The 133616-nt window shown below is 40.4% G+C and overlaps 3 protein-coding genes and 1 long non-coding RNA gene across 7 annotated transcripts; 1 reads left to right on the forward strand and 3 right to left on the reverse strand.

Annotated features, from left to right (window-relative positions):
- Positions 1-4278: 4278 nt before the first annotated feature.
- CNGB1 (cyclic nucleotide gated channel subunit beta 1) lies at positions 4279-54096 on the reverse strand. Its single transcript, XM_031949924.1, has 18 exons — positions 53596-54096; positions 49806-49968; positions 37705-37812; positions 36183-36340; positions 34432-34590; positions 32513-32721; positions 31770-31820; positions 29795-29881; positions 28127-28191; positions 27639-27761; positions 19508-19649; positions 17491-17650; positions 13524-13621; positions 13335-13418; positions 12310-12428; positions 11684-11830; positions 6737-6959; positions 4279-5042 (listed from the first exon to the last, which is right to left on the reverse strand). Exons 1-18 carry the CDS (start codon positions 53816-53818, stop codon positions 4608-4610), a joined length of 2754 nt encoding a protein of 917 aa, XP_031805784.1. The 5' UTR covers positions 53819-54096; the 3' UTR covers positions 4279-4607.
- A 9566-nt stretch (positions 54097-63662) lies between these two features.
- LOC116421270 lies at positions 63663-71742 on the reverse strand. Its single transcript, XR_004231574.1, has 3 exons — positions 71314-71742; positions 66916-67003; positions 63663-63699 (listed from the first exon to the last, which is right to left on the reverse strand). It is a non-coding gene; the product is annotated as an uncharacterized LOC116421270 (long non-coding RNA).
- A 25589-nt stretch (positions 71743-97331) lies between these two features.
- Positions 97332-101465, reverse strand: LOC111718722 (cyclic nucleotide gated channel subunit beta 1). The gene is given in 8 exon segments (XM_023495212.1): positions 97332-97355; positions 97357-97405; positions 97959-97998; positions 98752-98791; positions 98914-99031; positions 100425-100494; positions 100730-100787; positions 101313-101465. Coding segments are annotated over 8 exon segments (552 nt in total).
- A 12596-nt stretch (positions 101466-114061) lies between these two features.
- On the forward strand, positions 114062-125083 carry TEPP (testis, prostate and placenta expressed). Of its 4 annotated transcripts, none has more exons than XM_031949926.1 (9): positions 114063-114354; positions 117774-117884; positions 118422-118655; positions 119299-119360; positions 120152-120326; positions 122261-122322; positions 123477-123541; positions 123629-123661; positions 124870-125082. In XM_031949926.1, the coding sequence occupies exons 3-9, from the start codon at positions 118433-118435 to the stop codon at positions 124898-124900; spliced, it is 651 nt and encodes a 216-aa protein (XP_031805786.1). In that variant the 5' UTR covers positions 114063-114354; positions 117774-117884; positions 118422-118432; the 3' UTR covers positions 124901-125082. The 4 variants fall into 4 exon arrangements, with proteins under 4 accessions (XP_031805787.1, XP_031805786.1, XP_031805785.1 ...); XM_031949925.1 differs by having other exon boundaries at positions 117814-117884; XM_031949927.1 differs by lacking the exon at positions 117774-117884 and having other exon boundaries at positions 114062-114345; positions 124870-125083.
- The last annotated feature ends 8533 nt before the right edge of the window (positions 125084-133616 follow it).

Genomic DNA, 133616 nt, shown 5'->3' on the forward strand with positions numbered 1-133616 from the left:
CTCAGGCAGTTCAAGTAAGAGAGAATGAAAAATGAGATTAGTGATTTTGGAGGGACCATTTGGAAAGCAGGTTTGAATCACAGGGTTAGGGGTTTGGATTTGTTAAGAGGCAATATGAAGTGTCTAAAAATTCCTAAGGCAAATCAATAAGCATTTATTAAGCACCTACTTTGTGGCAGAAAGGTTGACTATATTTTTTTCAATAGGAGATGACAGTGAAAATACATTTAAAACTTGGTTTCCCATCATACAAAAAAAGTCATATGATTTTCCCAAATATCTTTAATATGTTTCATTCATCTGCCATACACAATCAATTCCTAAAATGAATCCACAAGCCAAGAATATATTTCTAAATACTTTGATTTAAATATATTTAGCTTTGGAAGTCATTGGATTCAGAGATCTTCATAGTCATTCATGCTCATTAATGAAACACCAAAATATAAATTGTCAAGCCCATTTTCAGATTTAAACTTTTAACAGTTTTGTGATTTAGTTTATTTAAAATATTTATATAGTAAAAAGATAAGCTACTGCATACATCTACCAAAATGCAGGAAATGCTTTAAAAAAAAAAAAGGTAAATTGAAGCACTCAAAGATCCTATTTCAGGCAAATGGTGTATAAAGCACAGTGATAACCTCCCTCTTATATCATATCTGCAAGCAGTTGAAATGAGTCAGGTATAAAAGGATAACAAGGATGCTGCTGATCTCATTTCAAAATTTCCCCCTCCCCCAAAAAAAACTTTCTAGGGAACTATACAATGGCTTTATATGAGAAGTGTGCCCGAGGATTTTTACAGAGTTGGGATCTTAAAGTATAAGCAAATATTTATCAAAAGTTTCCAAATAAAAGAACTCTCAGTGAAGATGGATTTAAAACTTGGTTTGCTATCATAAAAAAAGAATAATATATTTCTGCTCAAAGTTCATTGTAAATACTTGCTAGATAATTGTGCCTTAACTGGGTTTATCATTCTTGGATTGTGTTTTGTTCTGGTCATGGTCAAGATACAGGGTGCATATAAAAGGTGGGTCGTAAAAAAAACCTCTGCATATAACCCAGACTTTCCATATATTAAAAGAGTATCATCATTACATTTAAAATGATGAATACCTGCCATGACATGGTAAATGTCAAAAGACAATCTGCAATGAACTCTAGTTATCCTTCTCCCCTTGTAGTTAAAGACATTTGTGCCAACTTGAGATCATCCCTCCTGTTAATTATATAAGGTAGGTGGAAAAACTAAAGACATTAATATGTTGCCTTTGGATGAACAAACTTTTCCATAACCGACTGGAAAAAGACAAAACCGAGCTAAAATCAGGCTAATTACTTGCAAGTTAGATTCCTACTCTCTAGCCTTCCAACTTGCTTAGTAATCTTTTTTATCTATCTTTCTTTATTTTATCTACAGAATCTCTTTCACCCCTTTTCCATCTTTCTCAACTGTCCTGGCTCCTCTGGTTTCCTTATTTTCCATAGGAGATTCTGTCTCCTACTTGCTGAGAAAATTTAGCTTTCAAGTCTTCTTCTCCCTCATTTTCCATCCCTTCCCCCTATTTCCTTGGCCATCATTTCTCTGAGCCTCCTTTGATCCTCACATCTTTTACCATTCCAAAGTACTTTTTACATTCATCCTCTTCACTCTATTATCACAGATACTACTTTAGTCCAAAAGTCCTCATTAGCTCTCCCTTGCATAAGAGCCTCTTAACTGGTCGTCTCTCTTCTTCTACTGCCTTCATCACTCATCCCCTGACCATTCATATACATTCTTGCCAGGTTAATCTTCCATACCACCTAGTATGATGCCTTTCCCCATGGTGGGGGCTCCATAATTGTCTATTTTATCTAATTAAGGTACACAACTCTGATTATGTCACACACATATCCTTTAGTAAGAAATCTTAATCTGATACTCAAGGCTTCTGGATCCAATCTACATTGTTAATCTTATTTTGGTCCCATTTTGTGGCAACCAAACTGGACTTTCTCTTCCCCAAACATGTGTTCTGCTTTCTCACTTCTATGCATTTGTTCAGACTATTCCCTCCACCCAGAATGCCCTTCCCCATGAATCCACCTATTTAATTACTATCCCTTGTTTCAAAGTCTAACTTGAATGAAGCTTTTCTTAATTCCCCTATGGCTGAATGTAATCTCTGTCTTCTTAGGACTGTTTATATTTCATTGTATTCTCATATTTTACTTTCTATACACACACACACACACACATGTATATGTAACACATGCATATGCTAATATTCTCTAGCTGACTGAAAATTCTAAGAGAACAACAGTGATGTCTTACTTTTCTTTTCATCCCCCTTAGCACTCAACACACTCCCTTGCACTTAGTATCATTATTTTTTAAAACAAATAAAAGCATGTTTCCAAATCATTTACATCCATTCCCCCAACTTCAATCTTTTCACAATGCTATTGATGAAATATAGTTTTCTATTTTAAAATAGGGTAAGAGTTTAAATCAAATTAGTTGAAACGAGTCCAATTTAGAGTTAACTCTTCTCCTCTAAGATCCTGACTTTCTCCCAGTGAAGCTCAAGGTGTATTATTATATGATCCAAGCAGAATGTTTGATGGTAGACACTGAACTGGGTACCAAAATTATGTTAAACCACAGGGACAACTAAACATTAGACAAAGGCATATATGAAAAACCAAGCATGATTGCTTCCTGCATGCAATTCCAGATGACTACTGGCTTTTCTTTCTGTCTCTCTGTCTCTTTCCTCTCTGTCTCTCTTTCTGTTTCTGTCTGTCTGTCTGTCTCTCTTTGTCTCCTTTTCTCTTCCCCCATGTGTCTGTGTTTTTCCTCTGTCTCTGTCTCTGACTCTTTCTGCCTTAAACATGAAATGAATTATAACTTTATATTTAGGGGGATTCACACATTCAGGAATTCTCTAATACAGATCATTTTTAGTAAAGCATTTATACTGATCACAGCCATCACTGTTACCCTTTTCATTTTCTTGACTCATACTTGTGATAAGACCTTCTCAAAGAAATTTCTTTTTAATTTAAATGGGTTATTTTCTTCCAAGCTGTAAGTCTCAAGTGAGACTTTTCCATCACACCTTATGAACGCTAGTGAGGTTGCATGATTTTGTGAGAAAAAAAAACACCATCATCCCACTTCAAGTTGGATGATCTAAGTTTAAATCTCAGTTCTACCACTTGCCAGTTATATGACCTTAAATAAATCATCTAGCCTTGTTGAGCATCAGTTTCCTCATCTATATGAAAGTGTGCAATAATACTTTCCTACCTAGTTCACAGATTGTTATGAGGTAAGCACTTTCAAAATGTGAGTTTTTATTATTTGAAAGTAGTCTTATCCCTAAAGCCAGGGAACCTACTAGAACTAGCAATAGACCTAGCTAACAAGAGGCTTAGATCCTGCCTTTATGTTTTCCCATAATGGAGTCCTAAATATTAGAACCTTTAATCTATCTCTGTCACTAGCCCAATTTCAATCTCAAATGATCTAGGTTAATAAGAATAGACTTACTATAATTAGGTGAGAAGATGAGTACAAAAATATCATTCTTACAAAGCCAAAGAAAGAAAAATATATTTTCTATTTCTAAAAATAATTTTCTGAGAAACAGTTAAGTCCAAAAAAAAGTTACTAAACAAAACCACATGTATCATCCTCCCATGAAATGGAGAGGAAATCACCTGAGGATGAAATCCACATACTTATTTATTCTTAATTTCCCTGACTACAGTCACATCCTCCATTCCATCCCTTTGATTAAATGGACTCTGTGTGTGTATATATGCAAACATACATGTGTGTTTCATCATTTAAAACATACCTGGATCTAATGTATTACTTTGGTGTGGGATGCTCAAAACAGCATGCTTCAATAATTCTTACTGGGGATTGTTGTTCAGTTATTTCAATCATATTTGACTCTTCTTGACCCCATTTGAAATTTTCATGGCAAATATGCCATTTCCTTCTCTGGCTCATTTTACAGATGAGGAAACTTAGGCAAACAACTAAGTGATTTAGCCAGAGTCAGATACTAATAAGTATCTGTTGCCAGATTTGAATTCACAAAGGTGAATTACTGATTTCTGGTTTCACTGAGCCATCTAGCTGTCCTGTTATTAGAGATAGGGAACCCTTATAATTTATTAAAATAGTTGCTGATGAGTCATTGATGCTAAAAGATCAATGAACATGATTCTATGATTCCCTCAATAAAAATAAATAAATGAATGAATCTGGGGAAAGACGGTTGACCAAGTATTTAATGGGAAAGTAAATAGCAGAGATCAGTAGAATCCTTTCTGGGATCCAAGAAGCCTTATACAGGGTTGCAAGTCTCTTAAAGAGGTTATGGTCTTCATTTCTAAGATATTAGTCCTGCAAGCTAAGGACAAAGAAAAGGCAAACCAAATCCTAGCTTTGTTAGTGAAGTTTGTGGCCACTAACTGGAAATTAGAGGCTGTTGAAAGTAAAACTATTTCTCTAGCTTAAGTAGGTAAATGTAGGTAGCCTGCTGGAACATGAGAGGACCAGATTTTGGATGACTTTCTAGGAACTAGCATGGGGGTGGATTTCACTTGTCATCCTTCTTTTCTGGGATTTCTACAGAGAGAATCTGTTCATCACTCTCCGGGGCGGTGCTTATTCGAATCCTGACAGAGTGGTCAGGAGATTCAGACACAATTTCTCCATCATCTCCTCCCTCTGATTTCTTGGGGGAGGAGGAAGATGGAGGATGGGCATCCGGTGGGTCTGGAGCCGCTGGCTCTGGTCCAGCTGATGGTTCTGGAGCTGCCAACTGGGATTTATCTGGAGCTGCTGATTCTGGTTGGTGTGGAGCTGCCGATTCTGGTTCGTGTGGAGCTGCCGACGTTGGTTTATCCGTAGCTACTGATTCTGGTTTATCTGTAGCTACCGATTCTGGTTTATCTGTAGCTACCGATTCTGGTTTATCTGCAGCTGCTGACTCGGTCTTATCTGGAGCTGCTGAGGCAGCAGAACTCTTGGCCTGGAAATAACAAAATGAATGATTAAATGTGTGTACTCTAGAGTTGGAGAGAAAAATCAAGACCAATTATGAGAAATCTAACAGAATAGATACACTTGTGAGCAAAGTTCTAATTCAAGATGATGCATAAATTTCCTTGATTTTAGTAAATATGAAAAATTAATAAATATTAAAGGTAATAGTTTATCCTTTCAAACAATGCCAGAGCATTCTCTTTTTAAAATGAACTATTGATTTCTTTGAATCTTTTCATACAAGTCTTTCATCTAATCTATCATTATTATGGTTATGATTATTATTAATCTGTGAAGTAGGTTGTTAAATACCCTGGCAATTTATTTTTAGTATGTGGTAAAAGGGCTTAGATTAAGATGCTTAAGATGTGCAATAAAATACCTTAAAATGAAAGGGAAATAGGTTTCTATAATGCAGAAAATACTCAATTACAATTCTCTTAAATTTAATTCCAATCAAATCTCAAAATCTCCTAAGGCATAAAAAGCCTAACTTCAAGGAAAGAATCTTGAAATTGTATTACATTCTTTTCAAAACCTCTCTAAATCCATAGCCATAATTGGTACAATAATGTTAATTATCATTCTGCCTTTAGCCTCTTTTTGTAGCCCTAGCTTTTATGCCTGATATATATGGCTGAAACATAGCAGGTGTTTAATAAATATATATTGATTGATTGATCTTTGTATCAAATCACTAAAAGAGTCAAGTTTGGAAATGAAGACTTTTTGTAATACACCCTTTGAGCTAAAGGCAATGAATAGGAGAAATAGGACAGGGAGAGGAATGGCAATCAATCCCATTATTTCTGCAAACAGAGGCTATTTTATATTCTGGGAATCTTAATTTTCATAAGTCCTATTTTTGCATTAAATTTCACTTTATTATTAACATTTTATGATAGAGGATTATTATTCCAGTCATTCATTACTGTAGATTGAAAAAATAATCAATCATATATCCACTATGATGAACTTTGATAAATTCCAATGAAAAACCAAAGAGTGAATCAAAGTATTTTACATTAATACTTTACAAAAAATGCAGTTCTTTAGCATCAAATTTCAATGAATTTTACTATTAAATTATGAGCATTATACATCAACATGTCACATTAAAATAAAGCATTATTTGAGTATTTAATATTTAAAAGAATGAATATCTGGCATAAATGAATACATATAAATATATGTACATATGTATAATAAAAATACATATATATAATACATATAAAATATGTTTAAGAGAGAACATATGCTCTACATATTTACACTACAAAAATATATTTATCTGAACACAAATTTGCGAAGCATTTTTTCTGAAGCCTTTAATAAACTTAGTATTTTTAGCTTTATTTATTCTAGATACTTGATATGCAACTGTGCTGCAAACTAATATTTTAAACCAAGAAGGAACATGAGTAATCACTGACACTTAAGAGATGTTATAGGGGCATCTGAGAATGTGCAAGTTTAACACATCCAGCATAGAAAACTAATACCCACTGGCTTCATAAATACTATATTTAAAAAAAAAAACAAGGAATAAAACCCAGGCTTCTCTCTATCATAACCAACTCTTTACAATTTGGTTGAAAGTAATGCTACAAATGGCTATATTTCCATCAGCCAGTTCCTAGACCCCAAGGTCATGTCAAGGCAGACAAGTCTGGTGCTTACCTGCTCCATCTCTTGCTGTTGCTTCGCAGCTGCTTCTAATGCAGCCAGTTCTTTCAACCTTGCTCGTAAATGGGCAAGTTTCCCACCTTTCGCTGCTCCCTTCGCTCCCATCTTTCCTGCTGCTGCTAAAGCAGCTGAGAAAAGTTTAGGAGTCCCAGCCCTCGGAGGAAGGATGAGTATGCTTTTCTGTTCTTTGGGTTTGTTGTTATTTCTTAGCATCCTCCTATAAAAGACAATAGTAATTCGTACTTGTTCAGAAAAAATCCAAAAGTCAAATGTCACCAACAAATCCCCAAGGTCAGCAGGGAATTTTTGCATATTACGACTATGAAATAAATGCTTTGGCTAAACATAGGCTTGTATCATCAATACAATCTCGATGGTACTTCCACCACTGGTCCAGACCATGAGCATACTATTGCCTTTTCATCTTGTACAAATCTTTCCATCCATGTCTCTCTGTAAATACTCCATCGAGAACCCACCCAAAACACGGACGATGTTCCATTTCTCCATTCTCCAGCCAGGGCTATACATCTATTATCTCTCACACTCTCCATAAGACCAGACTGCAATGGAAAGCAACATTGGAAGGGTCTATTGCAACCTATTACCAAGAAAGGTTTCCATGAGCTGTTCTGTAAAGGGTGTAATCATGAAGATGGGTCAGGGAAATTTAGTCTAACATTTAATAACCAAACGCTCCTAATGAGCAAATTTAATCATTAGGATTCATCAACCTATACTGTCAACTAAAATAATTTGCTAAAACTTCTTTTGTTCTTCCTTTGTTATAGTCACAGTGCCTTTAAACAAGAGAAATCATGATTCAATGACACATACTGACTGGATGAGTTGCGAGTTGTTTTCCAGCTTGCATTCTGTGGTCCAAAGGTCCCTTCCAACTCCAATGCATCATCAATATGCAATGCACATAGCTTGTTTTTCTAAGAAAGATTTCCCCATTTGTCTCCCAACCCCTCCCCCTAGTCAGTATTTCTCAATTCTCAGGAAGGCTCAAGGTCTTGCTTAAGTCAATGAATTATTACTTTTTACAAAAGGCCTATGTGCCCAAGATCAAGTATCCAATGCAAATTTTTCAGTTTGACATTTTGAAACTGGTTCCTTTCTACCTTTCAAGATTCATCTCAAATTTTGCATTTCAATTATGCTGGCCCATTTAATATGTTTCACTTGTACAAAGCATCATCTTCCATCCCTTTGCACACCTGGAACATACTCCTTTTTCCTCCTGGAATCCCTGTTCTTCTTTAGAATTTAGCTCAGATACAAACTTTTTTCTGAGGTCTTTCTTAATCATTCTCACCTTACCTATTGCTAGGGCACCTCTCCAAAAACCACTTTATGTTCTCTCTATACATCCATACGTATACATGTGGTCATGTGTGCATATGTGCACATGTATGTATTCATACGTGTCTGATTCCCTGGAGTGCAATCTTCTTGCAAGAAGAACCTCGGTTTTGTCTTTTGTATCTTTGCTTAGAACAGAATGGCAAACCACTCCAGAGCATTTGCCAGGAAAACTCCAAATGGGGTCACGAAGAGTCAGGTATGATCAAAAACAGCTAAATAAAAATTAGTTTGTCCATAGTTGTAGCAAAATACTGCCAGCTTCTTTAGGGGTGCTCTTTGGCTATGAATTCCAAAATGAATATACTTGTCCTCTGAACATAACTGCTTGGTACCTACATTTTTTCTACATCAGATACCTGCCCTCCTGAAGTCTCCCTATGGCATGTTCTTGACACGGTTCAAACAACTAATAATAACAATAACTAGCACCATAAAATTCTTAAAGGTTTGCTAAGCGTTGTAACCCCATTATCTTATTTGACACAATCTATTGAGAAAAGTCTCAATTCTTGGAGGAAGCTCCATCAGGCAGTATAGCTTGATGGGTCATTCCATTAACTGAGGACATGTTTCTGTTGACTTCAGGTTGCAGGTCAGAAATCAGTTCTCCAATACCACTCTCATCCTTCCTTATTACAAATCAATAATTCTGGACCAGCCCCTAAAATGTAATCCGTGTATCTTTTGAGCCCTGGACCCTGACACATTGAGCAAGATGCACTTTGCAGAGATCCCTCACAAAATTTTTCTTACTTGCCCACAGAATCAAGGAAACTCTGGGAACATCTACTTAGGACTTATTCTTGCTTTAGAGCCCCAGGCTCTAAGAATATAAGAAATAAAAAAAAATTTCTTATATATATATGTATTATAAAAGAATATATTTTATATTAATATAAGAACATAAGAAAATATATATAAGAATATAAGAAAAATTTCATCTGAATGAAATGTAGGCTGGGTTTATATTGGAATCCCTCAAATAATAAAATTAAGCATTTGTATGGTGTTTTATGGTTTGTAAAAAGTACTTTACAAATAGTTTGATCCTTGTAATATCCATAGGAGTAGGTGTTATTAACTCCATTTTGAGAGTTGAATCGTTTTTCAGTCATGTCCAACTTTTTGTGACTCCACTCAGGCTTTTTTTGGCATGAATACTATAATGATTTGCCTTTTTTTCTCCAGCTCATTTTACAGATAAGAAAAGAAAGATAAGTAAGTGATTAATAAATTTATAAATACATTATAAATTAATATTAATAAATATACCTATCTTATATAACTATGTAACTGGGATTGTGCAAAATTTTCTCAGATGAAAAGGGGTCAAGAGTGGAAAAAAGTTCAAGAAATTCTTCTAAAGGTAGCTGAACCTAATCATTCCAATTCCTATAATGTCCTTAAGTCTTAGACACCTTAAGGGAGAGGAGTTTGAAGAATCATGGAATCAGGGAATGTTACGGAATTATCTAGTACAACTTCTTTATCTTTTATTTATTTATAATTATATTCTATATTATATTATTCTAGAATATAAATATTTTCTATATTTATTTATTTATTTTGATCCAGATCCCTTGCACCAGAGTCACACAGCTGTTAAGTTTCTGAGACTGGATTTGAACTCAGAAAGATGAGTCTTCTCCACTCCTGGCCAGGACTCGGTGTACCATGACACTACCTAATTGCATCCATCCCATTTTAAAGATAACTGGGGATGGCAGAAGTTAATTGATCATACAACTAAGACATTTCTTAAATTGTATTTGAATTCAGATCTTCCTCACTACAGGATCAATTCTCTACCTACCACAATACCTTGCTGCTTCTGTCAGGCAGTCAGAAAACTTCTTCACTTTCCGGAGAACCATCCAGCAATTCTCCCTTCCATGTTCTACCTACTCTCAACATTCCACCTAACTTAGAATGAGGGGACAATTCCTTGTGGCTCCTTGGAGCATCCAGTCCCTGCTGCACTGATCTCTGCAGTACCAGCAAGAACAAGATCCTCTGGTTTTGTTCCTCCTCCTGGGACATGATCATTCCTCATTCCTTCCAATAATAGCATGAACATTTATTAAGTCTTCTTTTAATTTATAGTTTTTCCAATTCACTCTCTCCATCTAGTATCAAATCATGAGTTCTCCTGAAAGAACCATACTCCATTCAAGTTCCAGATGAAGCTTACAATCTCCAGCTCCTTTACCCATCCACAAACCATATCCAAAAACAGCCCCCTACTGGCACATGTGCATCCTGGCACACAAAGGGCATCCTGGTGCACAAAGGGAAAGGAACACACTTGCATATCTACTATATTTTATGATTATAAATTGGACAAGTAGACAACCAAGGCACTTGGCTAATATGGGGGCATGTTGTTCCTATGATATGGAAAGAGGTTGTACAAGGATCAGTGAAATGATCCACTGTCACTTGTCCATTCAGAATAAATTTCCTCTGGATCAGCAGTTAATATCAATCATGGTTTGCTATTTAGCAACTTTGGGATAATGCCGCTATTCATTCTATTCTACCATTTTGATGATCTCTTTTGTCCTCATGTTTTTGAAAATAGCACGTTTCCATTTTGGAACTTAAAGATTAAGGTGAGTATGAAATATTTCAGCTCTCTGACTCCTCTTCCTCAGAAATGCTGAATTCACAATAAACTTTATCTTTCTATAAAGGGTCAGAGTAGTCATGTTAGCTTAATATTATTCTCTAAAGCAAAGCTTCTTAAACTGTGGGTCGGGACCCTATATAGGGTCATGTAACTAAATAAGGGTCGTGAAATTATAGTTTATTAACAATAAGTGCTTGATTTATATATCTATTTTATATACCTATATACCCAAGGTTGTGTAAAAATTTCTTAGATGAAAAGGCAAGTGGAAAAAGTTTAAGAAGCTCTGCTCTAAAGTAAGTGAACTGCATCATTCCAATTATTCTTGGTACAGTAATGTCCTTAACTCTTAGATTCCTTAAGGAAGAGGAGGGTAAAGAACCATAGATTCATAGAATGTTAGGGAATTATTTAGCCAGCTTCATTATTCTGGGAATAAAGGAGACAGAGGTGAGTTGCTAAAAACAGAAATGGCAGTAGGAAAAAAAAGAGCACAAGGTCAATTCTGATATCTCTTCCAATCTCTACCTTCACTCCAGAAACCATGATTTAGGGAGCAGTTCTCTTTAGCTGGCACTGCCAGGAGCCATGTGGATGGGCGTGGTGCATTGGCAGTGCAATGGAATATATAGGATTTGTGAAGTTGCCCCACTAGAATACGTGACATCAACAAGAAACTTATTGAAGACCATAAAGAGGGCCACAATGGACTTCTTTGAAATGGAATCAACAAAAACTCCTTTAAATTTCTATACCCTTCTTGTACAATTCCAAAATTCTTTACAAAACATTCTGTATAGATGTAGACAAACCTGTGATTTCCCTGGAGACTCCCAGGAGAAGAAACTTCCTCTACTCATATAAAATGCTACTTTTTCTTTAGTTTATGGTCTTCCAGTAAGTGTCCAAATTACTGACCACTTTTCTAAGGAATCACATACCTGGCTTTCTTCCGAAGCAACTTCTGAGACTCTGGATAGTGAACCAAAATTTCATTCAAGTCCTTCTTATCCAAAATGAAAAGGTTGGTGAACCCATGAGCCACTACATTCGCTGTGCGGCGATTTCCTCCACCAACAGCCAACAAGCTAATTATTTGAGAGAATAAAGAGAGCAGGCAAAACCACTGAGTGCTAGAATTGTGTGGTTGTGAAATCTTTAGTCTGACCTTGATAGCTCAACCATTAAATAAGACAATATCGGTAAAGTGCTTAGTCTCGTGCCTAGCACATAGTAAATAAATAATCAATGTTGGTTCCTTTGTCTTCTTCCCCTCCCTTAAACCACCATGAAGTCACCAAAGCAGCTGAAAGACTATGTGCCCCAATCTGGGAATGCAGGGAAAGAAAAATAATTTGTTAGCAATTGGCAGTTGGTTTTAGAACTCCATTGCAAGGAGATTCAGTGAAATTATAGGAATGTTTCAATCCTGGTCTCATCAATCCTAGTCTCATTGTTATCTTCTCTCTTCCCCCCTGCCACCATCCCAAAGTCTGATCTCATTTCCCCAATTCTCCCCTCCTCTACCCTACCCCCACCTCTTTCCCACCCCTGTTTCCTTCCTGACCTTATTTCTCCAAATACAGATCCTGCTTTCAGAGTCACAAGAACGGATTTGCCATCTGGCCCACCTAGTACCTGGACCTGTCCAGCTTGGATAATGTACATTTCTCTTCCAATTTCCCCCTGAAATAAAAAAAAAAAGTTGCTAATGTTTAAATAATATACAGGAATACTTTAATCACAAAAGTCCCCACTGAATCAGACCTATTCATGACAGAGCTTTGGTTTATTTTAGTTATTTATTAATTTCAAGACTTGGTCTTCTCCCTATCTTGCCAAGTGCATGAGGACTACTCACATGGCCTGATCCCGCTTTCCCTGGCATGGAAGTTTTGTTCCATTTTATTTATGATCTCTTCTTAAACAACCTAGTGGCCCCCTGATCCAAGAGACTCAGCATATTCACACAGAATTTAATGCTTAATGCTAAAATCAGTTTAGCCCAATGACACTCAGAACTCCTGAGCTCAAGAGATCCATCAGCCTCAGCTTCCCAGAGAACTCACTGCTCTTTTCTGCATACAAGATCAAGATCTGACTTTAAGTCACATTTCTTCTAACTAGATGTGTGACCATAACCAGGGTATTGATGCTTTCTGAGTCTCCATTTCTGCATTTATAAAATGGATAAAATAATAACACCAAATGGGAGAACCAAATGACATAACATATGTAAAGCATTCTGCAAATCTTCAAGCATTATGTAATATTAGTATAATAACTGTTATTATTACCATCTCTACCATACTCACTTCACATGGTTGATCAAACGATGCTAGATATCAACGTTTTTTGAAAAGTATAAGCAGTTGTGCTCATATGATGTATTAGTACTACTGATAATAATTAGCATAATCATCTATTTGCAAGTAGACAATTTGTACATTCCAGTTATGACTTTTCCAATCATTTTTTCTTTGTTCTATTGTTCCTTCTGACTTCTTCTTTGTCATTTACACAAATAAATAAATTAATTAATTAATGAATAAACAAGTGAATGAATGAATGAATGGATAAATAAATAAATACCTTCTTGCACACATAGTCATTGGGCAGGTAAACAACAGATCTTAGCCTCTTTAGCATATCAAAAATCATTTGCCTGTCACAGCCCTATTCCAAGAGAGGGAGAGAGGAAAAGAGTCAGGATTTAAAGACAAACAGATTGGAGTCCACATAATGAATGAGGCTTAACTTTGACTCAACTGGCAAATGTACCTGAAAAAGAGCCACCTTGCTGACAATGTCATAGTTGACATCAATGGCAAGATCCAGCCGCATCTTATCTGGGAGCTGTACCATCAACTCAGATTCATCTGATGAATGGGAAGAAGAAATACATCATTTACTCCTTATTTGAAAGTTCATTTACACTGGATGACACATGAGTTCAGTAGCCTATCAGTATCTAAATGAATGTGGAGGGTTATATTTAGGTATTTTGATCAAAAACACATACAAAATATGGTAGACCTTGAGAGGGTGTCTATATATGGAAGAAGGGGTCTGTAATTTCCAAAGGATGGTATAGGCCAGGATCAGCTACCATAACAGAACAGAGGACTGTTATACTGTTGGTGAGGGGAGGAGATTGGTGATGATGATGGTTTTTTCCTCTATAATCCAGGAGCAAAAAAAAAAAAAAAAAGTCTTCCTCTGGATTTGGAAGAATTCTGAGAAACTCAAAAAAAAAAGTCTAATTATTTTGTCCATTTCCAAGAATTATAATCCTGAAGTCCATGAACCTGAGAGATGTGGTACTAAAAAGACTGAATAGGGATACTGATCCAACTCTGGATTGATTAAAGGCAGATTATTGATACTCTGATATCTCAGAGCTATTTTAGCCCTGCTGCCTGAGACTTGGAGACATTTCTTCTAACTTTCTAAATGAACTTAAGTAGGATAGAATTATCTAGGGGGGGGGGTGCAGAACTAGGCTCAGCAGGAGGCAAGGCACAGAGAGGCTAGTTTTGGCTTGATATGAAGTTATACTGTGTGAACATAGAATAAGATGCCCCATGAATTAATGAGCTCACCAGCACTAAAAGGGGTTGAGGAGACATGGGTGATCATTCACTTAATAAGTCTTAGTGAATATTCCTACAAGATGTAGGAATTTGGACCACATGATCATTGAGATCCCATCAATATAAGATCCTATGAGACCAAGCCATGTGAAACAAAACTAGGAATGTAAGCCAAATAGGAATTGTATAATCAGAACCTTGGCTAGTGATTTTGATGTTTCCAGGCAAATAGCATTCTTCTATATAATTTGATGTGAAAATATTTAATAATTATTTAATAATTTCTAAAATTATTAAAGGCACTGAGAAATTAAGCGACTTGTCCAGGGTCATACAGTAAGTAGGAGTCAGAGGCAGGATTTAGATCTAGGTCTTCCTAGTTTTGAGACCAGTTCCCTTCATTAGGCCAAATTATCTCTCTTTGTGAGATATTAAGCCGATGTAATTGAGTTGGTGGGAAGAAGACCTTAGGAAACAAAGCCCTGTAAGAATTCCTGGACAATGAAAAAATACTGATGAGGTATCTATCAACTGGATTGAAACGAATGTCAGGGTTAATAGAAGAATGCAGCTCAGTTGTACTGCTTGAAAAAGGAAAGGGCAAGGAAAAAGGAATATAAGAGCAGAGCCAGGGAGAAATTGCTGCTGATAATTTCAGATTTTAACTAATTGTTTTTACGGTGTGCTAAGTTCAATTGTTTCTATGCTATTAAAGGAATACAAGAACTAGCAAGATATAAAGGTAACAAAACTTTATTTACTTATACACTCTTTTAAAATTATTTTAAATTTTGGCATCCACTAAATTTTACTGTCCTGGGACAAAACTCTGAGTACCTATACCTAGTTGCTGCTCTGCTTCAAATGTACTCTAAAGTCTGAATAAAATAATTTCTATTTTATTGGCTATTTAAAGATTATGTCTATTTCTGATCCTTCATCTTATAAATAAATGAATTTACTATTAGTTTTTTTGTGAAGCAATAGAAAACAAAATGAGAAAGTTAAATATGTAAATTATTAAATCAGAAAAGGCATTTTCATTGTTAAAGGCTGCAAATATTTAAGTAGAAATATATTTCTCATAGATGCACTCAAAAACTCAATTGAGAACATTTTCAAAGGATGAATAAATAAATAAAAAGGAAGAAAATACAGCTAGGATTTTGAGGCTATGAAATGATAGTTATGCAAAGTTACCGTAACTCATTTCCAGCACTTACAAGTGGCCTCCTTGGATTTCATTGTTAATATTTCATTGTAATTATCTCTTGAGAAGAAAGCATAGATAAGAGACCACGTGATTCAGTAAGAAAAGCCCTGAACTATAAGCCAGTAGCCTGGCCTTCTTTGGTCTACTTCTAACTATCTGTGCGACCTTCAGCAAGTCAGTCATAACTTCTATGAACCTCTGTTTTCTTTTATACTCCTTTGATGGGGTCTTGTTAGGATCAAAAGAAGAAATAGATATGAGAATTTGAATAGTTTAAAGTGTTTTCTTCTTCTTGTTCTTTATTGCCAAATATTTATTTTCTCTTCTTCTCATCTCTCCACCCACATTGAAAAGAAAAAAAAAAAAACATTTGTAACAAATATGCATGGTCAAGAAAAAGAAATTCCCACACTGGCCATGTCCAAAAAAGTGTCTGTCTGCATCTTGAGTCCATTAACTACATGTATCATCATTGGTCCCCCTGGAATCATGGGTCATCACTGCATTGATGAGAGCTCTTAAGTCTTTCCAACTTGTTTGTATTAATAACCTTGTTGTTATTGTGTAAATTGTTCTTCCAGCTCTTCTCACTAATACAAAGTACTTTGCAAATAAAAGTATGAGACATGTCTTTCTCACCCAACCTTACTGCATTTGGGAAAGCAGAATTATACAGAATCTCAAAATTGTAAAGAACTTCAGAGGCTGAGTTGTTGCCAGAGGCTGAGGGCTAGAAGAAACCTTTTCATTTTATATTAACTGTGGTTAAATTTAAGTATATTCCATGAAATATGGACAGGGGAGCATCCTATGGATAAAGCAGACACGTTCTCCATTTCTGATAACATGTTAGCTTAGATCCAAAAGTCTTATACTTTGGAATGATGAAGTAATCCCTTGGTCCCTCTGCTACCCTCTTTATGACAAAGTTTTGTGTCTAAGAAAAATGGCTGTGAACCACGATCTGCTCGGTAGTCATTAAAAGAATTGTGAATTTTCTGTCTGTCTCTTCTCTCTTTCTATCTTTTCTTTTTCTCTCTTCTCTCTCTTTCTTCTATCTCTTTCTCTTTTCTCTCTCTCTTTCTCTCTTTGTCTCTGTCTCTCTCTGTCTCTTTCTGTCTTTCTCTGTATGCATCTCTCTTTGTCTCTGTCTCTCTCTCTGTCTCTCTCTCTGTCTCTCTCTCTCTCTCTCTCTCTCTCTCTCTCTCTCTCTCTCTCTCTCTCTCTCTCTCTCTCTCTGTGTGTGTGTGTGTGTGTGTGTGTGTGTCTGTTTCTCTGTGTGTCTCTCTCTGTCTCTCTCTCTTTTTATTTCCTCTCTTTATCAATCTCTCTATCTCAACTTTGGGAGTAATTTTCAAGATCTAACACAGAGTAGTTGAATGAGAACTCATCAATAAGTCTTGTAAAATCAAGATATGCATTTAATGAACTTTATTTCATGTAGGAAATGTACTGTGTGCCTTCTCTTCATAGACACTAATGTGGTGATGGAGAGGGAAGGGTATATGACCCTGAAGGGATGGAAGGAAAAATGTAAACTTTTATTCTTGCTATATTTTTGAAGGAAATATTCCTGCCTAATATTAAATGAAACTGGGGTGCCAATCATTGATACATAGCAATATAGAGGACACTGCTGGTGAGGGTGTGAGCTTTGATACTTGAGGGCTTTGATGCAAGCATCAAAGAGACACCCACAAACCCCTCAGGGTGCCCTAGAAACTTGATGGAGAGATGTAGCCTGCCTGGCTTTGGAGAGTGACCCAGAGTGGACTTTTTACTTAGATACAGCCATACGTCTTATACACTTCCTCTGAAAGGTCACAATGTAAGGAAATTTAGAGAACATACAAACAGGAGCTACTTTTAATATCATTGACAAGATACATTAGGCAAATAAACCTTATGGAAGTAGGAACTTCAAATGGGATACAGATCTTACCCAGCATGCCTTGAGAATGCCATGTATATTCATACCAAGTCTTAACACGATTCTGAACCGATCTTGGGATTTTATAGAAATTCATGTACTTGACAGTACTATCCATGCAGCTCCTGTAATATGTTTGTCCTGCAGTTGCTGCTCCAACTACATCTCTCATCTAGGAAGGGTAGAGAAGAGAGTCCAAATAAAATTAAGAAAAACTTCTTATTAGCAATTTTAAATTAGATGTTTTAGATGTAACTGGGTATCCTCTTTTAAAGAGACTTTCTTACTTCATATGTATAATGCATGTCCTATTTCTTGCCTTTTCAATAGGTAAAGGAGGAAGGTAAAGAGAGGGAGAGAATTTGGAACTGAAAATAAAAAATAAATTAATTTTTTTAAATGAAAGAAGATGTCTTAAGTTCTCAGTCATCTTTATACTTTATAATTGAAATTTGTTTTTCTGAGACCTCCCCCAATCAAAAAAGCATAAGATACTTTTACAAATCATAGAATCTCAGGTTTGAGAGGAAGCTCAGAACTCAGCTAGCCCAACACAGAACTGAGACAGAATCCTAGTTGAAACAACCCTGTCATCATCCAGCATCTTCCCAAAGACTTTGCTTAGGTGGAGAGGAGAATTGCCTATTAACCCATTCCACTTTGGGAACTCCAGTTGTTGGGAAGTTTTCCCATAGAGCTCCCTCTTCAATTTCCACTCATTGTTCTTAGCTCTACCTTTTGGGCTTAAACAAAATAAAACTACTTCCTCTCACTCATGAGGACCCTTCATATATTTGAAGACTTCTATCATGTTTTCCTCTTCATACTAAACATTCCTAATTCCCGCAATTAATTTTCACACGACATTGTCTCCAGAACCTTGAATATCTTGTTATCCCTGCCATGGATATGTTTTAACTTATCAATGGCCTTCTTAAAATTAGGTACCCAGAATCGAACACTATAATTTTTTTATTTTTTATTTTGTATGTATATATATACTATAACTTAGAGAAAGTCTCTTTCTCTCTCTGAACAACTCTCACTCTCACTCCCATTCTTTAAGGAGAATAAGACTCTCACTGCACACAATTGGGGCACCATGATTCTCTCAACCCAGCTTGAGATTCACTAGTTTTGGAGACTGCCATATCGCACTTTATTCTTAGTGAGTTCCAATACATAAATTTTCAAATGGTCTTCCTGCCTCCATGCCCAGCATTCTACTCATTTTTACCACCTATAAATGGAAGGGCTTTAACTCTGCTCCCATAAATCTGAAGAGATGCAGATCGTTCCAGAGTTCCCTTTCTGCCATTCCCTACTTTCCTTTACTTATCTTCCCCTCCTTTCACACTCTCCTCCATCCTGAAATCCTTCTTGCTGTTGTTCAGCCCTTTCAGTCTGTCTGACTTTTTATGACCCCTTTGGGAGGTTTCTTGGCAGAGACAATGGAGTGGTTTGCCATTTCCTTTTTAAGCTAATTTTATAAATGAGGAAACTGAGGCAGACAGTATGAAGGGATTAGTAGGTACACTAGTATACTAGATACAAGTAGGTGTCTCAGAATGAATTTGAACTCAGAAGAATGAGTCTCCCTGACTCCAGTCCCACTTTACTGAAATCCTTAAACCACTTCTAAGCCTGAATTCATAAGACTGGCCCTTTGGAAAAGTATAACATGATGCTTTCTCTGGTACCCTCAAAATCTTGCTCATCCTCCCTCCCTCACTTCTTCCCCTTGTAGCACCTGCATCCCACCATCCCCTCAGTGTTTTCCAGCTGCTCTGGTCCCTCCTGGGAGGTGCACCTAAGAAACCCATTCCTCAAGAACTGGGGATTTAGCAGGGGTCCTCTCAGTGGGAGATCTGGAGGAAGGGGGGACAGACCCGCAGAGTGAACGGCTGAGGGGAGATTTCAGGCACTGACGCCGGTCAGCCAGGGCCAGAGAGAGGTCTGAGGGGAGCAATTTCCCAGGATCTTTCCAAATCAGCCAGCAGAGGCCACTGCCGATCCTGCCTGTACTCACCTGTCCTATCATCACCGAGAAAGCAAAGACCCCCGTGAAGTAGTTCAGTAGCTGGAAAACAATTTCAAAGAGAGTCTGAGGGTCAGGCAGTCCCCCGATGGTGATCAGGGTCTTGACAGCCCAATAATAACAGCGAATGTAACTAGAAAGAGAAAGAGAAGATTGGAGAAATCACTATTTGCTTGTGGAAAAGGAGGAGCTGAAGGAGACTTTTTTCCTTGTTTATTTTTGTACATCTTAGTTTAAGAGGCACCCACACCCCATACTGGGGATAACTATGGCGATGTAAAAATAATAATAGCTAATTTATAAAGCACCTAATATGTGCTATGCACTGTGCTAAGTACTTTATAATTATTATCCATTTTTGATCCTTGTAACAATCCTGGGAGGTAGGTGCTGTTATTATCCCCCTTTTGCAGATGAGGAAACTAAGGTAAACTGAGGTTGAATGACAAGTCCAAGGTCACATAGCTAGTGAGATCATACTTTAACTTATGTCTTTTTTTTTTAGTATTATAGTTTTTTATTTATAAAACATATGCATGGGTAATTTTTCAACATTGATTCTTGCAAAACCTTCTGTTCCAACTTTTCCCCTCCTTTGCCCCCACGCCCTCCTCTAGCTAGCAGATAGTCTAATACATTTAACTCATATCTTCTTGACTCAAGAAGTCATTTTTTTTTAAAGGTACTCTTTCTAAAAAAAATAAATAAAAATAAAAAGAGGCACCCATATGTTCACAGGGCACTAGGTGGCACCATAGTGAATAGAATGCTGGGCTTGGAGTCAGAAAGACTCATCTTTCTGAGTTCAAATCCAGCTTCAGACATTTACTAGCTGTATGATCCTAGGCAAAGTCACTTCACCCTGCCTGCCTCAGTTTCCCCATTTGTAAAATGAGCTGGAGAAGGACATGGCAAACCAGTCTAGTGTCCTTGCCCAAAAAAACTCCAAATGAGGTCATGAAGAATTGGACCCAACAACATATGCTCACAAGTGTACATCTGGTACAGGAAACAGAAGATTCTTAAGTGCTTATAAGCTTTGTATCTTTGGTCCCTTTAAGAATCTGGTGATATGGCAATAACAAATCTATAAGATGATCAATTCTGATGGACGTGGCTCTCTTCAACAATGAGAGAGTTCAAACCAGTTCCTCTTGTTTGGTGAAGAGAGCCATCTACATCCAGAGAGAGAATCATGGGAACAGAGTGTAGAGCACAATACAGCATTCTCATTCTCTCTGTTGTTGTTTGCTTGCATTTTGTTTTCTTTCTCAGGTTTTTTCTTCTTTTTTGATCTGATTTTTCTTGTGCAGCAAGATAAGTGCATAAATATATATAAACATATTGGATTTAACATATATTTTAACATATTTAACATGTATTGCACTACCTGCCATCTGGGGAGGGGGCAGGAGGGAAAAATTTGGAACAGAAGGTTTTGCCAGGGTCAATGTTGGAAAATTACCCTTGCATATGTTTTGTAAAGAAAAAGCTTTAATTAAAAAAAAAAAAAAGAATCTAGTGATAGCTAGGGGCTACTTCTCAGAATTATAATCTTAAATGCATAAAATTAAATAAACGAGATTAAAAAAACTAATTATGCTTGAAATACATATAAAATTTTAATGTTCATGAATTCTAGATTAATAATAATTAGCAATTATATTGTACTTTAAAGTTTGCAAAGTATTTTATAAGTAACCCTGAGAGATAGGTGCCATTATTATCCCCATTTTATAGTTGAGGAAACTGAAGCAAACAGAAATTAAGTGGTTTGCCCAAGATCACCCAGCTAGCATGTGTGCAAGGCTGGATCTAAAGTCAGGTCTTCTATATGTATACATAAATAACCCCATGCAAAAGAATAACCTACAAGGAAGCAAAGAAAAGATGAACAGTTCTAAATACGTCTTCTATTATTATATAAGCTTTCTTGAAATGGAAATTTGTTACATATTTTGAATCTTCCCTGATATTCTGCTCAGCACATGACAATTTTTTTTTGGGGGGGAGTGGTTTTTTTCTGTCTTTCTTTTTCTATTTTGTTTTTTTTTTTCTTGTTTTACATTTAAGTTTTAAATAAATAAATACTTTTTTAAAAATCAGCAAACTACAAAAAAGAAAAGAAAAACAAAGTCAGATCTTGCTGATTCCAAGCTCCCTTTTCTCTCCACTTACTAAGAACCCCTTACAGAATACCTTCTTCAGCCTGCCTGGAAACAAGTCTAAATTCTGTGCAACCATTTCAGGAAATACCCCTTTTTTCAACTTCCCTTTTAGTTATTTATAAAAAACAAGAGACCAGAAGGGCCTTTATCTTTGTTTATTTTTATATATCCTTGCTCCTCTCCAAAGCCGTGTTTCCTTTTTCTTTTCTTTTTTTCCTTTCCTTATCTTTCTTTTCAGCAAGATAATGGCAATTAGGTGACTTGTCCGGGGTCATGTAGCTAGCACATGTCTGCAGCGTTTCTCCAAAACAGGAAAGCTTACTTCCCGTGATACCATCACTTACCTGATTATGCAGAGTCCAGATTTAAAGTCAAGAAGTCATCTGAGTTAATCAGTCAAAAAGCATTTACAAGCACCTACTGTGTACCAGGTGCTGAGCATTATCCAACTCCATTTTGTAGATGAGCTCTCCCCTCCCCCATAATGAAGTGACTTTTCCAAGTTCACACAGGTAGGAAGTGACAAAACAAGGATTTGAACCCAAACCCAGTGAGCGATCTTTCCAGTATACTATGCATCTCCCTGAATTCCACATTAGGGCTCCTTAACCTTGTATGTTTTCTGTCGCTTTCACCGTCTGGTGAAGTCTATGGATCCCTCTCACAATAATATTTTTAACTAGTTGAGGGAAATCACAAATTTTAATTCCAAGTTAATGAAAATAGGAATGTAATTTTTTTTTTTCCCCATCCAAGTTCTAGCCCCTTGTAGTTTATTAATGGAGCCATTCTATCCAGGTTAAGAACTCCAATTCTATCACACGCTCCCAAATAAGCAGCCATGTTGTATTTTATATTAAATACCCAGCTCTTAACATGGGTCCCGGACCACAATATGTGCTATTGAAAAGTTTAATTGAAATCAATGGATTTGTAATGATAAGAAAGCAAGAATTCATGACTTCTCTAGATGGTAAAATAATCACTAACCACCAGAGGGAGCTGGTTCAATCTGAACCAAAAGTCCTCAGCACCTCTTGGACCCCTTCTCATGCTTTGGAGCATCTCTAATACTCAGTTCACATCCCACCTTCTGCAAGAAGGCTTTCCCAACCTTCCCGTTGCCCCTGCCTGATCTCTAGATGACCCTCCCTTATACTGTATGTCTTATTTGGCCATTGTTGTTTACACGTCATCTCCCTTGAGGGCAGGACTATTTTGTTGTCTTTCTCTACATCTGTAGTGTCTAGTCCAATGTCTGGCACGCAGTAGACACATAATAAATGCTTATTGATGGATTGCAAATTCAGAATGTGACAGTGGATTCTGTGGTTGATCACTGATTTTCAGTCACCTCTCCACTGTGTTTGGGAATTTATTTGGCCAAGATACCGGAGTGGATTGTCATTTCCTTTTCTGATTCATTTGACAGATGAGGAAACTGAGGCACGTAGGATGAGGTGACTTGGCCAGGATCACATAGCTAGTGTCTGAGGCCAGATTTGAACTGAGGTTCTCCTGACTCCTGGATGGGGAGCTTTATCCACCGAACCACCACTGCAGATGTGGTTTTTCTGATGTAAGACAAAGCTGGAAATTTTTGCTTTGGATTGAGGCCTGTCCCAAACTAAAAAGTCAGCCACATTTTCCAGTTTTATGGAAAGAAAAACAAAGGGGGAAAATACAAAAGGGACATCATCTAACTATTGGGCATTGGTGCCAATTTTAGGTCAAGATCCAAATTAAAGTCAGATGAATATTTTGGGAAAATGCTCAGAGAGGAGGGAGTTGGACATATCTGGCCAGCTCATAGCCTGAGGCTCATCAAAGACTTCTAAGAAGGAAGAGGAACCACCCCCCATACTCCTTGAAGGCAGCCCATTCCTCTTAGGAACACCATTAATTATCATCAAGCCCAACAGACTCTTGGGACTACTCGTGTGGGACCTTGAGCAACAATGCATAGTTTATAGATGACAATGGGCCACAAAGATCCATGATCCATCCCCCTAATGTTTTTTTGTTTTGTTTTGTTTTGTTTTTTGAGGCAACCAGGTTTAAGTGATTTGTCCAGGGCTAATGTGTCTAAGGCAGAATTTGAACGCAGGAACTCCTGATTCCTGGGCCAGTGCTCTCTCCACTTAGCTGCCTCAATGCTGCTTTAAATACTCTTTGCCTGAGGTAGCAGTGCAAGTATTCGCACAGATGGGGACACTGAGGCTTAAAGAAATTTTGTGATTTGCTAGCAGCTACTAAAACATTGATTTTAATTCAGATCCTGCCTCCTTCCCACCCATACCCCTCTTTTCCCAGTATGCCATTGAGAAAATGAGAATATACAAAGTATTTCCCCTTCAAGGACTTCTCAGAATTATGATGTAATTCAATGATATAAATCAACAAGGGATGTCTCCTTCCCCCACTTTCTAAAAAGTTCCACAAGGGTCCAAGAGCCATGGCAGAAAGAGAATGGAGAATATCTGTCACTACCCACTTTGCTCACTTTCCATTCCATTTTTTCTAAATCTGTGAAGTTTTAGAGTAAAGATCAGCATCCTACAGCTCTCATACTCAAGGGATCAGAGAGATGATTTTTAGGGGCAAAATGGAGCCAGAGCTATAGAGAAGGGACATGTATTATAGAAAAAAAGGAGAACTCACTTCATAGCCTCCCCTACTTCCCAACTGGCTGGGTCAGGGCCATCAGAAGCTGGTGGCTCAGGAACCCTTCTCTGGCCACTTGGCTTCTTGGAACTTGTCTATACAAACTTCCCCCTCCTTGCTCACTGGAGAATACATGAATGATGACTTGGTATGACTATTTGGGAAGAGCCTGTGGAACCCAGCAATGTCAGGAGCGGAGACTCAAAATGGAAAGTCAGAAGGAATTAAGAAGAATAAGCAAGAGAAGGACTGAATTTAGAGTGAGAGAAGGGAATTTCAAATCCCACCCATGTGACCTTGGATTTAGCCTCTCTGTGCCTCTGTTTCCCCATCCATAAAATAAGAGGGCTAGATTAGATATCTGGGTTCCTTTCAAACCCTAATCTATGACCCAATGATTCTGTGTTTTAGGCTAAGCTGAGGCAAAGGTTGGGGAATGAATCCACTTGAGAAACAAGAAAGGCATAAGCTCCAGGGGAGAATATAACACTATATTCAATAAGAGATGACAGGGATTTCAAATGTACACTGGCTACAGATGGAGTATAATGGTAGATATTGGCTACAAAAGGCACCAGAATTTCTATATAAAGGATTCACTAATACCCAGTTTGTAAGTTGATTTTAAAAAAATAAATCATTCATTTCTTTCATAACCATCCTTGATTAATTTGGATAACTTATGATTTTTGTATTTATTATTTTGAAGGAATACTTGTTTCCCAAAGAGTCCCCTAATGATTTTGTCAGAACTGCATTTCAGAACAAAAATGGGATCCCTCTCAATTTTGATGTTATTTACAAGGAAATGTCAACACATTGGTGTAAAGGACTGAAACTCTTGAGTTCATGCACTGAGGTCCGACCACTGAGCACTTAAGGCTAATTACCGACTGGACAATACTCTATTAGCATATGCTTGGAAAATGGCCCTTCCCACTATTCTGTGCTGGCTCAATAATTGGTGTATACAGAGAATTGTAGGAGGGACTGGGGGGTTAGAGTAAGACTAGCCAGAGTCACTTCTTTGGTGGTAGATGAGCAAGAAGAAGGTGGTGGAGATTCTGCATCCATCCAATTCACTTCTACCTTTAAAGACCAAGAATAAAGACCAAGGACCTTTGCTTATCCTGACTCCGGTTGATTCTAAGGTATCCAGGGTGCTAACGCGGTCATCACACATTAGTAAGAAAAATGTTGACAGTGATTACATTAGTCCTCTTGTGCCTTCCTACCTTGCTAAGGAGCACAAAGATTACCTAAGTATGAAGATGGGCTGGTCTGGGGTCCCATTCTGGTAAGTCTTCTACTCTACTCATCAACAAGTGATTAATTTAACCACATTCCCTTCCTCCAGCCAAAGCACAGAATCATAAAGCCAGGAGTGTCCCTGGGATCCTAATTAGAATCATTTTTAAAAACCATTTTTTGATGAACCAAATCAGTTTCAATAGGGCAGTAATGAATAGAACCAGCTACACCCAGCAAAAGAACTCTGGGAGATGATTAAGAAGCATTACATAGAATTCCCAATCCCTCTATTTTTGTCCGCCTGCATTTTTGATTTCCTTCACAGACTAATTGTACACTATTTCAGAGTCCGATTCTTTTTGCGCAGCAAAATAACTGTTTGGACATGTATACATATATTGTATTTAACTTATATTTTAACATATTTAACATGTATTAGTCTACCTGCCATCTGGGGGCGATGGTGGGGGGAAGGAGGGGAAAAGTTGGAACAAAAGGTTTTGCAATTGTCAATGCTGAAAAATTACCCATACATATGACTTGTAAATAAAAAGCTATAATAAAAAATATTTTTAGCCATTTCCTTGGCTGAAAGAGCCACTGGAGCTCAAAAAACTAGTGAATTGGCATAATGGGTGATTGTTATTGTTATCAGTGGTGGTCTTTCATTCTGAACCAGGAGTCAAAGGACCTGGCTTCACGTACTGGGTCTCTCATTTGCTACCTGAGGTACCTCCAGCAAAGAGTCTCATAAAGTTGGGAGCAGGTTGAACTAAAAGTTTTATCTATCTCAAAACTTTAGGAACAAAATGAAGGCAGATACATAGGCAATTTTTAATTATAATGATTATTCACATCTCTGTTCACTTTCTCCATGACAACTACAAAGGAAGTTTGCATTCATTAATGCAATTCATTAGGTGTCTAGTATTAGAAATAAGCATTCATTAGATGTCTAGTATGTACTAGACACTTTACAATTGGCGTCTCATTTGGTCATCACAACAGTCCTAGGGAAAAGGTACAATGATTATCCCCATCTCACACTGAGGAAGATAAGAGGCTAAGTGATTTCCCCAGAGTCATATAATTAGTAAGTGGCTGAGGCTGGATTTGAACTCAGGTTCTCCTGACTCAGCTTAAACACTGGGTGCAAATATTCTTAACTCCATTTTACAGTTGAGAAAGTAGTCTCAGTGACTCAGTGAGGTAGTGCAGCCATTGGGAATGATATAGTAATGATCCCCAGGCTACCTTGACTGGAAAGCATGATGTAGTACAGATCCTAGGCTACCTTGACTTACGAATGTTATATTTCTTCCCTTAAGCTATCCTGCTTAGTTTATCTTTTACACCCAGGATGCTGAGTCCAAAAGATTGCTGGCTGTCAGATAACAGCCTGCTGGCCAGTGATAACAGGATGCTTGGAGATAATGAGCATCAATAATGAGATGCCTAAAGTTAATATAGGTGTCGTACAAAATTGGGTGCCCACCCCTTGTCCTAGCAGTGTTTCAGGCTTAAAAACAACCTCCCCAAGGATACTCTCCACACACTCCCACCATGATTTCTGTATACCTGTGCACAAAGTAACAACATGACCACTTTTCAGCTCCAACGCTAAACCATAAAATTACATATCATGAAGTATTTTTCTCTATAAAAATACCTTTCCTTCCTATCTTCGTCATTTGGAATTTATCCCACTTTAATTGGTGTTACAGTTATAATAAACTTGGCCCTTTGATTTAGAGATAGATCTCTAAGCCTGCAAATTCTTTTGAGATACCTCACAATATTGGTCTAGAACCCCAATATTTGGGGGGTTCCCTTGAGGCCTTCAAACCATCAACAGGTAGTAAGTATTAGGGCAGGGATTCAGACTCAGCTCTCCTGATTTCAAATCCTGTGTGCCTTTTATTATATTATAATATAATATTATATATTAGATTATTTGCCTAAGTTGTATATATATATTGATACTATGAAGAAACAAGACTTTGACCTAGGCCAGTAGCGAGAAGAAAATAGTGACTTACCTGTTTCCCACTCCATCATAAACCCAATGAGTAGAGCCAATTCCTTGGTAGGCTGATGCCCAATAATACAGACATGAATTCACATGTAAACTATAGAGCAGATAGGCTGTGGTTCTTATGACTCTGTAAAAGAAAGAATAGATTTACAGGACCAGGGAGGAGGAGAAGGTCAACAACGAGATAAATCACATATTGCGTCTAAAATGAAGGTATGTGGCAATTTCTCTGAGACCACTGTCTGTTCCCTCCGGGAGAGGAATACGCTTTGTAGCAATAAGACAATTGGAAATTCTCAGTTCTGTTTACTGCGTGTCAAACATCTTCTCAGAAAAATAACTTAGCAGCCTTCCTTCCTCGGAGGGATTCGACTTGCAGATGTGTTTGCAAAGAGGAATTATTTGGATAGGAAAGGCTTCTACCCATTTCCTTGACAAAATTCCTCCCTTGTGTATTGCCATCACCAGCAGTGTCTGGCTACTGTATCTTACCTGTAAACATAAGCCTTGCTGAGGATAGCTTCCAGCCGGTTATTAAACTCAAAGAAAGCCATGTACTATAAATGAGAAGAGAAGACAATGAATACATAGAATGAACTTCAATGAGGAACTTGGTTATTTACTCTTAGTTTCTTTCAATGAGACTCAGCTCAAGGACCATTTCTAAAGGTAAAAGGCTTGATCCCCAAGAGGCTGATGTTCCCCTCCCCGTATCTACTTTATATTTATTTTGTCTGTGGAAGAAGAATCCTCGATCCTAATTAATGTAATTATCAAGTGGGCTGTAGCTCTTATACCTTCTCAAGTGAGAGGATTCCTTTTTGGTTCCATTACTAAATTAATCATTAAATTAAAGACATAAATAAATAAACTAGGTATTAATAAGTCTCTCTAAAATCAGTTGATCCCATGAATAAATGTATCAGGTTTGATTGAAAGAATTAGACATATTTCTGGATGTATAGATATTAGAGAAGGAATCTGAGCAAAAAGGTAGTCAATTGGACAGCTGGGTGGTATAAGTAGATAGATCACCAGCTCTGGAGTCAGGAGACCTGAGTTCAAATTCCACAGAAGAAAAAAAGGGCTTCTATCCTAGAGGACCTGTGATTTATCCCCTATCTCTCTACTAAGCTTGAGGTCACTTTTTCCTGAGAAAGTACTTTGGGAGAGTTTGTTTATGACTCTTAGAGAGACTGATTTTGTACTAATTCTCCTTGTTTTACCCCTTAGTAAATATTTCTTAGTAAAGGCTAATTAACTCTTGCTGGCTAATAAATGATAGGCAGCACACCAGATGGGAGCCCATGAGTGACAGTAATAGAAATGCTCAAACTCTTAACAGTTACCACCAGAACCCTGAAGAGAGAAATCATTAGGCTCATAGAAGGCAGCCTGACAATGTGAATGGGATTTAGGATAACCACAGAGGAGGTAAATATACTTTTGGTATTTACTTCTCTGTGGACATGTGGCTTCCCTTAGTAAAAATGTAAGCTCCTTGAGAGCAGGAACTGTTTCATTTTTGTCTTTGTATTCCTAGAACCTAGCACAATGCCTGGAATGTAATAGGATCTTAATAAATAAAATTAAAATGTTCTCCAAGATGCCTTTGAGAAGTGGATATCTAAACATTATCCTTTTACTGGTCAAAATTGTTATTCAGTTATTTCCAACTCTCCATGACTCAGTAGACCATAGAAAGATACGGCCCATGGGATTTCCTTGGCAAACATTCTGGAGTGCTTTGCCATTTCTTTCTTCAGTGGATTAAGCCAAACAGATGTTAAGTGGCTTGCTCAGGGTCACATAGCTGATAAGTGTCTGAAGCTGAATTTGAATTCAGCTCTATCCACTTAGTCATTCAAATATCTCCTTCCATTGATCAAAATAGACAGCTAAAAATTCCACAGTGGAACTGAGAGAACAAAGTTGACTGTCTACGTTGAACACTTTAAACTGGTTAATGTTCACTTCACATCCTGTCATGAAGGGATAACTTCTAACATAAATTCTGTCCCTTTCATTGGTCGTTCAATAAAATCAGAAGAGAAAGAATGTACTTTCCCATGGGAGAGGATATTATCCAAATGTTGACAGAAGGCCCCATGCCAACTAACCTTTGGGACCTATGGGACCTCTAAGACCTACGGGACTTACCTTTAAGCAACGTGGCAATCGTAAGAGAGAATTCACACCAACTTTCAAATAGAGCAAGTCAAGGGGCAGGAGACAAATCATATCCATCTAAAATGCAAATTTTTAAACCACAAATAGGAAGTCACAAAATAAAGACAACCATGAACCTTAGGACTTCTGATATACATGGAAAGATGGCATGAGAAATATGCCAGAGCAAAGAAATAGAAACAAAGCAGATGTCCATCAAGTGGAGAATGACAAAACAAATGGCGGTATATGAATGTAATGAAATCTTACAGCACTGTAAGAAATGATATGTCTCTATTGGGTCTATATCCCAAAGAGGTCATAAAAAGGGGAAAAGGACCCACATGTGCAAAAATATTTGTGACAACCCTTTTTGTAGTGGCAAGGAACTGGAAACTGAGTGAATGTCCATTAATTGGAGAATGGCTGAATAAATTGTGGTATATGAATGTTATGGAATATTATTGTTCTATAAGAAATGATCAGCAGGAGATTTCAGAGAAGCCTGGAGAGACTTACATGAACTGATGCTGAGTGAAGTGAATAACCAAGGGAACATTATTCACAGCAAGAAGAAGATTATGCCATGATAAATTCTGATGGACTTGGCCCTTTTGAACAATGAAATGATTCAGACCAATACCAATAGGCTTGTGATAGAGAGAGCCATGTGTACCCAGAGAGAGGACTATGGGGACTAAACATGGATCACAACACAGTATTTTCACCTTTGTTATTGTTGTTGTTTGCTTGCTTGGTTTTTTTTTCCTCTCATTTTTTTCCCTTTTTGATCAGATTTTTCTTGTGCAGCATGATAAATGTGGAAATATATTTAGAAGAAATGCACATATTTAACCTATACTGGGATACTTGCTGTGTAGGAGAGGGAGGAGTTAAAGAGGGAGGGAGAAAAAAATGGAACACAAGCTTTTGCAAGGGTGAATGTTGAAAACTATCTTTGCATGTATTTGGAAAAATCAAAAGCTATTATAAAAATAAAACATATTGACATTGTTTAAAAAAGGAAATAAGTCATGAATATAAAAAAGCATGAAAAGTTCTAAAAGAACAGATACAAGGTGAAGTAAGCAAAGCCAAGAAAACAACAAATACAATATAACAGTATAACAATGCAAATGGAAATTTATCAAAAATTTAAATTAAAAAATGACATTGTTATACTGTTATATTATATTATGTTGTTATATTGTTATATTATATTTGTTGTTTAGTCATGTTTTATTTTTATAATAGCTTTTTATTTTTCAAAATACATGCATGACTTAAATGAAGAGAGAACATTCCTAACCAATTCCTTCATGTGAGGAGCCTACAGCACTTAAACATATTTTCAGACTTTTTAAAGTGTATTTATCAGTTGTGTTAATTTTTTTAGAATATCTTTTCTTTTCTTTCTCTTTTTGATTTGTTCTTTAAAAAATATAATTTGCTGTGTAGAATCTTTGAGAAGGGAAAGAGGAAGATTTCTAGGAGGATAACTATGATAACAAAAAAAACAGAAGGCATCAAAAAAAACCTTATTTTTAAAAAAGAGGAAATATTCCAAGGCACTCACTTCAGCAGCTCATTGATTAGAATTAGAAATTCATCAGAAGCTAAAGAATGTGTTTCATTAATATGGGGAATCATAACAGCACCCACTTCCCAGGATTGTTGTAAAGATCAAATAAGATATTGATAAAGTACTTAGAATAGTGTCTGATGCATAGTAGTTACTCAACAAATACTTGTTCTTTTCCCTTTTTTTCTTCATATCCCTTCAGTGTCTAGCACACGGTATTTAATGTAGCAAGTGGGACATACATGTTTGTAGAACAAATAAATGAGTGACCCATATAAGTCTGTGAAGATCAGCTTTAAATGGGGATGCCCTCTAGAAAATCATGCATCTTAAGCTGATATATGATACTTACCTTAAAACGACGAGACTTTAAGTAGTTCTTACCTTAAAACGACGAGACTTTAAGTAGTTATTCCGCATCTCCTTTTTGTCTGTCTAAAAGAGAATGGACAAATGATCATCACATCACCATAATAGGTGCTTAATAAATTTTTGTTGACTGACTGATCATATTAGACTTTATTTCTCTCAATCTGTTGGGAAATACAGAGGAGAGGATTATGGGAAACTACCGTTTCTGATTTTTGTTTCTCAGAGGGCAATAAAAGGCACCAGATTTAACCACTGTGGTTTACATGTCTTTGTACAGGCTTCCTCCACCCCACTCCTCCCTGGAATATACTCCCCTCTTTATTTCTGCTTTTTAGAATCCCTAGCTTCACTTAAATCTCAACTGAGCCCTATCCAAGTATCATGTTCTATACTTCGTCCTTCCAACTAAATATACCTCTCTCTCTGACTCACTTGCCAAATTACTTTGAAAATATTTTCTATTTACTTATATGTATACTTATATGTTTTTTCTAGATACTATGTAAGCTTCTTGAGGACAGATCACACAAATCTAAGATTCTTTCAGCAACTCTAAAATCCAACCCTCTCCTTTTACAGAGGAAGAAATTGAGACCAGAGGAGCCCAAGATTAAGGCTGAAACTGAGATCAATGCCCTGGCTTCCAGCTCTTTATGCCAAACACAGTTGAGAGTAAATTGTCAATTGTCAAGCACTACAGAGAGTGAACAAATTTCACTATGGTGGCCAAACCTCGTGGTTGACCAGCAACTTACAATGATGTCTCCTCCTTTGACAAACTGCAGGCGAATCTGAAACACGGTGATATCTAACAAGTAGATGAGGTCACACAGATAATCCATCATTAGCCAGAGGTGGATGTTTTCCGAGGTCTGGTAAGGAAAAGCCCAGCGGACAGGAATGAGCCAGCAATTCCAGTTCCAGGCCAAGACCACAAAGAAGAGCCAAAGAATATACATCAGGTCTAAGAGAAAGAGAGAGATAGAGGTCAGTCACACATAAGCTTAGGGGCTTGTGAGGAAGATTTGTTTTTCATATTCAGTATGGAAAATGATATGGTGGCCATTAGGCAATAAAGTGGTATGTTGGACAAAGGACTGGGCTTGGAATCAGGAAATTCTTGGTTCGGATTTTATTTTGGACACTTGCTGTAATCCTGGAGGAGCCCACTCAACCTTTTGAAGTGAGCCTCGGTTTTCTCATTTGCAAAATGGAGATGCTTAAATTAGATGATTTCTAATGACCCTTTTAGTTCCAAATTTATTGCCTTAGATTATAGTATGTTCTCTGTTCCTCCTGAGAAGTAAGAGAAAGTGTAGATGTAAACTGGAGCAAAAGAAAGGTGAGATTGACATTAAGAAGATCTTTTGTTCCTTTCTATTCTTATAGATTAAAAACTCCATGCAAAAGGAGGTAACCACAGGAGATGAAGTACAGTGATGTGCAAAGAGGAGTAAACAGACTTCTGATGAATTGGTCAGGGTGAGAAGACCCATCTCAATCTAATTGTCTCTCTCACCATCTCAGGACACCAAGAACTGTGCAAATAAGGTGAATATAATTACAAGAAAAAGGAAAGAAGGAAACTACATTTCCCCAGGTTATGGAGGAGAGGGGGGAGAGGAAAAAAAGGAGGAGGAGGAGGAGGAGGAGGAGGAAAAGGAAAAGAAGGAAAAAGAAAGAGGAGAAAGAAAAAGAAAATAAGAAGAAGGAAAAGGAGGAGGAGAAGGAAGAGAACAAAAAGGGAAAGGAGGAGAAGAAAGAAGAAAAAGAAAAGGAAGAAGAAAGAGAGCAAAGATGAGGAATCCCAAGTTTAACTCACAAAGACATTTGAATAGTCAAATAGCAGAACTCCAAAGTCAACCAACTATTTCAGGCAACTAAGAGGAAGCTTTTTATCAACTAAGGAAAATCAATTTAAATAACTCTCATTTATGAGAAATCAATCAAAACACTGAAAATATGATTTTCTGAAAAGCCAAGAAGATAAGCTTACACCCTTCAAATTTTAGTCTAATTACATCAGTTTAAAAACATAGATTTTCAGCAGAACAGAATTTGAACCATTCCTTCAAAAAAAAGTGAGCAGTTTTTGTCCAGCCCTCAACACCATGTCTCTAAATAGTAGATGCTTATTAAACGTTTCTTGACTAATGTAGGCTGGCATTTTTTCCTACAACGTAGTGTCTTAGAGAATTTCCTAGAGCAGATTTGTTCAGGGTCCCACAGTGAGTCAAATACAAGCTTTCTTGGTTTTGAGATTGGTTCTGCCATAATCATTATGCCATACTACTTCTCTTTTCTTTTGAAAAGCAGAAGTTGTAGTTTGCATATCAGGTATAACATTTTGGGGGCCATCGGGTGAAGCTTCTGGATCTTTTCTCAGAATAAAGCATACAATAAAATCCATATGATTATAGAGAAAATCAATTATGTTGTGTTTTTGGAAAACTTAAAGTTCCTGGATTCCAGATTAAGAATCCCTGATCAAAGACATTTTCTTTAACCCTTCTTTATAGTTCAGGTACACTCACCCTTGGATCACATGCAAACCAGTACCTCTTCCTCCTTCTTCCCATCATTTCCAGCACATCCTCCCTTCCCCATTCTTTCCCCCCTCTCTTCCTCCTTTTCCTCATTCTTTGCATCAGATAACTTTCCATCCCTGACTTACTGGTGAGGGGATCAATGCTTTGGGGAAACCGGTACATCTTCAATGGGCGGCGTTTGAACTTGCAGCACAACATCTCACAGTAATGTTCCTCCTCTCCAGTCTTTTCAACCTCAGCAGCTTTGGTTTCTGGCGCTGGTTCTGGGGCTTTCTTGGCTGGGGCTATAGGAAAAGATGGGGAAAAAATCTTCCATCCAACCCAACTATAATCATTTTATCCCAGTTCATTCAGCCTCATAGTTCTAGCAATACACATACGCCCTTGCCTCAAACTCCTGCCCTTTTATCTTTCTAAGAACTGAGGAGAAAAGGAGAAAAAAGTGTGTCTGTTTTAAATAGCAGGGCAGGGTAAATTCAGGGAAACAAATCAATTAGCTTAGAAATTGTTCTTCAACCTGTACCAGCCACAACTATAAGAAAGCATATTGCAAGAATTGAGTAAAGTGGCCATTATGGACTTCCAGCATCCCAAGTAATGAGCAGAGTTTTCTCTTGGGACAGATGATTGTGTTCTCTCCTCAGAGAGCTTGGGCAGCAGTCCAGAAATTCTTGCCAACTAAAAATTCAGATGCTCTCCTCTAGAGTCATTCAGAATCAAGAGCATCTGGGGAAGGGGCAATGAGGAAGAATTGGGCATCTCAAATGAGCATCAAGGTACAATACTGGGTACCACTTATTCAAAGAGATCTTAGCTTTTCCCTGAAGGGTCCTGGAGGCTTTTGGAGAGACAGCTCTTGAAGAGTAGGAAGAGCTGTGGATCAGGAGTCAAAGGACCTGAAACTTAGGACCCTGAGAAAGATCTTTCATCTCTATAAATCTGTTATATCCCCATCTGAAAAGTGAAGTTATTAATTCTTTGCACCTCCCTAGCCCAGCTGGAGTGTCATGAGAAAAAAAATATGTTTATATAAACATGAGCTAGTGTGAGAAAATCAATGTGGTGTGACAGAAAAAAAAGTCTGGCTTTTGGATTCAAGAAAGACTCAAGGTCAAATTCTCTCCAAGCCTCAGTTTATTCATCTGTACAAGGAAAGAGACTTCAAAATTGTTTCCAGAATCTTATCTTCTTGCAAGATCAAATCAACTTTGAAGTTCCCACTTCAGAAGCCCTGCTCATTGGGCCCCCTTTTCCCTCTTTTTGGAGAGCATGGGCATGGATTTTTCCAGATTCTCCACTTAAGGAGAAGGTCTTCCTTAGGACAACTCAATTTTCCACTTGGCTGCCCCTGCCTCATCTGTGCCTCTGCCTCAGATCTCCTCCCCCCTTTTCAGTTTCTTTATTAGTTTGTCTTTTCCATCAGATTTTGCAATCATCAAGGGCAGGGTCTGTCTTGTGGTTGTTTTTTTTTTTTGTATCCCCATCCTTAACATAGTGGCTGGCACACAGTAGCTGTTTAATAAACATTGATTGGTTTTGCCTTTTTTTTCTCAGTGCTTAGCACAGCACCTGGCACATAGTAGGCACTTAATAAGTGATTAATGACTGACTGCAGTAAGATCACTTATTGCAATAAGGCACTAAATGGTCTCTTCAAGTTATAACATTCTATGATTCCACTAAGATTAAAATGTTTTGTTTTTCATCTCTCTGGGAATGAACTTTGTGCAGCTCAGCTTCCCTTAAATACAATCATGCACAAGTCAAGACATCACCTCCACGATGTCACTGTTCTTCTTTGGGAATGAAGGATGAGCAACACTCTGGGAATTGTGTCCAAGATTCCTCCCTCCTCCCTGCCTCATTACTCACTCACATGGTTTAGGGCTTTCCTCATCTGAAGTGACATCCGGATCAATAAGTTTCTCTTTTACTTTCTCAGTCCGTTCCTTAAAGAGTTTCACCAGCTCCTGGAGTCGGTCATTGATGACCGCACTATTCTGGCTGGCTGTGGACTCAGCACGTTCATCAGCACTGTGGAAGGGGAAGCAAAATATACTGAACATCCCTACTAATAACAACAATAATAATCCATGTAGAAAAACAAGTGGAGAATAAAGTCTGCTTTTTTTTTTCCCCCATTGCCTTCCATGTTCAACCTCTCAATCCTACCCTTATTCTGATTTTATATTGGAAAGAAAAAATTGCATCATTTTGTTTCAGGATTCATTGGTTGGATTGAGGTTCTGGGAATATTGGCATTTTCTGGCTTTGGTCCAATTCAAAAATTTGAGAAAAGTATAGAATCAGTTCTACTTGGAACTTTTTAGTGAAATTTGTTGATTTGTTTTTTTTCCCTCAAAAACTTTAACTAGCTAGTTGGATAGATAGAGGGAAAAAGTAGATAGATAGATAGATAGACAGGCAGAAAAAAAGAAAGAAAGAAAGAAAGAAAGAAAGAAAGAAAGAAAGAAAGAAAGAAAGAAAGAAAGAAAGAAAGAAAGAAAGAAAGAAAGAAAAGAAGGAAGGAAGGAAGAAAGAAAAAAGGAAAGAAGGAAGGAAGGAAAGAAAGAAACAAAGAAAGAAAGAAAAGAAAGAAAATGAAAAGAGAGAAAGATGAATAAATAGGTAGATAGCTGATAGTTAAGATAGATATATGAATAAGTAAATAAATAGATGAATAAGTAAATAGAGAGAAGGGTAGCTAGATAGCTAGAAGGGTCAATAGATGGTCAGATAGATGAATAAGTAGGTAGATAGATTAGATTAGATAGATAGACAGACAGATGAATAAGTAGATAGATAGATAGATGATAGATTAGATATATGGATGGATAGATGGATAGATAGATAGATAAATAGATAGAAAGATATAGATAGATTATATAGATAGATGGATGGAAAGATGAAGGAAGAAAGGGAAAAGGAGAGAACGAAGGAATATAAACTTCAACAATGAGATACAAAATAATAAATTGTGAGACACTGTTCACCTAGAAGAGAAGAAAAATAACACCATAGATAGAGTTGAAAGTTGGAAGAGGCTAGATCTAGTCTAATCCCTTTCTTTTACAGATGAGAAAACTGAGGCCCAAAGAAATGCTGTGGTTTGCCTAAGGTCAGTACCTAGCACACAGCAAGCACTTAATAAATGCCTTTCAGCATTCATTCAAGTAGCAAAACCAGGATTTGAATCTGGATGACCTGACTGCAAACCACAGCATATTATTGCCTCTCATGCTTAACCCTTTAAGACCCAAACATGTTGCTTAACATCATTACAAAATAAGCTAATTTCTGCCCTGTCAAAAAATTCATTATGTTCCACTTTTAATCAAAGAGTTATCAAAATGCTGAGCTAGCCTTAGTTATTCCTATTAGAGACATTTTCAACTCACTCGTTTCCTTGGGGACTGGATGGGCCAGACCAGGCAACAACTGGAGATTGTGCTGGAGACAGGGCCTTGAGCTCTTCCACCTCCTCATCCTGTGATGGCAGCCTCTTCCTAGAGAGAAATTCAAGACATTTTCAGCCATATGCAGGGGAACTCATGGAAGCAGCATCTATTTAAGCTCCACAAATGAGAAATACACAACCAGAATCATGTGTCAGCGGTGCCATTAGGGACAGCCTTCCAGGCAGCCAGCGGGGCCTCTGATTCCCCAAAGTGGGGTCAAGAGCAGGAGGCTTTTTAAAGGGAACCATCTTTCTTTTACCATGTTGATCTAGTCACAAATTGCAGTGCATTCAATGCATGTGCTCTTTCATATTGAAGGAAACAATCCTCATAAAGAAGGAGTCACCAGCAAGAGCCCTCAGAATAGTTGCACTGCCCCTAGACAACTCTCCCCCCTAGGAAAATAAAGATTGTGAGCCTTATTTTCTCAATTCCAAATTAATAGATAGATAGGCAATTGGAGAACAAAAGGGCACACTATATGAATATTGTAACTATGGACGGATTTCTCACTTGGGATCAAGGACATGGGAAATGTGTTCTTTATTTTGGCAGTCAGGTGGTACAGCAGATAGAGTTAGACTTGGAATCAAGAAAAGTCTTCTACTTGAGTTCAAATCTGGCCTCCAACGTTTTAGCTGTATTAACCTGAGCAAGTCACTTTACCTTGTTTTTTGGCTAAGTTTCCTCATCAATCAAATGAACTGGAGAAGCAAAAGGCAAACCACTCCAGTATCTTTGCCAAGAAACCCCCAAATGGGATCATAGAAAGTCAGAAAGAGCTTAAACCCAAACCTGGTGTATCCCTAGAGAAGATCTACATAATTTCCTTGATGAGATGGACAGGAAGAGACCCTTATGAAGTTGTGACCTTAAGAGCTTTTGCAGATACTACACGTTTCCTCCACACACACATATACCAGAAGCCATAAATACTGAAGACTCAAAAAATAAGTTCTTATCATCAAAGTCCTGGGCATTGTCAATACTATATAATTTTATCAATGGAAAAAGACTAAATAAAATGAATTACCATCTGCTTTGCTGCCTTACCCTAAGGACAATGGGCTTTTTAATTTAATTTCCAGATGAAGTTATCCTTTCTTCCCTTCCCTTCTCTACTCTCCTTTTTTCTCCACTCCCCCTTCCACCCCATTCACTCCCAGATATTCCCTTTCCTTTCCTTCCACTGCTTCTCTTTCCTCTCTCTCTCACTCTCTCTCTCAGACTCTGTATATGTCTCTCTGTTTCTCTTTCTCTGTCTCTTTCTTTCTCCTTTTTTTCCATCCTCACTCTCTCCCATCTGTCCTCTCCTCCTAATAACACAGAGCTCTTTGAAGGCAAAGATGGTCTTTCTTCTCTATTTGTATTGCCAATGCATAGCAGAATGCTTAGTACATAGTAAGGGCTTAATAAATGTTTTCATTCATCCATCCATTCATTAATTCCCTATGACAATCCTTCAAATATTGGAAGACAGCTATTTATCTGCTAAATGTCATCTATGTGCTATATATAGAGGCTTCTTTGCTCAGGGATAGACATCCTAATTCCTTCATATGCCTTAAATATGTCAGCTCCATCCAAACCTTCAAGTTATTTCCCCTAAAATGTGGTACCCAGAAATGAACACTGAACTTCAGATTTTAGCTATTTCTATTTGAAATAGCAGTGGGAACACTGGAAAGAAGACTGTTTGATTCACTTTTAATATCACAGATGTTTCTACAGTTGTAGAATGTTACTAAGAGAAATGCAGAATCCAAGGGTAACAGTTCAGATTGAAAAGGATTTGAATAAAAGCTTAGCCAGTATCCACTCAAGACTTAGGTAGTTAGGGCCTTTTAAGGACAGGGATCATTAAATCATTTGAAAGAATAATGTCAGAAAATGGACAAATTGCCTCTATAGGCCCCCAAAAGAGATCAAAGAGATGGAAAGGATCCATTTATACATAAAGAAATTTATAGCAGCTCTTATTGTAATGGCAAAAAAACTGGGAACTAAGGGGATGCTCAATAGCGTAGGAATGGCTAAATAAATTATGATGGAAAGATTGATGACATACTATTATATTGTAAGAAATAATGAAAGGGGTGGATTCAAAGAAGCTTGGGAAGATTTATAAGAACTGATGCAGCATGAGGTGAGAAGAATCAGAAGAATTTATTTACAATAACAACAGTGCTAAAAGACAAACTATTTTGAAAGACTTGAGACCCTAATACAATGATCAACCATGGATTCTAGAGGACTAAGGATTTATACCATCTGACTTCTGACCAAGAGGTAGTAGATGACAAAATGAGACACAGATTTTTGGACATGGCCAATGGGGGAATTTATTTTGCCTGATGATTAATGTTTGTAACAAAGGTTTTGGTTTTTTTTTCTAAATTGGGGAAAGATTGGGAACAAGAGAAAATAAATATCTGGCAATCTGAAAAATAAAATAAAACTTGAAAATAAACAAAATGTAAAATAAAACTTTTAAAAAGAAATAGAACAAAATATGCAACAATATTTTGATTTTTTTAAAGTATCCAACTGAATAAGCTAAGACAGAAAGGTATCCCTACCATCTTTCTAGCCTCCCCTATCAGAGTCTTCATCTTTCCATAATTCTCCATATCCATTGAAATCCTTTAAATTATACTCTCCCAATATCTCTTCTATCCACACCATCCACTTCTGCTGACATCACTCCAGCCTGAGTTCATCACCTCATGTTTGGACTATATCAAGAGCTAACGGCATGGAAAAAAAATTGGATTAAAAAATCTAGAAATCTGGTTTCTTATACTAGCATTGACATTGTCTGTGTGACTCTCCGGGAATCACTTCCTTTTACTGATTCTGTTTTTTCCTCTATAAGAGTTGATCTGGAGTATGTATACAAATTAGCTCTATGGCTCTGAGCAAGGAACTTCCTTTTACTGATTATTTTCTCCTCTATATGAGTGGGATTAGACCATAGATCCAGAGTTATAAGGAAGTTTAAAGATTACCTAGTCTAATTCCTTCATTTGACAGATGAGTAAACTGAGGCTCAGAGAGTTGAAGTGACTGACTCAAAAACTCCTACAAGTAATAAATGATGGATGTGAGTCATGAGCTGAGTTCCTTTAACTAGCATTTTCCCCACTGTATCATAATCATTAAGGGCTTTTTTCAGATTGGGCAGTCTCAAATTCTATGAATCATATGTGTGGAAGTTGCAAAGACGAAAATTTCAGCTTGATGTCTTAAAAGGCTTCCTACTAATTAAAGCAATACCAAAGTAGAATGAGCAGCCTGGGGAAGCTGTGGTTTCCACTTTATTCAAGGTCTTCAGGAAAAGGGTGTTGTAGGAGGTATGGCTTGGGGGTATGGCTTGAGCAAGATGGATGAGGATTTCCCTTGGCCAGATTAAATCTAAATGTCCATCAATCATTATTCTGGCAAACTAGAAAGAATTGGAATATAAACTGAGTGTTTCAGTGTTTCTTGCTAAAGTTTTATGCCTTGACAGGATGTCCTCGGATTCATTTAGAAGATTTCTTACTCTGTATTTCCGCTCTGGGACCAAAAACACTTAAGCCGTTGAAGGAAATCGCCTTGTTTAAATGCCCTGACATTTGAAGCACCAACTGGGCCAAACCAGGAAATTTGAAGTTGAGTTACTTTACAGATGCATCTAGAAGCTCTCCCTTTCTGACACCAGGGAAGGAAAAGGGGACAGACATACAATAGAGGTAAGTTATCAGGAGAGCACCATCAGTATCCCTGGATTTCCTGGCTTTCTCCTGAGGTGTCACAACCTCCAAGGTAAACCAGAAACTTATAATGAGAACTGAAGGTACAAATTTATGACCTTAATCAACTGGGCTAAATGGAATTTCCTTTTGGAGGGCAAAGGGGAACGTTGGTATAAGAGCCCTAGAGGTTTAAAAAAAATTTTTTTTTCATCTGTCTCCTGCTGTTGTTAAATCAATGTCTAGATTTTATCTCATGTATTTTACCTTAAATGGGCAGAGCCAGCTGGACACTGGATCATGAACTAGTTTCCAGGAGTTCAGGCTATAAAGTTACTACCTCTGCTCCACTGGGAAAGAGGCATCTTCTTGCAGGACACTCCCAGGAAGGAGCCAGCTTGCTTCCTGGGGAGAAAGCCTGGGAGGAGCAATACTATCTCTCTTTCTACCAAACCAGAAACCTGAAAGCTCACTCCATTCCTGGGCAGGAGTGCTCCCTGTTCCTGTGACCTCTCCCTCTGCTTGGCTGCTTCTTCCCAGGCCAACTGAGTCTTCAGTTCAGTTGTTAACTCATCACCCCCTTCAGCTCCAATTCTTAGGACTTCTTCCTCGTTAGTATGTAAGCATTTTGAGGGCAAGGATTGTCTTTCTTCTGGCTAGCATTCGTATTCATAATGCCTACTGTTGCTCTGTGACCCCATTTGGAATTTTCTCTGCAAAGATACTGGAGTAATTTGCTATATCCTTTTCCAGGCCATTTAACAGATGAGGAAACTGAGGCAAACAGGGTCAAATGATTTGCTCAGAGTCACACAGAAAATGTCTAAGGCCAAGTTTGAACTCAGAAAGATGAGTCTTCCTGAATCCAGGCTGGACACTCTATTCACTGTGCCATCTAGCTGCCCTTTAATAACATTAATTACTACTACAAATGTAATATTACAAAAGTATTCTTTGAACGATCATGCCTATAAAATTAGGGACCAACTTTCTTCCTCTGATTACTACTGTTGCTCCTAAAATATCATGATTATTAATAATCATAATCATATTTTATTATGTTATATTTAACTATATTATAGAAAATCATACAATATAATAATTATATATTAATGTATTATGTATTGCATGTTAATATTTTGTTATAGTATATTTAACACATTATATATCATTTTAAGTAATATATTTTACCTAAGTATCTTCTGCTATGTAGTAGAAGCTTGGGGGTCCCCATCCCCACCTTCTTACCTCCTAGGTGTGACATTCAACAAATGAAAAATATTCCCCTCTGCCCTAGAGCTGATCTGCCCTCAGCCATGGGTGAGGATCTGGCTATGATTCAAAGCCCCTGCTACACCATAAGCTATGCATTGCCTTCAATAGCTCCCTAGGCACCTTTTCAGCAGTCCCATAAGGATCCAAGAACTTGAGGGAGAAAAGGAAGAAGAAGGGCCCTTAAAGGTTATTCAGTCCAACTCTTTTTATGGAAATCATCTGACTAGCAATGTCAGCAAAATGAAAATCCATCTCTGGGACCAAATTGGCCACCAAGCACACCCTAATACACATCCCACGGGGCCTTCTTAACCCAAAGAAGTGCCTTTCCCTGACTACAATCACAACAATGAATTGCTAGAAAAAGCAAAACGATGCTACCTAGATGGTACAACCAAAGAGAGAAGGAGAAGCAGAACAGATTCAAGATCAACCACATTTGAACTACATGAGATTAATTCATTCCCCTCATTTTACAGATGAGTAAACCAAGGCCCAGAAGGAGGAAATTATTTGCCCAGAATCATATAAATAATTCACTTCCAGGTCTTCTGACTCACAATTCGGTATTCTTTCCATCATAATCACACTTGCTCTCATGATAATAAAGATAATGATTGTAACAACAACAGCTCACATTTCTATAGCTCTTTGAGATTAGAAAGTTCTTTTTTCAGGACAATCCCTGAAAGTACGCAGAGCAAGCATTTTTATCAGCATAGCCTGCATAATAATGTTCTGAAGATCAATACCTCCAATAATATTATTAATTCAGTTAATAAATCCTAACTAAATTCTTCTATCAGACTGTGAAACATTGTGGCATTTAATAAATTATAACAAAGTGTCCCCATATTGCTTAAGATCATATTTTTGAGGAAACAGTTAGTGGGTGTTAGGTACCAAATGCTAACTATTCCACAAACTGAAAACTGAGTCTCATAGTTCTCAATCAATCATTCAGTAAACATTTATTAAGTGACTACTAGATCCGAGGGATACAAAAAGCAGCAAAAGATAGTCTCTGCCCTCAATCAGCTTACAATTTAATAATAGATACTTAATAACTCTTTACTGAGTGAATAAATGAATGCATTTCCATGGTGGCAGGATTTTTGTGGTTACCCAACAGCAATTGTTAACAGTTTCTGGAGTTTATCAGAGTCCGTCACTTGGCTCCTAGTCAAACTGATTGGGACAGGTTGACATTTAGAACAAAGAAATTCAAAGGATTTAATTCTTTCTTGATTTTCCTGATCTTGGGCCAGGGGGTTTTGCCCAGCGATGATAGGGCTCTTGGCTCCATTGAGAACTTCCTTTAAGAGTCACAAAAGCCTTGAGCTTCAGAGTAAGGAAGTTGAGATAGCTCAAATATATATATATATATATATATATATATATATATATATATATATATATATATATATATAATTTAGGATCCCTAAGAACAAAGAGTACATTTGTAAAGAAGGATTGAAGGTTCCCACAATGGTCATTTCTTGCTATAGGGAAAAACAATTAGTATATTCACTACTCAGACCTATATATTGGGAAGGTTAATCATTTATAAATGAAACCTCATTTAATGAGATCTATAAATATGCTTTTGGTGAAAGCTTGCTAGTGCATGAAAGTTTTGACTGAGCCGGGAAATCTAATGTGGAATAAATGTAAGTTGTAATTAGGAGAAATCAACCCTATTATCATTGATTCATGAATAGAAGCAATTTTAACATGGGAAAGACATCTTTCTTAAAGCAAACAAGCAGGCAAAGAATCTTAACTTTTCAATCCTGAGCCAGGACATATAGGAAAATGAAGTAATAGGAAACATCGACATACCCAAACTAATAGCTTGCAGATTTTATCTTGATTTTTATCATTTATTTTCCAAAAAAACCCATCATCTCATGAATTCCAGTCCCAGGGATAACTATTTCCTGACCATCTCCATGTGGATGAACCCTCGGCATCCATCTCATCATTGTCCAAAATGAAACTTGTTAAATTCACCCTTCACGTCCTCCAAACTTTCCTATTTCTGTTACGGATGCCATCATATTTCCAATAAAGAAGACTTATAGTCATAAAATCATCTCTGATTTTTCAATCTTTCAGCCTCCTCCAAGTTTATCTTGATTTTACTTTTCTGACGTCTCTTGCATCCATCTTCTATACTGTTCACATGGCCACCACCCTAATTCAGTTCTCATCATATAAATCAGATCATATTTGTAAAGAGCTTAGCACAGTGCCTTGCACATAGTAGGTGCTTATAAACATTAGCTATCATCATCTTCATTATTATCACTTCTCCTCTGGGCTTTTGCATTGATCTTCTAATTGATCTTTCTCTTTTCAATCTCTCCTTCTATCCTCCTTTTCTCCCAACTCCTGACAATCAGTTCACATTTATTAAGTACCTACTGTATCCCAAACACTGTGCTAATATAAAAATGGCAAAGGAGCTTTCTTGTCCTGGAGAAGCTCACCCTTGTGAGTAGTGAACAGAAGTATCTGAAGTCTGTATTTAGGACATCTGACCATGTCACTCTTGTGAGTCAGTTGTGTCCAACTCTTCATGACCCCATTTGGGGTTTTCTTGTCAAAGTTATTAGAGTGGTTTGTCATTTTCTTCTTCAGCTCACTTGAAAGATGAGGAAATTGAGACAGCAAATAGGGGTAAGTGACTTGCCAGGGTCATACATGATTGGAGGCCAAATTTGAACTCAATAAGATGAGTCCTCCTGATTCCAGCCTCAGAGCTCTATATACTGCACTACCTAGCTGCCCATGTTATTATCAGATTAAAAATCTCCAGAAGCAGCTGATTGCCTTTGAAATAATATACAAGCTCATGGATCTGGGACTCATAACTCCCAGATCTTGTATATTATTCAGCTTCAGATTCAGAACTTGTATATTATTTCATAGTTGGCCTCTAATCTTCCTTCCCAGGATTGATTTGACGTTATTCCCCTTCAACTCCACCTTCCCACTCAACTATTTCTCTGAACTCATTCTTCTATTTTTTCCATCTCCATACTTTTGCAAAGGACACTTTGAAGCATCATGTCTTCTCCCTTCTACCTCTTGGCTTCCTTCAAGACTCATCTGAAGTTCCATTCTTTATGGGAAGACTTTCTTGGCCCTCTGGAATGGTAGTGCTAGTTCCCTCTTCGAATTATCATGTATTTTTGTATTTTGTTGCATGCTGTATCTCCTGATAAAATGTGAGCTACTTGAAGTCAAAAATTGTCATTCCCCCCCTTATGTCCTCAAGCCACAGCACAGTGTTTTTCACAATGTGAATGTGAAAGAAATGTGTTGAATGACTCATAAGAAGATACATAAAAATGAATGTATATGTATAACCTAAAAAATAAAACATATAAGAGCTAAAAAAAGAAAAGTGTTGAGTTGTTAATGAGTCTAATTCTCAGGGATTTGAATCTGATCGGCATGGAAAGAACCAACATGTTAGCTGTCTCTCCAGCCTGCTCACCTTCTCTCAAGGGGAGATTTGATGACAAATTTAATCTGGAAAGAAAAATAATCTTACCTTATCTCAAAAATAGCTTCAAAATAGATAATTCCCCTGTTTAATTTTGCTGGTTTATATATATAGGTTTTGATCAGAGGTTTTTAGCCTTTTTCAATGGTGCGGACTCTGGGGCATTCTAGAGAATTTAACTTAGGGTTACAAAAAAAAAAACAACTATATTGAAATAATTACCAAAATATATTTTTAAAAAGGAACTATACTCCTCAAAAAAAGGCTCACAAGTTAAGAATCACAGTTCTAGAGGGAGCTGGAAATTCCCTCATATTTTCAAATTCATGTACCACCAAAAGGAAGGCCTATTCAGTCAATCCTCTCTACTGAGTCGGACCAGAGGGAGCAAAGAGAGTTTTCTAAAAGTCAAAGATCATTCAAACCTCTAAGTCTGAAATGTTTTCTCTTTACCACTGCTCTTACTGACCTCCCTGAATTCTTTTAGATCCCAACTAAAAATCCTAAAAATGAGCCATCTAGGTGACTCAGTGGATAGAGTGCAGGGTCTAGAATCAGGAAACCTGACTTCAAATCCGGCCTCAGACACTTACCACTTATAAGTTCTAGCCTTTTCTCCCAGTTCCTGACAATTAGCATTTATTAAGTATCTACTATGTTCCACACATTGTGCTAAGTGCTGGGAATACCAAAAAAAAAAAAAAAAAAAAAAAAAAAAAAGGCAGAAGATGTTTACTATCCTGGAGGAGCTCAACCCTGAGGGAACAGGAGTATCTTACTGAGGATGAGGGTTAGTGGGGGGAGGATGGAGGGAGACAGTGGCCACCAGATGAAAGAGAGGGATCATCCTGTCAACACGTCACATTCCATTCATCTGCAGCTTTTCCACCTCAACCAAGTTCTCACTTTTGTTCCATCCCTGACCAACATACCCAGTCTCCTGGGCTGTGACTACAGCCCCTCATGGAGAAAATTATCTCTGAATCAAGTTCATAGGATTGAGAACTGGAAGGAAGCTAGAGCTCACTTAGTCCAAAACTCCTTATTTAACAGATGGGGAAACTGAGGTACAAAAAGGGTAAGTGAGATCCTAAAGTCCCACGGTGGGTAATGGGCAAAGCCAAGAGCCAAGTCCCAGTGCTCGGTTCCCCAAATCCAATTTCTTTGCACTAGAATATACCCTGCTTTCTTTCTGCAGGAGGCCCAGATGGATCCCTTTTTAAGAGTAATAATAAGGATGCTAATAGTAAGGATGCTGATGTTTGGTGCTGCTTTGGAAGTTTCCTCCCACTGGCCCTATGAGGGACCAGCGTTCAGCATTCAGCTCACGGCACTGACTTGAGATGCTGAGAAATCAGGGTTCGCCCTCTGCCTCCCCCTGCGGCTAGCCCACTACCCTGCTCTCATTGTCCCTTCCCCGTTAGTGTCCCGAGTCCCTAATCTCGACTTGGGGGCCCATTCTCTAGTCTGCTCTTCGCCAGGCAGAGCCCAACTGGTCCCTTGGCTGAGCTGCATTGTCAAGGGAGAAGCTTTGTTCAGCAGAGGCGGGGAAAGAGCCCCCTGACCCTCCCTCAATGGAGACCCCCCAATCTGCTGCCTGCTCTTCAAAGGGGGGGGCTTCCAATGAAGGTCTGAGGGCATATTTTTCACTTCTAATCAACTTCCCAGCATGAGGGGGGGAGGGGCGTCTCTGCTTCTGCAGGATGGGTGGTCTCCAAGTCCTGAGAAGAAAGGCCAAATCTGCCATCCCCTTTCATCTGAGCTAGATCTCAAACACTGCTCGAGGCTGATGAAACGCTGCTGCAGTAAGGCTCACCCGAGACAAGAGAGAAAGGGAAGCTAGAGAGGATTTACAGTAGGGCCACCATCATTTCTAAGCCTCAGCGATGTTCATTATTTTTCTCTATCACCCTCTTTCCCCATGTCAGTCTGTCTCCCTCTCTCTAACTCTGTCTCTCTCCCTCTCTCTTTGTGTCTCTCTAACTGTGTATCTTTGTTCCTCTTCTTCCCTTTCTCTCTCTCTCTCCCCCTCTCTCTTTCCCTCTCTCTCTTCTCTCTCTCTTTCTGTCTCCTCTTTCCTTTTCCTTCTCTATCTCTGCCTATCTGTCTGTCTGTCTCTGTCTCTCTTTGTCTCTCTCTCTCTCTGCCTTCATCTCTTTCCTATCTCCCTTTCCCTGTCTTTATCTCTCCCTTTATTTCTGTCTCTGTCTCTGTTTTTCTATTTCTCTCATTCTTCCCCTTGTTCTCTCCCTTTCTTCTCCCTTTCTCTTTCTATTTCTGTCTCTCTCTGTTTCTGTACTTCTGTCTCTATCTCTTCCTTTCTCCCCTTCCCTCTCTTTTCCCGTTCTCTATTTCTCTGTCTCTCTGTCTCTGATTCTCTCTCTGACTCTGTCTTTGCATCTGTCTGCCTGTCTGTCTCTGTGTGTATTTCTGTCTTCATCTCTTTCCTTTCTTCCTTTCTCTCTCCTTCTTTCTCTCTACTTGTCTCTTTCTATCTTTCTGTTTCTCTCCCTCTTCCCCCTTTTCTCCCTTTCTCCTTCTCCCTTTCTCTCTCTCTCTGTATTTCTGTCTCCATCTCTTTCCTTTCTTCCTTTCCCTCACCTTTCCTCCTCTCTATTTCTCTCTCTGTCTTTCTGTTTTTCTCCTCCTCTTCCTCTTTATCTACTTTCTCCCTCTTCCTCTCCCCTCTCTGTATTTCTCTAATTCCAATTCTCCCATCTCCCTTTCTCCCCCCTTTTTTGTCTCAGCGTCTGTCTGTCTCTATCTGACTGCTTTGTATCTCTTTCTCTATCTCTCTGTTTCTGTTTATATGTGTGTTTCTTTTCTCTCTCTCTCTCTCTCTCTCTCTCTCTCTCTCTCTCTCTCTCTCTCTCTTTCTCTATCTTTCTCTCTCTGTCCAGTAAGTCACAAGTTTCCAAGCTATTGCACAGAGCACTTGAGAGATAAGGTTTTTGAAAACTGGAATGATCCTGTGTGATTTCTTATAGAACTGGGATGAAAAATACACCAGAGGCTGAGCTCTTGGTCAAGTTAGCATTGCTCTTCCCTCTGAAATAAGGATGGGCTGGCTTTCAGATCACTAGGTAAATCTCCAAACACCCCAGAGGGTGAGGAGATGACAAATACTATCTGTCATTAGTTCATAGATTTAGAGCTAGAAAGATCTAGCCCAAATCCCCTTTATTTTTATAGATGAGGGAAGTGTTAAATGACTTGACCAAAGTCACATGGGTCACAAGTAGCAGAGCTGGATTTGAATCCAAGTCTTCCAATCCCAAATCCAAAGCTCTTTTTCTACTCCACCAAGCTGACTATATATCAGCATATCATTCATGCACCAAACCCAAGTTGTAGTCTTTTAACTAAGCTAGTCACTGATCCTCTTCATGTCTCAATTTTCTCAGCAAATGGGAATGATATTTCCTACCCTGCTTACTTCACAAGGATGTTAAGAGGCTGTCAGGAAGCACAGCCATGGGAAGGAAATTGGAAAAGTCTGGCTCTACACCGTCCATTACCTGATGGTTCCCGGAGCTCCGCCAGGCACCGTGAGGGTTTCTGATTTGGCTGGGGATGGTGGTGGCAACACTGGGCTTGGGGACTTTTCCTCCACCTGGAGGGGCTCACTCTCGGTGTCAGCATCTTCAACTTTCACAGCTGGGTGTTCTCTTGTGGCAGGCACTGGGAGAGAAGGAGAAGGAGGAGGAGGAAAAAAATTAAGAGTCAGAGAGAAAAGAGCTCCCAATTGACTCACTTAGCAGAGCCTCCAGGGACGTGCTAATTATTGGTTGGGGAGAGAAGCCACTCCTGGAGAAAAATGTGAAAATTTTGTTTTTGTTTTGCCCTCTGGCAGAGTCACCTTCCTGCTCTCTAAACATTAGGTTTCTTGACCAGCAAACTCTATCCAGACCTGGAAGAGGCTCTTATTGCTCCCAGATTGTGAGTTACATCACTTCTAAATAAGTTTGCCGGGACCTGCCTGGAGGAGCCCAATTTTGAAGTTTTCTCCCTTCGTTTCATTTGCAAATTTCCCTAAGCTCAAAATGATTCAAAGTCCTGGGTGCTATCAGTGAGAAAGCAGGGTGCCCAGGAATGAATCCCTGGCCAGCTCTCTGAAATGGGGCTACACTCAGTGAGCATCCCCCTGCCAACACATCCATCAGGGGAACCAAAGGGGGTAGTGGCTAAGCTGAGCCACAATCAAATTCTAAAGTCTGGAAGTGTGGCCTTGGTGAGTCCTGCTTCACAATTCTGGCTTCTTTCCCCACTTTTAGCACCTCTCTCTCTATCCCCTACATGAGAGAGAAAGGAAGAAGGAGAAAGGGAGAAAAGGGGGGAAAGGGAGAAAAACAGAAAGATAGAGACAGAAATACAGAGAAAGAAGGAGAGAGAAAGGGAGAAAGGAAAGAGAGGAAGATGAGAAATACACACAGAGACAGACAGATAGGCAGACAGATGCAGAGAGGGATGCAGCCTCTCCCATTGTGGAGAGTCACATTATCATTTAGATGATTCACCTAAATCATTCACACTATGGGATGTTAATTAATATGTCACTAATGGTGATATTTCAGGTGACCATGGACAAGGTTTTTTGGAGGAGTAAACCATCCCTCTCTATCTGTTGAAATTCCTTCCTCCAAGACCCAAATCAGGTACTACTTTATCAGTGAAGCCTTCCTTGAGGCCCCAGGTGAAAGCTCTTTCTCCTAATTTCTTTGAAGACTCTGCCTAAATATCTCCTATGTATTTATTTTGTTCTCCATCTGTGTATACATTTACATATATACTTATTTATATATTTAAATACACATTTTATTTATACTTATTTACATATAACTATCAATACATATATCTATACATATGAATCTATAGATATGTATATATAGATATATACATATGTGTGTATATATACATATATGTGTATGTATATATGTGGCTATATACATATGTGTGTATATGTATATATGTATGTATATGCATGTGTGTATCCATATATATGTATATAAGTGTGTGTGTGTGTGTGTGTGTGTGTGTATACAGCCCACACACCCTATTCCAGATTTTTTTTTTTTTGCTGTGGCAATTGGGGATAAGTGACTTGCCCAGGATCACACAGATAGGAAGTATTAAATGTCTGAGACCAGATTTGAACTCAAATTCTCCTGACTTCTAGATATTAAGGTGGTTGGGCTATATCTATTTTTTTCAAGCAATAGTATGTGCTTAATAAATTCATGTTGGAATTGTGGCACCCCTTGAATCAGAAGCTAAAGTTAATGGTCTGCTTCTTCTGTCAGCCTTTGTTGTAGGTAAAGAGAGATCAATGAGGTTGGTGCCGGCCAGAATACAGCCAACAAAAACCAGCAGAAGGTCCCATGCTAAAAGTGCCTGGTTAAAATCCTTGGCTCCAGCCAAGTAACTGTCTTAGAGTTAGAAAATTCTTTCTAACTTCTATTATAGAAGTCTGTGTGCTCAAGACCAAATTCATTGATTCCCCAAAAGAAAGAACTGTTGGAATTGAAGTCAGAAGACCTGAGTTCATGGTGTAATGGACAATGCACTGGAGACCTGCTGGGTCCCACTTTTGGCATTTACTAGCTATGTGACCATAGGGAGTCACCAAGCATTTCTAGGCCTTTGGTTCCATGCATAAGATTGAGTTAATGACATCTAATTTCACTTTTTCACCTTTATATCTATGAGTCTGTGATTGACTCTTTGTGTGAAGTAAGTCCTTTCTCCTGCTTGGACCTGAATTCCCTCATTTGTAAAATGAGAAAATTGGACTAACTGATCTCTATGATCCCTTACAGATCTCTGTCTATGATTAAATCAGATGCCAATTTTATTCAAATGTCAAAGCACTCGACAATTTAGAAATATTGCTATAATCCTATTAAAGTTCTTCAGAAGTTTGGGTCTGAAGGGACAATAAAATTTCCTTCACTCTTGTGATGCTTCCTGATTTGAGCACACCAATGACCTTTAGGAACAATGATCAAAAATCTAGATCAGGAGTGTTTAACTTGGAGCCCATGAGCTTGTTTTTTTTTTTTTTCTTTTTTGATATTTTGATAATTATGTTTCCATATAATTGGTTTCCTTTGTAATAGTTTCACTAAATATTCACTTATTTTACCTATATTCACTTACATCATTCACTTAATTATTTACTTTTTTACCTATATTCATTTGCATCATTCACTTAATTATTCACTTACTTTACCTATATTCATTTACATTATTCACTTATTTTATCTGTATTCATTTATATTATTCATTTAGTTATTTAATTATTTTACTTATATTCACTTACATCGTTCATTTAATTATTCACTTATTTTTATCTATACTCACATCATCCACTTAATTATTCACTTATTTTATCTATATTCATTTACATTATTCACTTAGTTATTTACTTATTTTACCTATATTCACTTACATCATTCATTTAATTATTCTATTATTTTACCTATATTCACTTACATTGTTTACTTAATTATTCACTTCTTTTACCTATATCCATTTACATCATTCATTTAATTATTCACTTCTTTTACCTATATTCTCTTACATTATTCACTTATTTTATCTATATTCATTTATATTATTCACTTTGTTATTTACTTATTTGACTTATATTCACTTACATCGTTCATTTAATTATTCACTTATTTTACCTATATTCACATTATCCACTTAGTTATTTACTTATCTATATTCATTTATATTATTCACTTAGTTATTTATTTATTTTACCTATATTCACTTACATCGTTCACTTAATTACTTACTTATTCTACCTATATTTACTTACATTATTATTCACTTGATTTTTCACTTATTTTGCCTATATTCACTTACATCATTCATTTAATTATTCACTTATTTTACTTATATCCAATTACATTATTCATTTAGTTTATTTATATTCCCTTGTATTACTCACTTCATTATTCAGAAAAAGCCACCACACTACTAAAAGCGTCCCACAAAGATGCTGCAGATGCCCTGGATCAGGTGATGGTCAATAGTGACCGTCATTCCTGTGCTATCTCCCTTCCTTTTTCATGTCTATCAGCCAGAAACAAACCCCCCCCCCACCTTTGCCCCCTATCCCGGCTGGCTCACCCCTTGCCCATCTCTCCCCAGAAGCACAAATCCACGTCCCAGGCAAGCAGACCACTCCAAGGACCTGCCATGACACCGCTAAAGAGGGCACGGCTGAGAACATGCAGATCCCAAAGCTGGCATGCGCTACCATCCCTATAGGGCTGCCATGCAAGGGAAGGGTCATACTACCTAAGCGGCGGACTGAGCGCTTTGCCTCCTTCACGAAACTGGGCTTCGACACCCCCGTCCTCCTGTTGACAAGGACAGGGATGCGGGTGGTGGGGTACCGGTAGCTCGGCACATTGGGGAGATGCTCGGCTATGTTTTGGGAAGCAGCATGGGGGGTCCTGTGGCTAAGCGGCTTGTCTTGGACCAGGCGATCTAACTCCACATCTCGGCTTTGATTAGACATGGCACAAGAGGCCTTGGAGCCTCAGGCAAAGGCCAGGACCCCAGAGACTGTAACAAGAAACACAGAATCATGTGAGATGTGATGTGGCGGCGGCTGCTGGTTAAGTGGTTCCCTTTATATAGAAAGACATCGGTGGTCCTGTGGCTGGAGCTCCCAGAAATAAACTCTCTCTGGACTCATGTCCATGAAGACTTTCTAAATCGGTCCTAATATCACCCCTAGCACCCTTTGTCCCTAGTTCCCCATGCTTAGAACTCTCTTCTTCCACTTCCTGGATTCTCTGGATTCTGCAAGAAGTCCTTCCTGGTCATCTTCAATTGATCCTGTATCTCTTTTTCAAACACAGTTATTTACATGTCTTCTAGTAGACTGTAAACTCCTTGAGGGCAGGAACTCATTTTCATTTGTTTAAATTAAATTGAATTGAATTCTTCTCCCTAGGATTTTTATGAAAAGGAGCTATCTGAGCATTAGAAATCTAGCATAGGACCCAGAAAACCCTGAGCCCCTTTTCCTTCCAGGTTACCCATGCTACTTAGATTCAGGATCTTAGACCATATAGCTCCCACCAAAAGACCAAAACAGTCATAGGATCTCAGAATCAGAAAGGGCTTTGCTCAGTCTCCCAGCCCAGTCAATTCTCTTGACAACAAGTAGCTCTCCATTCTCTTTCTTGAATTTGTGAATTATACAGACATGAGACAAGTGTCTTGTCAATCAACCAATCAATAAACACTTATGCAGCCTCTGTCTCTCATGAAGCAGATCATTCTGTTGTTGGATAGCTCTGGTTATTATTACAAAGTTCATCTTTCTAAGTCATCTTGCTGCTTTTATATACTCCATCCACAAGCATTTTTTTTTGCGAATGTTTTTTTCATTTTTCATTTTTTTTGCTGAGGCAATTGAGGTTAAGTGACTTGCCCAGGGTCACACAGCTAGGAAGTGTTGTTTCTGAGACCAGGTTTGAACTCAGGTCCTCCTGACTTCAGGGCTAGTACTCAGTCCACTGCATCACCTAACTGCCTCCCCCCCACAAGTATTTATTAAGTGTTTACTATACCCTGGTCACCGTGCTAGGAATCCAAGACGCAAATACTAGAATGGAACAGTTCCTAATTGCAAAGGATTTACATTTGAGCCCTTTATTGTCATCTTGCGTGGTTTCTCAAATGTATCAGACATTGGGAGCTTTTTCATCCAAACCAGATTGAAAAATCCCCAAAAGGTGGGAACGCTACATCTTGCTCCTCTGTTATCTCCCATGGGGACTAGAAAAGGGTTAGCTGGGGACACGGTCACCATTCAGTAAACACTTGTCGAGTTGAATCGTACAACCCAAATACTGAGCAGCAAAACCCAGTGATGAAGCAACTTTTAGGATGAAGATTTAATGCTTCTGGGGGGTCAGATCTTATTATGTTCCTCTGCAGTTCTTCATCACTCTATCAATAGATGGAGTACACAGCACTCACTATGACAGGGACCTAAATGGTGGTTTTGAATTTCATACAGTTGACCATGGGATACAAATGAAATATAAATTCTGCCGTGCCTTTGGGCAGCATCTGATTGTTAAATGGAGCAGATTAGTCTAGGATCAGACTATAAGGATCAGAAAATGAGTCTCTGTGTGTGTGTGTGTGTGTGTGTGTGTGTGTGTGTGTGTGTGTCTGACCTGATTTTCATGCAAGAGTGGAATAATCAACTTCAGAAGAAAAAGATGGAGGAGTTGCAGTTAAACAATAGTTTATATGAAAAAGATCTGGGGGTTTAAGTTGACTTACAAACTTACAAACTTACAAACACAACACTATTATATGACTGCAAAGCTAATACTGACCCAGGCAAAATTAGAGGGAACACTGTGCACAGAATGGAAGAGGCAATAGTCCTATTGGTCTTTGCACTGGTCAGGCTCTAAGTTGGAGCCCCATGTTCAGTTCTGTACATTATACTTGAGAAAGAGTAACTACAAGAAGCTGACCAGGAAGGTAAGGAATCTGGAGACTACACCATATGAGAACTTCTGTTGAGGGAATTGTGGGAATTTAGTCCCAAGTATGTGTCAACCTGTCCTATGGAATAACAGCAACAGTAAGAAGAGTAATAATAACTACATCTTTGAGGTTTTCAGAATCTTTTACATGTTTTATTGTTGGAGCTTCCTGACAACTCTGTGCAGTAGGTACTATTATTATCCTATTTTATAGATAAGTAAATTGAGACAGAGGTTTAGTGTCTTTCCCAGGATCATACATATTTGAACTTCCTAACTTCAACTTCCAGGACACAGGACACAAGACATGAGGAATCAGTGGTCTCATGCAGAAGGATAATCCTTGTTCCACCTGGCCTTCTAGGGCAGAAGTGTGAGGCAGATTTAGGCTTGATATAAGGAAAATCTTCCTAACCATGAGAGGAACTCAGAAGTTGAAGAGGCTTCCCCAGAAGTCAGTGGGCTCTCTCACTGCAGTTCTTCAAGAAGTTCAACGACAGTTTACCAGCAATGTTGGGCAGAAAACACTTAGTCTAGAAGAGGATGGAGAACCTTTGATACGTCTTCTAGTTCTGAGATTCTGGCATTCTGTGAGGACCGCAGGTGGTCATTTGTGTTTGTCTTGATGGCTGAGTCCATCTGCTTCTGAGGGAAAACAACCAAACAAGCAACAAAGGGAGAGGAAAAGCTTAAAGAAAAAAATCAGAAGGCATCAAAACAAACAATTCTACTGAAGAAGAAAAAAGGAGGGGGAACTTATTTAAATAGACAGTGTGGATACAAAGGGAATTTGAAAGACAGAGAGAGAAAGAGACAGACAGAGACAGAAAGACAGACAGAGAGAGTCAGAGAAAGACAGAGCTAGAGAGACAGAAAGAGGCAGAGAAAGATAGAGAGACAGAGAGAGAAAGGGAGGGTGGAGAAAGAGAGAAGAGAGAATCAGAAACAAGAGACAGACAGAGATAAAAAGGAGGCAGATAACAGACTGAATACAAAATTGTGGCATATATCTGAAGGAAGTACAAAAGTCAGAATGTGATGAGATTAACAAGGAAAATTTAAAAAAAGAGGAAAAGGATTTTTAAAAGATGTATCTGGGGAAAGAGTGGGATGAAAGAAGGGATAGTACTATTGCTTTTGAGGATGGGACAATAATGGATGATGGAGAGAAGGCAGAGATGCTCAGTTTTTTTTTCTGTTGTTTATTTTAATAAGAAGAATGATCTTTTAAACTAGAAGGGACAAAAAATGGGCTGTGATTTAATACTCATAATTAATAGGGAAATGGTGAGAAAGCCCCAGCAGCCCCTGATGGATTCTAGTCATCAGCCCCAATGACTACATTGCAGGTGGCTGGAAAACCCATCAGATATGATACCTGAGTGATTGTCATTGAGTTCTAAAAACTATGAAGAAAGAGAGAAATGCTGTGAGACTAGGAAAATCAAACAGCACCTTAATGTTTTAAAAAGAGAGAGAAGTAGAATCTACAGACTGTACACCAAGGAGCTTGGCTTGAATTACTAAAAAAAAAGTCAAAACATATTATTAAAGAAATGGTTGATTTTAAATTGAGAAAGAAATAGTGATCACAAAGAACCAGAATGGTTTCATCAGAGCAATACATCAACTTCCTTCTCCTTTTTGATGATTTGGTAGATCGGGATGGTGCTACAGGAACAGAGATGGGGACTAGACCTGTGATTTGCCAAATATAAAGAGCTATTAGTGATGAAACTCCCTCTCCCAGTAGAGTTTAGCACCTGAGAGAGCAAAATCTAAAGCACTGAGAAGCTGATTTACTTGCCCCGAGTCCCTTGTCTAGTATGTGTCAGAAAAAGGATTTGAATCCTGGTCTTCCTGACTTTGAAAAAGCCAGCTCTCAAACCATTACACATCACTGCCTTTCATACAGATACAGTTTACCTATAATTTAGGAAAGCCTATGATTAGATATTTTATGATATCCTTGTGGACAAGATGGAAAGACACAGGCTAGAAATAATAAGTGTAGGTGGATTTGGTTGAATAGTTGGACACAAGGACTCATCATTAATGACTCGGGGTCCAATGGCATGCTCCCAGGAATCTCTGCTGTTTGATATGGTTATGGTTGACTGCTAAAGATACAGACGTCATAGCTATCAGATTTGCAGATAGCATGAAGCTCGAAAGGATAGCTGACTTACTAAATGGCAGTCAAGATCCAAAAAGATCTAGAGATACTGGTACATTGGGTAGAGTCAAATACGGTGAAATTTAAAGAATTAAATATGAATTCAAAAATTCAGCTTCATAATTAAAATATGGGGAAAATATGATTAGTTTGAAAGAGATCCAGGGATACTAATGGATTGCAAACTATGAGTCAACAATGAGAAGCAACCAAACATATATATATATATATATATATATATATATATATATATACCTGGTTTACATTAGGAAAGACTTAACTAGGAAGATGGGAGATCCATTGTACCCTGCTCTGATCAGACTGCCTCTGAATATTGTGTTGAGTTCTAGGCACCACATTTTAGGAAGGACATCACTAAGCTGAAGAAGATCCAGAGAAGGGCAACTAAGATGTGGAGGACTCCAAGTTCCTACCCTATGGTGGAGCAGTTGAAGGAACCTGGATGCTCAATCTAGAAGAAGGAGAGGCTTCAGAGAGATGTGATTAATTATACATTGATTCAGTGCCCACCATGTGCTATATATGTTTTGCTTGCTTTGTTTCCAAGAACAGATTTGGAAAAATGGGTAGAAACCACAGTTAGGTATGTTGACCAGATATAAGGAAAAAAATTCCTAAAATTTATACCATCCAAAAGGAGAATGGGTTTCCTCAGGTTGTAATGGGTTCTCCTTCACCAGAAGTCTTTGAGCAGAAGTGGAAGACTCACTTTTTGGGCATGTTGAAGTGGGAGATTCTCAATGAAATATGGGTTTGTGCCCAATGGTTTTTCTGATCTCCCTTCTGACTCAGAAATTTTTGGACTATGGAATTCTGCTAGAACATGGAATGGTAATTTGTTTTCATGTCAATAACTACCAAGTTGAAAAATTGTTTAAAAAAACTATCAAGTTTGATGCCCTAGTCCAGGGAATATCCTAAAGGGCAGTCACCCCTTTCACTTCACACTACTTAAGGCTCTAACAACTTGCTGTATAATGAGATCAGAATAAGCATATTGTAACACACCAATTAATGGACTATATGCCAGCTAGGATTGGGAAGTGTATCCATTTCAACTATCCAGAAGAACTGAAGGTCTCCTTAGCAGAGCCTTCACAGGTCAGCAGATGGTGCTGAAACCCAAACCAACAAGAACCTTTCAGCTGAAAGGAAATCTTCTCTAAGGAATTGAGAGAGGAAGGGGAAGGAGACTCAAAGGACAGATCTCTGGAAAGGTTATATTATATTTCCCATGTTCTATGAAAATCAGATTTTAAAGGAAAATGTTATTCTGCTGCTGCTCAGGCAAATATGTAAAATCCTACAGGAAGACAAAAATAAAAATGACTGTCCTTTTTCTTGGAAAAAAACAAGTTTTAACCCTGACACCACTTTTGACTATTTTTTCTTTTACTTTATTCTCTGATGAAGAAGTGGCCCTTCTCCTCTCCAAGGTCCACCTTTCTACAGGCACACTTGATCCCATTTCCTGTTTTCTCCAGCTGACTGACCCAAGTATGATTCCCTCTTGGTCTATAACCTTAAATAGCTCCCTATATACTTGTTCTTTCACTGTTGCCCTCAAGCAAAGCCAAAACTTAGAGAAACAGTTAGTTAACTTTGACTTTTTAAAAATCTCAAGAAATCCTACTATCCCTGCCATCTTTATTTATCCTTCCTTTATTAGTCAACCTCCTTAAAAAAGCCATCTACACTTAGTAATTCCACTTTCTCTCTGAACTTCTGAACCCTCTACAATCTGACTTGATTTCATCACTCAGCTGAAACTCCATTTCCTAAAGTTACCAATAATATCTTCTTAATTGTCAAATCCAACCTTTTCTCAGTCCCCTTGTTTCTCAACCTCTCTGTAGCATTTGAAAACCTTGACTTTCTCTGATTCTGTTCTCTATTGTTTCTCCTATCTTTTTGGTTGTTCTTTCTCAGTCTCCTTTTACACTAACTTGTATTTACCCCCAAATCTCTGCCCTGAACTGTTTCCTCTTCATTTTACCCTCCTTCATTTGGCTGTCTCATCATTTCTTATGGTTTCAATCATCATTCATATGCAGATTGTATATATATCATATATATGCCCCCACATACATACAAATATATGTGTGTATATGTATATACATATATATAATATACATATGTATATGTATATATACATATATAATATACATATTATATCTATATCTATGTATGTGTATATAATCAAATGCATGTTATATATATATATATATATATATATATATATATATATCCAATCCTAGTCTCTCTGTTGAGCACCAATCCCATATCACTGATTACATACTCAACTCAACATGTCCAATATAGAACTCATCATCTTTCCCCCAAAACTCACTACCCTTCTGAATTGTCCTAGTTTTGTCAAAGATAGCATCATTTTCCCAATCATCCAGATATGAAAAATCAGTATCATCTTTTATTCCAATCAGTTGCCAAATCTTACTGTTTTTCTCTCTCTACATTTGATCTTATCTTTCTAGGTTTCAACCCTGGACAATTATAATATCTGCCTATATGGGGTTTTCTTGTCCCAATTGTCTTCCTATTCCAATCCTCCAGTCAGTAATCAAAATTATTTTCTTAAAGGGCAAGTTTGACTATACCACTCCTCCACTCAACCAACTCAGGTAGTTTCTTATTCCCACTAAGATCAAATATAAGTTCATCTATTCAACCTTTAAAGTTCTTTCTACTTCTCCAGTCTACTTTGACACAACCATACCTTGCTTGCTATTGAACACACACAGCTCTCTTCTCCCATATCCAGGACCTTGCACTGACTTTCCTCCATGTTTAGGAGGCTTCCTCTTGGTTTCCTTGGTTTTCATACCACCTTTTGTAAGAATACCCTCAGCCTCTAGTTCTTTTCTATGCAAGGTGTCTGTTTTGTATTTTACATATTCCTTTCTTGCCCATTAGAATATTAGCTTTTTGAGGATAGGGACTGTTTAGTTTTGATTTTGTATATCCTGCACTTAACACAAAATTAAATTGCTCATTTCAATTGTTTAATAAATGTCTTCAACTGACAAATTGATTAATTAGTATCACTACAAGATTTGGAAGAGCTCTAGTTAAGTAATCGCTGGATTATTTAATGGATTAAATTACTACCTCTATGCTGATGATTCTCAAATCTACCTGTCTTCCAGTCTCTCTGGTGATCTCCAGTGCCACATCTCCAACTGCCTTTTCAGTTATCTCAAACTAGATGTCCAGCAGACATCTTAAACTCAACATGTCCAAAACAGAAATCATTATTTTCCCCCTAAACTCTCCCTCTTGCCTTCCCTACTACTGCAGAGGACAATACCATCCTCCCATCTCTCAGGCTCACAAACTAGGTATCATCCTGGACTTCTCACTTTCTCTCACCATCCCTCTCCCATACCCAAGCTGTTGCCAAAGCCTGTTGATGTTGCCTTTGTAGCATCTCTTGAATGAGCTCCTCTTCTCCCCTTTGTCACTGACCCCACTCCAGTGAAGGTTCTCATCATCCTACATCTGGATTACTATAATAGCTTAGGGGTAGTCTCTTGCCTCAAATCTCTTCCATTCCAATCCATCCTCCATTCAGCCACTAAAGTGATTTTCCAAAAATTCAGATCCAACCATATCACACACACCCCAACTCAATCAACTCCAATGGTTTCCTCTCAACCTCCAAAGTCAAATTCAAAATTCTGGCATTCAAAGCCCTTCATAACCTAACCCCTTCTGCCTTTCCAGCCTCCTTTATACCTGATTCCCCCAAACCTACTCTTCAATCCAGTGTCCCAGCCTCCTGGCTGCTCCATGAACAAGACTCTCCATGTCTCTGCTCCAGGCATTTTCTCTGGCCATTCCCCAGTCTTGAATGCTCTCCCTCTTCTCTTCCTTCTGGCTCCCCTGTCTTCCTTTAACTCCCAACTAAAACCTTACCTTCTATAGGAAGCTTTTTCCAACCCCCATTAATTCTAGTGTCTTCCCCATGCTACTTATTTCCTATTTATCTTCTATATCGCATGTTCGTATTTATGTGTTTGCTCATTGTCTCCCCATTAGACTATAAACTCTTTGAGGGCAGGGATGTCTTTTGCTTCATTTATCATCAGCACTTAACATAATGCCTGGCATATAGTAAGCGCTTAATAAATGTTTATTGATTGATGATTTGGATGGAGTTAATTCCAACCAAGCCTTCCTCTTCTAATTCATCCTACAATTTGTTATCAGTCCAATTTTCCTAAAGTGCCACTTGGACATAACCTGCTCAGAAATCTCTATTGGATTTCTATTGATTACAGAATTCAACCCAAGCTCCACAGCTTGCCATACTAATGAACTTCCCAATTGGAAAGAATGGTGGACCAAGATTTAAATCCTGGTTCTTTTCTTAACCAGATATATGATCCTTAGCAAGATACTTCCCCAAACTGGGCCTTCTCTGTCAAATGAGACAGTTGGACAAGAAAATCTAAGGTTACTTATCTGGCTCAAAATCCTGTGGTCCTAACAGAATCCTTGCCTTCCTTTCTGCTCTGCTCAAATGCCATGCCCTTCTTGAAACCTTCCCTAATACTTCCTGGCTGTTAGAATTCTCTCTTCTTCAATTTTTCTGAAATGCTTATTTGCGTTATTGTCTTATCCCTACCTCCAGCCCCTGCAGACTATATGCTTCTTTAGGGCACAGAGGGGTTCCAGGCCTAAAGTCCCACAGATTGTAAGTGTCAAAGGCAGGATCTGATAATTCTCAGACTGTGGCTAATCAATGGGAATTAAGAATCCAATGAAACCTTTGGATCTGAGGAAAATGGACAATGAATGAAGCACGGAAACCGTGGAACTTTTCTAATACTAGCTCTGCTGATTGCATTCTCCCCAGCTCCAACCTGGATGGCTCACCATTTAAACAGCCCAATAGAACAAAGATTTACCATCTAGAGGGGAGGTTTGGAGAGGAAGGCAACGAGCCTGGAAAACGCACACTCTGTGAAAGTTTCCCTTGGCCAAATCTCTGAGTCTACAGCAATCCTGGCCTTAAAAACCTAATATTTGGGTGGTTATTTTTATTCTTTGAAGCCTGCCACCAAAAGAAAGCATTCCCCATCACCAGCCCTGGCCAGACTGCAGGAACCATTGTAAAAGAGGAAAGCTTCTTGATCAAAGTACCAGTTCTGGAGTCAGAGGAGACCTAGGTTTGGATCTCACCTCAGTTTCCTCATTTGTAAAGTGAAGAAATTAAACTGGCTTGTTGATTTTCATCTGGAAGTAACCTTAGACATCATCTACTTCACTGTGATTTTACAGATGAGGAAACTGAGGTCAGATAAGGTAAGGGACAGGTCCACAATTGAATAGATAGCAAGCAGCGTCTAGGTCCTCTGATCCAAATTCAGGGCATTTTCCATTGCACCACACTGCTCGTAAGAAGGATACTATGATTCTTTGCACCTCTGCATCATAGGAAAAAGTGAGAGGAGGCAGTTATTCCATGTTTTGCCCCTTTGATCTGCCTGTGCTAGGATTTTTCTCTTTTGACTAGGATTTAGGATCTTTGTAGGAAAACAGGAGGACATAGACCCATGGAGAGAGTCTTCACTGAACTTTAGGACTCATTATGGGAAAGCATCGTTTAAGACAATGAATCTTACCTCCAGTGCCAGCGACCTCGGCCTTCTCGGCCTTCTCCTGTGGTACCATTAATAAAACCAAGAGAAATAGATATTAGTAAAGGAATTCTTAAATTTTTTTCTATCCTGAATCCCTTGAGCAGTCTGGTTAATTTGTAATCTTGAAAGACTACACTAGACTAAACTAGAATTATGGTTTAAAAATGCATAAAATAAAATACATGGGATTATAAAAGACATCAAACACATTAAAACACATCTATCGAAAGATATTTTTTAAAAGATTTCAGGTTAAGAACCCCTAGAATAGGGAAATCACTTTGCCTGAGGCAGCCCAAAGTCGAGAGGAGTATTAGAGTGGAATGGAGTTGGTGAAGTAAGGTTTAGGAAAGTTGTCTTTGCTCAGAAGATTTTTTTAAAAAGATGAGTTATTTCCATTTGAAATGCTTGCTTTCAAGCATTCAGAACTCAGCCAGACAGAGCTTTGGAAGAAAGCAGCTGGACTAAAGAATGGGGTACTGGAAAGAGTCTCAGACTAAGTATCAAAAGACTCAGTGTCTTATCCTTCTTCTGCTACTAATTTATTATGTGACCTTGACCAGGGATATTCTGTTTCTCTCTGAGGTCTCAATACTCCATCTGCAAAATGAGAGAGTTGTACTAGGTCAGAAGTATCAGCCCCCAGACTTCAAATCCCATAACAATCCCAAATGCTCCCTAATCAGATTAAAATGTAAGGGGAAACTGATAAATGATCAAAGATATGATACATGTCTAAAAATTATAAATTCATATACATCCTTTGATTTAATACCACTATTAGTATGAATAATAAATGAGATTTAAAAGGGGGGCAAGGAAAAGGACTTATATGTACAAAAATATTTGTATCAGCTTTCTTCTTCATACAAACAATTGGAAATTGAGGGGATGCCCATCAGTTGGAGAATGGCTGAATCAATGACTCTCATGGAATATTGTTGTTACATGGGAAGTGGTGAGCAGAATGCTCTTGGAGACAAAACCTGGAACGTCCTTCATGAACTCAAGCAAAGTGAAATGTACTGCATACAAAGTAATAGCAATATTCTGGAATGACCAACTGTGAATGACTGCTATTCTCATTAGTACAATGATCCATGACTACTCTGAAGTACTTAGGATGAAAAATCCTAGCCATACCCAGAGAAGAATCTGATTGTGTCTGAATACAGATTGAAGCATTCATTCTCTTCTCTCTCTCTCTCTCTCTCTCTCTCGCTCTCGCTCTCGCTCTCGCTCTCTCTCTCTAATTTTATTTTTTTAGGGTTTTTTAAATTAGGGTGGGAAATCTCTGTCTGAATACAGATTGAAGTATTCATTCTTTCCTCCCTCCCTCCCTCTTCTCTCTCTGTCTCTCTAGATCTCCCTTTCTCTATGTCTCCTTTTCTGTCTCTCTCCCTCTCTCTTTCTCTGTCTCTCTCTCTCTCACTTTATTTTTCTTTAGAGTTTTTTTTATTAGCGTAGTAGATCTTTGTCTGAATACAGACTCAAGCATTCATTCTCTCCTCCCTCCCTCCTTCTCTTTCTCTGTCTCTTTTTCTCTCTGTGTGTATCTCTAGATCTCTCTCTCTTTCTCTGTGTCTCCCTTTCTGTCTCTTTCTCTCTCTCTGCTCTCTCTCTCTCTCTCTCCTCTCTTTTCTCTCCCTCTCTTTTCCTCTTTCTTCTCTCTCTCACTTTGTTTTTCTTGAGAGTTTTTTTTTTATTAGTGCAGGAGAGCTATGTTTTCTTTTATAACATGACTTTTATGGAATGTTTTGCACAACTTCACATGTGGTTTCTTCATGAGGCCTGGGGGTGGGAATAAAGGGAGAGAATCTAGAATTCAAAAGCTTAAAAAATGAAAAAATGTTTTAAATGTAACAGCAAGAAATATTAAATAAATAAATGAGATTTAAAATAAGAAAAATTGTTATGGAGAACTATTTAACAAATAAATGGAAATATAATGAAACATGGGTATTACATTTAAAAACTGAGACAAGCCCGCAGGGATCTTCACATGTGTTTTTGTGGCCATATTTCTTTGTTTGACCCTAGTGTCCTAAATCATCTCTAACCCCCCTCCCAGTTCTGACATTTTGAGTCCAAGGATGCTGGATAAGAAACCACTTCATCATCTGCACAGGTAGAATGAGTCAGCAATTAAAAAAAAAACACAAAAACATTTGAATTATCATCATCTCAGCCTGTTAAATTTCTGACTTTACATTTGTCTATTTGGAATCCCTGTGATATGGTCCAAAGAAGTTGAGGCCTGTGGGTCATTTCTGGTGATTATAACATTGGGGCCAGAAACCAGCATCCCCTGAATTGAAAGTATAAGGAAGGGCCTTGATCTGGACTCCGGCTGAGGCATCTATTATTTTACAATCAGATTATTGTTTACAATCAGATTCCCATATTTTTACCCACATGGAAATGCTGGCTCAGTAAGCAAGCAGTTTTCCTGATGCTGAGTGAAATGAACAAAACCAGCAGATCGTTATACACAGCAACAACAAGATTATATGATGATCAATTATACACTTAACAACAATATTATATGAGGATCAGTTCTGATGGGCGTGGCCCTCTTCAACATTGATGACTCAAACCAGTTCCACTTGTTCAGTGATGAAGAGAGCCATCTACACCCAGAGAGAAAACCATGGGAACAGAGTGTGGAACACAACATAGCATTTTCATTCTCTCTGTTATTTGCTTGCATTTTGTTTTCTTTTTCAGTTTTTCTTTTTCTTCCTTCTTGACCTGATTTTTCTTATGCAACAAGCTAACTATATAATTATGTATACATATATTGGATTTAACATGTATTTCAACATATTTAATGTGTATTGGACTACCCGCCAGGAAGGGGAGAAAGGGGGAGGAAGAAGGGGAAATTTTGGAACAAAAGGTTTTCCAACATTAAAGTTAATGTTGGAAAAATTACCCATCCATATGCTTTGTAAATAAAAAGCTTTAATAAAGAAAAAAGAAAGCACAGTTTTCTCTAGCCATGAGTAGCTGTTGAATACTTTAAAAGGGTCAGCAGGCCACAGTTGGTCAAGCCATTGCATGATCTCCTTCCTGAAGCTGTTTGTTCCTCTTAAGGTAAAATTGACCTTAAGCAAAAGTAACATTGATTTAAGTCCTTCAGAATCAGAGACCCAACAATAGGGATCTGTTTCTCTACTCCAGCCCAGTCTGACTTGGTTCATTTCATAAATACAACTACAAAAGGACTTTTTACCTCTAGGGAAGACTCCTGGGTCTTGATCTCCCCTACTTCACTCCAGCTGAAGCCAGCAACATCCACCAGACAGCTATCCAGCAGAACACTGTGGAAATCCCAAGAAGAAAACAAAGAAGAGGAAATAAAGATTTGAAGATGTGAAAGGACTGCAGCATTCAATGAAATATTCAATTCAATTTTATTCACATTTCTCAAAATGCTTCACAAATAGGCAATATAAAGAAAGCCAAAGGCCGTGAACTTGAAGGCAATAATCAATTGACAAGCATTTAATAAGAGCAGCTGGGTTGCACAGTGGGTAGAACAGTAGGCTTGGAATCAGGAGGACTCATGTTTGGGAGTTCAAATCCAGCCTCAGACACTTACAAGCCGTGGAATCCTGCGCAAGTCACTTAATTCTGTCTACTTTAGTTTCCTTACCTGTAAAATGTACTGGAGGAGGACATGGCAAACCACTCCTGTATGTCTGCCAAGAAAACCCCAAAATGGGTCATAAAGAATCAGGCATGGAAAAATCTCCAGCCATAGCATTGTGGTAGGCACTTGGCTTTTAAGGACAAATGGAACAACTGGGCCTGCCCTTAGAGAGCTTATATTCAATTGGGGATGTGTGGCAAACAACTAGAATAGAATGTTGCTATTGGAAGAGAATCCCACGGGCACGGTGGCTAGAGGAATGAGCTGGGCCGAGTCCTACTTCTGACACCAATGAGTTATATGATCATGAGTAAATCGCTTAATCTCTTGGTCTTTAAAGGTACAAAGTCAGATCACTTGCCATTCTGTGTTGGTGAAGGGAGGCTTCCTGACAGGTATACCCTGTATGGATGAAATCACAGATCTAGACATTCTTCCATCCCCACTTCTTCCAAATAAATCACAGCCAAAGGGAACCTTAAAGATGATCTAATGCTAATCTCACCCCTGAATTTTAGAAAGGAGAAAACTGAGGCCCACAGAGAGTTTAAATGATTCTTCTAGTAGATCACATAGTAGAAAGTGAACCAGATTAGAACTCGGGATCTGTTACCTAGCACATAGTTGATATTGTTCAGCTTTGTCCAACTCTTCATGACCTTGTTTGTGTTTTTTTTTTTTGGTCAAGAGATACTGGAGTAGTTTGCCATTTCATTCTCTAGTTCATTTTACAGATGAGAAAACTGAGGCAAATAGGGTTGCCCAGGGCCACACAGCTAGAAAGTGTCTGAGGCTAAATTTGAACTCTGATCTTACTGACTCCAGCCCCAGTAATCTATCCACTGTGTCACCTAGCTTTCCACACAGAGTAGGTGTTTAATAAATGCTCTTTGATTGATTGATTCCTGTCCCCAATTCAATAATAATAGCTAATGTTTAAAGGTGTGTAAAGTGCTGTTTACATGTAATTTCCTTTGTTCTTCACAATAACCCTGTAAGGTAGATGCTAATATTAGCTCCATTTTATAAATGGAGGCTTTTTACAAATTTTACAAACTGAGGCAAACAGGTTAAGTGACTTGTCCAGGATAACATGTGTTTGAAGAAGAATTTACCTTCCTGAAAACAAGTCCAACACTCTATTATTATTCCATCTAGCTGAAGGGGAACTTAGAAGTCAATTAATACAACTCCCTAACATCCTTGAGGAAATTAACCCAAATTAACCAAAACAGGATTCACATCAATCAGGATTCAAATCCAAATTCTCCAAAAACCTAGCACTATTTACATTAAGCCCCATTGTCTCCATATCATGAAAGGTGTTAAAAAATTCTTAAGAATGTCTCCAAACAAAATTAATTTTAATTCATTTTTATCTTTAAATAAGGCAAACACTTTGGGGAGGCAAGGAGAAAAGAATTCAAGGAAAGGTTGTGGGGGGAGATCTGATAGTATGGTAGAACTCCAAAAATTTGGAATCAGTGGTCACTCTATGTCTACACAGCACAAAATAAAATGGAGAATTGGAGCTACTATCTGGATAATTAAAAGCCTGTGACCAGGAGTATACAGGTAATTGTTTATCAACCAGTTCTCTGAAAAAAGAGTATATTTTTAAGTACTATTTACATGATTAACATTTTTTCAATCACTTTCTTAACTCGCTATCTGAGAAAAAGTGCTGGAAAAAATAGAAAATAATGTGGCAGAAACTAGGCATTGACTAATACTTAACATTCTATACCAAAATAAGGTCAAAACAGGTTCATGATTTAAACATAAAGGGGGATATCATAAGCAAATTAAGAGAACAAGGGATACTCTACCTCTCAGATCTGGGGGGAAAGAAGGAATTGATGGCCAAAGAAGAAATAGAGAACATTATGAAATGCAAAATGGATAATTTTGATTATGTTAAATTAAATAGGTTTGTACAAACAAAACCAATGTAGCCAAGATTAGAAGATAAACAGAAAACTGGGAGAAAATTTTTGCATCCAAGTGTTCTGATAAAGGCCTCATTTCTAAAATATATAGAGAATTGGCTCAAATTTACAAGAATACAAGCCATTCTCCAATTGATAATGATCAAAAGATATAAACAAACAATTTTCAGTCAAAAAATTAGTCATTTCTAGTCATATGCTTCCAGAGAGAGGTCTATGGGGACTGGATGTGGATCACAGAATAGTATTTTCACCTTCTTTGTTGTGTGCTTAGTTTTTTCTTTCTCATTCTCCCCCCCCCCCGCTTTTGATCTGATTTTTCTTGTGCAGCATGATAAATGTGGAAATATGTATAGAAGAATTGTACATGTTTAACATATATTGGATTACTTGCTTTCTGCGGGGGTCGGGGGGGGAGGAAGGAGGGAGTGTATTTGGAAAATAAAATAAAAAAAAAAACATTATCAGAAAAGATACCACCCAACCATGAATTGGGATACTTATGTAGAGGTTTTCACATGGTCTGGAATAGAATAGACTTTGGTTTCCAAAGCTGAGGCTGTGCCCAATTTCGGCCATTAAAAGAATGATTTAGACCATTGATGTTAAATAAAAACAGGGGACTGATAAACTTTAAGGATTCCTGGAAGTCTCAAATTTACTTAGTCATCCATATTCTAAACTCCTGTTTCATGTATAAAATGAAGATGATGGTATTGCCAAAATGTTATAGGGAGACCCAAGGATGAATTTTTAAAAATATTATCTCAATGTGAGTTATTATTTTCTATTTCTATGTTTCTATTTCTAATCAAAAATTGATTGAATTCCTACTCAAAGCATTAATTCCCTGGTGATCTCAAAGAATTGTTCTCAAATTTTTTGTTTTTTTTTTTTTAACACTATTCAAAATTATTTGGCTTTTGATAATGTGGATGACAAAGAGAGAGAGAGAGAGAGAGAGAGAGAGAGAGAGAGAGAGAGAGAGAGAGAGAGAGAGAGAGAAAGAGAGAGAGAGAGAGAGAGAGTTACTATATTAGAAATTTTAAAACCTTGGTATTATTATTAAAATATTTTTGAAAAAAATTAAATACTATTAAAAGTAATCATATCATGATTTTTTTTAAAAAAACTGTTTTGTTGTCATGAACCTCCTGAAAAAATCTTGGGGACCTTCAACAGTTTCCTTGACCACCCTTTGATCGAAAGAAACCCAATTACCCTCCCTCTGCATCTTGGTTTCCTATTTGTCAAACAGGCATTAAGAACTACTCTACCCACCCATCATGATTATTGTGAGAATCAAAAATACCTGGGTTCTCTGCCATGACCGTGAACAAGCCATCAAACCTACTTAGGCTCAACTTCCTCACTTATTAAATGAGGACAGTAATAATAGCTAATAATATACAGTGTTTAAAGATTAGCAAAATATTTTACACAAACTCCTTTAAAACACTGAAGACAACAAGTCTAATGTCTTTCTTTCCTCCTCTTAGTATCTACTAAGGGGAGTTCAAATGGTATAAGTCCCACAAAGCATTTTGGAAACTTCAAAGTATCATAGGAAAGTAATTTGTTGTTGTTATGGAAAAATTATTTGAGAAGTTCAAAGTGTCATAAAAATATAATTCATTGTTATCAGTATTTTTCTTATCTTTACGCATAAGCATAATCATCAGTTTTATTAATTGGATGTAATATACCAGAACAGACTGAAATAATTCTAAAAATCCTGAAACAGTCAGTCTATCATTTTATTCTGTTCTAGAAGCTCAATAAGCCCCTGTTCGAGAGGGAGAAAACTTCCGAACTGACAAAGCATTCCAAATGGGACATCACCCACACCTTTCTGACTAAAACCCAAGGCTTGGGTAGAAACAAACCAGAACCACCTGCAAATGTTCCAGAGGGGAACAGACCTCCCTCCAGATGGGCCCAGCAACGGCCTCAGGTAAAGCTCCTCCCTGTACCTTAGCTGGATACCAAGAGGGGAAGGGGAGACCCATGAGGAAAAGAATCCACCTACTTGCATGAAGTGACATTTGCTGATAACGAAACACATGCTTCCGACCTTCAGTTGGGCTCCGAAACATTCATGGCAATCTTGAGCACGGTTCATATAAACATATACTTTGAAAAGGCCCAGAGCCTGCTTAAAGCCTGAAGCTGCCTGCTTGGGATCGGCCTTGGGTTGGGAGTCTATAGATTAGTCCAGAAGCCTGTCTGCTCCTAATCAGGTTGAGTTGATGTTCAGGGAGCTGCTATAGAAACTCCCACAGGGAGGCCAGTTAGGGACCAAAAGGCTGCAGTTGCTAAGGAGAGCCTCACTGTTGCCGCGAAGGAGACCCTGTCGCTAGGAGACATCTGGCCAGTTACCAGGGCTCTCACGTCAGCAGTAACCCCTTGAACAAACTGAGCCAGCAAAGAGCATCCTTCCTTGGCCAGGGAACTATGCCTCTCTGCTTCACATTCCCTCCCTCCCTTTCTCTTTCTTTCTCCCTTCCTTCCCTCTTCCTTCCTTCCTTCCTTCCTTCCTTCCTTCCTTCCTTCCTTCCTTCCTTCCTTCCTTCCTTCCTTCCTTCCTTCCTTCCTTCCTTCCTTCTTTCCTTCCTTCCTTCCTTTTTCCTTCCTTCCTCCCTCCCTCCCTCCCTCTTTCTTTTTCTTTCTTTCTTCTAATTCTTTCTTTCCGCTCTATTTTTCTTCCCTTACCATCTTTCTCTCAGTCTCTGTCTCTTCTCACTTTGTTTTTTCTCTCTCCCTTTCCTCTCTCCCTTTCCCCTCTTCTTCTCTCCTTCTCTCTCTTCTATCTCTCCATTTATCTCTCTACCTATGTATTTTTCTATCTCTGTTTCTTTCTGTCTCTGAGTTTCTATCTTTATATCTCTGTCTCTCTTTCTTCCTCAATCATTCACACTCTCTGTGTGTCTTTCTCTATTTCTGTCTCTGTCTCTGTTTCTATCTTTCTGTTTCTGTCTCTTTGTTTCTGTCAGTTTGTCTCTTTCTTTCATCTATCAATCAATATGAATTTATTAAGTACCTACTATGTACCAGGCACTGTGTCAACCTCTGGGGCAATAAAAAGTGTTTTGTAAAAGACTGTCCTTTCTCCAAGGAACTTACAGTCTAAAGGGGAAGGCAACATGTAAACACATGTATATAAAGCAAATATATACACATCTCTTGGATGTCTCTTGGATGTCCTAGTCCCAGCAGCACTCACCCTGTGGCCACTTCTTCCGTGTCACACAAGGCCTGCATTCTGGAAAAGAGAAATGTTCATGGGTTAAAAGGAAATGGGGCATATTGATCAGACCCTGGAGGTACAAGCCTCCATCCCACTCCAGAGAGTACAGGTCCCACAGGATTCATTCAAAATTCCCCTTATTCATTCTATCTGATCCACCTCCCCAAATCCTAGGAGATTAAGGGTATGTTGTACATGAAGAAAGTGAGGCACACAGAGATTGTTTAAAAATCTTTAAACCAGCTTTGATGGGATGTTTCTTCTTGCTCCCTTTGCTTCAAGTGTATATGATTTGATAACTATACGTTTGTTATATGAATGAATCAATTCGAAAGTTCCATCCATCCCTGCAAGTAATAATTATGCCAAAATGATTTTTTTTTGGCTGAGTCAATTGGGATTAAGTGACTTGCCTAGGGTCACACAGAGAGGAAGTGTTAAATATCTGAGACCAGATTTGAACTCAGGTCCTCCTGACTTCAGGGCTGGTGCTGTATCCTCTGTGCCACCTAGCTGCCCCCAAAATGATTTTTCTAAAGTGCATATCTAAACATGGCACTCTTTAAATCAATAAACTCCAATGGCTTCCTGTTGCTTGTAGGAACAATATAAAATTCTCTATTTGGTATTTAAAGCCCTTTACAATCTTATCCCAAATCTCTCTGTCCAGTTTCATTATGCATTCCTCCCCTCACCACCTTATATGATCCACCCAAACTAGCTCCTCTCTCTCTATATATATATATATCTTTATCTCTGTCTCTGTTGTCTCTATCTGCCTCTGTGTCTGTCTTTGTCTCTGTCTCTCTGTCTCTGTTTCTGTCTCTGTCTCTCTGTCTCCCTCTGTCTCTGTCTGTCTATCTGTCTGTCTGTCTCTCTCTCTCTCTGTGTGTCTCTCTGTTTCTTTCTGTTTCTCTCTCTCTCTCTCTCTCTCTCTCTCTCTCTCTCTCTCTCTCTCTCTGTCTCTCTCTCTCTTTCTCACACACACACCCCTCCCAGAATCTCTCTTCCTTTAAGATCAAGCTCAGGTATTATCTTCTGGTGTGAAACCAAGTCTCTAAGTTGTCCATACATAGTTATTTACATGTTATATTCCCCATTAGATTGTAAGCTCATTGAGGACAGAAACCCTTTACCTTTTTTTTTTTTTTTTTTACCTCCAGCACTTAGGCACTTAATACTATATCCTAGTCTCAGCAGCACTCACCCTGTGGCCACTTCTTCCGTGTCACACAAGTCCTGCATTCTGGAAAAGAGAAAAGTTCTTGGGTTAAAAGGAAATGGGGAACCCAAGTTCCTTGGGTTTTTTTTTTAATATTTATTCTGAATACTTATTTATATATGTATTATTTCTTCTCATTAGAATGTAAGCTCCTTGAGGGTAAAGACTCTTTCATTCTTTGTATTTGAATCCCTAGATCCTAACACAGAGGCCAATATATAGTAAGTAGGCAATAAATGTTTGTTGATTGGTTGTCTGACCCCTTCCCTGCCTTTACTGGGTCATGTGCATCTAAGTTGCTGTGGCCAAAAATAGTCCAGGAGCCAGGCCAACCTGCTGGGGCTGATTTTTTGGTGAACTGAACGAGGCTAGACCTCAGCTGATGGACACACAGTCGGAGCCATGATGGAAGCTTTTTTGACTCATTGAGACCTGGTAAAGCTTGTGGTCTCTTGGCCCAATCTTCACGAAGCCAGGGTCACCCCATGCCATCATGAGACATATTGCTCCAGGAGACATATGAGATCCCCACCCCCAAAAGGCAGCCTGAAAGCTGCCCAGTTTCCTTGGTTCCCTCATTGTGCCAACTTTACTCTAGCTCATCCTCTTCCTCCTCCTCTTCTTCCACTTCTCCATTTCCTTCTTCCAGCACCTCTTCTAGATCCTCTTGAATCCTAGGCAACTCCCTGAAAGAAGAAGGAGAGATGATGAAAATGATGAAAGGAGGAGACAATGAAAATGACAAAAGGGGGAGAGATGATGAAAATGACCTTTGGGGGGAATACTATCAGGCTAAAACATTTTAAAGAGCCGAATTTTATATATCTTATCATTTTAAATGATATTTATATATAATTTTCAAGAGCTGCATTTTATTCGTGGATGGACACATTTAAGGCTTGTATACATTCCCACGTTTTTGTTCTGATGCCAGACACTTAACATGAAGCTTACTTGTACTGATTTATGCATTCCCATTACGCTGTTTAATTTATAGAGACAATAGGGTGCAGTGTTCAGAGCTTGGCTTAGAGTCTCGAAGACCTCTGACATTTATTACCTGTGCGACTAGTCCTTTCCAACTAAGTCACAGGAAGTTCTGTAGCTCCTTTCCCAAATGGTTGTTAAAAAGAAGGCTTAAGTCGGAGGATTTCAATTCGAATTTTGATTCTGTTACCCATGTGAGAACCATGCAAAATCATTTAGCTCTCTGGGCAGGGGATTTCATGTAATGATTTCTAAGGCTTCTCTTTCAGCTCTACAGTTATGATTCTGTGAGCCTTAAATGAGGTAATTCAGGACAATAGAAGGAGCACCTCATAAGTATTTGTTGTTTCCAGAAGGCATTTGTCCCATGGGCCCATGATTTAGGGCCCAAAAGGAGCCTCCACTCTAGCCCTTTTGCTCCAGTACCCTTCTCTAATTGCCACAAGAACACAATGAATTTGTCAAATTAGTTAACGGTTACCTTGGAACAAGGGAGAAACTGGCCCTGAAGGGATGAATGATGGAATAAGGGAGGGGGGAGGAACCATGGTAACAGCAAATTCTTAGGAGGAGGTGGGGAGAAATGGAGAATGACTAAGAAGGCCACAGAGGGACTCTGAGTTTGGGGAATGAAAGTATGAGAGCTCTAGGCTAGAACTGTACTTTCTTCCCAAAGTAGTGATTCATTGTCTTTATTATATAATCCATCTAGGACTGAATGGGATGAGTCAATACATGGGTAGAAAAAGGCTAATTCATTTATTTCAGCTAAAAGAGTCCCAAGTATACACTTAGGAGCATAGATTCCGGGCTACAAGGGACCTCAGAAGTCATTGCCTGCCAAACCCTTCATTCAAAAACTGTAGCTAACTCTCAATCCATCTCCCAACTGAGTGGGGATAGAATCCAGCTGCAGAATGAGGTACGCATTTTCAGGTGATGTGGGGATTTGCTTTACTTAACTATGTATATCTGCTATCCAGGCCTTATTTTTCTTTGCCTCCCTCCTTCCCCTATGCTGGAAAAGAAAGGTAGGAATAGGGGGAAGGAAGGAAGGAGGAAATGAAGGAAGAAAGGGAGAGAGGGAGGAAAAATGAAAAAAGGGAGGAAGGAAGTGAAAGGAAAGAAGGAAGGAGGGAGGGAGGGATGGAAGAAGAAAAGGAAAAAGGGAGAGATGAAGACAAGGAGAAAGAACGGAAAGAAGGGAGAGAGGGAAGGAGGCAGGAAAAAGGGAGGGAGGGAGGAAGAAAGGAAGAAAGGGAGGAAGGAAGGAAGGAAGGATGAAAGAAGGAAGGAAGGGAAGGATGAAAGAAGGAAGGAAGGGAAGGGTGAAAGAAGGAAGGGAAGGATAGAAAAGGAAGGAAGGAAAGAAAAGAGAAAAAAGAATGAAAGAAAAGAAGAAGAAGAAAGAGGAGGAGGAGGAGGAGAAAGAGGAGAAGAAGAAGGAGAAGGAGGAGGAGGAGGAGGGAAGGAGGGAGGGAGGGAAGGAGGAGGGGAAGAAAGTTATTGGCATCTTTCTTAAAAATGAAAAACAGAGGGAGGTCAGAAAGAAGCATAGCCAAGCAGGACAGCTTTGAAAACTACAAGTCGAACTAATTGTGTACTTAAAAATAAAAGTCAGTTGTACATAAATGGGAATGTTGCGATTTCATGAAAAAACTTCTCATTCTGTTCTACTATACACATGGAAGTTCTAATTGTTCCAGTACTTGTAAGTTCAGAATTAAAATTAAGATTTTAGAAATATTTAAAGAAACAAAACAGGATCAGAGAGGTTAAGTCAGTTGCAACTTCAGGATTCAATTCTAGGTCCTCTGATCCTGGCCAGATCAGGTGCTTTTTCCTCTGGACCATACACCATAAAAGGCAGCATGACAGAATACAATAATAGAAATTATATCGAGCTTTAAAAGTGTCCAGAGCACTTGACAAATATCATCCCATTTGATCTTCATAGCAGCCATGGAAGGTAAGTCTATGATGCTCAGATTTATTTTTACGAATAGGAAAACTGAGGTACAGAGATATTGAAACTGGATTCCCACAATCTCCATAAGTGCCTGAGAATAATCGGAACTCCTGGATCTTTGCCTGGTGTGGAACTTATCAATTGTAGTGTTGGAGCTTGACTCATAAAAACCTGAGTAGAAATCCTGCCACTTACCAGTGTGTGATCTGAACAAATTACCCTCCTCTTGATTTTAATGTCTTTTCCTGTAAAATGAGGGGACAGGACTGGATGGATTCACCAATCAGTCCCTTCCAACTTTAGATCTAAGGTCCTCTGAGGCGCCTGTGGTGTAAGGCCATCAGTCACCCACCCTTGAACTCTGGAAAGCTAAGATTCCTTTCCGCTCTAATATCTTATGAGCTTATAAATGTGTGAAAATCCTTGGGGTTCCTACCTGAGCATCTCCCCTCCATCTGTCTCTATGAATTCATCCATCGGGGCAGCCTCCTGGCACCCTTGGCCCCCGCAGTCGGTGGGAGAGCCATTTTGGTTTTCCTCTTCCTCTTCCCAATCAGGATCTACATCTTCCACAATGAGGTCCAAATTCATGTGTGCCCTGGGAATAATGCTGGCTACAGTGGGAAAGGGGGGCGGGATACAGAGCAGAGAAAGGGGAGATTAGGAAATGTTCCTACATCCAGGCCATAGCCCAAGTCTCTTGTAGAGCAAGTCCGAATTTAAGATCTGCAGCAGCTAGATATGTCTGTCCTAATTCTGATCAAGACCCAAAGTAATTACAATTTTCTTACTATCGACTTTGTTTTCATTTCTAAGCAGACTTGGGTGAAAAGGCACCTACTAAACAGTTGGACGATTTTGGTGGTACAGCAGGAAAAGCAATGGCTTTGGAATCAAATCTAAGGGGCTGTGTTCAAATCCTGTGATGAGTATCGGGGAGCTTGGGAAATCATTTATCCATCCCATGGGACTCAATTTCTCTCTACTCTAAAATGAGGGAGAGGGACAAGATGGTTTCTGAGATTTCTTCCAGTGCTGGATCGATGAACTTTGTTAGTTGCCAGTTGAAAGTTTAAATGAATAAATAAATACTCTTTTTTTCTCTCAATCATTTCATGTGTTTTTATTGTCCCCTCTCAGGTACTGATTGGGTTTAGAGTAAATATTCCTCATTGCTGTTCTCAGTGGGTGCTCCTTCACGTAGACTTCTCTAGAAGCAAAAATCAATGTCGTGAGAAATGGACTTCGATTTTTTTTTCTCCCAACACTTAAATAAGTAGAGAGTCCTCATTTAAGGTGGAACACAGAGATGATTAAAACAGGGACCCATGACAACAAAACTGATTGAGGCTTTTATCTTGCAGTGGCCAGCACTTTGGGGGGCTTAGAGGCCAATAAATAGAACCCACCCCTCCAGGGATTTCCTCAGCTGTTTAGATGGAAGGGGTCTCTCCTTAGGTTTCCAGTGTTCAACATTCTAATATTTCTATTATCCAATGGTTAAAAGCAATTTAATCATGAAAGCTAAAACCAAGTTCTAAAAGGCAGAAATTAATCATTGAGACTCGATGAAGCCCCTATTATGTGCCAAGCACTGTGTTAGGTACAAGGACAAAGAATAAAACAATCTCTACTCACAAGATCCTTAACAGTCTAATGAGGAATTACTTGGTTAGGCACAAATCTAGCAGGAAAAGATCTGGGAGTTCTTGTGGCCCATAAGCTAAACATAAATCATTAGTCTTTATTAACCAAAGGGTTAAGGATACTCTAAGGATATACGTATCTTTGTGCAGTTTACTTTGGAAGCAATTGGCATCTGTACAGAGGCGCAATTTCCCTTTTTGTGGCTCTTTCCTCAGAAGCCCTAATTTGCCTTCTTTTTTGCTTTAAAGTACACAAAGCATTTTTCTCACAACTTTTTGTGATGGGCAATGCCCTGAAGTGTCCCATTTTAATGGTAAGGAAACTGAGGTACCAGGATCATTTGGCTAGGAAGTATCAGAAATAAGCTTTTAATCCAGCCAGAGTCAAAACAAGCACAGAGTAGCTACAGCTTTGTACCCCAGGCACTGAGAGCTGGGGAAGTATGTTTCCTCTCCCTGACACAGTGCCAGCCTATCCAATTCACTCCGAAGTCTTGCCAGGCCCTAAGAAGCCAGCCCTCAGGGTCTGATAGCTGGGACCAACTCTTCTGGTAGCAAGCAAGATGCCCCCCCCAACCCCAACTCCCTCACCTGCACTGGTTTGCAGTGGTGTAGGCTATGAACAATGGCCCAACTGCCCCCTCCCCTCCCCTGCAAATGGCTAATTCGGGAATTTGTTTTTCATGATCATACACATTTTTTAATGGGCTGGGTTTTTCTTGCTTTCTTATTGTGTGGGGGAGAGGAAGGAGGAGGAGGGAGGCAGAGAATGGGAACTGAAAATAAAATAAAATTGAATGTTTGGTTTAGTTTGGTCTCCTTTGTTTTTTTCCAACACCTCCAAGCACAAGTATAGTCTCCCACACTGAGTGGGATTTTAATAAATTTTTGTGGACGATTGTAACAGTTGATATTTCATATCAAAAGATCAATCAACAAACATTTATTAAGTACCTACTATATGCTAGATACTATGCTAGGTGCTTGAGATAATAAGTGCAAAGAATGAAAGGACCCTATTTGAAAGGATTTTAAATGTCAAATCATACATACTAATACTCTTTCTTCCTCTCCCTCTTCCTCTCTTCCTCTCTCTCCCTCCTACTCTCTCTCTCTCTCTCTCTCTCTCTCTCTCTCTCTCTCTCTCTCTAAACACACACACACACACACACACACACACACACACACACACATCATGGCTGTCAAATTTCTTCTTGAATCCCTTCCAGTCCTCTAGTATAGATTAAAAAAATACCCTTCCCCTTCTGCCTCAAGTCCTTTAGCCTCCACTGTCCTCCTTTTCATGGCCTCCTGGAACTTTCCTTCATGGGGAACAAGCTCCCATCATTCTGATTCTTATTTGCACATAGTCCTTCCTTCTGGTGTTCATTAGCTTTCTCCTCAACGACACCACATCTCAGCCCTTTCTCTTAAAATTAACTGCTCCTTTCACAAGCATTTGTCTTTCACTTTCACATGGCTAGAAGATCCTACATACTAATTAGTAACAATAAATATTATTTACTTTAGGATTTACAAAGCTATGTATACATGTTTATACACACACATATATCTTTTTATTTGATTTTCACAACCTATGAAATAGGTGCTATTATTGTCCCCTTTTTCAGATGGGGAAACTGAGGCTGACAAAGATACACAGCTAGAAAGTGCCTAAAGCAGAATTCAAATTTACCTTCATCTCTCCAAGTTCAACATTCTAACTATCCACTTATGCCCCCTAGCTGCCATTACCCAATATCCACCTCTTCTCTTTTAAAGTTTACTCAATCCTGGGGAGATTTTTTTTTTCTGCTGCCTGTGGACAATCACTCTCCCATCTCCCCAATACATTCACCTACATGGTTCTCCATCCCAGACCTGCTTCCTTCAAATACCCTCAGCGTTCAGTTCTCCCACCTTCACTGTACACTTACGGTGTTTACATAGGTAGGTGCTTAATAAATGCTTGTTTCTTTGCCTCACACACCTGAGTTCTCACAACCTCTGTCTCCAGTCTCCCTTAAGCACACACAGAAGTCCTCAGATCTTAAGACACCATACACATCCTCTGCTGAAATTTTATAGAATTCATCGTTTTAGCTCAGAACCTGGTTCTCCTGATTTCAAGTCCAGAATTTTTTCCTTTAGCCATATTACTAAGGGAACATAGATTAATAGGAAAATAGGACCTTCCCCAGAGAGCCAAACAAGGGGTTCCCCCCAACCCCACCCCACAGAGGAACATCTCAGCCAAAAATACAAATGAATTCTGCAGGGCTGGTCCAATGGGAAATGCTTTCTCTTGAGAAGCATCAATGTTATTCACACAGTGGTTGGATTGTTGTTACTATTGCACATCATCATTAAGCCCTGCAGAAGTATAAACATCAACATCACTGTTATTAATAGCAATAGAATATGCCATTATGAGGGTACCGTCTTCAAAAGTAATAAATATGCCATTATGAGGGTACCGTTTTCAAAAGTAATAAATATGCCCTATTAGCTCAATATTATTAATGCCCAATGCATAATGTTATGTCACATCAACAGAGCACTTTAAATTCACCAAGCATTAAGCCATTGGGATGATCCACTTTTCTTTTTTTATTAGTCAATTCACTATGACAAAGAGGGAGAGGGAGCTGAAGGGAGGAGAGATTTCTTGCAAAGGCAGCGGATTCACTCTGCAGAGTTCCAGAGTCATTCAGAAAGCAGTTAGCCCTGGCCAAGCCTTTCCAAGGATGTTTGATGGGGATCCCTCATAACCCCCTGCGAGACAGTTTTGTACACTTCTCCCCATTTTACAGATGGGGACATCCAGGCACTAAGAAGAAAGAAGCATGGGCTAAATCATGATTTGACCTCTGATCTGGGAATCAGATCATCCAAAGAACTCTTGGGAAGCCTAGAGCGGGCCAGCCAGGACCATCCAAATGAGAAGCCTTTCAACATAAGAATCAGAGTCCTGTGTTTTCTCCAAGAGGGAGACCGGAGAAAAATCTGTCTCTAGTAAAGAAGCCCTACTGTTGGTCAACTCTCCTTAGACATCTTGGTACAGAGAGAACTTGGAGTTACTTCTGTTTTCATCACCTCCCTTATGACCATGCTTCAGGGCATATTTTTCTCCAAATTTGGGTTTATGTCTTCAGCCCAGAAACACTCCTAGCAGGCTCCCTTCTCTGTTTGTTTCAGAGGCTTCCAAGTGACTTCACCCCTGAAACAAAAGGAGAAGATGGGATGAATCAGCAGAGATGTTGACTGACTTGAAATAATAGAGAATATCTGTAATCTTCCTGCTTCCTAACTCATTCCCTTCAAATATAACCCTTATTCTATTAGTTTCCTTCAAACATCACCAATACTCATATATCCACCACCCTAGCCTACACTTTTATCTCCTCTCACTTGGATCCTTTTTTTTCTGAGACATTTGGGATTAAGTGACTTGCCCAGGGTCACACAGCCAGGACATGTTAAGTGTCTGAGGCAAGATTTGAATTCAGGTCCTCCTGACTTCAGGGCTGGTGCTCTAACCACTACATCACCTAGCTACCCCATCTCACTTGGATCCTAAATGTCCTATTGCCTCCATTCTCTCCCTATTCCAACCTGATCTCCACACAGTTCCCAAAATCCAGGTCCAATGATGTTATTCCCCTACTCAACTACTCAACAAATTCCCATGATTCCCTATTATCTATAGGATCAAAAAAAAATCCTCAGTTTTATATTTAAAGCCTTTCACTTCATGCTCCCAACCTACCTTTCTAGTCTTACTATGCATTGACCTTTATTGTGTGGTCCAGTCAAACTGAGTTTCTTATTGTTTCTCACACACAACATGCCTTTGCTCAGGCTATTCCCCCATGTTTGCCATTCATTCTTTCCTCATCTGTGTCTCTCTGACTATTTAGTCTCATTCAAGACTCTTCTTAACTCACTGTGAAGCGAATCAATCATTCTGTAGAGCAATTTAGAACTATAACCTATAAAATCATACTATACCATTTGACCTAACAGTACTACTACTAGACATGTATCCCAAAAGAGATTTTTTAAAATAAGGAAAATGACCTATATGTACAAAAATATTTCTAGCAGGTCTTTTCTCTGGGTAAAGAACTAGAAATTGAAGGGCTGCCCATTGATAGGAGAATGGCTGAATAAACTGCAGTATGTGGTTATGATGGATTACTGTTGTTCTATAAGAAATGATGAGCAAGATACTCTCAGAAAATAAAGCAAATCTTCCATAAGATCACAGTGAAATATACTGTGTAAAAAGTAAAAACAATATTGTGGGATGATCAGTTGTGAATGACTTTGCTATTCTCAGCAATACAATGAATCAAGACTACACTGAAAGGTTTTTGATGAAAAATGTTACCATACTCAGATAAAGAAGTGATTGTGTCTGAATACAGATACTTCTTTCAACTTTATTTTTTTTGAGGGAGGAAATCTATCTTTTCTTTTGCATCATAACTTTTATAGAAATGATTTGCATAATTTCACATGTGCCTTCTCAATAGTGGAAGGAGGGAGAGAATCTGGAGCTCAAAGTTTTAAAAACAAACATAAAAAATCTGCTTTATATGTAACTGAGAAAAATTAAAATCTTTTTTTTAAAGACTCATCTCAACTTATTTCATTACAACAGGAGCTTCTAAGAGCTGAGATTGGAGAAGAGCTCTACTGTTAGAAAGAGCAGAGAAGAAGAGAGGAAAAGTTGTTTGAAGAACTTCCTGGAGAAAGGAAAAATTAGACTTCATTGACCTTGGTTGATACCTACACAGCTAAAAGGTAGAAACCCTTCTGAGAAGGCTTGTCTGAATTGTTTTTTATTGCTATATATGGACTGAGAAGGGAAAACTGCTTACAAATCAGGTAGCAGACCTGCCTCTCTCTGTGGGTTCCTAACTTAGGGGAATTGTTTTGCTGCAAGAGTTAACATTGCTTTAGGACAGGCCAAAAGAAGAGACTTAAACAGCTCTGAAGATCCCAGTCTTAGAATCTCTGCTTTCATTAAAGGCTTGACACCATCTCAGTAGCCCTAGAGTAGCAACATCTAGTAGGAAAATAAAGAAGCCCAGAAAAAGAGGGTCCTGGTTCAAGTCAACAAACATTTATTAAGTATTAGTTGTCAGACGCTGTGCTAAGCATTATTTAGCAGATAATATAGAGCGAAGCTTCTTAAACTGAGTTTCAACCCTATATGGACTCCTATAACTAGATGTGGGAGTCACGAAAAACTTGGCAACAGTCAAAGGTTTTTGAATGCAACAACCAAAAATTAATTCAAAATCAAATACATAATGAATTTGATGGGTTTCTGGAAGCACTTGCCCACGCTGCATTAAACAACTTCACTGAGGACTTGGTTCTGAACACCCAACATGCACACCTCAGCTCAGATTCAAAATAGCATTAAGTGAAAATTTCTCAGGCCAAAAGGGGTCATGAGTAGAAAAAGTTTAAGAAGCTCTGGTATAGAGTGCAAGTCATTTCTTAAAGAAAGCAAGAACATCAAGACCTGAAGTGCAGAGTTGTGAGTTGTCCTAGACAATTTAGATTTTCTATGAGTTTATACCCACTCCCTGCTCCCCCTTCACCCCCAACCATGAATACTATTTGCATTGATTGGAACACGTGACCCCGGTTTATGAGAAAACTGTTGTGTCATGATTATTCTTGATTCTGCCTTCTTGCTTACTAAATTTTTCATAATTAAGATGGTGTCACCATGACTATTACTTCTTTAAATGGGCAACACACCAATGGATGCTCAAGAACTACACTGTTTATATTAGACAGATGGCTTCTCCAATTCAGTATAGCCAAAACAGAATTCCTCATCTTTCTCTCTAAACCAATTCCTCCTACAGACTTCCCTGTTTCTATTAAAGGTACCATTTTCCTCCAGTTACCAAGGTTCCTAATTTCAGTTATCCTTGATTTTGCTTCTACAGTAGTCTCTCATAGACTCTATGTTTAATAAACTCCAAAATCTTATCAATGCAATCCTTATATCTCAAATCAAAGGGCATTGTCTTCTCTACTTGAAGTCACCACATTAATTCCTTCATCGTGTCTACACTGAACTACTGTAAAAGCTTTATAATCCAAATCTCTATTTCTAGTATATTTCCTCTTCAATCTATTCTCTACATATCTGCCAAAATAACCTTGCTAAAGCACAGATCTGATTCTATCTCTGCCCGGTTCAACAGTTTTTAACACTTTTGTGTTGCCCATTGACTAATGAACTTTTCCTTCTGCCATTTAAGGGCTTCCACAGTTTGGTTTCCACTTAGCTTTCTAGTTGTATTTCACATTATTTCACTTCACAAACAATATCCCAATCAAACCAAAGTACTAACTTTTCCTACCATTTCCTATCTCGGTGCATTCACACACACACTGTACTCCATGCCTTCATTTTCTCTCCATCATCAAATTTTGAGCTTTCTTCAAGGCTCAGTTCAGATCCCACTCCCTGTGGGAAGCACATAATCTCCCAGTTTAATGTTATCTCAAACCTCAATTTTACTTTACTTAATTTTTCTAAGCCTTTCTGGAAATGTCCTAAGGCTTCTCTACAAAGTTAAATAGAAGGTGCTATCTGTATTAGTGAAAGATCTCAAGTCATCGAAATTATAGGAAGGATGAAAAGAAAGGTGAGAGAACAGGAATCACAGCATCTCAGAGGGGCATGAGACCTCCAAAATCTTTTACCTCAACCTCTGCTTGAATCTCTTCAACACTCCCAAGTGGTCATAAAGCCCTTGATGGAAGACCTCTAGGGAGAAAGGAATGGCACTCCTTCCCTACTGGCTTTCCAACAGCTCTCATTATTTGGGAATTTATTTTGCTTTTTTGCAAATTTAGAGGCAGATAGATGATGCCGTGGATAGAGCCTTGAGCCTGGAGTCAGAACGATCTGAATTCAAACATGATCTCAGACATTTACTACATATGTGAGCAGCTCACTTCACTGTGTGTTTCAGTTTTCTTAACTGTAAAAGTGCGGTAAGAACAAAATAATATGATATTTGTCAATATTGGCACCAAGTTGTTATTTGTTTTTCATTTTTAAAGAAAACCGTGACATCACAATGATGTCTTTACCTGCTGGTGAATTGGATTTAAGGGAGACAGAGCTGTGCAAAGTCATCACTCTCACTCTTCCAGAGCATCAAAGTCCAGAGGGAAGCAAAGTCAGGATAATGGACTGGATGACCTTCACCTCTCCCATGTCTGCCCAAGCTTGAAGCACTCCACAGAGTGTGCAGCTGCAGCCGCCTTCATGGCCCTTGGAACACACTGTGCTCAAACACTCACTCCACTAGGGAGAGTCTTTACCTGCTTGGGCAGATATCCCCCTAACTCACCAACAGATCTGCAGCCCGTTGGTTATCCTGCACCTGGTTTAGCCTGCCTACTGAAATGGTTTTACTGGGATAAGGCCACTGGCCATGCTTCTGGTGAGAGTTCAGTGAAAAGTGCTAATCCTCCCTAAACACTCCATATACCCCAGGACTGGCACAAAGTGGAAGCTTAATAAATTCATGTTTCCCTTCCTTCCTTCCTTCCTTCCTTCCTTCCTTCCTTCCTTCCCCCTTCCTTCCTTCCTTCCTTCCTTCCTTCCTTCTCCCTCCCTTCCTTCCTTCTTCTTTCTCACCAAATAGTCCTTCCTTCCTTCCTCTTTTCCTCCTCCCTTCTTCTTTTTTTTTCCTCTCTTCTCTTCTCTCTCTCCTTCCTACTTTCCTTTTGTCCTTCCTTTCTTCTTTCTTTCCTTTCTTCCTTTCTTCCCTCCCTTCTTCCTTTTTTCCTCCCTCCTTCCTACCTACCTTCCTTCCTTCCTTCCTTCCTTCCTTCCTTCCTTCCTTCCTTCTTTCCTTCCTTCCTTCCTTCCTCCCTCCCTTCCTTCCTTCCTTCTTTCTTTCCACCAAATAGTCCTTCCTTCCTTCCTCTTCTTCCTCCTCCCTTCTTTCTTTTTTTCTTTCCTCTCTTCCTCTCTCCCTCTCTCTCTCCTTCCTACTTTCCTTTTGTCCTTCCTTTCTTCTTTCTTTCCTTTTTTCCTTTCTTCCCTCCCTTCTTCCTTTTTTCCTCCCTCCTTCCTACCTACTTTCCTTCCTTCTTTGCTTCCTTCCTTCCCTCCTCCCTTCTTCCTATCTTTCTTTTTTAAGAGAGAAGGAGGGCACAGAAGAAACAATGGGAAATGAATGTAAACTGTTTGCATTTTTGTTTTTCTTCCCGGGTTATTTTTACCTTCTGAATCCAATTCTTCCTGTGCAACAAGAGAACTGTTCGATTCTGCACACATATATTGTATCTAGGATATACTGTGACATATTTAACATGTATAGGACTGCCTACCATCTAGGGGAGGGGGTGGAGAGGGAGGGGAAAAGTCGGAACAGAAGTGAGTGCAAGGGATAATGTTGTAAAAAATTACCCAGGCATGGGTTCTGTCAATAAAAAGTTATAATTATTTAAAAAAAAGAAAAAAGATAACTATATAAATGTGTACACATATATTATACTTAATATATACTTTAACATATGTATTGAACCACCTGTCATCTAGGAGAGGAGGTAGGGGGAAAGAGGGGAAAAGTTGGAACAGAAGGTTTTCCAAGGGTCAGTGTTGAAAAATTACCCATGCATTATGTTTTGTAAATAAAAAGCTATAATAAAAAAATGATTGTGGGGGACAGCTAGATGGCACAGTGGACAAAGCACCAGCCCTGAAGTCAGGAGGACCCGAGTTCAAATCTGCTCTCAGACACTTAGCACTTCCTATGTGTAACCCTGGGCAAGTTGCTTAACCCCAATTGCCTCAAGAAAAAGAAAAAAATTGATTGTGTACCTATAACCTATATTGGATTGTTTGATCTCTTGGGGAGAGGGGAGGGAAGGAAGAGAAGGGAAAAAATTTTGGAACTCAAAATCTTACAAAAATGAATGTTGAAAACTATCTTTACATAAAATTGGAAAAACAAAATACTATTAAAATAAAAAAAAATTAAAAGATTTGTGTTAGAGAACCTAGCTAGACTCTGTGTGTCTATGTGGAGTATTTGTGAAAAGGGAGGACTGAGTACAAATGAAGCTATGTAAGTGAAAAAAAGGGTCCCTGACACCTTCAGATAGCACCCCAAGCATCTCAAGGGCCACCATGAAAAGCAGAGAGAATATATCTCTTGTAAAGTACTGCAGAGCATCACCCTCCCCTCCCTGCTTCTGTTTCCTGGAATCCAGGGCCTTTGTCCCTAGATTTCTACCTCCTGATTTGATGGACAGAGGTCCCTATTCTGACCTTTCAGAAGGGGAACAAATGTCCATTTAAGTCAATTGGCAGACAATTCAGAAAAAATTTCCTTATACTTTGTAAATTGCGAAATAATTAACTTTCTAATGGAGAGGGATATTGGATCAGGAGATCTTGCATAGGGGAAAGCAATGGAGTTGAATACAGAAGGCCTGTGTTCAAATTCTAGCTTTGTTGGTAAAAACCTGTATGATCTCAAGCAAGTCATTTAACTTGTCTAACTTATAATTTCTCATCTATAAAATAAAGAGATTCATAAGATCACATGTGGGATCTTAGTTATCATGTGGCCTCTCAAAAAAAATCTTGCAGGTTTACAATTCAAAAGATCATAAATGTAGAACTGGAAAAAACCCTTGGAAGTCATTGGAACTAATTTCATTTTACAAGAGAGTCCCTGAGGCAGAGAAGTTAAATGTCTTGTCCAGAGTCACAGAGTCAGGAAGTATCTGAGGGGAGAGCTGAACAGAGGGGTCTTCCTGGTCCCCAGTCCTGCAGTCTACTCATTATTCAACACTATCTCTCACTTCAGATTGTTGAAATAGATGGTCTCTAAGGCCCTTTCCAGCTGGAAATCCTAGGATTCTGTAACTGGGTTCAAGTCATGACTGTCAACAATTTCATTTCTCTGGATCTTAGTTTCCTCATCTGTCAAATTGTAATAAAAATCTCCAGCCCTCCAGCCTCGAAGTATTATGAGGATGAAATGAAATAACTCATAACATTTATTTTGAAATATGTATTTTGAAAAATAAAAGAACTAGATCTAAACCAATATAGCCATTTTAATTATTAATCCTTAGGCTATGTCCTGAATGAACTTACTCTCATCAGCCTCCATCTCTCAGAATCCTTTTATTCCTTCTCAATCCTTAATTTTATTCTCTCTCAATCCTGGCCAAGAACCATCTCAAGGGATAAATGCCTCTGTCCCAAAATTTTACCTGTATCTATAACTTGTCTATCCTTTCACCTGTTGTTTATCCTGGCTTAACTGTAAGCCCCTTGAGGATAGGAACTCCTTTATTTTTGTCCTAATCTTTCCAGTGCTTAGCACAGTGCCATGGACAAATGATAGACTGATAGAGGCAGAGAAATACTATGGAGTAATAGATAGAGAACTACTTGTGGAACCAAGAAGACCTGGATTCAAGCCCCATCTTTGACATATATTCACCATATGATTGTGACCTCACTGTACCCAAGCAACTTTCTAAAACCATAAATTAGAAATGAGTTTCTGAGCAGTTAGAGATGAATTTCCCAGACCTGGACTCCCCAATTGTATCATGAATCCTTGGGTAAGATTGAAGCCCATTGGGCAAGAGCTACTCCAGGGTGACTGGACAAAGAGAGGGGACAAAGCAGTGACTCTTCTCCATAGGGAATCCCCAAGCCTAACCTCATCCCTGCCCATTTAGAGGCAGCTACAGTCAATAGAGAGGCAGACCTGAAGTCAGGAAAACCTAAATTTCAATTTAGCTTAAAACTCATAACTGGGTGATACTAGACAAGTCACTTAACTTCTGTCTGCTAATTTATTTTTCATCCATAAAATGGAAATAATAATAGCACCTACCCCCCCAAGAGTTGTGATAAGCATCAAATGAGATAATATTTGTAAAATATTTAGTATAGTGTCTGGCAAATAGAGAGAGTTAATAAGTGCTTTGAACCTTTCTGCCTCTTCCCCCATCCAGTATCACCTGAGGAGAACCAGACTATCTCACACCTCATTTATCAATCCACATCCCTCTCTCTGTAGGGATGAAGGGAGTAAAAATTCCTATTACTCCTATAGGAGGAATTAATTCTTGCCATTTAGGAGAGAAGTGGGGAGAGAAATTGGAACACAAAGTTTTGCAAGGGTTAATGATGAAGAATTATCCATGCATGTGTCCTGAAAGATTAAAAAGCACGAATTTAAAAAAAAAAAGGGTTGCCATTTATTTTTTAAATTCCCAAACCTTAACCTCTCAACTTCTCATTTTCTATAGGTCCCTTCTGAACTGCTGACATTTTAACATACTCTTTTAACTAAGGATGAGTGATTAAGGTACACCTAGCCCATAGGAGGAATTAAATTGACCATATGCTCATTCTTCACCCCTTGCTACGATCAGGCATCTGTTCATGAAGGACATTTTAAAATAACTCCCTTCATCACTGGACTATGTCATATCTACTCCAGGCTGAAATGATCTAGCTGGTCTTCAGCATAGGTGATCCCAAGAATCACAGGTATCCCTTCATGACACAAAACATGGAGCTGGACCAAGCATGGCCCCCAGGCCTAATGGACTTACACCACAGGGTACAAATTAACCCAGTTCAGAAACCCACCCAATCCAAGGTCCCCAAGTCAGTCACTTACTATTCTGAATGTTGCCTTCAGTGTCTTCAGTGGATGCTGTCACCTCCTACAATATCAGAAAGAAACAAAAGTAATCATTGCCAAAAGTTCCTCCCTTGTCATTAGACTCCACCCCCTCCATTAACCTTATACAGATCAATCTTCTTATATATTAACATATTATATAATATATTGACGTAATTCATTATATAAGCTAATATTGTTTAATATAATTTATAATTATTTTATTTGTTTATTGTTTATATACTATGTATATATCAGTGTTATATTAATTATTGGTTATAATATATAATTATTGTAATTAATAATCAATAATATGTTTATATTATTAAAATACAACTCTTCAGCTCAAGAAGTCTCACTGGCTCCCTATTGAGTCAAGTCTCTTTCTTTCCACCCTTACGGAGTAAAATTTCCTTATGGGTAAAAACTGCTTCATTTTTGGTTTTGAACACCAGTACAGGGTCTGACATACAGTAGGCACTGAATTGCTGCCTGTTAAAGCAATCAACAAGCATTCATTCAGTGCTTACTATTTGGGGGAGATACCACATACACATATATGTATATGTGTGTACACAGATAAATGTGTATATAAATGTGTGTATGTCTACATATAAGGTACTTTGAGAGAGGAGGGACTAATCCTGAGAAATCAGGGAAGACTTTATGTAGAAGGTGGTGTTTCATCTGAACTTTGAAGGAAAAAAGAGAGTCTAAGAGGCAGTGGTAAAAAGGGAAAGCATCCCAGTCATGGGGCATGGCCCGGGCAAAGGCTTGTAGACAAGAAGGAGGTAGAACGTTGTTGTTGTGTGTGAAGAAAAGCAAGAAGGCAAGTTTTGCCAGATCATAGAATGCAGTGTGAGGGGAGTGGTGCATGAAGCTGAAAGGCCCATTGGAAGCAAGCTGTGGAGGGTTTTAAATGCCAGTCAGAAAAAGGTGCATTGTATCGCTGAACTGGATTGAGGGAGGTCAGAGAATCAGGGTCAGAGATCTTAGAGATGGACTTTGCAACGTGGAGGGAAAGGCCCCCAGAGGGGAAGAGAAGACTTCAGGCTATAAAAGGGCAGTCATTGAACACTGAATTACTTAGTGAATGAAGTAGAGTGGGAGAGGGTGAGAAAGGAGGGAGGAAACTAGGATTGTGAGTTAGCAGAGTATGCAAGTGAAGAGTATTAGGCAATGAGTCAGGAAGAAAAGATGGTTCTCCAGCTTTGGACCCTTAGAGTTCACTGACTGGGATTTGTGGAAGCCTGGGTTATAGAATAAGATTGAGGCAGGGAACTGGCAGCTTTGGGTCCCCATAGAACGATTCCAGCTCTGGGATCAGGTTGACCAATTTTGTCAGATGTTGCTATCTGGAAGGCTCAATTCTGAAGGTCCAGCAATACCTACATGAGAAGGTATTTACAACACTCCCCAGGGCTGGCCAGAACCAGATTAAAATGTAATTGGGAAATATATGTTGCTGAGGCAATTGGGGTTAAGTGACTTGCCCAGAGTCACAAAACTAACAAATGTTAAGTGTCTAAGAGCAGATTTGAACTCAGGTCCTCCTGACTTCAGGGCTGGTGTTCTATCCACTGCACCAACTAGCTGCCCCCAAAAATATTTCATAAAATAAATAAAAATACAACAGAACGTAGATAATGTTAATATGGGGTTTTTAAGCCAATGTATAGGAACAGGGACCTTTATATATGGTATAGTGGACCCAATTTCCGTGTGAATGACATCACTGGTCTAAGCAACTCCCTAAGACACTAAATTACAAAGCAAGTGCTGCCTGCATGGGGAGACAGGGCTTTCTCTTCTGGAAGTTTATCCTCATGACAATGACAGCCTCAGGGATCATTTCCCCCATTCTAGCTCCTGCAGCTGGAATGCGGCTCTCAGGGGGTGAGGTCCCCCTCCTTATCCCAGAAGCCACAACCTCTCCTGGTGGAAGGCTCCTCCACTCACCTGCATCACCTTCCCTCGGGGGACAGGCTGAGGTATCATCATCTCCACTCTCTTCTTGACCCATTCCAACAGTCTGAAGGACAGAAAAGTTCTTTTGGAAACGATCCTGACGTCTGAGATTCCTGCCCCTCTACTTCTTGCTTTGGCCACAAACCCTGAGCATCTTCCCCTCCCAGATTCATTCATTCATTCATTTAGATTTTTTTTTGACTAGGCGAGAAAGGAGATTCTTTGCCTCAATTGTTACCTAGTCTTAATCACTGAATGGGTGCAGCCTTAGTCAAACTGAGACTTGTGGAACACCTTCATTTAAGAAGGTGAAAGTTTCCTATTGCACCCAGGGCCATCTCCAGTCATCCTGAAGGCCACTGAACCCTGATGGCTTTAGAGGGGAGAGTGAGGCAGGTGACCTTGCACAGCTCCCTCACTCAAATCCAATTGTCATGTCATGTCATGGTCCTCTTCCAGAAGGAAGGACAAAAACAACAACCTTCCTGACTCATCCCAAGTCCCCCCCACCCAGATCTGGTCTAGGATCTGATCTGGGGGCTTTGGACAAGAGCCCCCACACCTCCCCAAAACCCATCTTCCTTTTGAGCTTCAAGGTATGAGGGAGAAAAAAACAGGGCAGCGCCCACTCCTGAAAGACAGGGGAGACTTGTTCGCTAATGTCACTAAACTGCTAATAAAAATAGTAGCTAACACTTAGATGTAATAATAATAGCTAGCACATAATGCTTTAAGACTTGCAAAATGCTTTACAAGTATTATCTCATTTGGATCATTATATACTTCAACAACAATACTATATGATGACCAGTTCTGATGGACCTGGCCATCCTCAGCAACGAGATCAACCAAATCATTTCCAGTGGAGCAGTAATGAACTGAACCAGCTACGCCCAGAGAAAGAACTCTGGGAGATGACTAAAAACCATTACATTGAATTCCCAATCCCTATATTTATGCCCACCTGCATTTTTGATTTCCTTCACAAGCTAATTGTACAATATTTCAGAGTCTGATTCTTTTTCTACAGCAAAATAACGTTTTGGTCATGTATACTTATTGTGTATCTAATTTATATTTTAATGTATTTAACATCTACTGGTCATCCTGCCATCTAGGGGAGGGGGTGGGGGGTAAGAGGTGAAAAATTGGAACAAGAGGTTTGGCAATTGTTAATGCTGTAAAGTTACCCATGCATATAACCTGTAAATAAAAGTCTATTAAATAAAAAAAAAAAACAAGTATTATCTCATTTGACCTCAACAGCAGCCCTAAGAGATGGATGCCTTTTATTATCCCCATTTTACAGATGAGAAAACTGAGGCAGGATCACACAGCCAATAAGCACATGAGGCAGCATTTGAATTCGAATCTTCCTCAGCACTCTATCCTGTTCTAACTAATCAGAATGTCATATTTGGAATGAACCTGGATGGGGAAAAAGGCAGGGCAGGAGTTACTATCTCCAACCCTCCCTGTCTTATTTTACTTGGTTGGATCTTACCCTCCCATCCACCTCCGACTTTTTCTCCTGCTCCTCCTTTGGATTATTGGGGGAATGGAGAACCTCAAGGAACTTGGAAAATTTGAACTCTTCTTCAAGTCACCTGGTTCCATCCTCCTGGGGAGAAAGGCAGGAGTCAGACAAGGTATCTGACTGGCTCTCCTGCTTGGTGGGTGGCTCCTCTGGGGGAGTGGTCACTGGGCTCTCTGGTGGAGATTCTGTTTCTTTTGCCTGAGGTTCCGGCGGGGTTTCTGGGGCTGCTAATACTGGAAGAAAGAAAAAGACCAAAGACAGCACTGAGGGGGTCAGAGTTTCAAATTGACCAAGCACCTCCCCTGAGTGGTCCTAGGGAATACTCTCCATAAAACTCCTTTCTCCATCCCTCTCCACCCAAGAAACACTAAGCTTGACTTTTCTCAGCATTCCCTCATCCCAAGTCTAGACCAACTTGGCTGGTTTCTAGAATAAGCAGAAGACCTGTTACCTGTCCAGGTCAGTTAGCCCTCTTCCCCCAGGCTCCCTTGATGGTTTCTTTGTTAAACCACACCCAGGCACAAGCTGTTGGCCCATCCATCATCAGCCCTACCTGGTTCTGCAGCTTCTTCTCCAAGCCCGGTACAGGCTACCTGTATCAACATTAAGAACACTGATTACTGGGAAACTTTCATCCAATTCAACTGCACAGGACAAGGTCACAGGGTCCAGCCCCCACCCACTGGGTACCTAATAATCCTCCCCCTTCTCATACTACACATAGCCTGGACAGCTGGGGAGAAGACAAGAGACTTGTAGACTTGCATGAAATGACCCTGAGCTTCAGGCTGGCTGTGGGAAGGTCAGCCCACTGCTGGGGGCTTTTAAAATACCTCTAAACAGTGCCTTGGGAATGTTAATTATTACCCCCACACAAATACCTTACTTCATGAAACAAGGTCACCATGTAATTCTGGGGGCCCTCCATCTCCACAAGGTCTACTGGAATAATGCTTATGCCCAAGTTTCCAGATATAATAAGAGATTAGGGGTGAGCAAAAAGGGAAGAGCTAAATGAGGGTCCCAGGAGTATGGTCTTGCTGTCTACTCATCAGAACCAGAAAGGACACTAAGGGTCATACCCATCTCAGAAATCTGCAGAACGGAAATGGTCCCAAAAGCACACAGCTAATTGGGCTTGGACCCATTTAGGTCAAAGACAAAAGCTTTGCTCACCATATTTGCTATCATCACATTTGCCATCATCACATACAAGGATGTCTACATATATGTGTATATATGTACATATATATGCCCATAAAAATAAGTAAACATGTGGATGTGGACATACACGCGTAGCAGGGATTGAGGAAATTAAGCTTCTCTAGATGCTTGCTGTTAGAACGTAAGCTCCTTGAACATTGTACACAGCAACAAGATTATACGATGAATCATTTCTGACAGAGGTGGCTCTTTCCAATATCGAGGTGATTCAGGCCAGTTCTAATGGTCTTGTGATGGAGAGAGCCATCTATACCCAGAGAGAGGATGGTGGGAACTGAGTGAGGACCATAGTATTTTATTTTTTATGTTGTTATTTGCTTGCATTTTGTTTTATTTCTCATTTTTTCCTTTTTTGATATGATTTTTCTTGTGCAGCAAAATAATTGTGGAAATGTATATAGAGGAATTGCACATGTTTAATATATTTGGATTATTTGCTATCTAGGGGTGGGTGTGGGGGGAAGAGAGGGAAATATTTTGGAACACGAGGTTTTTCAAGGGTGAGTACTGAAAATTATATCATATGGATATGTTTTGAAAATAAAATGTTTTAATTTTTAAAAATCTAAAAAAAATATTTTTTTTAAAAATAGAATGTAAGCTCCTTGAGGGACTTTTCTTCATTTTTATTTCCTTTTTTTCTTTCTCTTCCCTTCTTCTATCCACATAGGATAGCATACCCTTCTCATGAGTGCTCCTTCCAAAGGAATATAAATCTGATCATTGAAACTTCACAAGATATCTTGAAGTTCTCCAGGAGACCAGATCTCTTAAGGACCATGCCTTAAACCCAGATCCCTCTGGCTCTGACAATAGGTCCCAACTCAACCTCCCCTTGGCCATTGTTTCAGTCCTGACCGCCTTGGAGTAGATATTAATTGCAATTGTTTCTCTTTTGATCAGAAATCCTCAGGATCTTCCCCTTCCTGATTGATTTATTTTTGACTAGTAAAAGAAGCCATTCTTTGCCTCATTTTTTACCTAGCCTTAATCATCGATTGGGCTTTGCTTCAGTCAAATTCAGTCAATTGAATTTAAGCTAAGAACTTAACTTAAAAAGGCCAAGATCTCCCACTGCATCCAGGGCATCCTGATCTCTGTCTGACCACTGGACACAGATGGCTCTGGAGGGGAAAGTGAGGCCAGTGACCTTGCCCAGCTCTCATTAACTTAAATCCAATTCACTTGCATATCATGGTCATGGTCTTTTTCGAGAACCAAGGACAAACAAGAGAAAGAAAAGTGAACACTTAACCTTTCTGGACCTCAATCTTTTCACCTCTAAAATGGCAGTGAGGGAATAGGGTAACACAATTTCTAAGGTCCCTTCTACCTTTAAATACTAATATTCTGAGGAAAAAAAATTGCCACTGGATTTACATAAAATAACCTCTCTGTTTTTCTTCTTAATATTCAAATTCTACCCATGCTTTGAAGCCATTGCCAGGTCCCCACTTCCTCCTGGGAGGTTTCCCTGATTATCTCAGTTTCACATTGGTATCTCCTGTCTCTGAAGTCCATTGCCAATATTAATATCATTATTCTGAAGACCATCCTACTTTGTGCTTCCTTCAAATTGTCCAATGCCTATGAGGGCAAGGAGAAAGCTTCTTTCTCTTCCCCACCCCAACGGTGTGCTTGTCTAATCCCCTTCAGGGTGCTTTCTTTAGCACAGGGCTGAACACATAGAAGGCATTCAACAAGATTTGCTGATTGAGGGGAAAGAAGACAAGACTTGGATTCAGTAGAACTGAGTTTAAGACCTACCCCCAACACTTACTAAACTATGAGACCTTGGGCAAATGACTCAATCTCTGGGAGCCTTAATTTCCATGTCTATAAAATAGGAAAGTTAGACTAAAGATTCTGAGATCCCTTCTCAATTCCCTGGTGCTTCAGTTTCCATAGTTGTAAAATAGGAGGTTTAGGCTAAATGACTGCCAAGGTCTCTTATGAATTACCTGCTTCTTCTTGATAGTCAGGAAGAAGGTGGATACTATTGCTCTGTTGGTTTGGGTGTCCCCTCTTAACATAGCCCCACCTTCAACCTATGGACCTGAGACCCTTCAATCTACTCTCCCATTTTACATATGTAGAAACTGAGGCATCATGAGTCGCAAGCAGCCAGAATAAAGGCTATTAAACGTTTGACAAGCTCCCCCCAGCCCTCTCCTAATAATGGTCTGCTTGAACACATTGGCAAAGCTGTGGATGATGGGATCTCAACTTGACCAGCAATCTTTTGCACATGGGCTGAACGCTGCAAACTACACCTTGGAGCAAGTGACCAAAGATGCCCTCAGATAGAGGGGATGGGGACAAAGGGAAGCAGGGGCTCCGGATTACTGTCCCTGATGTGAGGGACAGAAGGGTGAAATGAAAGAAAAGCTCACCCCAGCATCATGCCAGGAAAAAGCTTCCTTTTGCAAGCTAACTGTGCTTTCTAACTAGGTGCTAACCTTGAGGGAAGCTAGTAATGGCAGAGCTGAAATTTGAACCCAGATAACCCTCCTGCTCACCTCCTGAATTTTCAGGATCTGGGGTGGAGGCTGTGGCAACATTTTCTCCAAACTGTGCACCAGCCATTTCATGATTTTTCCAGCCCTGCGAAGAAGAGGGGAGGGAGGAGAACAAGCATTTATTATGTGCCAGGGTTTACAAATATTCTCTCATTTGTTCCTAACAACTGGTTATTATCCTCACTGAGAAAACTGAGACAGAGGTTTCCTGAAAAATCCCTTAAAAGAGCTTAGCAATTCTCACACCAGAGGTGCTAGTCTTCCCTTAAAAGTCCATACATCAGTTAGTAACGCCCATAAGCCCCTTGCACGGGGAGTGTAAAAGACAGAGGCAGCATGTTGTGGGAATATTATCTGGGCTCAAATTTCAGCTCTGCCATTACTAGCTTCCCTCATTTTGCCTCCTCTGTCTCCTGACTCCCAGTTGGGGGCTTCTATTAGACACCACACTGACCAAGAGCCAGGGAATAGACAGTCAGAGCAAGGTCCAACCAGAGCCCCCATCTCCCTTTAAAATTCCCAATCATTCTAACCCATCCAAATATGGAGCCATCACTGGCTGCCCTCCATGAGTCACATAGAAAGACCTCACTCCTCTGAAGGTCCAGTTTCCTGGGGTCATGGGTTTGGAGACTTACCCCTTGTCCTGGCTGTCGGTGTTGTCATTTGGTGCCAGCCCTGCAAGGATCATAAACCAAAAGAGATCAAAGGATGGGGTCTGTGCCTCTTCGGGTACCTGGGGACTATGGGCTGGACATCTCTCAAAAAACTAAAAAGACAGAGTCCCCTTTTGCCTTAGAGGGCACTTACACCCAGTCTCAGAAACCAGAAAGAAGGTAGAAAGGGAGGGAGAGATGTAGGGAGAGGGAATGACTTCATCTCGTAGCTCAATTCTGAAACTACCTTGTTTCCTTTCTCTTAATTATGAGTCTAGTCCAATTTCTGTCTTGTGAGAAAACTTGTATTCAAGTGTGGGAATTGTGAGAAAACCCTCTTGCACTGTTTGCACCCCATATTGGTCAATCAGTTGCTGTTTCCTTGTTCCTTTGACTAAATACAGACACTTGGTGGGAGGATGACACTTCTTTTTCTGGTCTCACCTTTTCATTTTTCCTTCCTCCCAACTTGGAAAATCCCTCATTTTTCCTCCAATTGGAAATTAGATTACCTAACCTTGTATCCTGGTTTATATCCCATTAATTGATTTTTTTTTCATAAACATCTGTCTCAGGCCACAGTACCAAACTGATGAGATCTGGTCTCAATTTATTATATAATTGACATACACTGCTTAATAAATTGATATTCTTGAATGCTCAGAACTTTGTTTCTCAGTTATTTCAGATTACACCCATCACAGAAAGGAGAAAAAGAAGGAAGAAAGGAAGGGAAAGAAGGAAAGAAGAAGGCAATAGTTCAGTAGGTCCTTACCTGGGTTCAGTTGTTCATTCCCAAGAGTCTGTGCTCCAGCCTGCAGAGAACAGATAATGCAGAAAGACTCAAGACTAATCGCCTATAGTACCTCCCATTTCTAAGAACACCGAGGCAGGAAACTCAGCACCAGATATGCCACATTGGGTTCCCCTCAGGTACCTTGTCAGGAACATTGGTATTGCTTTCCAAGTTCTGAACTATTAATGCCTGGGGAGGCTGTGGGACGACTCTCTGTAGCCCCTTTGTCATTAACGTCAGGATCCATCCACTGGAATTGCTGGAAAGACAAGAGCCATGAGAGCAGTCAGGTCAGAAGTCACTACTCTCCCTCACTCCCCCTCCTATCTCTCTGCATCTTTTTGGCCTCAGACTCATGAGCAGGGATAGATTTCAGGGATTCTATGAAGTTGGATGGGAAAAAATTTCCATTTCTCTTTCAATATATCTGATTTCTTTTGTAATTTCTACCAAATTTTACCAAATTTAACATTATTCTGAGGAATCCATAAGCTTCCCCAGACTCCAAAGGGGGACATGACATAACAAAAATTAAGAACTAGTATTCTGGACACTGCCCCTTCTTCCCACAGCCATTACCAATAAGCTACAGTCCTCCTCCCAGGACGTCCACCCTTCCACTCCCAGCCATTTCATGCCCTCCAGCCACTGACCCACTCTCCCTCTCCAAACTTATCTCCACAGCCCCCTACCACATACACTCTGTCTCAAGGCAGACTAGTCTCTTCATTATCTCCAACACTTGCCTCTAAGTCAGTGAAGTCCCCCTACTCCACCTATGGGTCTGTTTCCTCAATCTTTTAAGGCTCAGATCAAGTACTATCTATTCCAGAAATTCCTCCCTGATTGTTGGAGGGAGTTGGAGAAGTAGGATCCCCATTCATATTCCTACTCTTCCTATTTGTCTCAACCACTCTGAGACCGTAAAACAAGACAGTGAGATGTAATGACCTCTACGAATCCTTCCAGTGTTAGATCCAGCCCATGAAAACCTCACACTTTTGTGGGACGACCCAGCTAGTGAGGAAGCGATATCCCCTGGAATTGGCTACTGGAAGAGACTTGAGGAATCACACCCTCTGTCTAAAGAAGCAGGAATTCCCAGTGGAAGTAAGGAAGGAGCACGTTCTGAGCATGGGAGATGGTCTATATAATATATAATATTGGCCCACGTCATATATGACAGATCATTTATTTATTTTATTAATTAGATTATTATTATAAATTATTAAATTAATATTATTAAATGATTGAAATTATTATAATTAAATTGTTGATTACATTATTAATTGAAATATTAATCATAGTTTATATTATTTCTTTTCTGACCGATAATTTATTATTTAGATGCAATCAGGAGACATTGAAGATTCTTGAGGAGGAGATTGGCCTAGGTAGAGAACTATTCCTTATTAGTTTCACTCTGGCTAATTACAGAGGTTACTTATTTTGTGCGACCAGTCTAATTTTGCCACACGGCCCAAGAAACGTGATCACTCTACCTATTGGGGATTAGCAGCCATTAAAAAAAATCTGTGAGGTCTTTGCCCAGAAATGACCATATGCCTTGCTCCCACTCAAGTTCCCCCCAACCCCCACAGAAAGCATCCATGTCCTTTTGACAGGATAAGAGTCCCAGACAAGGAAGGTACCTGTTCACAGGAACCAGAGGAGCTTGAGCTGGATGAGATGCAGGCAGCAACTCCACGGTCTCCGGGGGGACTAGGAAAAATAAAGGCATGACGTTGAAGTCCAGTCTCCCCAAGTCATGGAACTGCTCACTTGGGCAGGGGCTGGACCAAAAGAGAGGAGACTGGGGGAGAGCCATGAGAATGGGGCGACCCAGCTCGTGAAGGATGCTGGGAGGGGCTGTTAACATTTAGCTTCTTCCACCCTTCCTCAGCTGGTCTCTGGAGGCGATGACTCAGAGGCCTCTTGGGGGCTTCCCTGGACTCACCCTCGGGGGTCTTGCCCTGGGGAGGCACTTCTGCACATCCTGGTGGTTCCCTTGGAGCCTAGGAAGATTCCAACAGAAGGGGTCAGAATCCTCAGCCACCCTCTCCAAGGCTCCGCGGTAAATGGGAACGGGCCCCAAGTAGTTGGAGGGGAAGGGGGCAAGGTGAGGGAAAGAGTGAGGGAAGACTCGGGAGGCTGCGATTGGTGGTAGAAGGGATGCTCGGTCAGGGCAGGGGGTCCCAGCTCTGACACTGGCCGTCTGGTCACTTCTCTCCCTATAAAGTGGGAATAAAGATCCTAATTCTGCTGACATCATGGGAGTATAGTGAGCAAACATTAAGGCAATATAGAAATGACTTCTCAGTGTGGAAGAGCAGGAGAAGCTGGCCTTCTGTGCCAGGCTCTAGTAGCTTCCTCCCCCAAGCTTCTTCCCAGCACCTGGGTAGCCCAGTGGCTAGAGCAGGAAGGATTGGAACCCTACTCAGATACTCAGACATTTAATCTCTTTGCCCTGCCCATCTCTACGATGGTGGTCCTTGCAGCGAGAGCAGTAGGCAGAGGGCAGCTCTGAGGACCAGTTTTACCTGCTCTGGCTCCTGTTCCTTCACCGGCTGGACCTCCTCCACTTCAGTTTCTGTCAGATCCGGCTCCGGCTCCAACTTTGCCTCCTCTTCTGCCCCGGTCTTTTGAGGGGTTCCCGGGGGCTGAGGCAATACCCTCTCAATCCAGCTGAGCATCCCTTCACCTCAAAGGAAGAAGACTGTTCTTCAGGCCTTCCCCTGGCCCGTCCCATGTGCCACAAAGTGTAGCCTCCAACCTCTGGGGACCAGTGGGAGCCACAGTGGGTCACACTCCCATTCCAGGAGAGACCAAAGGATTGCTTTTATCCCGACCAGGGGAGACAGAGCCGAAGCCGTCTCCTCTTCCTCTACCAGATCTCCTATTCCCTCTCTCCTTTTGACTCCCTTCCTCCCCAAACTCCACATATGACCATTTCTCTGATTGTGACTCAGTGAATAGAGGAAAAGTGATACAGTGGAAAGAATACTGAACGTGGAGTCCAGGAAAAGACCTCCAACCATGTGATTTGGGGCAAGTCACCATACCCAACTTTTCTAGGTTTTTGTCCTCCTTGTCTGTAAAATGAGGCACTAGCCTCATTGGTTAGTCATTGGACTAGCTCTAGAACCCAGAACCACAGCACTGCTGGACTTGCTCTGCAGAACAGTGGGGAACAATGTCCCTCGAGCTAGCTCCATCGGTCTCTAGGAAGTCTAGACCCCATAAAGTTTTCCCAGAGCCCAGAAGCTCTGGTCATCCACTCCCTTCTCACCCACTCATTTATTTCTTCATTCATTCAAGAGACATTTCTTAGGCATCTGTTGTCCAGTCCCTCCCCAGGGTGCTTCAAGCTTAGATAAGACAAGGTAGCTGCCCTCAAAAGCCCAGTAGAGAGCCAGGGACAAGCACAGAGATGCCTTAGCCAGCCTAGGTGACATGGAAACTCGCCAGAGAGGTAGAGGACCAAGTGTGGGTCACCTGCCTGCCAGGTCTCTGTGTCCAAACTCCCTGATGCTGAATCTCTGGGTTCTGGCTTCTGGATCCTTTGCCTGCCCCCCTCTAGGTGTCTAGAAGCCCAATTAATGAAGAATCTGATGAATTAATTACTTTGTTTGAGCCTCTTCTGGGTCCCAAGGTGGCCACTCTATGAAATGTTGTCATGAACTTTCACTAGCCTCTGCTACTTATTACCTGTGTGACTTGGACAAGTCATTGAATGAGCTAAATGATTTCTGAGGCAATATGGTACAGTGGTTAGAGCACTGGGCTTAGATATAAAGATCTGAGTTCAAATTCCACTTTAGAGGCTTATTGGGTATGTCATTCTGGGCAAGTCACTTTAAATTCCCTGTGCCTCAGTTTCCACAGATGTAAATGAGAGAGTTAGACTCAATGTTTAGCTCTAAATCTGTGATGCTAATCTAAACTCCCCTCTCCAGAACTTTAACTTGAAGTGCCTATCAGTAATTGAGGGGAAGCCCCACATAAAACACTGGCTGCCCTGAAATGAATTTTTTTTTATTTAAAATTTTTATTTTCTGCAAATTACATTTGTTTTTTTTTTTTTGAACTTTGAGTTGCAGATTCTTTCCTTTCCTCCCTACTCCCATTCCCAATTAAGAAGGCACATGTGAAGTTATACAAAACAAAAAAAGTATATAAAAATCATGTTCTAACAGCCTAATTGTGTGACCTTGGGCAAGTCACTTGACCCCAATTGCCTCAGCAAAAAAAAATATCACATTCTAAAAGAAAACATAGATTTACCCCATACACACATACACCAAAAAAACCCTCAAGAAAAATAAAGTCAAAAAGGAATCTGTATTTAAACACAAGCAGTCCTTTCTCTGTCTCCGGATAATATTTTTCATCATTAAATCCTTCAGAGAAGTCACAGATCATTGTATTGCTGAGAATAGCAAAGTGGTTCACAGCTGATCGTCTCACAACATTGCTATTACTTTGTACATAGTACATTTCAGCTTGCTTGAGTTATGAAGGACTTTTCTGGGTTTTCTAAGAGCATCCTGCACTAAAATGAACTTTTCAAGAGAATTCAGTTGAGGGGAGGAAGGAAGATGAGAGGCAGAGACAGAGACATCAAGAATTTCATCCCACTGAGATGCTGCTAAGGAAAGGCTCCCCAGGGGAAGATGCAAGGAGTGTCAAGACCAGGGAGAACCCACCTGGGAATGATGCAGGAGGGGATCACCTGAGAGCTTTCTCATTTGTGCTAAAGTTGTGCAAATGTTGGCAGAGCCCTCCACATTGGGAGCCCTGGGCCAAAGGCCAGATTGTCCCACTCTTGTTGCAGTACTGACCCAATCGAAGTTCTGTTTCAGATTATGGAAAACTATCTTGCCCTAAAACATTTTTCCCTCGGGTGCCTTCAGTTCTAGCATTATGGAGTTATTTCTTTGGATGGAAGCGAGTCTTTTCCCATTATCCTCCTTTAAACTATATATTTTATGCCATCTGCATCCAGAGAAAGAACTATGGAAACTGAATGTGGATGGAAGCATAGTATTTTCACCTTTTTTGTTTGTTTGCTTTTTTCTTTCTCGGGGTTTCTTCCCTTTTGGTGATTTTTCTTGCACAACATGGCAAATATGGAAATATGTTTTTAAGTATCGCATATGTATAATCTTGCTGTCTTAGGGTAGGGGGAGCTCAGGGAAGAGAGGGAGAAAAATTGGAAACACAAAATCTTACCAAAATGAATGTTGAAAATGATCTTTATTTGTATTTAGAAAAATAAAATACTAATGAGAAAAATAGATTGGACATAAAACTGTTATGTACAGCTTGCTAGTGCTTTACAATATATAATAAAGTTATTGTGTAAATTTTTTAAACTGTATATTTTAAAATGTATTCATGGGAATGCAAAATAGTTTATCAGACATGTTCCTCAATGGAAAAAACAGAGACAGGAGGAAGATATTGAGGACCCTGGTAGAAAGCGTTAAGTTGAACTTGGATAGTGAATCCAAAGAATAAACTTAACTGAAGTTGTAGTCTCATCTCTAGTCTTCTGGGAACCATTTACTCATTCATTTGTTCATTTATAAAATATCTATTGCTGTTGCATCTGACTCTTTGTGACCCCATTCGGGGTTTTCTTGACAAAGGTACTGGAATGATTTGTCATTTCCTTTTCCAGCCCATTTTACAGATGAGGAAACTGAGGCAAATAGAATTAAGTGACTTGCCTAGTGGGTACCTCCTATTTGGACAGTAGTCTACTACTGTCAATGCTATAAATTCGATTCAGCTCTTTCTTCTGGTTTTCCTACTTCCAGTCTCTCCCTCCTCTCCCCAATCTCCATGTAACCACCAAACTGCTATTTCCAAAATCCAGATCTGATCATGTTACCTCATCCTCTCCCTCCAATTCAAAAATCTTCAATGGCTCCCACTTGTCCCCCAGTGAATAAAATGCAAACCCCTCTGTAGACATTGAAACCCTCAAATACCGAACCTTTTCAGCATTACTTTACATGATTCTGCCTTCATATCCTACCCTCCAACCCAATCAAATGAGCCCCCTCACTATTCTCTGAAGAAAGCATCCTGTCCCCCACCTCCACCCCTTTGCATCAGTCGTGTCCCCATTCCTGGGAGGTATTCTGATTTCATCTCTGCCTCTTAGACTCCCTCCCTCCTTTCAAAGCACCATCTGGGTACACTGGTCAGACCTCTCCTAAAACCTCAGATATTATCACTCTCTACCTCTAGAAGCCACTAGGTAGATGTATTTACTTTCTTTTCTATGAGTCGTGTCTTCCCTGGAGAATATAAACCTTTGAGGGCAAGGACTGTTTGGTTTTTGTTATTTTTTTTTGGGGGGGGGGCGGAGTTTTGGACTCTTGATACCTAGCAGATACTTTAGAAACTGTAATTTTTGAACATTTGTTGCATTGAATGAGTATAGGGACCAGACACAGGACTGATGCTGGATGATCATCAGTAATTATGATACAGGATAGAAGGTGATGAAAGCAAAGGAAAGATCTAAACAAAAGGTTCTAGAAAAATGAGAGATCATGGACAGTTGTAGGTTCTCAGAGAAAGGGGTGAGCCCCCTAACCCGGGAGGTCTCCATGAGGAGACTGAAGAGCCCCTTTTTAAGAGTGTCTATAACATCCCTACAAGGAGGTTTCCCATTCTGCTAAAGTTATATTCCATAACTTTGGGGGTTCACCTTCAGCTCTGAAATTCTATGCTTCTACTTTCTGTGAAGTTTTTCTTGACCCAATCCTCATTCCCCCTCTACCTGGGCTGAAAAACTGGAGCTAGCTGGTCAGGTAAAGGCTTTCCTCCCTCCTACTTCTCCTCATTCTCCCGCCCATCAGACTTTTCCATTTCCACATTCTCTCCAGTCTCCTTCCCAACAAATGAGCCACAGAACAAAAAGAAAAAAGTACCAAGCTCCTCTGGGAACTAACAATGAAGTCCATTTTGACTCCAGGAGACACTGCCCATACAGAAGGAAAGGCAAGTTTTTATTTTCTCTAAAACCCGAGAGAATGAGACAGAAAGAGCTAATTTGGGCTTGCAGTAGCTCAGCAATGCCCACTGGCCACCCCATACCTTGATGTCTCGTCTTCTGGGAGATGAAAGGTTCCAGGAGAATGTAGGAGTCTCCCTCCCTTCCCTCGGTCCCATAGGAAGTCCCAGTGCCCAAGCAGTTACCTTATCGGTGTGACAGTGCACAGCCACTGGCCCACGCTGCTACCAGCTCCCTCTACAAGGCTTGCAGGGGCTCTAGTGGGATTAGAAAAAGGCCTTCCCACAAAGGGGATTAACGGAGATCCAGTGATATCCAGTGATAATGCTGAGAGACCGGACAAAAGGAGTTGTCACAGTGGGAGGCTGAGGTCACCCTACATCAGAGAAGGGGAATCTTCTCCCTTAGCCCCTCCCCAGAAATATCCACTGACCCAGGACTCAGATCTCAGCAGAGAAAGCATCCAGTAGGTCACTGGGCATTTAAAAGTATAGGGACATCACTGACACATCTAGAATCCTGGGATCCCCTGCCGTCTGCAGCCAAGCTTGGATGTGAAGGCGTGGGACCCTGGAACTCTCAGTGATTCAAGAAATATCTGAGTGTATGTGAGAGAAAAAGCCTCGAGAAGGTGGGGACCAAAGGAAGTGTTCCAATACTGAGGATGTCTGCCTAATATTTACAGATTCAATGCCTTCAGTGATTCAAGGGAAGGCATCTAAAAAAATCCCTATCCCCCAAGTGAATCAGCCTTGGAAATGAGGAGAGGAAGGGATTTTCTAATTTTCTGAGTTCAAGTGCAGCTTCAGAAACTTACTAGCTATGTGAACCTGGGCAAGTCACTTAACTGTTTGTCTCAGTTTCCTCATCTGTAAAATGAGTTGGAGAAGGAAATGGCAAACCACTTTAGTATCTCTGCCGAGAAAACCCTAAATGATTTCACGAAGAGTCAAAAATGACTGCACAACAACAACAAAATTTTATAAAAGCATTGAACATTAGTTCAATATTTACCAGACTCTGGCAAGCCCAATAAGGTTAGGGTTAGAGTTAGGGTTAGAGTTAAATTTTGGGTTAGGGTTAAGATTTAGAGTTAGGATTAGGATTAGGGTTAGGTTTTGGTTTAGAGTAAAGATTTATAATTAAGGTTAGGGTTTTTATATTCACTTTAAGGTTTAGAGTTAGGGTTAGGAATAGAATTAGGGTTAGCATTAGCTTTATGGTGAGGGTGATGGTTAGGGTTAGAGTTGGGATTAGCATTATGGTGAGAGAGTTAAGAGTTAATGTTTAGAGTTAGGATTAGGGTTAGAATTAATGGCTTAGAGTTATAGAATTAATGTTAAGTTTAATGTTTAGAATTAGGTTATAACTTGTTAGATTTAAAGTTACAGTATGGGTTAGGGTTTCAAGTTAGAGTTAAGCTTCGGGGTAGAGTTCATTATAATGGAAAATTAAAAAATAAATAAGATTAATGCTGGTTTTGCAGGATTTTACATTATCTTATGAGTTTGCAATCTAATCAGGTTTATAAGGTATATACACAAAACTTTATAAAAGGACAAAGTTTAGTTATCATTTTCCATTATAGACTTTTCCCTTCTCTTAGGCTCTTAAAGATTGTGTATTAGGATAGGCTAGCGGATAGAGCACCAGCCCTGAAGTCAGGAGGACCTGAATTCAAATCTAGCTTCAGACACTTAACACTTCCTGGCTGTGTGACCCTGGGCAAGTCACATACACAAGATTGTGTATTAGCACTGAGCTTTACATCATAGTCCAAGGAATATCTGAAACTTATGGTGGGGAAATTTTATGCATATCAAAGTGGCAATCCGAAGAATTCAGTCTCTGCTCCTGTCTCTGTAATCTTGAGCCAATGATTTCCTTCCTCTGGCCTCAGTTTACTTTTTTGTAAAAATGAAAGTGTTCTGCATACTGTACTACAGGAAATCCATTTCCCTCCCCCCCCCCCCAATGGCTGGAAGCAACCTTCAGACTTTCTAATCTCACTCATTTACGGATAAGGAAACTGAGGCCTTGGGAAATTCAGTAACTTGCGAGTCTCAGAGTTCCAGGAGATGACCAGTGTCAACAGGAAGAGCACAGCTCCTGTTCTGACTTGCCAGAAAATATGAATAGTGCTGAGCTGAAGATGAAATGCCTTTTGAGGGCTTTGTGTTTTATGTTTTAAATATCAGTCTTCAGAAAGTGTTAATAGATTTAGTTGCTGCTATTAGTTTCAGTCTTTCTCATTGCTTGTTTGCCAGGTTTTTGTGTTAAGCATCTCTTTTGTGTGGAAGGTTAATTGGAGTAGATGTTGAGCCTGGAAAAGAGCAGATTGTTGTGGAGGTGAGGGATGGAGAGACACAGTGTCTTCAAATGCTCAGAGGACTGCTTCTTCCAAGAGGGGAAAACCTTGACCTGCCTGGTCCCAGAGGCTTCCTATCCCACAGAAAGGAATAGACCAGCTTAAGGAGCTTCTGATCATTGGGGATCTTCACGGAGGTTGCTGGTAGTTGTCCTTCCTTCTGAAGAGGAACATGATACCATGACATAGAAGTGAGTTTGACTTGAGGGAGGGAGGGCTGGGCAAGGTCTCCTGCCTCACTTTCCCCTCTGGAGCCATCTGGGTCCAGTGGTCAGATCAGGACGACTGGGGATGGCCCTGGATGCAGTGGAGACCGTGGCCTTCTTAAGCTAAGGTCTTTAATAGGTCTCAGTTTCACTGAGGCAATATCCAGTGATTAAGGCCAGGTAAGAAAGCTACAGATGGAAGCTGGAGGAGCTTGTCCAAGGGGCTGTTCAGGGTCTTCCCCCTCTGGTCTGGGTTGGAGGAGGCGGCCTCTAAGGTTCCTGAATTCTAGAAGAGCTAAAAGAGCACTTTTGGTGTATCTCCCTTCGGTGCTATCTGAGTTCAGAGAGATTCAAAGGAGAGAGACACACAGAAAGAAAGAAACAGAGAAATACAGAGACACAGAGAGACCATTCCTGGCTTGACAGTTATCAGGTAGGATTTCTCAGAGGAGGCAGTTTGAGCCTAATTCTTCACTCTTGGGTACTTAGGGCACATAGAAAGAGCAAAGGAAAGCCTTAGGAGCCTTAGGAGGAGGAGGAGGAGGGCAAGCCCAGGGGAGATGGAGGGGGATGGATGGAGTGCAACATGCATTGAGGGGATACTCTAATACTGGGGTTCTAAAATTATCTTGACACTCTGATGGGGCTTATGGATCCTATTTCGGAATGATGCTTTTATTTTTCCTTTTTATTAAAGCTTTTTTTTTTAATTTTCAAAACACATGTGTAGACATTGACCTCTACAAAATCTTGTGTTCCAAATTTTCCCCCACTTTCCTCCACCTCCTCCCCTAGATGGCAAGCAATTCAATAGATGTTAAACATATTAAAATAGATGTTAAATCTAATACATGTCTACATGTTTATACAATTATCTTGCTGTACAAGAAAACTCAGATCAAAAAGGAAAAAAATGAGAAAGAAAACAAAGTGTAAGCAAACGACAACAAAAAGAGTGAGAATGCTATGTTGTGAGCCCCAGAATAATGCTTTTAAATGCAAAAACTATGCAAGATTATGAAGGAAACCAGTGGTACTGAAGTAGAGACTCCCTCCCATCCAAGTTCATGAACCCCCTGAAATCTACCCAGAAGTCCATGAGCTCTAAATTGAACTCCCTGGCTAGGAGATAATGCCTTGAAAGGTAAGGAGAGGGTCAGATTGTGAAGGTGTGGGGGGTGGGAGGTTAAGTGCTCAGGATGGAGTGTCAAGAGATGTGCAGCTGACACTGGAATGGGAGAACAGTCCTAAGGGGGACTGAAAAGATAAGACAAGGGAGCAGTCATTTGTCAAGAAATAAAAGCTCTTGGGAAAGAACCAAGGCATTCTTAACTGCCTGTGAAAGACAGCATCACTGAGCCATGGAGACAAACCACATTCCTGCTGCCCTTGGAGAAACTAGGAGGGGTTGAAGGAGGGGAAGGAGGGAGGCAATTTGCTCTCTTGCTCTCAGTTTCCTCAGCTGTAAAAAAAAAAAAGTGATCACTAAATGTCATATGAGCCCTAAAGCCCTTTCCTGTTCTGCATCCTAAATGGGAAGATGGTAGACTAAGTCCCACGGGCAAGCAGCCCAGGGGGAAGGCTGTCTGTCCCTCCAGACCTTCTCCTCTTCCTATTTTCCTCTTGCTTCCTGTTCAGGTCACAAACCTGGAAGAGGGGCAATTTCCAGAAGACCTAAGGTAGAATGAGTGTCATTGAGCTAATCCAGGATCTGCTGAGGCTGCCAATCTTCCTGATCCTTTTACCACTGACCTCGGATTTCCAGGGCAGTCTCTAATCTCCACCAGGAACTATGTTTACATACCAGTGAAGAAAGAAGGCAGCCAGAGCTCTCTTCTTCCCCCTCCTCCCCCCTTCTACTGAGTTTTCAGAACAATCCTCCCATTGCTTTTCCACAGAAGGAAAAAAAAAATAAAACAAAAGCAACAATCACCTCATTTTATCTTCCATCTTAAGATTTTGCAACAGCTCTTTAGGAGCTGAGAGGTCCTTAGAAATTATAATAGCTACCACTTATATAGCATTTGAAGGTTTGGGAAACACTTTACATATATTATCTCCTCTGCTTGTCACGATGACCCTGGGAAGCTAGTGCTATAATTATCTTCACTTTATAGATGAGGAAACTGAGGCAGAAATTGTCATGCCCAGGGTCTCATGATTATTTAGTGCCTGAAGTATTATTTGAACTTGGGTCTTCCTAACTCCAAATCCTAAAATCTGTGGACTTCACCACTTCGTTGCTACAGCATCAGTTACTGACCAACAGCCTGGGTGCGACAAGGAGATCACAGTATCCTGGAACTGGAATGGGCAGAGCACTGACTTTGGGGTCCAAATTCTTGTTCCCAGATTATTCCTCCTGTGTGTCTCTGATCAACTAAATATCATCTTCAGGGTTTCTGTTTTTTGTAAAAATGTATTTGCTCAATTAAGGGGCTAGATGGTGTCCAAGGTTCCATCCAGTTCTGTGATTTAGCTCCAGTTTGCTCCTTTGACATATTGGGAAACTGAGACCCAAAGGGGCAAGTGACTAATCCATAGTCACACAGCTGGTAAGCAGCAAAGTCTGCTTTCTTCACTTAAAGCCCAGCATCCAACGCACTGACACTAGTGTCAGAGGCTTAACTAAGTAGACCTTAAGTCTGATTCCACTGCCATGCCTGGCTCTCTGTTAGGATTCCCACTAGGAAAGAGGATTATATGGAACAATAATAGCCATTCTTCGGATCTGAAATGTCACTTTCTGCATCCGTGCTAACCTTCCCAAGGTAGGCTGGTAATAGCAATGTGTGCGCTGTGGTGGATATTGCCTGTTGGACCTTTAGTCACAGTTGGGATTCAATTCCCACCAGAGATAGACTAACTGAACAGGTCATTTAATTTTTCATAGTGTCCACTCCCTCTTCTATAAAATACATCAAATCCTTGTTGTATCTACTTAAACCAGTGGTTCTCAAACTTTTGTTTTCAGTATTTTTATCCTATTAAAAATTATTGAGGATCTCTCCAAAGCGTTTTTGTTTATCTGGGTTATATTTATAGACATTTACCATATTGAAAATAAAAACTATTTTTGAATTTGTAGACCCTCTAAAAGGGTTTCAGAGATCCCCAGGATTCTCTAGACCACACTTTGAGAACCACTGACTTAAACGATCAAGATTTCATAGCTTAAAACTGGAAGGAGACTTTGGGAACATCCTATATATCTGGAATGGAACTGGAAATAGAGAATGAGCTGAATCCAAAATTAAACTGGTAGAAGGGAGCAGATTAAGTTTGGAATATGGAAAATTGTAGTTCTGATCATAACCAGTCATGAGTCTCAAAGATTCAGGATGAACCCTGTCATCCACCTCCTGACAGTTAGCAAACAAAAAGCAATGGATTACAGTTTTGGGCCTGGAGTTGGGAAGAACCAAGTTCAAATCCAATCTCAGTTATTTACCTAGCTGTGAGACTCTGGGCAAGCCAGTTAACCTCCATTTATCTCAGTTTCCTCAACTGTAAAATGAGAATAATAAAAGCACCTCTCTTGCAAGATTATTGAGGATAAAATGAAATAGTATCTGTAAATCTTCATCAAAGGGCTTAGCACTTAATAGGTGGTGTGGTATAGATCTTGGGAATGATATAATAACTTCCAGGCTACCTGATCTTGGGAATGATGTAGTACAGCCCCTAAGCTATCTTGACTTAAGAATGATGTTTCTTTCCTTAAGCTACCTTGCCTTAGTTTACCTTGGCCAGAAAACTGAGTCTAAAAGATTGCTAACTGTCAGATAACAGTCTTCCAGACAGTGATAACAGAATACTTGGAGCTAGTGAGCATCAATAATGAAATGACTAAAATTTATGGAAGCTCAGTACAAAATTGGATGTCCTCCCCTTGACCTAGTGATGTTTCAGGCCTAACAACACCCTCCCTGACTTACACCTACACCCAGGATGCTCCCAGGTGCACAAAGTAACAGCCTGATTTTTCAACTCTACCTCTAAGCCACAAAATTAATGTTATCAGTACCCTGATTTCTCTCACTTTCCCATAAATTTACCTGTTTGCTCCTAGTTCTTTGTTATCTTCCTCATCTGGAATTTAATTGGTGTTACAATTATAATAAACTTTATCCCTTGATTGGGGATGGGTCTGAGCCTGTAAATTCTTCAAGACACCTCATGTCACATATCTGAAACATTTGGGGGATCTTAATGAACCCCAGTATTTTAAGATACTCTTCACACCATCAGTAGGTGCTATATAAATGCTATATAAATAAAAAAACTTATTCCTTTCCCTTCCCCAGACTGAGAACTGTATTTTTGGACATGCAGACAACGCAGAAATTAGTTTTACTTAAACATGCATATTTGTTCAAAGAAAAATTTTTTTCTTTTTCAATAGGGAGAGAGAAAATAGATTTCTGTTCATTGAATAAAATTAAATTTAAAAATAAAACACACAGTTCCTTTTTTTTTCCTGAGGCAATTGGGGTTAAGTGAGTTGTCCAAGGTCACACAGCTAGGAAGTGTTAAGTGTCTGAGACCAAATTTGAAACTCAAGTCCTCCTGCCTTCAGGGCTGGTGCTTTATTCACTGTGCCATCTAGTTGCCCCTCACAGTTCATTTTGAAACAAAAGCTCACCTGTTAAACACCTGTATTCATCTGGTATTTATACATACATACATATATGTGCATGTGTGTCATGTATCATGGATTACTAGCTTCTATGAAGAATTTAAAGCTGAAGCTCTCCCAAAAAGCAATGGGAAAATGTACAGTGGGTCTGAGAGGGCTTCAGCAAATTGCAAATAAAGGAATTACCCAGAAGTCTCATCTAGAGAGAAGGAAGGTCTCCTGCTGGACAGCTATCCTGCTCTGTTGGTAGCCAAGCAAGGATGATGGGAACTGCAACTGGGTGAACATTCATCAGATGACATGGCTCAGGGCAAGCATGTACGATGGGATCTGGTCCTCAACCTCTTTCCCTTTCCCCCAATCCCCACAGCTGTTATAAGATCCAAATTAGATTCTGTCTGTGGATTGTTCTTGCCAACTTTATCACACATATCAGCTATTTTTAAGAATTAGGGAAATGACAAGTCATTTTTTTTGCCAAAAGTCTGAGGACCCCAGTGGAGACTCCTGGCTTTCTAAGTCTGGCTTGAACCCTTCTCCCAAGTTCCTCTATTGAAACCGTGCCCTGAGCCATGCTCCTAGCCAGCTATTCCTGGGATGTGGTCAGGATCTGGCTCTAAAAGACAAAGGGCTGAAGGCAAGGCAATCTTTACAAAGGACCCCCAAACATCCCGAGCAGAGGAAATTCTCCTCCCTGAGCCTGCCTCCTCGAGGTGAATTCTGCTCCGCTTGGCAGTGCTTAGGGCTGGGGGTGGGATAAACAAGGTTCTCCTGGGTTAACGCTGAACCTTTTTGCCTCTGGCATTCTCCCTAGCTCTCCACAATACAGTAGCCCCCCCCCCCAATTCTCTGACTTTTATTCCTCTGAAGAACAGCTTCTCCTCTCTTCTGTAGCAGCTGGCCAGAGCCCTCCCCAATGGGGAGAATTTCCTTTCAGCTGGGCTGAATAGGGTTCACCAGTTTCCAGGTAACTTTGGTGACACAGCTCCAGTAACTTAGCAACCCTCCTTTCCCTGCCCAGGAAAGACTTTGGATGGGAGCTGTCCGTTGCCCTGGTGAATAAAGGGAACAGTAAACAGAAGGACCAGGAATGGAGACCTCATAATGGGAGGAACTTCGGGAGGATAGATCTTGTCTTCTCAGAATGTTTGCTTGTTTGATTCCCTTCTGCTAGCGCACTGATCTTTCTTCACTTCTCTGTTGCTTCCTTGGATGTATGGTGACTTGGATAAAATAGGAGACCTACGCCACAAGGGCATCAGAGTTCCTTATCCCCTGGATATCTCCCTCTTTATAGTCAAAAGAAACCAGGCTTTCTGAGGATTTCAAAGTAGGCAAGGTTTGTTACTAGCAACTCCTCCCTTCCCTTTCTGAGTCCTTCTCCCCTCCTTCCTTTCTGAACCCTTAGAGGTAGCATCAGATTTGTGGAAAGAACATTGGGATTGGAGTTTGAAGACCTGCTAACAAATTCTGGTGGGGCACTTAACTACTTCTGCCACCTTGGGCCATTTATTAACCCTTTAGACCTTATTTTCTTAACTTCAAAATGAAAGAGTTGAGCTTGATGAGCCCCAAAATCCATTTCTAAATCCCAACATCCCGTGATGTTTTACTGATTCCCTTCCTCTGACATCCCTTACCGCTTTGGTCACTCCATAATGCCCACTAGCTTCCAAAAATCTTCCAATATGGCACTCTTCCTCAAGACTGTTTTGCACATTTGCTTCTCCTCTAGGACCTCATGCTCCAGACTTTTCTCTCCTTTTTTCCTCGTCTATAAAACTCTCACATCTTCAGGTACCTATCCACTTCAGGTGGGAGACTGAGGTTGTGTGAGATAAAGGCATAAGAGTCAGGACAGGGAAAGGACTCTCCCTCATGCTAAACCAAGGAGAGGAATGTTGGACTGGGAGCCAGGAATATGGCTTCTATTTGTAACGGTAGTCTGGTCTACTCTTTTGTCTATAATTCTAGTGCCTTCCCTCCTTTGATTGTTTCTAGTTTACTTTGTATGTGTCTTGTGTGCATATAGTTGTTTCCACATTGTTCTTCCCCATTAGATGGGGAGCTCCTTGATGGCAGGGATGGTTGAGTGGGGGTTTTTTTGGGGGGTGCCTTTCTTTGCATCCATAGTACTTAGACAATAAACACAAGCCCCTACAAAGTGCCATGTACTAAGCATGAGACTGGCATACAGTAAGCATTTAATAAATGTTCATTGATTTATTACATATGTTGATGAATCCAAGTTAAGAATTTCTTCTTAACTGTTATCCAGTATTTTCCCTCATTTGCTACTTTACGATTTAGATTCTAGAACACAATGGAGATTTTTTTCTAATTAGTTCCTCAAATACTGCATCTCCTCCTATTTTTTATTTTTTCAATGTCTTCTGCAACCTTAATTAATCTGACATTTGTAATTGTTTTGCTTTCCAAATTTATTATTATTATTCCAAATTATTTTGTTAGATACATCCCTCCTCCATTTTTGTTGCAATTCATGCTGCCTTTTTTTCCTCTTCCATTTTGATTTTCCATCTAATGACCTTGGCTCTCTTTAATTGGCTCTCACATATGACTCTGGCACTAAGGTTTTCAGACTGGAGGTATCCTTTCACAGTTTTCCTACCTGGTGACTTGTGGGTATGTGGTTTTTAAGAACTAAATTAGAATCCTTCTTGGATTCCTTTAATATACTTATTATCCGATTTATTTATTTATATTTATATATTTGTTACCCAATTTAATTTTCCCTCTAATGGCTTCTTCCAACTCATCCACTGTAATGTTCTGGTTGGTTTTCTGGAGATCTCTGGACCAGTCTTTTTTCAGCAGATTAATCACCAGGTGTTAAAGTCCAAATTCTTTATTGTCTCCTTTCCTGGGGCCCCGGGCTAGCTTGATCTCAGTGGAGGAAATGCAGGAGGACAGAGCAGCCACTAGCCAGTGGTGTGAGATGGAGTGAATCTGTCCGGCTGAGTTTGTCCCAGCTTATATGCTCTATGATAATTACATTATCATAAGTGTGAGTCTTGTAGAATAGTTGTCAATCTTGTAGAACTATATTAAGTACTAAGTACATGTACTGAACCAGAGAACTATTAAGCACCATGCTAAACTAGACAACCATTGTCTTATCAATTCCACTGAGTTAGCACCTTGTAAGAATCTTTGCTTCAAGTACAGAGTTCTGGCCCATAACAATCCACGAATACTTCAAGTTGGAGTTCTGAAGGAATTTTCTGCCTCCTATCTTTTATATTGCAGTAGCTCTTAATTGAGCTTGATTTTTTTTTTCTTTTTTAATTTACTGCTCATTTTCCTGTTCATGGATGAGCGTTAGAGTGATGTCTTCAATATGCACTGGAGTTGAGTTCCCCCTGCCCAGTGGGAAGTTTTAGCCCATCTCTGGCTGGAAAAATTGGGAAAGTAGAAAAGTAGAGATCAAATGATAAAATCTATGTAAAGAGCTTTGTTCCATGAGTATACATGTGGCAAATACAACACACTCTCTTCTTTCTGGTTAATTTAAGAGAGGGAGGCAAGGACTTTCCTCTGTCTTGGAAAAAGAGAAGGAGATTTTAGAGGGGGATGGGGAAGATGAATAGGGATAAGATCAAGCTCCTGGGGGGTAAGGATGTAAGTCCTTCTTTCCCTCTCTGGAGTTCAAGGCTTCAATCCCCTCTTTTTTTTTTTTTTATTGTACAATTAGCTTGTGAAGGAAATCAAAAATGCATGTGTGCATAAATATAGGGATTGGGAATTCAATGTAATGGTTTTTAGTCATCTCCCAGAGTTCTTTTTCTGGGTATAGCTAGTTCAGTTCATTACTGCTCCATTAGAAATTATTTGGTTGATCTCCTTGCTGAGGATGGCCTGATCCATCAGAACTGGTCATCATCTAGTATTGTTGTTGAAGTATATAATGATCTCCTGGTCCTGCTCATTTCACTCAGCATCAGTTCGTATAAGTCTCTCCAGGCCTTTCTGAAATCATCCTGTTGGTCATTTCTTACAGAACAGTAATATTCCATAATTTTCATATACCACAATTTATTCAGCCATTCTCCAACTGATGGACATCCATTCAGTTTCCAGTTTCTAGCCACTACAAAAAGGGCTGCCACAAACATTCGTGCACATACAGGTCCCTTTCCCTTCTTTATAATCTCTTTGGGATATAATCCCAGTAGTAACACTGCTGGATCAAAGGGTATGCACAGTTTGATAACTTTTTGAGCATAGTTCCAAACTACTCTCCAAAATGGTTGGATTCGTTCACAACTCCACCAACAATGAATCAATGTCCCAGTTTTCCCACATCCCCTCCAACAATCATCATTATTTTTTCCTGTCATCTTAGCCAATCTGACAGGTGTGTAGTGGTATCTTAGAGTTGTCTTAATTTGCATTTCTCTGATTAATAATGACTTGGAGCATCTTTTCATATGACTAGAAATAGTTTCAATTTCTTCATCTGAGAATTGTCTGTTCATATCCTTTGACCATTTTTCAATTGGAGAATGGCTTGATTTTTTATAAATTAGAGTTAATTCTCTATATATTTTGGAAATGAGGCCTTTATCAGAACCTTTGACTGTAAAAATATTTTCCCAGTTTATTGCTGCCCTTCTAATCTTGTCTGCATTAGTTTTGTTTGTACAAAAACTTTTCAGTTTGGTATAATCGAAATTTTCTATTTTGTGATCAGTAATGATCTCTAGTTCTGCTTCAATCCCCTCTCTTAACTGCCAGGGTGGGCTGTGGGAATTGAAGCCTTTTGCCCCTGACCTAGGGAATAGTGCAAGTGGGGCTTGGGATGAAGATGAAGAAGGTCTAGTTATGGCTGCTCACGGGAGTTGGGAGGTGAGTATCCTGCCATCCTTAGCTCAAGTGAGGGGGGAGCAGGTCAGTTAGAGGCAGTCCCTCACTTCAGGCCTGGCTGTTTAATGGGCATACCGTGGACTTCTATTCCAATCTCCTGGTTATACTGAAGAATCTGGATTCAACTTGGACTAGGTGTCAGATCCCCAGTTCTACTGTCTGGACCTGAGCACAAATAATGCCTCTAAATCCAAGAAGCCCAGATTAGCATGAGGTAGAGATGGGAAGGGTCCCAGAAAACCCCTTCTTCCTCCCCCCTTCATCAAATCCAATCAGGCAAGGAGATGAGAAGTAATAGATAGAGTCAGCAATCTACCAGGTCTAGCTCACTGGTGGTTCTGAAATTCTAGGGCTCTTGGACCAGTTACTCCCTCTCTAAGGAGTCCTCTCAGTTCTTTTCTTCTGTTTTTTCTCCTGTTTCTCAATTCTTGGTGGGACTGGGAGAGTCCAAGGCCCCTGGTGATCTCACAGCTCAGCCTTCTTACTGAATAGCTGCCATCTGCTTTTATCTCACCACAGGTTTCCCGGCCATGGCACGGATCACTGACAAGGTTCCTTGGAGCGATAACTCCGTTAAAGGGTGCATATCCCCAACCATCGTGTTCCCCAAACCTCCAAAGAGGAACATGCTCTCGGGGGTGAAACAGCAGCTCTACCACCCCTACCTGCCCACCCTGCGGCAAATGGACATGGACACAGTCTTGGGGAAACTCCCCGAGGAGCACTGCCAGACATCCACCTACTGTACCAAAGGTAATAATGTCCACGTGGGCCAGTCTATCTGGAGTCCCAGTCTGTACATGATGGAGGCAGGGTCCCCCCTATAGAGGACCTCTGTGGGACAAGGGGCAAGTCCAGGTATGTAGAAAGAACTAGTGGAGACTGGATGACCTTCAGCAAACAAATGAGCTGGTCTTTGGATTCCTTCATTGTAAAGTTAGAATGGATGGCCTTTGAGGTCCCTTCCACTCCTAAATCTATGCTCTTAAGATACTCCCTTCCTTGGCCATCCCCTCTCTCTCTCCCCATCTGGAAAATGGGGAGAGCAGTCTTTAATCCCTGCTTACCTCACACTCACTCAACACCATCACAGAGAAAGCCAGGAAGAACAGGAGCTATTTAGGGAAAAGATCTCATTCTTTTGTAACCTAGACAGAGTAACTTTGTTATCCAGAAAGACACACACACAAGCCGACTCTCAGATCCAGACACATCACCACAGCACAAGAGTAAAAGCTCAATGATACAACTGCTTACATGATTGTCAAAGGACTTTGCCCATGACGAGCCACACACAGGATCCAGACACAATCAGCACAGACGTGGGACACGGCACAAACCCACACACAAGTGCCTGTACACGTACCCCTCTCCCATTTGCTTCTCTCGCCTGCAGATGACTTTAACAACGCACACTTCAGCTTGCTGGGAATCCCCAACAAAAACCTGAATGGATTGGTGAGTGGCTCTGCTAGATCCAGCTTGGAAGTGGAGGGAGGGCGGCAGGGTGGGTAGCAGAGGGAAAAGAAGGATCCTGGGTATATATGGACACCCCCCCCAAAAAAAAAGGGTCAGTCTCTCCCTCTCCCCACTGGCTTACTTTCCAAAGGATCAAGTCCCACCTAGAAATCTCTTTTCTGGTTTCAGTTGCACTGTGGGGTTTTCTATGTGATTGGTCCCTCAGAACTATCAGTCACAAAAACCTGAGCAATGAATATGACTGAGATGACTCCTAATGAGTATCTTCTCTCTGTGTCCCACTAAGCAAGGAAGTGACGGAACAATCTCCCTTGTTGGTCAGGGCAGGCCATGAGTGAGAAGGAGGAAGTTTCCTGAGGCTCAGCTCCAGGCCACATATACCAGTGTGTGCATATGGCCAAATGGGGGGAGCATTATTTTTTCTCATTGACTCCCCAGCACCTAGAATTGTACCTGGCATATGGTAGTCACATAAGAAATTATTGTTGATTGATTGATGGGGGAAGAGCTGAAGAAGGGGGAGGTGATGGAGAAACAGAAGAACAGTGGACCAGGTTGGAGTTTGGATCCATTCCTAAATCTGTTTCAGTCAGAGGTCCAATGTTGTCCTGGCTCTAGGGTGGACCCATTGGAGAAAGTCATATCTCTTCCACCTAGGCCCATGCTCTTGGGGACTATCTCCTCCCCATCCCCTCCTCCTTATGACATTGTGTCTCAGGACAAGAAGCTGTCTCTCCTCTCTCACTCTGGGCCTGGGGTTCCCTGTACAGGAATTCACTGGGACAGGACAGATGCTTAGAAAGAGATTCCAAAGGGGGAAGATGACCTCACTAGCACCCTGCATCAACCAAATCGACTGGCCCTGTCACAGCCGGGCCATTGAAGACTGGACCCACTTTGTGTCTAACTCAGGAGAGTTCAAGCTTCCTCCTGTGGATAAAAAGGGTCTGTAGGGAACAGTGGCCAGCCCTGAAGGCTCCTTGTGGGGAGGGGGAAACATGAGGAATAAGGTAGTCATGGCTGGGACAAGGGTAGGAGGAAGAGAGAGGATCTGGGAAGAAGGAAGGAAGAAAAAAAAGGAGGAAGGGAAGGAGAGAGAAAGGAAGGGAAGAAGGGAGGAAAGAAAGAAGGAAATGAGGAAAAAGAAGGGAAAGAAGGAAAGAGAGGGAGGAAAAGAGGGAAGGATGGAGAGAGGGAAGGAGGGAGGGAGAGAAGAAGGGAAGAAGGGAGGAAGGAAGGAAGGGAGGAAAGAAGGAAGGAAGAAAGGAAGGGAGGGAGGAAGGAAGGAAGGAAGGAAGGAAGGAAGGAAGGAAGGAAGGAAGGAAGGAAAGAAAGACTTTATTAGGCACTATGGCTACAGGATCTAAAAGCCAAAGCCATAAAGCACACTGAGGCCCAAGTGTGCCAAGCTCCTCTGTGTCTCCTCTAGCTCCATGCAGATCATGGTTGACCCAAGCACCCTCCTCCCCTTGTTTCTTCCTCTGTAAAGTGGGGGTACCAACTGCTTCCAGCTTCACAGGATGAAACAAGAGAATGAATGTGAAAGGGCTGTGGGAAGCATTAAAACTTCCCTTCTTTGTATCTCCTCACTCCCAAGAACTGAAGTAACCGATGGCTTTGGAGTCCAGTGGCCAAAGCCACGATTAGGTTTAGGTTAACAGGAAGCATAACGTATCCATGGGGTAGAACCATGATTGAGTCAAAATCAATTATCTTAATTATATTAAAAACCTACTCAGTTCATTCAAGACCTTTTTGGAACCATTTGTATGCTAAACCATCTGTGAATAGAATGATGAGGAGTTCAAGGCCTGGCAAGGCTGCCCAGCAGACACTCTTAAGGGCATGGCAGCCTTCTCACCATAGAAGTCAGTCACTTCTTACCTATTTATCACTCCCACAGCTGCTTTGGATTATTTGCTTTTTTTAATTTCCAACTTAGTGACCTGAATCCCAACTACAACACTTGGTCATCTTTGTTACCCTGGGCAAGTAAAATCTGAGCCAGCTTTCTTCAGCCATAAAACAGAAATAATAAAAATGTTTACATGACATGTCTCAGAAAAATATTGGGAGCCAAAGGTTTTGTGACCTAAAAGTGCCACAGAAACAGTAATTAATATTATCTTTAGCATATCCCATAGGAGGGGACAGGAAGTCTGTGTGCAGTTGCCTCCCGATGTCCAACAGAGATATTGTCTCACCTCCGGGTCCTGCTGAATCCGGAAATAGAGTCTTCCTCCCTCCAGTTGGCCCTTTCCTGTCCATCCCAGCCCCAGGCAGACTCTAAAATATGAAGGATAGAAGGGCCCTGGGAGCTGGGGCTGGAGTCAGGGAATCTTCTCTCTGCACAGTAGAAGCTGGGCTATAGCCAGAGAAGGCTTGGGCTAAGTATGAAGTCAGTGAGGTTGTCTTTCTCCTCCTTCCTTCCATTCTTCTCAGTGCCTCCCCCACACCCTGACCCTCTACCAGGATTCTGGAGTCTTTGTCTCCTCCCTGGGATGTCTCCTCTGCTCTCCATGTTCAAAACCTGCCTACTCTCTGCCCCAGTTTCTAAGGGCCTCCTCACCGCTGGCTGATTGTGAACCAATTAGATCAAATGATCTATAAAATAAGGCCTTCTCCTTAACAGAAGCATTTTAGGCTAGAATGGGGTAAGGGGGACCTTTTGGAGACAGTATCTGGACCCCCAAAAATGGGCCTAAAAGCAAGAATTTAAAGTTCGAGGTGGATATGAGAGCAAGTGGGACATAAAGGTGTATTAGGTGCTGCAGGCAGGCCTCTCGGTAGGATGGGCTCAAACTGTTTTGTGGAAGAGGCCTGGGCCTGAGCCTGGACCTGGGCCTGGGCCATGCAAAATCCCCTTTCTCTTTCCCCAGATGAGGATTTCGGTAGCTACGCCGTGAGATGCCTGAAGCCGGATATCACTCAGTGCTGGCGGGTAGGATTGCTCAAGTCCCTTGCTCCCCACTGCCTGGTGATCCTGGATCCCGGTCAAGAGAGGGCCCAAACATATCTCACTGGGACAGGGGTTCCCATTAGCCCAGATCCCCCAGAGAGAGAGGGTGGAACTGGGAAAAAAGGAGGGAATGAAGGAAGAGGATGATGGGGGAATGTGTCTCTCCTGCCCCTGGCTGCAACAGAACATAGGAAAAAGAATTTCTCTTTATCGATTAGAGGAATGACTGGGGACTTTGGTGAAGGAAGGAAGGGGAATCAGGGAAACAGAGGAGCACCCCACATTGACTTATGTGACAAGATGGGTCTGAGAAGGAAGGAGGCTCTCCCAACCTTTAAGGCAATGGAGTTCTGGTATAACTGCCTAATTACCACTGCCCCCTATTTACATCTCTGCTCCCTCAGTTCCATGGGCAAATTATCTTAGCTTGATGAGTCTCAAGTTTCCTAATTATAGAATGAGGTCAGGATAGTGGTGGGAAGGGGGGAAGGATGTTGTTAAACTCCACAACCTCAGGGTCTTGGTCTATGTTCTTACAATTCTGGATTTTCCATGCCCTGTCCATGCCATTCCCTTATTTAAGCCTTAGTTTCTCCAAATTAAAGATGAGAATACATGCGTCCCCTGCAACAACCTTGCATAGCCAATATGTCAAATAATAAAGCACCTTATCTGTGGAAGGTGGGATTATGACCAATTGGGACAAAGAAATGGCCCTTCTTCCTAAAACCATCATTCCTCTCCCAGGCCAGCCGGGATTGTTCTTTGCCACAACACTGGTTAGAGTGTTCATAACTGAAACACAGGCAGAATTAATGGGTTATTCCATACCCTCACTTTAGGTGAGGTACCCCCCTCCAAGATCTTTGGGGAGCTGGAGCACTTAGCTTGGCCCCTATATCTGGAGTCTTGAGTAACTTATTCCTTATCTTCATCTGTAAAGGAATTCAAATAGGTGAATGCTAAAGTTCTATACTTCCAAAGCTATTGACTGCAGCCTTTATCCCTGAGAGCAGGAAATAGTATAAATCCTTGGCCCTGTCAACACTCTCCCCAAGGATCTTCGAGCTTCCATGAGGATCTGGGCCAAAAAAGCCACTATTTACTGATTTCTATCTCCTCTCGTCCTTTCTTAGTACTGTCTTAACCAAAACCCCAGTTTTTATGAGTATGGACAGCCACCCATGCCTAATGATACCACGTAAGTGATCTATCTTAGGGATTGTCCATGGGGCTTAGGGGAGAGACTCTCCACTTCACCTAAATAGTATTGCTTTTTCCCCCACAGGAACAGCTACCGAAGCTTTAGATCTCCATACAGGTAACAGGATGGGACCCCTGCCAAGCATCCAGCCCCTCTTCTGCCATGTCTAAGCCAAGTGCTCTCTATCCAGGATTGGGCCTAGTTCCCATTGGTCAGGATTTGGAAGGGCCAGTTCTGTGATAGCTTGCGTGAGGTTACTAGGACATAAGCTCAGGGAAAGAGCAAGGGACTGACAACTGATCAGTCAGTCATAACATAGTCACTCAGAAAACGGTGAAAGCCCAGGGGAGCTGTCCAGCCCCATAAGTTCCTTAGGAGGTGAGGTTAGGATTTATCTTAAAAGGGGGGGGCGGATTGAGAGTCTTCATATAGAAAAGTGGCAGAAAGGCTTGAACTTGACATGAAAAGACTCAAGTATGCCTTTGGACAAATAATTTCACCTCTTGGGGTTTCAAGGTCCACATTTATAGAATATAGGCTGTCAGAACTGGGAGGGATCACAGACATCATCTAGTCAGAAGGCCATGAAAATGGACACAGATATTCCCATTGGGGGAAAAACAAAGGTATTTAACTTCTAGCTTGGACAGAGGGCAGGACTTAAGATGCAAGGTAGCTGGAGAAGGAGCCCTTGATTAAGCACTCATTCTGTGCTTACTCCTGAGCTGAACATCATAGGAAATAAGTGAGAATTATAAAATCTATGCCCTCAGGAAATTTATAACTAAGTGGGGAAATGGGACTATAAGTAGGAAATAAAATTCAAGTTGTATAGCAAGATCTATACATGTCATAGAAGGAAGAGCTCAGGTAAGGGTGAACCCACATGGGAACGACTTAGCAGAGAGGTAGAAAAAGAATAAATTTCGAGAAAAGGTAACAGGGTTGGCATTTCAGGCAAGAAAGCAGCATGGGAGGAAATGAGTTATGGTATCTTCAGAACACAAGGAGGGCAGAGTAAAAGGGGAAATTTGGAGAGCAGTGAGAAATAATATTAAAATCAGGGCAGAATGCCAAACAGAAGAACTTAGAAAATACTAATGAGAAAAAGGAGGATGACATAGGGACTTGTGGTTTCCAAAACCCTTTAAATCACTCTATTTGGAGTAGCTAGACTCCATTTCCTCCTCTTTAAAATTAAGCAGGGTTGCACTGGATGATGTCTTAATTCCCAGTTTGAATAACCTTTAAGTCTATAGAAGAGGAAGTTACTAGCGATTCTGCAGCAGGATTGTGACAAGATGAGCACCTGCTTTTTTCCCCAGACAAGTCAACCAGCTGACCCCCTGGCATTAGCCCCCCAAGAGGAGGAAGAAGGTTTGGAGATTTCAGCCAGCAGGACCAGGCCATCTTAGGTCTGCAGATCCCCAAAGGTAGAGATGGCTCAAGTGGAATCCCTTCAATTCCTTGAGGAATCTGGAATCCATGGCAATAATAATAAAGTAATCAACCTACCCAAGAAGGCTTGAACCTTAAAATCAGAGCAACGTCTCGATGGTGGGCTAAGGGGTTCATAACAAAGGATGTCAACTCCTCTTCTCTTAGCCTCATGGGAACAAATGTATCTTTGTTTCAGGGGAGGAAAAGAGTACAGCTTGCCTTCCTCTCCATAGGATTGGGCAATAGAAAAGAGTCTCTGTAATTGGGGAAGGTGTTCTCTATGTGTCAAGGCATGAAAAACAGATATTCTGGAGTCAAAAGGGCAAAGAGACAAATCCTGACTGCTTACTTAATGGAGACAGCTAAGTGGTATAATAGCAGCGTCTGGAATCAGAAAGACCTAGGTTCACTCCCTAACTGTGTGACAATAGATAGGTATTTGCCTCAGTTTCCCCAACTTGTATAATGGGGATAATAATAGCACTTCCCCGGAGGGGGGGGGAGTTATGAGGATCAAATGAGAGAATATTTGTAAAAAAAGGGCTTAGCAAGAGGAAATGTTTAGTAGGCTCTATGTCAACGTTTATCCCCTTCCCCTCAATACCAGTGAGAACTCTGGGCTTTCTGATTGTCTTCTACAAAACTGTCAGGTGATATGCTCTCCCAGGCCCTTTCCAGCTCCAGAGGTGTGATAATTCAGAGACCTGGTTTTATCAAACCTTTCAAATCAATTAATGGGCATTCACTTCCCTCAAGGGTCTGTACTAGGCTGAGAAGACAAATATGGAAGAGAATATGGTTCTCGACCTCAAGTTCAACTAGAATAGGGAGGGGAGGCAGGAGTTAACCTGGACGTCAATATAATACAAGGTAAGAAGTGTTGGGGGCAATGGGGAGTCCCATAAGAATGTTCTAGGAGAACCTGGAGCAGAAAACAGAAGAAATAGGGACCCATTGTTCCATGCTGTAGCCCTATGGGTCTGATGTGCTTAGTTCTGAGGAGGGTATGTGGTACTGTTTCAGAGAGGAGGGCTGTCTGCCAGATCATTTCCCCTGAGCCCAGAGCTGCTTCCCTGTCATTCCCCCTGTCCAGTCCTCCCCATTCACCCACTAATCACTTCCATATCTGCTATAGTGCAAAGCAAAGCGGATAAGGCAGCCCCAGTCTGGATGGAGAAGGGGGGAAGGACTATTTCTCAGCTCACCACAAAATAGAAAATGTACAAAGATGTTCAAGAAAATGGTCTGAAGGGAAGGGCCCTCTGTGAGGAGCTGAAAGCTCTAAGCTCTCCAGCTCCCTGAGCACTCACCACCCAACTTCCCTATCCACACACCTGTGCTGCTGACTCCGGAGGATCAGCCTCTCTGGGGCTCCCTCTATCGTACCAGGGCTGGGATGTTTGTTCCCCTAGCCCACACCTACCTCTAGAGGCCAAGTGAGGGGGATAAGATGTGTGTGTGTCTGGTCAGAAGACCAGGAAGGGGAGAGCCTGTCAGATAATCAGGAGGACCAGTCTGAGGCATCTCCCCTTGCCCCGAGGTCCCTAGACCTGGGGTCTAATTTCTCCATTGAGACACCTAAAGATGCTCAGTGTTCTTCCTCTAGATATGGCCTCGGTTTAGAGAGCTTTTAATTCAACAGCTTTCTATGGTGCCAGACAGATGCAGAGGGAAGCTATCCTATTTGAATACATTAAAGGCACAGAGGTCCCAGGTAGCTCAGAGTACCTTCCTGACACAATCTCTGTCACTGGGAGGGTGTGAAGGCTTCCTTGGACTCATGGTGTCTTGTCTCTGGGTTTGGCTTCCCATCAAAGTCACAGGGATGAGGTGAACCTGGTGGATCATGTCATAGTGAGAAAGGCTACCTCAAATGCCACCCAAAATGGGTGAGAAAGGTGTCAGGGCCCTGTGCCAACTGATCTGCCCATGTGAACAGCAGCTGGAAAACACGAGGGATAACAGATGCTTCCTTCCCACCCTCAACCCACAGGACTAGAGGTCCAAGTCCACCGTGGACTCCTCCACTTCTGAAAACCCGTTTAAAGCGTCCCGGGACTTCCTAGGAATGACAGAACTACCTATAAAGGGAGGGATGAGTGAGAAAGGAAGCTTGCTGAATAAGTGCTTGAAACACTCTCCTGCTAGACTAAGGCCTTGGAGCTTTAGGAAAACAAGATCTGAGTTGGAAGGGACCTCTAGCCATTTAGGCAAACCCAGATGAGAAACGAATCCCTCCCTCCTACACCCTACCCGATAAATGATCCTTCAGCCTTCTATTGAAGACATCTAATGGGGGGCATCCTCACTACATCCAGGGGCCCATTCTATTCTGGATGGTTCCAATTGCTTGCAGAGCCCTTGCTGACACTAAGCCCAACCTGGCTTCCCTGTACTGACCACCCACGGCTTCTCCTCCTGCCCTCTGGAGCCAAATAGGACAAAACGGTCCCTATTCTTGGAGGCCTCTCTTCACATCTTAGAAAACGGTGACCACGTTGTCTTCTCCATCCCCAGTGCTCCCAAGGCCCAAGCTTGAGGTTCTCCCCACCAGCATTAGCCAACAATGAAGATTCTACAATTTCCCTTTCCTAAACTAGGACTGATCCTGCTCCAGATGTACAGTAGCTAAAGTACCAAGTCTGGAGTTAGGACTCGAGTGCAAATTATAGACATTTAATAGCTCTGTGATCTCAGGCATGTTACTTAACCTCTAGTTGCCTCAATTTTCTTATCTGTAAAATAGTAATAATACCACCTAACTCTTGGGGTTGTACAGATCAAATATCCATAAAGCTCTTTGCAATATAAAGTGGCTGTGTAAAGGCTATATTTATCATTACAGGCCAGGATGACCAGGGCAATGTACAGCAGGGCTAGCACCTCTTCAAACTGGAAGCTGTACTCCTTGATGCAGCCCAAGGTCACCTTACCTCCTCTTTCAGCCTTATAGCAATTAATCTACAAGCCTCTACCTGCCCTGGGTTCCAGCCACCCACCCCCCACCCCCATCTCCTCAATCCCAGGGGCGCTAGGATGTTCCTCTTCAGCATGCCAACTGGATGGCAGCTTTTTCATGCCTCGGGGACTGATTTTGTGCCAGTGGAATTGTGCTCCCCAATTTTCCACTGGGTTTTCCTTCACTATATCATCAAGCAAGATGAAGAATAGCTGGGAAATGGCAAACCTAGAGTTATTAAGTAGTGTTAGTACAGAGTGTCCAATGCAAAACTTCCCACAAAATTCCTAAATGTAGCCAAAAAGCAGATTAAAATGTAATTGGGAATGTTTAACAAAATGGAAAGACAATATATCACAAGTGATATCATTTTGTCCCTGGCCAGCGGACCATTTCTACTTGAGCTTGAACCAATGAGTGGAAGCTACAAAAAAGGCTCAATTGTTTCAGTGAAGGCAGGGAAGGACAACAAAATTTTTTTAAAAAATCATTTTTTAAAGTCAACTTTCAAATCCTCCCATGGAAAAATCCTTGATCTTTCGGCAATTAAACATATGTCCACAAGAGAAAGCCGGATTCTAGTCAAAGGAGAAGAGACCCAGTAATAGTCATTCAGTCAACAAACTTATGTGACTGGAAAATACCAGCCAAGCCAAGCCACATTTCTACTGATTAGGAGTCCCAAAGTTAAATGAGCATATTCCCATGCTGAAATAGGACCATAACAGGGGTACCTCTGTACCCTTGTTCTCTCCCCTAAAAAAAGCCTCCATTAGAAAACCTGAGGTTTCCAAATAGATTAGAATATCCTTAAGGGCAGGGAGCAAATCTCATATTTCCATAATCTTCCTAGTGGCTGGCCCAGGATTCAGAATATAGTGCTTAATAAATTCTGTTGGATGGATGAGTGAATGCAGATAGACAAAGAGTAACACAGAACTGGACCCTGATCCACTTCCAAACCCATCCACAACAAACAGGGGAAAGAGCCCTCCACTTTTCAAAAACTGCTTCTGGCCTTTCTGCTAGGTAAATGGCTGCTGTTCAGAAGCTGAAAAGAAGCTCATTTCAAGCCCTCATTTCTTTATAGATTAGACCAAAAACAAACAAACAAAAAATCTGATCAGAATAGGTCTAGGTCAGCATTGCAGAGCTGATCTTTAAGAACTGGGAAGCTGGTCCATGATGAAAACAAATTTAGGAAAGAAGGGAATGTGTTCTCACTATAATGTTGAGAACATTGGATTTGAAGTTAGAAGACCTGGGTGTGAATCTTCACACTGGGAGACCACAGGCAGGTCATTTGTTTTTTTGCCTCATCTGTAACATAAACCATTAGACACGAAGGCTTCTGAGGTCCCTCGTGACTCTAAATCTAGGTTCCTTCTCTCAGAACAGCAGGGATATTAGAGAAATTAGAAAAACCAGGTTGGCTTCAATCTAGGACTGCTATGGTGTGTTACAAGGGGAAAGAAGGGCCCTCAGGACCCAAAAGATGGCCCTTCACTTTGCCATGACCAACCCTTTTAAGTTGTGCCCTTGATTCCATGTTCTCTTCCCAGAGCTTATAGTCTTGCTCTTCCCTCTCTGACATTTCTTCTATTGATGCTAATTATGTAGTTTCCCTCATACCTATTAAAAAAAAAATACATCCTTCCCTTGACCCTGACATTCCCTAATTCTCAATGACAACCTCCTAATAAAATTCTCTACATTCGTTTGCTTGACTACCTCACCCATTCGCTTCTCTGCTTCTCCAATTTAGATTCCAACCCGAGTGAAATCACTTTTTCCAAGGTTACCTTAACTATTCAATCTAATGGCCTTTCGTCAGCCTTCATCATACTGACCTTTTCCAAAGCTTTTTAACACTATCAACCACTCCCTCTGCTTGAATGCTCCCTCTGCTTCTCCTCCTACCAGTAGAACAATTGTTTTTGTTTCCTCCGATGGATCAGAATATATTTCACAGTTCTCAGCACTCCCTTCCCCTACGGCCCTCGCCTCCCTCTGACTGGAGACACACCAGAGAGCTCTATTTAAGAAGGGGGCCCAAAGCATCACTTCCCAAGTGGTTGCTCACCTGGACTCAACTACTGTCTCTAGAAATTCTCCTTCCAAACAAGATCAAACCAGTTTTATAATTCACAATTCCTCAGTAGCCCCTTCCCGTCCCTCCCAAGGTGGGGGTCAGAGAGCTCCTTCCAGATTCTTTGTGGTGGGAGTTCAGAGGCTTTAGTAGTTCCACCTGGTTGCACAAGTCCCCCCATGCTCTCTGAAGGGTTCTCTCCCTCCCATCCCTCCCTGCCTTTTTATGTATTGTCTCCTCTGTTGGACTGTGAGCTCCTTGAAGACTGGCTTTTGCCTTTCTTTACATCCCAAGTATTTGGCACATAGAAGACATTTAATGTTTAGAATGACCCTAAACATGGGTGTTCCAAAAATCCCATTGTGGGCTCCAATTTCTCTCTATATTCCTTTCTGATTTTGCCAACTACCACCTGGTTGTCTCCACCTGGATGTCCCATCAGCATTCAAAACAGCAGCCAGTCAGCTGGTATTTAAGTGCCTACTATGCGCCAGACACCATGCTAAATGCTAGGAAAACAAAGGGATCAGGAAAAGTCCCAACTCTTCAAGTAGCTCACAGTCTAATGGACCATGACAATGGAGTTCCTTACTTCCTTCCCCCACCACCTTTCCCAATTAACTTTCCTATTTTAAATCCCTTTTATTCCTATTAAATTAAGGGCACAACCAAGCAGACTTTTGGTCATCTAGGTTCAAAAATGTGGAGGCATCCTTGACTCTTCTCTAAGCCCTCAATTTTAGGGAGGCGTCAAATCCCACTGCGTCTGCCCCATCAATTCTCCTGTCTCCATTCGGTCACTGTCTCAGTTGGGAACTCATTAGCCCTTGACTGGTCTATCACAAACGCTCTCTCATCAATCTCCTTACTTCAGTCTCTTTCCTTAACTCAGACTCCACGTGGATGCTAAATAATCTTCCTCAGGTGTCTGACTGTCCCTCCGCTGCTCAAAAACCATCCCAAGTCTTCTGCTCTCTCTATAAACAGCCCAGTCGGTACTGAAAGCCTTCCACTACCTGTCCCAATGGGCACAGCTTCTCCTTTACCTTGCTGCTTCCAGGTCCTCTTCTCACACTACCTTGTGTTCACCTACTGTGTATATCATGTGTACCCACTCACATAGAGTAGATGGCAACCACTCTATGGCGTCCAGCTAGGTGTGGCAAAAGAGTCAGGAAGCCTATGAGCTGAGTAGTTCTGGGCAACCAGTGGCTTTCACAGAAAACTCTCCTCCTGTGTAAAATGCTAAGAGCCCCATCTCAGGGTCATGGTGGACACCAAATCAGATAATCCATGGAGTGCTTTTCAAAACCTTAAGATTCTTGATGCTAGCCGCAAAACCTTAGACGTGTCCCTGTTACACACATATAGACACATATAGTCTGTGTTGGGAAAGCTGGCTAAAAACGAGGGGGAAGAGGCAGCCTGGCTCCCTTCTCAAGGACCTTTGTTCTAGGGACCATCTCTTCCCAGTTCTATCCCAGAGGCACCGGCAGACAGGCAGGGAAACTGAGGCACAGATAACAGGTCTCTGCTTCCAAAGCTGAAACAGCCACCCTCGAGCTCCTGGCTCAGCGGCAGATTACTCAGCCTGGGTCCTACCTAGGCTTGCCTTTTTGCCCTAAGAGGAAGGTGGAGGTGGAGCTCGCCCTTCTTCCTCCTCAGACTAATGGCTTTCCGAAGCCTCAGAACAATTCCCAACAGTCCCAGCCAGACTGAGGCACAAATGTTTGCCTTCTGCTCTGCTATTGTTCCCAACTTCCCTTTCTTATAAGCAATTGCTAACACTGGAGAGTCCATAGCCTCCCAAACCAGAACCATGGGAGCGGGTGGGCAGAGGGGCCCTAGCCAGCGGCAACCTCCCAGCGGCAACCTCCAGCAGCCACTCCCGGGGAGGCTGGGGGAAAGGAAGGGGTGCAGCTCGGGGCTCGGGGCAGCTGTTCAGCATCGTCATCCTCCAAGGCAGGTCAAGTGGCTTAAAAGCCCCAGTGGTTCCCAAGCTTTGCGCCTCACCTCTAGTTCAAAGGAACCCCTGCAACATCAGAATATCGGCCAGTAGAAGACACAAGTCTGGGGACCAAAGGAGCCTGAAAGTCAGCTCTCTGACGAGTCCCTCATCCAACCCAGTTTCGGTCAGTCCTCCCCTAGCCGATGGCACCCTCATTAGTGACCCAGGCAAATACTTAAGCTGTGTTTGCTTCGGTTTTGCCATCTATAAAATGGGAATAATAGCACCTATCTTCCATTATATGATGTAAAACACTTGAGTCAGGGCCTGGCACATACCAAGTACACATACTAGCTATTACTGTTGATCAATGATTCCCTACACAAATTACTTCACTCATTCTTGTCCTAGGAATCACAAGGGGGAAGAAAAATCATAAAAAAAGAAGGGTCCTTACCTCAGGGACTCAGGGGTCACCGAGCCCCACCGTACGTAGGAAATAGTCCTATTTCACCACACTGCCAGTGTGTCCCATAATGGAGTCCCAGAACCGCACTGTAACTTACTGCTCAGGTGTGAGTCTATAACACTGCCCCATAAAGCGATCTGTCCAGTGTTCTACCTAATTTCCAAAGGAGAAATTAATGGCACTAGGCAGGGCAGGTCTGTATCCAACAAGTGGAAATCAATGACTCCTAAACTGATCCCTTAAGTGCAGAAGCGTTCTGAAGCACAACGTTCCCTTTGAATGGAGTCCAGCAGGGAAGGCCTGCTTGGAGGCTGCTGGGCTTTGCACTAAGGTCTCCTCCACATCTAGGCCCCCTGCAAGGCTTCAGGCTGGCAGAACAGGGGTCTGTGCCCAACTCTGCCCACCCCCCTCCACCTGTGCCCTCTGTTCTCCGTTGGAGAAAGGACAGACGGGGGTGACAGGTCCTCCAGGACAGGGTCACAGCTGCTTCAGAGGAAGCCAAACAATACCAAACCAGACCTGTTCGGAGCCCTAAGCAGGCCCAGGCAGTCTTACCTGACCACACATTGCCTGCTCTGCGCCCACATAATTTGGCACCTGATCATTTCACAAGGAGCCAGTGGAAAGAGCCCGAAAGCCAAAGGGGCTGAGTTCAAGTCCTTCCTTGAACACTTCACTCCGTGCAACGATCTGTCTCCTCATGTGTAAAACGGAGCTGGCCCAGATAGCCCCAGAGCTCGGGTCCTGGACTGTCTCCCACAGGAGCCGGCCCAGCAGAAGGCTGCCGGAGCTGTGCTTGTTTGCCCCCAGACCAGCCCATGCACTCTTCCTTCTGCCAGGGAAGTGGGGCCAGGCGTCTCCCTCTAGCCCTCGATCCCATGACTAGCAGCAGAGCCAGGATTACCATTCCCCTTGCCGGCTTCCAGCTCAGCAGCCCTTCCACCTGACCGGGCCCAGGTCCCAACCATGCGCCGAACCCTGTGCCAGACGCGGTGGCCCCAGGGTCAGCGAACCCTTGCTCTGCCCTGGTTTGTCCTATACTCCCCCACTGAACCTGCTGCGGACTAGTAACAAGGACCGGAGCGACCTGAGACACAAGACTGTCAACCCTGGGACACCCTCGTTCAAACCCATCTCCGGTCGCCCGTAGACGACGCATCCCATAGA

Source organism: Sarcophilus harrisii, chromosome 2, assembly GCF_902635505.1.
Source record: "Sarcophilus harrisii chromosome 2, mSarHar1.11, whole genome shotgun sequence".
Taxonomy (NCBI): Eukaryota; Metazoa; Chordata; class Mammalia; order Dasyuromorphia; family Dasyuridae; genus Sarcophilus; species Sarcophilus harrisii.

What these genes read in the sequence shown, in the direction of transcription:
- CNGB1 (XM_031949924.1), bottom strand. Translation starts at nt 53,818, where the DNA reads ATGTCTAATCAAAGCCGAGATGTGGAGTTAGATCGCCTGGTCCAAGAC. An exon ending in TCAAAGGAGGAGACATCATT is followed by an intron (nt 31,821 to 32,512) that starts GTAAGTTGCTGG and finishes ATTCTCTTTTAG; the next exon opens with ACAGACAAAAAGGAGATGCG. An exon ending in TCTGTATTTGGAGAAATAAG is followed by an intron (nt 11,831 to 12,309) that starts GTCAGGAAGGAA and finishes TCAAATAATTAG; the next exon opens with CTTGTTGGCTGTTGGTGGAG.
- TEPP (XM_031949927.1), top strand. Translation starts at nt 118,433, where the DNA reads ATGGCACGGATCACTGACAAGGTTCCTTGGAGCGATAACTCCGTTAAA. An exon ending in TCCTCCTGTGGATAAAAAGG is followed by an intron (nt 120,327 to 122,260) that starts GTCTGTAGGGAA and finishes CTCTTTCCCCAG; the next exon opens with ATGAGGATTTCGGTAGCTAC. An exon ending in ATATCACTCAGTGCTGGCGG is followed by an intron (nt 122,323 to 123,476) that starts GTAGGATTGCTC and finishes GTCCTTTCTTAG; the next exon opens with TACTGTCTTAACCAAAACCC.